We start from the raw sequence: 144,179 nt of genomic DNA, 5'->3' as shown, positions 1-144,179 counted from the left end.
GAAGAAGCGAAATCGTCAGGGCCACAATATTTTCGGGCGGACACTGCGATTCGCGTTCGCTGGAAACCAATGCGTCCCGAAGCGCATTTAGCGGCGGGAGGCAAACATCGATTTCCTGAGGGCTCCGCGAAGGAGCGAGATGTTGTTGCTCGATCGCGGGGGGGACCACCCTCAGAGGCCTGCGCATCGCGTCAGGACCTCTTCACTGAAGCCTTCCTCGCCTGAATAACAGTCCTCAGATCTGCTTTCGGCTTGGAAGGCTTCGGCTGAGAGTGTTGCCTCTGGCTCCAGGCCTTTTGCGGGGGAGCACGAGAAGCAACACTCTCCTTCTGCGTCTGCAGGTGTGAGGAGCTGGCGGCGGCCTCGTGGGACTGCCCCCTGGCAGCAGACCCACGAGACCTGGAACGACGGCGGGGGATTAGCTGTTTTAATGCTGCTGACTGTCGTTTTGCCTCCTGAAACCTCTCGACGACATTATTTACAGCGTCGCCGCAGAGGCCAGTAGGCGAAATCGGGGCATCGAGGAGGAAGGCCCTGTCCCTGATGCCCGACAGATTCAGCCAGAGATGTCTCTCCGTAGCCACCAAAGCTGCCATGGAGCGGCCAATGGCGCGGGCCGTCTCCTTGGTGGCTCGGAGAGACAAGTCGACCGCTCGACGCATCTCTTTAATGTCGTCAAGGGTGACCTTCCCGCTGTCGTCCACCTCCTTGAGGAGGTCGGCCTGGTATGCCTGCAGTAGCCCCATTGTGTGCAGGCATGCACCAGCCCGACCTGCCGCCATATATGCTTTCCCTACCAAGGCCGATGTTGTACGGCAGGGCTTGGAGGGAAGCGCCAGAGCCCTCAGGGATGATGCAGCGTCGGGCGAGAGATGTGATGCAAAAGTCTCTTCTACCCGCGGCATCATCCCATAGTCCTTCTCCTTCGTGCCCATAATATCGGAATAATTATGTACAAGGGGGCTCGATATACGCCAGGAGAAGGGCTTATCCCACGATCTCGACACCTCAGTGTGGAGATCTGTGAAAAATGGAAGACTCCGACGCGAAGGTTGTGACCGTGACTGCAGGAAGCGCTCATCGAGTTTACTTTTCTTTGTCGCTTCCTGCTTCTCTGATGGCCATTCAATATTCAGTTTACTGACTGCTCTGGTCACAACCTCCAGCAGCTCCTCAAAGGCAGGAGAATGGGGTGGCGAATCACACCCTCCTGCCTCGATGCTCATAACATCTAGCTCCTCGGAGCCAGATAGTTCGAGCATCGGGTCCGTTTCGCGGGCGGAAGAAGCCGCGGAGCGGGCTTCCGATCCGCGAGCGGGACCGACGGAGCTGGCGTCTGAATGCTGAGAAAGGGCCGAAGCCGTCTCAACATCATCAACCAGCTCCATCTGCGATCCCCATGAATGCAAGCGCCGTGTCTGCCGAGACCTGATCCACGGGGAGCGGGAGCAGAGCGTTCTCAGGGGCATTTGATCACAGTTAGCACAGACAGCGCCCTCGAGCGCTGCCCGTGCATGCTCTGCTCCCAAACAAACAACACACAGCGAGTGTGTGTCACCCTCGCTTAGATAGCGTGGGCAAGGGGATGCACACTGCCGAAATTGCTTGCTTTCTTTCGTCGCCATGATATATATATGTGCTTGTGAGGGATACTGACAAACAACACCAAATAAGACAGACAGTTTTTAGACATAGAATGCTTGCTGAAGAACAGAAGCTAACGCTGCTATGTGCCGGCGTCCTTTTATAGCTTCCGCATCACCGTCACATGCGACGTCACGAGTGACGTCATGACGCAACACCAATCAAGATTGGACTAGTTCTATACAGACTTCAGAAACGTCACGCTGAAGGCGTTCCCCAATGTGTCGATTCTCGACACAGCGCGAGTTCCCTCGAAAGGGAACACATTAACCCGTGTTATTTGGGCTTATTGAAGTGCGATGCGCATATGTGAAGTGCATCCAGACAGAGAGAGCACTGGTAGGAGGACATATATCGCAGACTCCGACTCTTTCTTGACCCAAGAATTTATTAAAACGTGTTCTCATCTCGTGCAGAAGTACAGTCAAAATTCTGCATCTGTAACGGCATGAGAGGATAATGTGTGTCCGTAAATTTCCCGCTGACATGTTGAAATACTCCGAGTCAGATACAAGAATGATTAGGATCTTTTTTTACCTCACTATACCGGGAAATATCCTGATTTAGCCTATTAATAAACACTCCACCTTTGCTAGCAAAATAGAAAAAGATTCTCATATATACAGATAGTGGACAACCAGAATGCCTATTACCGCCGCGCCAGCCGCCGCGGCGAAATCACCGCGGTAAAAATAAACCAGCCGCATTTCAAAGTCGTTCCCGAAATGACCGCCAGGTGGCGCAAAGGGACATTGTGCAAAACAGCAGCAATTGCCGTATTTTAAAATGTAAGTGGGTTAAATATAAAACCCTAAGCCTAATAGGCATATTTTTCATATATATAAATAGGCCTATTAGGCTACAACAGAATAGAACCAAAGATAGAATCAATTTTCGAACTGAAAAAATATAATCAAAAGTTAAAAATAGAGACTATATTAGGAGCAATGACGCTGAATATTTTTACTATTCTATTGAGGAATTAGATAAATGAAGAGCTCTCGTGAGCGATACAATTGCATAGTAATTTATAGTGATTTCAAAAGCAGTCCTTAAAAAAAAAAAATACATGGAGTAGTGTGGCATAATTTTTGAGAGACGCGGAACGCGTTTTAGTTAAGATCCTGGTTTCAATGCCCTTAATCTATATTGGCTAGGCTACTGCTTTAAAAAAAAATGTCACAACGCGTTTTGAGATTGTTTTGAATTAAACATTGAAGTTTAAAATGTGGTGTTTTGGCACACCAGGCCGAGTGGCGTTACGCATTGTTCAAAAACCAGGATTTATACTGGCATATTGAATTGGCCTTAGAATTTTTTTTTAGATTTATTAGATTTTGATTTTAGATTTCGTTAGATTTATTTTTCTCATAACAGCTAAAATAACTTAATATATGTCTTGTCTTAATATGACCTACTTAATATAGGCAATAGGCATATAATAGCCTATATAATAAATTAGCAAAACTTAGCCACTAAATATTTAATTTTCAATTATTTTAATTATCACAATTAAAGTTTTAATTTTATTAAATTGAACAAGCGCAACAATCAGCATTTAATCAAATATTCTAAAAGATGTATTATTAATAATAATGTTATTTCAACAAAATATTTCGTTTTTTCGACATAATATGTGTGCGTGCAACAAGCAAGATGTGTATTTGTAAATCCGGTGATGCGTGCATTGATTTTTATCAATAAACTAGTGTTTTCTGACAGTGTCGACTGCAAAGATGAAGTTGACGATCGCCATATTTGTATTGAACGCACCTAGAGAGAAATGCACATAAAGACATAATCAGAGAGTAGCCTTTTTCTTTTCGTTTTGAATTATTTCGTTTGAAGACATTTCAAGCTTTGTGTATTTGATGTATTTATCATGTCTGTGTGAGGCATAGCCTACGCTGAGTTTCGTTAAATTAGGAGGATGAGATGCGCTCCAGCTGACGTGCAATGCAAGTGACCGCGCGGGCGCCTCCATGATTAGTGTCTGTTATATTTGCTTCTCTTACTTATTAAAACCAGGCATTGGTTGATGAAAAATTGATGAAAATTAAGATACAATTTATAGAAAACGAAATAAACTTTAAAGAAAGGATTTCTACCAAACAAAACTTAATGAAGTGGTCAAAATCATGTCTGACCCACTCCATATCCATCTCTCGATATAATGCATCCTATCTTACTCGTGCTGTTCACTTTTCATATTCAACATAGATGGAAAAAAATAACATTATAATATTTTAACAAATATGATACTAAATTATATTATTTAATGGCTACAACAGTATAGGTCTATAGACTCTATTTGTACAAATTGATGCGCATTAATTTAATTAAATGAAACCTTGTAACGAATTCACAGCTGTAGGGTAGACTGTGTACAGTTGAGACACCTTAAATAACTTGCGTTCGCAGCAAGCACAAGTTGTGATTTTTGCTGTGCACTTGCATATTAGTGTCAGCTGGGAAGGAAATATAGAGACCAGAGTAGACCTCTTGGAACTTTAATTGAATACATAGCGTTGGTGAAGCATACTGAAATTACATCCCTACAAATTTATTAGGCCCTACTGAAAATAAATGTATCGAATTTAAGCAAAGTAGCCTAAATGTTAAGACTGTAAGCCCTTTGCTTTTTTACGTAAAGGCCTCTTATAGCCGACTTTGTGTTAATTTAATTTGTAGAGGATTTTTTTAACTCAAACATTAACACTGAAATAAATGAAACTAAATTATTGTAATTTTTATGCACACCACGACGAGTGGCGCTATGCATTGTTCTAAAGCCAGGTTTTATTCTGGCATGTTGAATTAGTGTTCGACAAACGCGGCGGCGCGTTCATTTGAATGAAGAGCGCTTCTCGCTCGTGTGAGTGAACACACACTGGAACTTTAGGCCGTGTTGCAAAGAGTGAATCGTAGCTGAGTGGTTGAACTTACGTTACGATCATTTAGATGACACGGGTTCGAATCCCGAACTAACTTGGACTACTGATATTTTATATTAGCCTATTAATGCATTGTATAGTCTATTGTTGATGCAGAGAGATTTGTCTAGTTCTAAAACATAGTTTTTTGCTTATAGCCTATTTACAAAATATATATATGACGTTTAAACGACAAACAATAAAATCAGAACCAGTATTCTGTTGCGTTCATGGTTCCAGTGGCAGTAATGCATCCACGGCTTTTCAAAATGTCACAAAGCGTTTTGAGATTGTTTTGAATGAAATATTGAAGTTTATAATGAAGTGTTTTGGCACACAACGACGAGTGGCAAACTCTTTGTTTTGTTTTGCAAACTCAGCTAGCCTGTGGGGGGTTTGGAGAAGGCAATAGTTGCTTTATCGTGGGGGTGCAGGACAGAGGTTTTAATGTTCCGTCTTTCATATGGAGAGTGTCGGAGCCAGCCTGATGAGCAGGCAAAGGCAAAATTCTTTTAAGGATTAATCTCAAAATCTCCAAAAGTCCATAGCCTATGTACAGTAGGCCCTATATCTTATTAAATTATATATTGTAGTTTTATTGATTGTATTTAAAGGTTTTCCACACACAATTTCAATTTAGCAGATACAGAGCTCTTTAATTCGCAACCCACCTCGTTTTATTGTAAGGTGAATTCAGCAAGGCATGTTGTATCTTTGAAGGAACAAAAGCTATTTGTTACAGTTTTTTCTTTCGTGATTTGTGTGGATGACACAGCGACATATACAGTATTATCAGCTGTATGGTGTTTTTTTACGCTGAAATGCTTCATTTCGAGAAAGACCCGCCGCGCGCAGTGAGGGAAACCAAACTTACTAAACAAATATCCAGCGCGAGAGAGACAAAGAAAAACGCCTGTTCTTAATTTATGTTGCTTGGAACTTTTTTCGTTTATACCGTTTTATTTTTTTAATTTAGCTGCAATTTCTTTGACAATAAATTTAAAATGTTGCAAGAATAAGATTGTGTTTCTTATTTTGCATCACAAAGGGAATAAACTCTATCGATGCAACCCTGTTTAAATAAATAAACTGTCCCGACACTTTATTCATACCTTGAAATGTGCGATGGGTTTTCAAACTTAATTAATTTTCTTTTTCTTTTTCTTTTACATTTTCATTGTTTATTTTTTAATTGAAAGCAATACTGTATTGAAAGTATTTTTCTGATTTGTTCGATCTGTTTTGAAAAATGTCTTCCGTTGCTATGGCCGGGTATCACTGTCAGTCATCTCAATCTCGTGAATGATTCACACACACACAAAAAAAATAATTTAGCAGATTAAAGACGAGCTTCATCATCTTCATTTTCTGGTGCGATCGGCTGACAGTCTTTTTTCATCAGATGTGTCGTCTTTGCAGCGGCTCAACTGGAATGTAGCAAATTTATGTTAATGTACAATTGATAATTAAACAAGATGTTTGACTTTAATAAACAGATGCATATTTAAGCATCAAGAACGGAAAAACATAAACACTGTCGGCTACACTGAGATTCGATCTCAGATCGTTTGGCGCTCCGAGAGGCTATTGTTAATGCATTGACCACAGAGCTATCGTCTGAATAGCCTAGGTGTACTATTTTCTCTGTTTTAAAAGTTTGTTATATTCTTTTCATAATCGAAATTATGTGTCGAAAAAATAAAAAAGAGTGTTTTTACAAGACCTTGTGCTGTTTATTTATTAATTATTATTATTATTAATATTATTATTATTATGCAGATGTTAATTCAGCCATTCTGTTGGATAAAAATTGTCTAATGTAAAATGGAAATGAATGGTAATTTTATTTTATAAATATAAAATATTTAATATAGGCTATAGGAGAAAAAACAATATGGTGTAGCAATATTTTAGAACTATCAAATCAAATTAATAATAAAAAAAAGTAGCCCATGTTTGTTCGGGATTTGAAACGTAAGTTATAGCCTACCACTCGGCCACGAATTTGTTTTGTTTTATTTTGTTTGAAATGTATTTTTACATATTTTGCTTTCGTTATGTTAACCAATTATGTTGTAGCATAATAGGCCTTTATTTTTTACCTAGCCTAAAAGTTTGTTTTATTCTCTGCTTTGTTTGTTTATATTTTAACATATTCAATCAGTCTCATTTTTGTTCAATGATGAAAAAAGTTTTTTTTTTTTTTTTTTTAAATAACCAGATAGGAAACTTACCTTTTAAAATGCCGCAGTTGCTGCTGTTTTGCCCTGTCACTTGCCCGGTATAGCCTAGTAATTTCGCGAACGACTTTGAAATTCGACTGCATTTTTGCTGCGGCAGTAATAGGCATTGTGGTTGATTAGCCTATTTATTAAATAATTCAATTGATAATCATAACAACATGTAAGCCTATTTAATTCTGAATATAACAAAGAATGCTTAAACCGAATAACATCGGTTAGTAACTGCAAGTCCTGAAAATGTTTAAATTTTACGGTAAATTATTTTATTTTATTTCACTGTTGGTTCAGTTAATAAATCTACAAACACATTAAAATAACACGAAGTAAATGACAAGTTGGCCTAACCTATTGACATAGCCTTTCTAAAATATAGAAAAACTGGGCACACAATGTTAACGTGTCTACTTTGTTTAAATTTAATCAATTTGAATTCGTTTAACCACAATATTTATCTTGAATTTATCTGCGACCTCAGCTCAGATTACTGCCGCGGCAGATTACGTCATAAAGAGAATAAACTGACACTTTTCAAAGTCTGTGATTACAGCGCCACTCAGCGGTAAAAGGCAGCAAATACACATCCCAATTTTGCCGCCGCGGGAACGGCGGCGGTAAAAGTCTCATTTTGGTTGTCCAGTATCTGTAAAACGAAGTAATAAAACAAGCAAATTGATGAGTAAATAAGCAAGTTAATAATCAAATAAGTAAGCCCCGCCCCCCTCACGATAATATCGTGTATCGCCGATCTCACAGGCTGACGATAGGACGATATGAAAATGGAGCATATCGCCCAACACTAGATGCCACTCCTCATTATAGGCGCACATACTTTTAAAACAAGACAATGATTATCTATTCTCCAAGTCAGTTTAGTTACAACTCTGCAATAAAGCAAGATGGAAATCATGCAATGTATTGACATTGACTATTGATTTATAGGCTATATTGCATTTAAAATGTTGATTGGCTGGACATACTTGTCATGATTCTGCCCTCATGTCCTTGATTTTCTCTAGTCTTGAGGCAGGATCATGACAGACCCGTGTTTTGTGTGCAAGCACATGGCCTTGTGTTTGGGCCATGTGCTTGTGTTGTCTCGTTACCTTGCCCCGCCCCCTTGTTATCCTTGTTTTGTCATTATTGCTTTACCTGTGTCACCTGCTGTCATTATTAGTTTCTTTCTCTTTAATCCCCTTGTGTTTGCTGTCTTGTGCTGGTTCATTGTCATTCATTGTGTGAATCAATCTGTGAGTAACCTGTTGAAAGTCTTGTCTAGAAAGAGGAGTTTGATCCTGTCTTAGCTGTTAGTTTATTGTCTAGTGTTGTCAGTCTAAAATAGTCTATCCTGTCTTGTTTTGCCCCCTCGTGGGTTTTGTTTTCTGCATTTGTCGTTAATAAACCTTGTAAAACCTTGTGTATTTACTGTCTGCGATTGGGTTCATCTCCTCAAATTCATAACAATACTGGATAATATGGATGCACATCCCTCAGTGAATAATAACCATCAAGTATCTGGTAATGCTTTTTTTATTTAAAACACAGTGACATGCTATGGCCCGCCATTTTAGCTTTAATTCATTCACAGGATGCATTTTTGATATCAATAATTAAATTTGTACTATTTAAAATCTGAATTCTTGATAATAAGAATGTACTTTTTCTAGTAACAATGTCTATTTCTGATATCAGGAATTACATTTTCATTAAGTCCTAGTTAAAGGAGGGAGGATTGTAGTGGGAGCACTGGGTGACAATGGCTAATGGTTTACATGGCTAATGGGTCAGGTATGAGGGCCCCTTAACAGAATTTAGCTTAGGGCCCCAGGGAGGTCAGGATCAGCTCTGCGCATGAAGAACAAGTATAGCGCTCTCTACTCAAGTGTGGTGATCTAAAAGACACCCGGGAGAAAGTTACATGAACAGCAATAAACTCCAGAAAGATAAAGTCATTTTATGTGAAACCATAGACCTTTATCTACAGATCAAGTATAACAATAGTAACATTGAATCATCTTGGAGAGAGTTTCATCATGTTGACTGCCGTAACCGAACGTGCCGCGCTGTTTGAGTGCTGAATGGAGAATGACTGACAGCCGCAGCGGAGGGAAGCACTTACTTGAATTTAACGACTTCAATATTCATTTCTACGTCACATTAAACTATGGAGTGGCTTTAAAACACTTATAATATAGTGCACGAAAAGTTGACGGTTCTTTATAATGTTTTTTGTGGCTTTTGTGAGGCTTAACAATAACACAGAATAGTACACGCACAATATCGGATTTGGATCTCGTCTGACCGATACCCGATCCGGCAAAGAATGGCAGTATCGGAGCCAATACTGAGTATCGGATCAGCGCATCTCTATTCGAAACTGCATTTCGAAGTATTTAAAGTCCCTGTAAAGGCAATTCTAAAAAAAAATTCTAAACACATTATAAATGTTAGAAATGTATTGCTAAATCATATTACAAAGACTGTGAACTGTGAAGTACTGAATTGTGGAGTTAGACCATTAAACAGTTTTTCACCATTGCTGGGTTCCGGATTTTTTGGGCGGGGCTGAAACGGGGGCTCGATGACGCACTGAAGCCCCTGAGCTCCTGGACACGCCCCTACTTGATGACGCACTGGAGCCCCTGACGCTGGCCCCTCCCCTAACAATATAGCGCATTCACATCAGTTTGCCGATCGCCAGTTACTGTCAGTACTATTAGTTACTACATCCTACAGTTTGCTAGCTAGCTATGCCTTCGTCACGGAAATGCGTATTATCTGGATGCGATCACGTACAAAACAGATCGGTGTCCTTATTTAAATTTCCGAAAAACTATCATATCAACAAGAGGTGGATTAATTTTGTGAAGAGCCACCTTGATGGAGAGTCGAGTGCGTGCCCACCAATGAGTGTAAGTTGCCTTCTGTGCTTATGTTATAATTATAGTAGGTAGTCCAGGCTCGAACATGTATGGCTTTGTAAAACAAATTAAGCTGCTAGGAGTATCCATTCCGTCTGTAGCGGTGACAGTTGAGTGTGGCGACGGTAGCTTTCCCGCGAGTGGGCGTGGTTTCAGCGCAGCCAGTGGACACGCCCCCAGCGTTTGAGAGCAGAGACTACTGCTCATTTTTTCAAGATTTTGATAGCTTATTTTATGTACTTGCCGGCTTTTTTTATCATTCAAATTTGGCTGGGTGGCTAATAACACATTTTTCTGTGGTGTGACAAACTCAGAACACATACTTAATTTTGACTTTACAGGGACTTTAATTTTATTTGTGTACACTCACAATAAACCAGAACACTGTGGCTTTGTAAAATAAATAAAACAAACAGGATGTGTTTTCTGTCGTCTCGGTTTCCTTCCCGTCAATTTGTTTGTGGAGCGCTTCACAAAAATAAACCAAACTCAGCAGAATACTGTCACACAGTTTTTTCTTTTCTTTTGTTAATCTGTTAATCATTTAAGTTTTAATACAGGCCTATAGACTATGACTTTATGAAAACAAAATATTATTTTTTATTTTATTTTAAATGTAACTCCATTCTCCTTAAATCATCCTGGCGACCCAGGGTTTGAAAACCTGAGCTCTAGGGAACTGAGTTTGGCTCCCCTAGTATAAGTGAACCTCAGGGAATATAATCAATAATGTAAAAACTCCATGTCATGACCCCTGTAAAGATGTAAGATGCATTATTAAAAAGGATTCTTTAGCTATTAATGATTAAACACTCACAGAGCTTTCCTGCAGTTGACCACAGCTGGTACCAGTCTTCTTCTACCCTCAGCTGATGTGTTGTATTTCATGGGGTTCAGCTCATCCAGCACCTCCTCTGAGATCTGAAGCATGTAGGAGATTGTTGAGCATTGAGACGGAGAGAGGTTATTCTCTGAGTGTTTGTCTGATTTCACAAACTCCTGAATCTCTCTGGACAGAGTCTGATCTTTCACTTCCAGCAGACAGAGGAACAGATTGATGGATTGATCAGCTGAGAGATGATTAATATTCTGCTTATCTTTGATCTTCTCTTTAATGTACTGTGTGGTTCTCCTGATGCTCTCTGAGCTGTTCTCTGTGTGTGTCAGTAGATCCTGTAAGAGTCTCTGATTGGACTCCAGTGAGACGCCCAGCAGGAACCGCAGGAACAGATCCAGACGTCCATTCTCACTCTTGAGTGCTTTATTTACTGCTGATCTTAGTAGATCATACAGAGAGACTTTATCAGACCTGTAAAATCTGAATTCATCCAGAAGCTTCAGTGGTTCCTTGTTCTTCATTAAATAGCAGTAAAACACATAGAAAGCAGCGAGAAACTCCTGAACACTCAGATGAATGAAGCTGTAGACTTTCCTCTGATAAATCACAGATTCCTCCTTAAAGATCTCAGTGCAAATCCCAGAATGCACTGAGGCGTCAGTGACGTCCACGCCGCTCTCTCTCAGGTCCTCCTCATAGAACATCACATTGCCCTTCATCAGCTGATGGAAAGCCACTTCAGCAAGTTTCACAATCACTTCTCTGTTGGACTGCAGGAGTTTCTCTGGATCTCTCTCTTCATACTTCTGATTCCTCATGTTGATCTGAATCAGCAGGAAGTGGATGTACATTTCAGTCAGAGTTTGAGGGATTTCTGCACTCAGATCTTCTTCCAGGAGCTTCTGAAGCACAGTGGAGGAGATCCAGCAGAAGACGGGTATGTGGCACATGATGTGGAGGCTTCTTGCTCTTCTGATGTGTGAGATGATTCTGCTGGCTTGATGCTCGTCACTGATTCTCTTCCTGAAATATTCCTCCTTCTGAGGCTCATTGAATCCCTGAATCTCTGTCAGACGGTGGATGTATTTGGAGGGGATCTGATTGGCTGCTGCTGGTCTGGAGGTGATCCAGATGAGAGCCGAGGGAAGCAGATCTCCTTTCATGAGCTTTGACATCAACACACCCACTGATGAAGTCTCAGTCACATCAGAAACTTTCTGAGCGTCTGAAAACCTCAGTGTGATTCTGCTTTCATCCAGACCATCAAAGATCAACACAACTTTACACTCTTCATAAATCTTTGAGTCCAGATCTTGAAGTTCAGGATGAAAGTCCAGCAGAAGTCTGTGAAGACTGTACTGATGATCTCGGATCAAGTTCAGCTCTCGAAATGGAAGAACAAACATGAAATCTACATCCTGATTGTCTTTTCCCTCGGCCCAGTCCAGGATGAACTTCTGCACAGAGACGGTTTTCCCGATTCCAGCGATGCCTTTAGTGAGAACAGTCTTGATCTGCTCTTTCTCCTGGCGTCCTGGTTCAGGAGAGGCTTTAAAGATGTCATTGCAGTAGATTGGAGTGTCTTGTGAGTGTTGTGTTCTGGCTGTTTTCTCCATCTGTAAAACCTCATGTTCTTCATTCACTCCTTCTCTCTCTCCCTCTATGATGTAGAGCTGTGTGTAGATCCTGTTCAGGAGGGTTTCATTCTCTTGGAGTTTCAGTCCCTCAAATAATCTCTCATACTTGTTCTTCATGCTGGCTTTGTGTCTGTGTTTGACTCTCTGTAGTTCATCATTCACTGGCTGAGGAGAATCCTGGTCTCCAGTCTGATCATCTCTATAAACTCTGCTGAGAAAAACAAAAGATTGCACAGATTTAAGAACATGAAAAATAAAATCTAAATCTACACAATCTTGTATTTTCTGTACAATGCGTTTCATTTCAGTTCAACACTTTTTGCATTGCATAGCTCTCTGACTCCAGATCCTGAGAAAGCACAAAGAAATAATTCTTCCTGTCTGCAGTTTCATTTATTTTAATTAGGGCTGCAATAACTAATTCATAAAATGAATAATAATAAATAATGAAAATAATTGATGATGAATTTGAATATGGATTAGTCGCATCTGCACACTGTGCACAGAAACCATCAGCCAGTCTTGTCGTTTTATAGTAGTGAATAGCTCATTTCTATGGATAAAACGCATATGGAAATTACCGGAGGACACAGAGAGATCTTCTGTGGGAAAGGTGCAGGACTCAAGTTGTCTGAAACATGAGAATGCTTTATATTTTTAAGCTCTTCAAACAAAAGCATAAGTGTTTACCGCGGCAAGCACTGTTGTGCTCTGACAGAAGAGTGTGCTGTTTATTACCTTAGAGGTGTGTTTTTCTCAGCGCATAACTTACATTTTACAGCTACATCTTAATCTGTAAGTGTTAGAAAGGATTTCCAATGTTAGCGTATTTCCATTTTGCATAAACTGACATGAATGAGTGCAGATGCGTAAATTGACAAATGCATTTTGAATAAACTATAGTCTGAATAAAATATACATTTTGCTAAAATATTTCATATTATATATTAAGTGTAGTTTTAAAGTTCTACATGTAACACAAGTAATCATATTTTTATGAAAGCAGGGATACTGTTGGAATAACTTATTAATTCAATATAATTACTATGTTCAGAGTGAATGTGTGTTTCTCATAGCCTACCTCATGCTTTTGTTTATTATCATTTTTAATTTAGTCATTTCAACTTCAGCAGTTTTTTGGTTTAGAACGTAATGTCTGTATTTAAAAAAAAAAATTGGAGGTGGGGAGGGTGCACATAATATACAGCATAGATTCATTCACTATTTTTGTTTTCATAGTCTTTATATTACACAATGTTTGGAGAACAACATTGGGCAGGATGTGGAACAACATTTTTTAAAATAGTGGATTTAATTTAAATAAATAAAAAATACATCTTCAAGAATTCATATTCATTTTATTTTTGGGATTTTTCATCTGATTCATTGAAATAATAAATCAACAAATTAATCCATTATCAAAATAAGCATTAGTTGCAGCCCTATTACAAATCTCATCTCTCTGTGTGAATTCAGTGTGTTTTTTACTCCCATAAATGTTAATTCACCACTAAAGGTTTACCCTCACCTGGGGTCAGAGGTCACTGGTTCATCAATGGGGTCAGAGGTCACTGGTTCATCACTGAATAAAGAAGGATAAGTCATTGATCTGTCACTCTTCAGAGACACACAGCTGGGATCTGGAGATGAAGATCTCTTCCTCTTCTTCGTCTCTCTTTTCTCCATAATGAGAAACTGACTTCAGATCTGCACCTGGAAACATGCAGAAAAAAATCATACAGAATATATTTACCCTAAAATTTTAATATATGTATTACATTTGAAGAAATTTGTATTTATTTTTTTCAATAAAAAACGTTATTTAATGTCATTCACCATTGTTTTGAGGCTCTCTTTTTTCTTTTTTCTTTTTTTTTTAAAGTATGCTTCAGGCACCGTTTAGGCACCGGTACCATTTTAAAAGCGATTTGGCACCGGTATCAAAAAAAAAAAAAAAAAAAAAAAAAACGATACCCAACCCTAGTGATAGTACTGAAGTGCTGTTGTAAAATGTCAAAACTCAACTGTGGGCTTTTGCTGTGGTCAACAGATGTGTAATTGCGCAGTTTAATTCTCACTACATCACCTGCTTTCCCCATAAGCCTATCCAGGATTTCTTGTGACTGCTCATGAATTGGAATAGCACGTTTCCTCAGGTTTAGAGACATGAGATTTTCACACTCTTGTACAGTGAGTTTGTCCGAGCCATCACCCCTAAATATAGGTGGCTCTTTTACATCTGATTGCATCACTAGTTTGACATTAGACAGTGACATCTCAGTTGGCTGTTCAGAATTACTGCCATGCGTACCTCTATCAGATCGTAGCTGAGCAGTAATGGACTGACCCAATTTTTCTATTTCATTAATGAGTGAACCCAAATCTGGGTATTTTGGTCACTTGGATTTGCCATGGAACGATCTATCTTGTGGAAATCAGAACGGGTGCAAGTTATCAGATGCACTGCTAGTAGGCCCTGGTGTCCTTGGTTCAGAAGGTATTCTGAAAAGACCCCTTCCTCTACCAAGTTGGCTACTTTGATCAAATGTCACATTGTCATCCACCTCAATTTACTGACACACTCAGCCATGTTTCCCTATTGTATCAATCAATTCACTTCAACATTAGAGCAATAGACAAACAGAAATATTGTTCTGAACAGCATAAGCTAATGACAATAATCAATCAGCAATAAATTGGTTGAAAGTCTCAATTCGAGTTGATGCTGTGTTTTCTGAGAGAGAGAGAAAAAAAAACGGTCCACTTTGCTTCAAATAATATAGTTCTTCAGTCCTTGAAAAAAAAAAAAAAACCACCAATACCTAAAAGCAAAGCAGTCACTGCAGCCTCACACGGCGAACGAACAGGCGTCGATCTTCGGATGGATCCTTAAAAGGTCACGGTGTTACAATATATTCGGTTCCTGAAATATTTGGTTCCAATGGGTGGAGCTATCATGAATATTTACGATACCATAGCGTGGGCGGGGCGACAAATACAAGCGAGTGGAACGGAAATTATTAGCGTGAGCACCTCGTTTTGTTTTATGGATTATTTATTTCAAACAGGTAATAAAGTTGAACGAAGTTAAGCTTAAACTACTCGTATATATTTTATAAATAATTCATCGTTTTGTAGCATGTGTTTCAGTACTCTGAGTTTACCTGAACTGAACTAATCCTGTAGGAAGCGTTGCAAGACCTACAATAAAGGCATATTTCTCCAAATTTTCCCAGATTAGTTCTAGAGATTCTATGGTATAAAACTGTTCGTTTCTCATGAGTGACTGAGATTAGGATTTTTAAAGATGTGTGATTGCTGTTTAAATAAATATTTACAAATATATTCTTGTGTCTTTATTCTGTCTTCCAAAGTTGTCTGCATATTATTAAAATAGCCTTTAAATTAGGCTGATAGCTCAAGACGACATAAGAACTTGGAGTTGCATGTTGCATGCTTTGGATGTTGCTTTATACTGACTCAACTGAAAATCCTTTTGATACACAACCTTTACTTTATCAAAGGTTATCATAAATGTTAAGCTTCAAATGCATTAATAGTTGTTTTCTCTAGCAATGCTTTAGAACAGTGGTCAAATTAATTGATAATAATAACTAACCATTAATCATAAAAAATAGGCCTACATCTTATCAGTTTAGTAATGTTATCATTCTTGTGTAATCTTTTTGTAAACAAGTAAACAAGTAAACAGAAAGACACTCTGGTGTAGAAGGCATGGGTATAATAAAATATTAAGGAAAGGTATATTTATATTTGAATAGTAATATTTTATTAGTCCTGCTGTATTCATTTTGTCCTTGATCCTATGTTTTTCTCTTGTCTAACATTCTCGTTTTTACAGATGAATATGAATAAAATATGTAATTTTAAGACACTGTATCTTACTATAATTTTGAGTTAATGAATGAATGCTTTAAAAAAAAACTCAAATTTTTTTTAGTTGAGGCAGATGTTTTTGTTTATCAATTTTAAACAGTCTAGATCATATTTAGGATAGGTAGATAACTTTATGCATATTGTTTTATATTATAAAAATTATATGTATTATATTATTTAAATGAGAATACTTTTTAAATATATGTCCATATTCCACCACACCTGAGAAACTTCTTTTCTGACCTCTATTTCTGTGCAATTTACTATTGTACACAGCTTTGGCCAATAAATAATTGTTTCAGTACATATAGTTTGTGAAGCATTCAACATCCAATTAGCTATGGTGATGTTTTAAAAGAATAACGAGTCTCAACCACAATTCATATAAATAAACCTACCCATCTTTGTTGAATTTGTCATTTTGGCTGTCAATATAGATAAGGAAATGTTTAAAACCTTGTATGAATTGAAAAAATCTGGAAAGGTTCCTCATGGTGTTTCTAGAAATAAATAAAAATATGTCCTTCTTAGAAGGGCACAGAACTTCACAATGAGAGGTGAGTTAAGTCCAACACTTAGAGATTTCTCTGTCTCTTCATGATCAAAGCATACTACTTTTAGATGAGGTCTTATACTATATCATACAGTGAGGTTTTTATTTGCCCTAGATGCAAACACCCTTAATTTTGTAATTTTATAAACACCCATGCATGATATCAATGAAAGAAATTTTGAAATTTGGCATTGCCAAATAAAAAATAAAAAAAATTAAATGAATCAATTTGCTAGAGTTTTGTCTCTGTTTTATTACAATTAAGTGCACTTACCTTTGGAATGGTACATTCAAAACTACAAATTGCACAAACTGAGTATAACATTACTTTAGTTGGACCTTGCTATGAATACACTGATACAACTGAAATAATTATCACTTAATTTGACCAACATTCTAATGCATTGCTAGAGAAAAACAACTGTTAAAGCAAATTAAGCTTAACATTTATGATAACCTTTGTCAGTTGTGTATCAAAAAGATTTTCAGTTGAGTGTAAAGCAACATTCAAAGCATGCAACAACATGCAAATCCAAGTAGCCTAGGTTGTCTTGAGCTATCATCCTAGGCTATAATATAAAAGCTATTTCAATAATAGCCTACAGACAACTTTGGGAGACAGAATCAAAACACAAGAATATATGTAAATATGTATTTAAACATGCAATAATAGACATTTAAAAAGCTTAATCTCAGTCATTCGTGAGAAACGAACAGTTAGGAGTAGTTTAAGACAAAACGGGATCTGAGGCGCTCACGCTAATAATTTCTGTTCCACTCGCTTGTATTTGTCGCCCCGCCCATGTACGCTATGGTCTCGTGAATATTCATGGTAGCTCCACCCATTGGAACCAAATATTTCAGAAACCGAATATATTGTAACAACGGCACCATTGTAACGAGTCCCACGGATGGGAATCCACTCTGTGTTGTGTTGATGGACTGAATAAAGAAGCTTTAACCCTCTTGCTGTTCAGCAGTGTTTATTTTCTGCACAAATGAGAAATGTGTTGTAAATATGTATTTTGTTAGCCTGGCAAGCCAGACCTACATCAAGATGTTAGGTCTGGAAACTCACCATAGACGCGGTTTAATCCGAGGGGCGGGATAAACGGCTGTCTTTCAAATTCCCTCTGCACGCAATAGGATAGCGCTTAAACCAACCAGAGCGTTTTCCCAACAGCGGAGCTTAGTTGATAGATTCAACTTTTGCCATATCTGGCCGGCAAAACGACGAACACATCTTCCTTTTTTTAAGAATGACTTAAGTGCCATTCTTTGCTCTTTTCTCAAAGAAAAACTTAACTCCAAGTCCTCCAGAGTCGCGGCCAAAGCCGATTCGAAAGACCGTTGTTCAGCAGCCGCCATTCTTTGTTTTCAAGTGGCAGCCGTCGCAACTCTGTCGTCATATGTTAAGCCCGCCCCCGCCTACTCTATACACGACGTGATTGGCCTGACCCAATTTAGGTTTTTGCAGCTAGAAGGTCTATTGAGAGTTGCTAGACCCACCTGGCTGCGAAATACATTTTGCTGCCGCTAGGGTGCGTCTAGATTTCTAGGCTAGTATTTTGTAGCTTTCTGCAGTTAATAGCAGAGATGGGGGACTCGAGTCATATGACTTGACTCGAGTCAGACTTAAGTCGCAAATTTTAGGACTTGAGACTTGCTTGACAAATATTAATAAAAGACTTGACTTGACTTTGACTTGATATTCATGACTTGAGACTTGACTCGGACTTGAGGTAAATGACTCGAAATAACTTGTCTTTTTAAAAATAAATATCTGTATTTGAACCAAGCGTGCCACACAAGCCCTGAAAAGTGAAGCCAAAACATCTCGATCGCCCCCCGGTGACTGGTCCTAGTATAGGTTATAAGCCCCGCCTCCCCGTGTTATTCAACGGGACGTGAGACCAACTAAACAATTAAATACACTTCAAATATCTTTTTTCCAAAGGTGGTTTCTTTCATTTGCTGTCGTTTTTATCACGCTGATGTAAGTTCAAGTGTCTGTTTCAAAAATAAGTTGGTTTTTAGTTAGTTACGTGATGCGGTGGTGTAACGTCATGATTGACAGCTGTGATTGACAGGTTCTCTGAGCGAAGTAGTCACTGAAGCACCAACAGACATTTTTTTCGGGATCTTCGGAGGACTGAGGAGATTGTATTTACTTTATTTTAACAAGCCTCTTGTCGTACTGCAATCAATTTTCAAAAAAGTGTGCAGAATGCACTCTCCCAACGAGAATGAGGGCGGAGCGTTGACTTCGCGGCTTTACTTCCTGCTCACTACTGCGCAGGTCTGGTCCCGAGATGGCTACTGTGCAGGTCTGGTCCCGAGATCGCTACTGCGCAGACTCAAGTTCCAATATGTCAGCGCCATATCGGGACACTGGCGGCTTCAGTTCTCATCAATGGAAGAGAGCGAAGGGGCGTCGTCCATCTTTTTTTACAGTCTATGATTTGAACGCACCGCAACAATCACGTGACGCAGCAGGAACGCGCGCTGTGTGAACAAAAGCCGTAATAATGCAGTGTCGTAGTGATGACGCTGAAGCGCGGGATCGTTCGCCTGCTGTGAAACGGTACGTAATGCGCAAGTTCATGATCGAATCAGAGAAGAAAAAAAATGCACAAGCGTGGTCGCAGCTCATAAGCAAACTTAAGACGCTGCTAAGACATTACATGTCTTTACGGGTTGTGTTTGAACAATCTCTGATTCCGGGAAATCACTGGCACTGCCAGACTGGCAGTGTGAATGAACCTAAATCAAACGAACCCGGGTCAAATCTTGGGTCACTTTATCCGTGTATTTTCCGGAATCTCTGTGTGAAAGGGGTTTTGGTCACACACCCTGACAAAGGCTCATTAGCCACAACGCATAGTTGTGCAAGTACTTGTCACCTGATTTTAAAATATTAAAGGAGCTGTATGTAAGAAATCTATTTCAATTAATCATAAAATGGCCCTGATGTGTCACTAGACATTAAGAAATCATGTTCATTTCAAATATTTCGGTATATCACTGACAACAGTAGTATGGCTAGGATATTGTCATTTAAAAAGTGGACTTGCAGCCCTCAACTGATGTTGATGTTGTCATTTTGTGTTTTGGCCTGACGCGCCTCCCTCCACCTATCTACCAATCACGAAGTCAGTAGTGTTTCGGGATCCGGGTTGCCAGCTTTGCTCTAAACTACCCTAACTCTAGTCGGATAAAAATGTCTAACGTAGACCTCGTTATAATTCAGAAATTCGTCGTGACAAAGTCTGAAATAAAACCAGAATTTGTATTGGAGATGCTTTTGAAAGATGGAGACGGCTGAAAACGGAGAAGAATTTGAACACAGACGCCAACGTTGCTAATTTTCTCCTGGACAGGTAAGATTAATCTATGCTTGGCTAACTTGTACTTGATGTCAATGGACATTTCATATGACAGTCGAACAAAGTTATGCATGTTCGTGCAAAGTAACGTAACATTAGCTCACATGGACGTATGCTAACATTAGCAATGCATTATAGGAGCCCGTTTCTCTGTCATTATGCTGAGACGCTGAGGAAAACAACATTAGCACGCCCATTATGGCAATTTGAAACGTAATTGAGACAGAAGCCTAACTTTACCTCAGAAGAAATGATTCGTCATTCGTTCTTCACGTATATCGTGGACTAAGTTACACATGCTGCAAGTTGACCTGTATTTCACATCACATATTTTAGCGTTATGGACGTGTGCTGCAGGGTATTAAAAAAATACAGCTGGCCACTTTCACTTCATGAATAGCTGTATCTTTGATATTGGTTACACACATAGATATCATATATGAGTTAGACTAACAGCTACCGTTCTGTCTGTCACATACGAGCATACATCTTTACGATTATATACGAGCATACATCTTTACGATTATATACGAGCATAAATCTTTACGATTATATTTAACTAATGACAATTAGTACATTTTTTAAATACATAATTACTTATCAAAATATCTATAGCATAAACATAATTAACAGAAAAAAACTTTCTGTGTACGTCTCGTCGTCACTTGCCATTGGAAGCTCATTGAAGCAGCCTAAGTTTCTGCTGAATCCTGCAGCTTATCTGGCAACCTCGAGTCAGGGGGTAAGGGGAGGAGATACACCGCTCTACAGTATTTTTAAAGTGATTGCAGTACCAGTTTTGGCCACAATCCTACATACGGTTCCTTTAAAGCCATGATAAAATAAAGGCTTTCTATATATTTTTAATAATATTCGAGTGCCTTGGATTAATGATTTTTTTATGATCTGAATAATCCCTTACATACAAAAGCACAGAGAAAAAATATTTTCTTGAAAATGAAAATCGGGTTAAAATATGCCATATTCCAGTTTTTCTTACCTGCATGCATCCCTTTGTACTGTCTTAGTTATATGCTACCAATATAGTCTGCTATCCCAGGGTTGGCTTGAATGTTAAAAGAAATATAAAAAAAAATGTAACTGTAATTTAATAATAATTAATAATGCATTATACAGTCTACCGTTCTCTGGGATTTGTTTTCATGATAATCGAATGTAAAGAGTTTTATCTCTAAAAACTGTTTAGCTTATAACGCTAGTATATAGGGCATATAAGTAAAAAGAAATCGCTAGTTAATACCACTAAAAGATTGTGAAAAGACACCTACACACAAAGAAAAAAAACATACAGACTTTCGAACCGAACCATGCATACACAAATAAACAAAACAAAAATTCAAACTTGCAAGCACAACCATGCACACATGCAAACAAACAATACACTCTTCACTCATACACACGCACACACATTCACTCACAAATATTAATGAATCAATCACACTCAATCAAATCACCTCTCTCTCTCTCTCTCTCTCTCTCTCTCTCTCTCTCTCTCTCTCACACACACACACACACACACACACACACACACACAACCATGGACATGCAAACAATACACTTTTCACACATACACATGCACACACATTCATTCATAAATATTAATAAATCACTCACTCACACAGATTAATAATGTACAATAGTCAATCCACCTGATTGACAGGTGTAAGTTTTGTGTCAATTCAATTATTACTGTTTTTTTCTTGTTATTCTTTTGTTAAAAAGGATAGATCTAACTTGTTGGGATGTGTTCATGTTCCATAAAGGGGATGCCAGTTTGAAGAATGCCATTTGGTGGCATAGGAACAATTATACTTGAATTGTGAATTGTTTAATACCTTTTAATGGTCTTCTGCAATGTTTGAGGCATATTTATTTTTCATGCTTTAATGTTAGCCTAATTTCAGTTACATTTACATTTTAGGCTATGTAGTTTGAAATTTTATTTATTTATTTATTTATTTTATTTTTATTGTAGTAACCACTCAGCTGTATGTGGAAATGCATATTTAAAAAAAAATGTTGCAAATAAAACCATAGTCCACAGCTTATGTAGTTTTAACTTATTTTAATATATAAACTCAGTGAAATCATCAAACGTTTGTATGACTTGCCAGTGACTTGTGACCCAAGCTACGACTTGACTTGACTTGCTTGACATAAAGCAGTGACTTTACTTGACTTGACTTGACTTGACTTGCTTTTCACAAAATTGACTCGGACTTGCTTGAGACTTGAAGGTTAAGACTTGAGACTTACTTGTGACTTGCACATGTGTGACTTACTCCCACCTCTGGTTAATAGCCTTGCACCATTTGATGGCTCGTTGAGCTACGAGATAACCTCCTCTCGGCTCAACAGGAAGTGAACTGAGCAAGCAGAGCGGAGCGAGCCAGTACAAGTATATACTCTTAAAGCGACAATGCACTTTAACAAATCTTGGAAATCATATACATCTTAATTCAGACAAGAAAATAATCCATACAATTATAGCAAAGAAACAAAATTACATTTAAATTCATAAATGTATAAAAAAATTCATTTTATGATAAAAAATCATAAAAAAGGATGAATTTGAGTGAAAATAACAACTAATATAACCTTGTTACACCATCAAAAATACATCTGTTTGTCATAATCGATCTTCTCACTAAAGCTGATCGTCTGTGAATTGACGCCTGGCCAACAGAAGCACTGAATTGTTTAGTATTTACTTTACATGTTTCAATTTCCACCTTTGTATATTTGAGATTGTAACGAATTGTAAAAAATCCCTAGATCTCCATATCATTATAATCTTGAAGATTAATTCCTGAAGACTTACCGTGATGTGAAATATTTTTTGCCTCTCTGTCACCCTGAGTTTGCATTCTGCGAGCTGTCTACACTTCCTGTCTGTGGTTTTTCGCTTCCTGTCTGCATCTTTGAAGGCAAACAGAAAACAGGCTAACGCATGTATTAACACATGTATTGACACATGTATCCTCTGTCCGACTGTATTCAACTGAGAAACAACTGAGCAGCAATCTGGTCTCTGTGTCTCTTATTTGGTTCTCCAAGTGCACCGCTAGGCTTCACGAGATGTGGAGGGCATTGCAGAAGACTGTAGATAATTTAATTAAAAAAGTTATCTACCAGGCTGTCACGTTTGAGTTTTGTTTTTAGTTTCACGTTTCATGTCTTTAATTGTGTAATATACCTATCGTCAAGGTTCCTGTCATGTGATTCCCTTTTCCCTCATGTGCTCCTCTTGTGAATGTGTCATGTAAGGTGTGTTGGACATCGGCTGGATGTGACCGATCGGCGGGTGTTGCCACGGGGAGGAGCTGAAAACAGAGACGTGAAGTCAGACACTTTCTGCTTCCCGTAGTGATGCTCACGTGGTGTTTGCATACTTTACCACAGCTTTACCTCAGATATCGGCCCTGTCCCAATATTCACACTACGCCCTAAGGTCTTCCTCGAAGTGGACACTTGTTGTAAGTGCACTTAGGGGAGTAAGTGCGCAAGGGCCCGAAGCTGTGAAGAGCAGAATTGGGACAGTTTTGCACACGTCACTATCTACGACACAGGAGAGCAAACATGGCGCTGGCCGCAGTTGCGGTATTCGCAGTACTCCTGCTAAAGTTGATCACAACTCACCACCAGTTTCTTACCAGAAGAATTAGGAACCGCATGAGAAGAAGGCTTCTACACCGGATCCAAACATGAGTGCTGATGTCCGACCAACAGGTAAATTAACTTTATTTTACATTTCAATGTACCGTTCATTTGGCTAATGTGTGTGCTGCTAATAATAGCTGTAACATGACACAATCCTTTGAATGAAAAAATTAATATCTTTTTTTACTCTTAGCTACCAACCTTTCTGTTAATGTTATTCATATGTAATTCATATTAAAACAGTTTTTGGCTAAGATAAATTGTGATATAACCTAAACTTTGAAGTGATGTAAACTATACTGCATTATACTGAGAGCTGTTCCTAATATTTTGTCAATTTGGTGAGTGAGTGTGGACAAAAATCATGAACAGCTCTCAGTATAATTCAGTATAGAGCTGGTAAGTCCCGCCCCTTCCGTAAAACCCCACTGGACCTCTAGGTTGAAAAATCGTCAATGCAAGTGAATGGGAGAAAATAATTATTTTCTGGTCCCGTTTGAATTGTGCCATGAATGTGAACATATGTTGTTTGTGAATTTTTAATATAATTTTTCATGTTACGAGTTTGACAGTATATTGTATGATTCTTCGGCTAGCAGTTGTGGAAAAGACATAACGAGAAAGACTACATGTCGCCTATGTGACGTCACCCCATAAAGTTGACTTACCCGTGGTTTTCGCCAACCTCAACGATTTTGTCCTCTCCCTGAAAGAAGGCGGTGAAGTGCACCAAAGACAGCCATGTTTAGCGGGATCCGTGTGCTAGTGTCCGTGTGCGAATGGTGGTGACGTTTCAAACGTGTCGAAAGCAGCAAAGAGTTGTAGTCCACAAAGTGCTCTAACACAAAGTCTAACCGTATCAAACTTCTACCCGCTAAATTGTAGCATTCTTTACATGAAAAATTATATAAAAAATTCACAGACAACATATGTTCACATTCATGGCACAATTCAAACGGGACCAGAAAATAATTATTTTCTCCCATTCACTTGCACTGACGATTTTTCAACCTAGAGGTCCAGTGGGGTTAGCGGAAGGGGCGGGACTTACCAGCTCTATAGTTCACATCAGCAACACCACAAGCGAGTGTCCAAAATTACAATGAAAATAGATCAACTCCCTATAATAAATTCATTTATAAAATGAATAAATACTTTTTCATGGTGTGATCTGTTTTCTTAAATCTGTAATTCAAATAGTTTTTTTTTCTTTTTAAGTTTGGCAGACTGATCAGGTATGCCAGGCTGAATCATACCATGCCTGTCCTTCTGGTGTATTTTGATGTTGAGAGAGACCTTTGACCCGACTACCGCCTTTCAAGAAAATCAATGGATGGCTTGATGGATATTCTGCACAGGCACCAGGAACATGGCTTGTTAACAGCAGGTGTTCATCAGTGTCTCAATTAACTTAGAAAATTAACTGAATTAACTATGAAATGATTCACTCAGTCAAGTGGACTATATTAGTGAACTACTGTAGGGAATAGTGAATGAGGGTATTGTCACGGTTCATGAATTCACTGTCTCTCTCTCGTCTAACGTGCTGTTGTGTGTGTGTGTGTCTGTGGGCGTGATCACTGATCATCAGTGATCAGTAGCGCCAGCTGGTTTCAATTGTGTGTCCCTTTATAAGCTCAGTAACTGGTGTCTCATGTTGTCAGATCGTTGTGGTTTTCCTGGTGTGTTTCCCGTGCCTGTTCCTGTCTTCCCTGTGCCGTTTTGGATCTTCCTGTCTTCGTCGTGTCTTCCTGGATTTCTTCACTCTTCACGGAATCATCGAGCACTTCACGAGGGATCACCTCTGGATTACCACACCAGCACCAGTTGCCCACCGAGGTCCCTGCGTCACCACACCACCAGCGTTTGTGTCTGCCCACCTGTCCCGCTTTGTTGGCATTCATCTGTGTGCTGAGTTTTCTGACCATCTGTGTGTTTTCAATAAAGAGCGTTGTTGCATATACATCCTGTCTGTCATCCGTTACAGAACGATCTGACCCACTATGGATGTAGCAGGCGCCACGAATTGGGTCGAGTTTGCGACTCGAAGCATCACGAGAATGGACACCCAGGAGGAGAGCATCTCCAACACAGGTCGGGCGGTTCAAGCGCTTGTGACGCAGGTGTCCGAGCTCACCCAACAACTCCAACAGCTAAGAGTTCCCACTGCGCCACCCACACTGCCCGTTCAGCCCAATCCACCAGAGCCGCCCCAGCGGCGCGAACCGAGATTACCTACACCCGAGGGATATTCAGGTGAACCGGAGTTTTGCAGAGCATTTTTGACCCGATGTTCTATGCACTTTTCTTTACAGCCACTGACGTTCAGTCAAGAACAGTCGAAGGTGGCATTCGTGCTGACGTTGTTGTCCGGCAAGGCGGCTCTCTGGGGAACGGCAGTGTGGGAGAATCAAGATCCATGCTGCGCCTCGTTCCAGGCACTCTCCGAGGAGATGAAGAGGGTCTTCGATCGTGCGGTGGCGGGTAGGGAGGCGGCCAGACTACTCGCCGATCTCCGCCAAGGTAACGGCTCGGTGTCGGAATATTCCATCAGGTTCCGCACCCTGGCTGCAGAGTGCCGATGGAACGAGGAGGCGCAGTGGGATCGATTCCTGCATGGGTTGGCTGACCGTGTCCAGAGGGAGATTTATATGCTGGACCTTCCACGCGGTCTTAATGGACTTATTGAGTTGGCGTTGCGAGTGGATGCTTGGCTGAGCAGAATGGGTCGCTTCCAACAGAATCTTCCGTTTCGCGGTATGGAGAACCCGCGCTCTGAGAACCTGGACACGGTCAGTCCCGTTTGTGATCCCGAGCCCATGCAGGTGGATAGAGCTCGGCTTTCCCGGGAGGAGAGAGAATGGCGGAGGTCCCAAGGACTGTGCCTATACTGCGGGAAGGCGGGTCACTTCATCCACTCGTGCCCGTTAAAAGATCAAGCCCGGTAGTAACAATGAGGCTACTATCGGGTGGGATCTCCGCCGAGAAGACCTCATCATCACCATCATCAGCTACTCTCCTTCCGGTAAGACTAAGGTGGGCAACCCACACACACGACACCAAGGCTTTACTGGATTTGGGGGCAGAAGGTAATTTTATGGACTCAGAACTGGCTCACCATCTTCACATCCCGGTTTCCCCTCTTCCGTACAAGATCTCTGTCAAGGCTCTAAATGGACAACAACTTCCTGACATTTCACACACCACTGAACCTATCACTCTCATCACGTCTGGTAACCACACAGAGACAATATCATTCCTCCTCATGAACTCACCTCTCGCACCCATCGTACTCGGTCATCCCTGGCTCACCTTACATAATCCCAGAGTCGATTGGGGTCACAATTCTGTTTCTATGTGGAGTAATACGTGTCATGAGTCATGTCTTGTGTCTGCGTGTTCGTCTGTACCTGTGTCTGTATTCCAGGAGGAGGCGGTGAATTTGTCTAACGTGCCCGGGGAGTACCAGGACCTGAGAGAAGTGTTCAGTAAGTCTCGTGCTGCTTCTCTCCCTCCACATCGTCCCTATGACTGTGCCATAGACTTAGTGCCAGGTGAGTCTCCGCCTAAAGGCAAGTTATATTCACTTTCTGTTCCAGAAAGGGAGGCTATGGAGAAATATATTTCTGATTCTCTAGCATCCAAATTCATTAGACCTTCCTCATCTCCAGCGGGGGCGGGGTTCTTTTTTGTGGGGAAAAAGGATGGATCTCTGCGACCGTGCATTGATTACCGAGGGTTGAACAACATCACGGTAAAGAATACTTATCCTTTACCGCTGATGTCTTCAGCCTTCGAGCGGTTACAGGGAGCATCCATCTTCACAAAATTGGATTTACTTAACGCTTATCATTTGGTTCGCATAAGGAGGGGCGATGAATGGAAGACCGCGTTCAATACCCCCAGGGGGCACTTTGAATACTTGGTCATGCCTTTCGGGCTGTCCAACTCCCCAGCGGTCTTCCAGGCACTCGTCAATGACGTGCTGAGAGATATGGTTGACCAGTTCATATATGTCTACCTGGATGACATATTGATTTTTTCATCTTCTCTCCAGGAACATGTTCAGAACGTCAGACGAGTGCTTCAGAGGTTGCTAGAGAATGGGCTTTTTGTCAAGGCGGAGAAATGCGTTTTTCATGCACAGTCTGTTCCTTTTCTAGGGTACATCGTCTCGTCTGAGGGAGTGCGTATGGATCCTGACAAGGTTAAGGCTGTGATAGATTGGCCAAGTCCAGATTCCCGTAAGGCCCTACAGAGGTTTCTGGGGTTTGCCAATTTCTATCGGCGTTTTATTCGCAATTTCAGCCAACTAGCCGCACCTCTGACTGCCTTGACCTCCCCCAGAATGACGTTCAGGTGGTCCGATACAGCGGAGGCTGTATTCGCCAAACTTAAGAGCCGCTTCGTTTCGGCTCCCATCCTCGTTGCCCCTGATCCATCACGTCAGTTCGTGGTGGAGGTCGACGCGTCAGAGGTGGGGGTAGGAGCAGTTCTTTCCCAACGTTCTTCCACAGACGACAAGATGCATCCTTGCGCGTTTTTGTCTCATCGTTTATCACCTGCCGAACGTAACTATGACATTGGTAATAGAGAATTGTTGGCAGTCAAGTTAGCGCTGGAGGAGTGGCGTCACTGGTTAGAAGGGTCAGGGGTACCTTTTATCGTATGGACCGATCATAAGAACCTAGAATATATCAGAACCGCCAAAAGACTCAACTCTAGGCAGGCTCGGTGGGCACTTTTTTTCGGAAGTTTTGATTTTTCTCTTTCGTACCGCCCGGGTTCCAAAAACATCAAACCCGATTCCTTATCTCGTATTTTTGACCAATCCGAACGCCCGTCTACTCCCGAGTGTATTTTACCTGAGACATTAGTGGTCTCCACTCTCAGATGGGAGGTCGAATCGAAGGTCATGAAGGCCTTAGAAGGGGTAACGCCTCCGCCCGATTGCCCACCGAATCGTTTGTTTGTGCCAGAGGGGTGTCGGTCCGACGTCATTCAGTGGGGTCATTGTTCCAGCATAGCATGTCATCCAGGGGTAAATCGCACCAGTTTTTTGGTAAGGCAACGATTCTGGTGGCCATTAATGGCTTGCGACATCCGCAGTTTTGTTTTGGCTTGCTCGGTTTGTGCCACTGGCAAGACCTCCAATCGACCCCCGGATGGGTTACTCCAACCGCTGTCTGTCCCTTCGAGACCCTGGTCCCACATTGCGCTAGATTTTATTACCACCCTTTCGCCCTCCCAGGGCAAGACGGTCGTTTTGACTGTCGTGGACCGGTTCTCGAAGGCAGCTCATTTTATACCCTTGCCCAAATTACCCTCAGCCAAGGAGACAGCAGTAACTGTCGTAGATCACGTCTTTCGCTTACATGGCCTCCCGATGGACGTGGTTTCCGACAGGGGGCCCCAATTTGTGTCCAAATTTTGGCAAGAATTTTGTAAGTTACTGGGGGCGACTGTCAGTCTCTCTTCGGGGTTTCATCCTCAAAGCAATGGTCAAACGGAGAGAGCCAACCAAGATCTGGAGAGAGTGTTGCGATGTTTGGTTTCCAAGAATCCTTCCTCCTGGAGCCAACAACTCTCTATGGTGGAGTACGCCCACAATTCATTACCAGTGTCATCCACGGGCCTCACTCCGTTTGAATGTAGTTTAGGCTACCAGCCACCAGTTTTTGCTAGTACGGAATCCGAAGTCGCGGTCCCCTCCGCTCACGCCTTCGTCCAGAGGTGTCGCCACACTTGGACTAGAGCCCGTGAGACTCTTCTCCAAGTGGGGGCACGCACCAAGGCTAAGGCCGATCGCCACCGGTCGAAGCCTCCCGTATACGTCGTTGGTCAAAAAGTGTGGCTTTCAACCAAGAACATTCCTCTCCGCTCCGTTTCTAATAAACTTGCTCCCAAATTCATCGGCCCGTTTCCTGTCACCAAGATCATTAGTCCGGTGGCAGTCCGACTCAAACTTCCTCCTGCGTACAGGAGAATTCATCCCGCCTTTCATGTGTTAAACCTGTGTTTTGGGCACGCATTAATCCGCCAGTCCCGGTTCCCCCCCCCGCCGCGTCTCGTAGATGGGGAACCAACTTATTCGGTTAACCGTATTCTGGACTCGAGAAGGAGGGGACGCGGATTTCAGTACCTGGTGGACTGGGAAGGTTACGGTCCGGAGGAGAGAAGTTGGGTTCCTGCTAGAGACATTCTGGATCACTCCCTTATCGATGATTACAATCGACAGGTAAGTCCGTCGGGGAACGCCAGGAGGCGTTCCTAGGGGAGGGGGTACTGTCACGGTTCATGAATTCACTGTCTCTCTCTCGTCTAACGTGCTGTTGTGTGTGTGTCTGTGGGCGTGATCACTGATCATCAGTAATCAGTAGCGCCAGCTGGTTTCAATTGTGTGTCCCTTTATAAGCTCAGTAACTGGTGTCTCATGTTGTCAGATCGTTGTGGTTTTCCTGGTGTGTTTCCCGTGCCTGTTCCTGTCTTCCCTGTGCCGTTTTGGATCTTCCTGTCTTCGTCGTGTCTTCCTGGATTTCTTCACTCTTCACGGAATCATCGAGCACTTCACGAGGGATCACCACTGGATTACCGCACCAGCACCAGTTGCCCACCGAGGTCCCTGCGTCACCACACCACCAGCGTTTGTGTCCGCCCACCTGTCCCGCTGTGTTGGCGTTCATCTGTGTGCTGAGTTTTCTGACCATCTGTGTGTTTTCAATAAAGAGAGTTGTTGCATATACATCCTGTCTGTCATCCGTTACAGGTATAGGGTGTGATTTGGAACACAGCCTCTGAGTGTCGACTTTGAGTGCTGTTAATTCACAATATATTCCTGTAGGCTACTTTCTCGAAAACGACAAAAATCACCCAGAATTCATTTTTTTACTCTGTATTACTGTTTTAATGGAAAACAGCATGTTACTGTAAAAGTTGGCCGTTTTTTTACAGCAAATTATTACAGTGTAGACCACTTTGAATTGAAGCCCTTACTTTCAAATAACAAACTTATCTGCTCATGTTATGGCCATGTTAACTTACTCATATCCCTGGCTAGAGGCATTTCTGTGCCCCGTGAACAGTCGCTCATTCTCTGCCCTGAACTTTATAAATTTGAAAGTCAGCTCGTCAGACCCTGACAAAAGAAAGTAAAATCATTGTATCATCATGTATTATGTTATTTTTCGCTCATATTCTGATAAAAAAAAAACTATTTTTACTTAGACTTAAAAATAAATTTCTTCTCCATTTGTTTGTCCTCTTGCTGGCTTCCTTTTTCTTCTGAGTTTTCCCGGCATCCGACCTTAGCAACCGCTTTGCTCCCCCATTGGTTAGCTATTTTGAAACGGCACGACACTACAAGGATTGTACTGGAGTGTATGACATCATGACTTCCTCAATATCTAAGTTCAGAAACACTATAATAATGGCGTTAGACTTCTCTAACCTACAGAATCATGCAGAGTTTCATCTTTCCTGTAGCTCAAACAGTAGAGCGTTGGTGCTTGCAAAGCCAAGTTCATGGGTTTGAATCCCAGAGAAAGCAAGAACTGATAAGAATGTAAAATGTGTATCTTGAAATGCAATGTAAGTCGCTTTGGATAATAGTGTCTGCCAAAATGCATTAATGTAATCATTAAGCTGGTTTTGTCAGCAAACAGTTTGATCATCTGAGAGATTTCCAGGGGTCTGTGATTATAAGAGCAGAAGTTTCATTAATTACTGCCTTTTCCTCAGTTTTACTCACTTAGTTTCTCATTAATTTACCAATATCACATTTTACTAACTCCCAATTATTAATAAAAGAGCGTTCATTACAGCTTTTTTACAATAATGGTTAAGAAAATATTTAATTTCAATCTTAATGGTATTATGAGATATAAGACAGATATTTCACTTCCAATATGATGGTTTAATAAGTGCTTACAGAGAGCTTAGTCTTTATATAGATAGCCTTACAGTTGTCGTGAAGTAAAAGCACAGAGTTAGTGATAAAGTTTCCCTCAGAAAAGCTCCTGTCAGATTCCCGTTGCGAGCGCTGAGTGATCGACGTTTAACGGTTTTGTCTCCATTCACTGAAATAAAGAGCAGCAGAGACACCATTAATAACTGAGAGAATGAAAAACACTAATGCCTCATAATCCAAGAAAGACTAAATAAGGCCGAGTCTGAAACTACAGTCTCTACTGAGAATCAAAGCTTGTTGAGATTGAAACAAACACTCGCTGATATCTGATGTCTTCCTTCCAGATGATTCTGTCTAATCTGAGGAGGATTCGTTACCATCAGAAATATTTCACACACTTCAGTCTGTCATATTGACCCTGAACACCTTCTGTGTGTCTTTGATTATAAACACACACAAATATGATCTTGACTTTGTCATGTTCATGATAGAGATATTTCAGTGTGAGCTGAGGCACAGAGGCTGGTGTGTGTGTGTGTGTGTGTGTGTCGCTCCTGTCATATAAAGCTGTTGTGCTCGTGGAGATCTAATAAAGGATAAACACCATCATTTCAGAAGATGATGTTGTGGTGATGAAGGCAGCAGATTGAGCTCTGAAGCCCCTGAAAGACTGGAATTACACCGTGATCATCTGTGTTTAAATTGACCAACTGTCATTTAAATGTATTAACTAAAATGTATAATGCATTAATAATGTGAGTAAAGTATTACTGTGAACTTCTTTTATTTGAGACCACTAAAAAACTATTGCACATAAAAAGATTTCCACTGGCTCAGCAACTACACAGTCACCGCCTGTTAAATAAAGCAACATGCAGCATATCATCAATGTTTGTAGATCTTCTCCTGGACTGAAGCACAGGCTCTACTCTTCTGCACAATGGTGACCCAAAAAATAAATTTTACAGTAAACTACTGGCAACAGTGTTGCCAGTATAAACCTGTTTTATAACTTACAGTTTATTACTGTTAAAAAACATTTTGTGGGTGTGTCTTTTTTATCTTACACAGTTAACCCTTTCAATCCCTCAGGGAAATCCACACTACGAGTAAAAAGTAACGATGCAGTGAGATAATTAAGGGAATATGTAAGTGATTGTAAGCAGAATCACTGAAGAAAAGAGAAACACAAGAACAGAAAATAGAGAAACACAATAACTACGACTGACTTCCAGCCATTACACATTATTACACTTATTATTAACCAGTATGACTTTATTTCTGTCATACATCTACAGAAGTTGTTATTGAGATGTTTAATTGAAAATGTTTGGTTTGAAGTTACCGTTATAGAGATCAGTGCTTGCTTTAGTTGGGATGCTGATGCTAAAACATTAGTTTTTCTTTTGCTGCTTGAGCTGTGTTGTTGCAAGTCACACTTGTGCACACACAGTTTATGAATGACTGCAGTTATAATGATTATGATGACAAAATCATCATATTGCCTGTTCATTCACTAAGGAATTCATTCTCACTTATTCAGAGTTTAATCCTCAATCAAAAGTATTACATTAGCACCACTGTGAAAACGCAGCAATAAGATACAATGACTCTTTTTTTTTTAACACATGATGCATAACCAGAGAAACAGAGCTACACTGTGTTTTAGAATCACCGAGATATCACAATTTAGCACATGAATCTCAACAATGGTGGCAATATTTCTTTTTTATTATTATTATTATTCATGCAGCAGTGCATGCTGGGAGTTTTATATTATCCTGGAACCCAGCATGCATTGCGACATGAAACTTTTCACCATTGTTGAGATTCATATGCTGATTGTTGATATCTGTGTGGGTCTGCGTCAAGCAGGAGTAAAATAAAATTGAATGCACTACATGATTACAATATTCTTCAGAAGACCTGATTACAGAAATATTGATTTCATTTAGTAGATTCACAGATATATGCTAAACATGAGATAACTATAATTTCAATGACTATATACAGGAAAAATCTGAAAATCAGGCATGTCCAGGATGATTGTGACATCATCACAAAAAAATAAAAACACCTGATCATCTTCCTCTTGACTTTTTCTTGCCATAACAAATGTGTGTTATAAGCTCACTGTTACAGCAGTCAGAGGGAGATGAAAGGTAAGAAGTCCAGGGACAAGAGACCAACTAAAGCAAATACTGATCTCCATCATGGTGACAACAAATTTTATTAATAACTAAATCTCTGTTAATTCTCAACAAGAACTTTTGTACATGTATGAAAGAAATAATCGTAAACTGGTTTGTAAACTGGTTTCACACTCAGTGTGGCTGGAAGGGTGTGATTTGGAAAACAGCCTCTGAGTGTCGATTTTGAGCAATGTTAATTCACAGTATATTCCTGTAGGCTAGTTTTATTTTCTACGGTATATTACTGTTTTAATGGAAAATGGTATAATATTGTCAGAATTTTACAGCAAGGGTTAACAGTGTGAGCCTTTCACAATTCCTTGAAACAACTCCTGAAAAGATATTTAGTACAGCAAACAATATCTAGACATTTTAAATTTTGTAAAACCTTATATGTACCTGAATTTCAGTATCACTGACAAGAGAACAAATTCCTTTTTTTTCCACCTCCTCAACTGTCCTATATTTTCAAAATCATCGATATACTTGAATTATTAAACTTTTAAGTTGGTTTATATGAATGAGGACACACATTTTACACATACCTTTTATACGTCATATGCTGAACAGCATATGCTGCCATTGATGATGCGTGATATCTTCTCAGATGCCACAGATCGTCTCCCTGTATCACTTCGTTTTTCATAGAGGTCCATTTGTCCCTCACCTCCATTTCTGCCATCTAATGCAATAAACACAGTTGTTAAAGTAATGTAGATAAAAATAAAATAAAATAAATAAATAAAAGCATTTATTTAACTTACTGTACAAACCAAAACCCCACAGTTGTTAGAGTCAGCCAGCCTCCACTGTTCTGGGTACTCAACAGTCAATTTTCCAAAGTCCCAAGTATTTCGGAAGGCATTGCTTTTGTACAAAAGAAAAAAGAAATTAATAAATGTACAGTAGTAAATAAAGATAACAATGTTGTCATTTACAAAGCACAAAATACCATAGTATAGTCAGGTCCATCGCAGAAATTGACTTGTAGTTGCCAGTGGGGTCGTAAACTCGAATACGATTCAGCAAACCATCCAAGACCTTTACAACATAAACAGAAACTGCTTTAACCAGAGTAACAACTGTTGAGCAAAAAAAAAAATAATATCCACACATACCCACAAAATGAAGTGGTTTCCCTTTTCGGGGCTCTGTCCACCAACACTTCAAGGTCCTGTAAAATATTTTTACGTAAGTAAGTAAATGTGTCCCCTGCCCCTGAAATTTATTTCATAGATTTTCATTTACCTTCAGACAAGAAATGTGACTGTCATCCACATGTTTCTTGATAGTGAAGGATCGCCACCAGAGCACGAACTTGTGCACCTGTAAAGCAGTTCCACCATGTGCTTTACAGAGCTGTGCAATCCTTGTGTTAAGAATCTAAAAGAAATAGTAGATTTCAATAAAATGTTGTTGAATAATATTAGTACATATACTATTGTCTGTGTACAAACGCCCATACAAATAAGCTTCCATTGGACGCATATGGAGGGCTCGCCTGAGTCCCAAAATTTCTCCAATCATGCATTCATGTCTATGTCTCAGCACCCTCTAACAGAATCCAAGGCTTCGAGAATATCCGAGAAATGTTATTTTACGACCCAAAAAAACTATAAGGTTTATAGATATTTTGGGTCGAAAAATAAAGTTTCTTGGATATTCTCGCAACCTTGGATTCTGTTAGAGGGTGCTGAGACATAGACATGAATGCATGATTGGAGGCTCTAGAGCCTTCCAGAGCTGAGATATGGAGATCCCACAAAGCATTTATTCCATTGTGGCAAAAAGAGACTCGCATACAGTGAAATTTTGGGATGAAATTTGGCCCTTTTGCAGCTTTATGTTTGGACGTTTTCTGGAAACCGGGACCAACTAGAGCTATTACAAATATGTCTCAAAAATGTTATCAAATTAAAATTCTAACGTCGTCATTCAGCCATGGGAAACTTTTCTTCTGTGGACACAGTGTCTCGAAATCTTCAACTGTGGCCTGGCATCTCGGAAACTGAATGAGTGGCCGCTTTCTGTCGGTTTCCTCACTCAAAATTCTCATATACATTTCCTAGAAAAAAAAAATGCTTTGTAATCATCTTACATATATAATATTATATATTCCATTTATTTGACATCTTACCTTGGTTTTCTGGCGGAGAATGTTGCCTGATTTGTCTGCAAGTGTAGCAACCCCTTTTCCGGTTGTAACTGTCAAAGGACATGTTTTTTTGTTGATATGTGTATTTATGTTTTTGTTATAAATTAATGTCAATTTGAGTTCATTCAATTTGAAACAATTGTGTTATTCAGAAGCCCATATTTATAATGTATGCCCTTTGAGGTGTTTAAAGTTAGGGGTTCTTTAAGATTTACGTAGAAAACGTGATGTGTCACATGACCCAGTTCAGTTTGGAGCGGGTCTGCGTCATTTTTGGGTCAGAGCGAATATGGATGCAGAGAAACGACATGTAGTCTGAGAAGGAATTGCGTGATCTGCATGGTTTGAGAGGCGCACATGGTAATTTACCTTTATATATTTCATAATGTTTATAGTGTTGTTTTATATTACTTTACGTGCAATGTGATGTGCTACACTGTTAGCCCTTGCTGTAAAAAAAGGCCAAATTCTGACAATATTATACCATATTCCATTAAAACAGTAATATACCGTAGAAAACAAAACTAGCCTACAGGAATATACTGTGAATTAACAGTACTCAAAGTCGACACTCAGAGGCTGTTTTCCCAATCACACCCTATACCCTCATTCACTATTCCCTACATTAGTTCACTAATAAAGTCCACTTGAATGAAAATAAGTGAGTGAATTGAGACACTGATGAACACCTGATAAGCAGAATCACTGAAGGACAGAGAAACAAGAACAGAAAAAAGAGAAACACAAAAACTACAACTGACTTCCAGCGACACTGAGTGTGAAAACAGTTTACGATTATTTATTTCATACATGTACAAAAGTTCTTGTTGAGAATTAACAGAGATTTAGTTAATAATAAAAAAAATTGTCACCATGATGGAGATCAGTATTTGCTTTAGTTGGTCTCTTGTCCCTGGACTTCTTACCATTCATCTCTCTCTGACTGCTGTAACAGTGAGTTTATAAAACACATTTGTTATGGCAAGAAAAAGTCAAGAGGAAGATGATCAGGTGTTTTTACTCTTTTGTGATGATGTTACAATCATCTTGGACATGTCTGCTTTTCAGATTTTTCCTGTATATTCATTGAAATTATGGGTATGTCATATTTAGCATAAATCTGTGTATCATAAAATGAAATTAATATTTCTGTAATCAGGTCTTCTGAAGATTATCGTAATCATATAGTGCATTCAATTTTATTTTACTCCTGCTTGACTCAGACACACACAGACATCAACAATCAGCATATGAATCTCAACAATGGTGAAAAGTTTCATGTCGCAATGCATGCTGGGTTCCAGGATAATATAAAACTCCCAGCATGCACTGCTGCATGAATAATAATAAAAAAAAAATATTGCCACCATTGTTGAGATTAATGTGCTAAATTGTGATATCTCTGTGTTTCTAAAACATAGCGTAGCTCTTTTTTTTTTTTTGGTTTATGCATGATGTGTTAAAAAAAAGGAGTCATAGTAATTTATTGCTGTAGTTTCACAGTAGTGCTAATGTAACACTGTTGATCGAGGATAAAACTCTGAATGAATAAGAGTTAATTCCCCAGTGAATGAACAGGCAATATGATGATTTTATCATCATAAACATTACAACCGCAATCATTCATAAACTGTGTGCGCACAAGTGTGACTTACAAAAACACAGCTCAAGCAGCAAAAGAAAAACGATTGCTTTAGCATCAGCATCCCAACTAAAGCAAGCACTGATCTCTATAATGGTAACTTCAAACCAAACATTTTCAATAACTTCTGTATGACAGAAATAAAGTCATACTGGTTAATAATAAGTGTAATAATGTGTAATGGCTGGAAGTCAGTCGTAGTTATTGTGTTTCTCTATTTTCTGTTCTTGTGTTTCTCTTTTCTTCAGTGATTCTACTTATTAACAGCAGGTGTTCATCACTAATGCTCAACAATCACTTACATATTCCCTTAATTATTTCACTGAACACTGTCTCAATGTTACTTTTTACTCTTTGTAGTGTGGATTTCCTGTGGGGTTGAAAGGGTTAACAGTGTAAGATAAAAAGACACACCCACAAAATGTACTTTAACAGTAATAAACTGTAAGTTATAAAACAGGTTTATACTGGCAACACTGTTGCCAGTAGTTTACTGTAAAATGTATTTTTGGGTCACCATTGTGCAGAAGAGTAGAGCCTGTGCTTCAGTCCAGGAGAAGATCTACAAACATTGATGATATGCTGCATGTTGCTTTATTTAACAGGCGGTGACTGTGTAGTTGCTGGTCCAGTGGAAATCTTTTTATGTACAATAGTTTTTCAGTGGTCTCAAATGAAAGAAGTTCACAGTAATACTTTGCTCAGATTATTAATGCATTATAAATTTTAGTTAATACATTTAAATGACAGTTGGTCAATTTAAGGCAGTCGGTTTCTGCAAGTTCATTTGAATTAGAATTTAGTGCATTTTTACAGAAACAAACTGTAGATTACAGTAAAGAACTGTACAATTAACAGTATATTACTGGCAACAGTGTTGCCAGTATTTTACTGTAAAAAAACCCGGTAAGGTCTAACAGTGTATTCATGATGTTGATTGTATTTGTCGTATTTCTGTTGCAACATTCACGTGCATTTCATTGGACATTGGCTCGAGAGACTTGTGAAGGACTGAGAAATGCATATTTTGAGTATATGTTTTTATTTCTTGTAGTTTTCACGGTGTCTAGTGTCTACTGAAGAGAGAGAGATACAAAATAAACTACGAAGACATCTGTATGAAGCGTGGCCTTTATTTCATCAGACCAATGCAGCTATACCGGTAATGTCTTTGCCTACAAAACGTCCACCTTTGCGTCCCTCTTTTCTTTTGTTTGCTTTGGAAAATGTTTTGCCTTCGCTCTAGAGCCCTGCGCTTTCAGTATGTCGCTCAGGGCGTGCCCAGGGGGTCACCGTGACGAATTCGGGGCCCCTGGGACCTTTCTATAAAAATCCCAGTCGCCCATTAAATGAATGTGTTTTCCATAGTGGTTTTGCGGACACCGCGTCAGTCGGTCGTTCGGGGAGGGTCGGCTCGTGGAAACTCAAAGAAAATTCATTAAAAGAAGAGAACACTTATCTTCTACCATCAATTTCATGAAAGGCAGATGATGCAAGTAGAAGTAGAAAAATCATACTGAGGGACAGGCCATTTTCAACATTTCTGCAAGATGCTTTGCACAAAAATGTGATTAAAATCCTTTAAAAACAAAAGAAACAAATTAATTTATTCTTATATTATTAGCCATATTATGGAAACTAAATTATAAAATATTTTATTTGTCTTATGGTTTATTAAGATTTACAGAGCTTTTTTTTTCTAAGGGACACAAAATGGTAATGACCCAACTGTGATAGGACTCATTAGATATTGCTTGATGCTGCAATAATTTGTTTTACCTACAAGTCTCCTAGGAATAAAAAAAAAAAAAAAAATGAATAGCTGTCCACTGTAGTGACCATTATGCATGAAAGGGTTAATCCATATAAAACAGCGCTTAATCTTGCAAAGTACGTTTTGGTGTTACTGCTATCATTACGTTAGTAATTCATCAAGTTAACTATAAAGTGTCGCTATGTTGTGAGAAGGTATTCCTTTGCAGAGATCCCAACCCGAACTAAGCATTTAACGAACATAAAAAAAGTCGTGACATCCCATTGCCAGATGTTCTCCAGTCCTAAAAGTAAAACAAAAACACAAACACAAACAATCTGTATTTAAAAGATCTTTTAGAAAGTCATGGTCTCTTTTGAGCCTTAATTTGTCAGTGATGCTTGATTTCTTTCAAGACAACATACTCTGAAATACTTCCCATCCCATACATGAAAAAAATACACGCTGTGTTGGTGATATCACTAGCCGAGGTAAGGCTGTTCCAGGCGGGATAGATGAGCGCTGGGCGCTCGGTGATCCCTTGGATCTCACAACTCCGCAAACGTCAGATAAAATTTTTAAATAGGCGCTGTCTGTATAAACAAACAACATATTTGAGATTAAAACAACTACATTCTCGACTGAAAAACTCTTAAAACTACATTTCGTGACACAATAACAGTAGTATTTTTAAATTTCGCGGTCTTTCTCCTCTGCTATTGACGCAACTTGAGATTTTAAATATTAGCTATAGAATATACACAATTGACAGCAGCATTTGTCCAAAATTTAATCTTAACCGTTATATTTTCATCAGAAATGATCTGTAAACAGGGCTTTAAGTATAAAATACCGAACTTATCCTTTAAATTATTACAGCTTTTTAAAACCTAAAACTAAACGTAAACCTTGTTCTGGTTTTGTTTCCTTATTACCAATACCTTATATTAACATTTTACGTTTTATTGTTAGACTTAATATTTTTTAAAACATGTATAAAATGTAAATATCATTCAATTTAATTTATCATTAAATATCATTAAATAGAAAGTAATTTATTTGCATGTTAATTAACTGATAATGAATTGACTTAAGTGATCAAGTACAATTTACACAAATGTAGAGAGAAACCAAATGATACAAAAAAAAAAAAACAGTCAGTGAGGATCACATTTACCACCATAAACTTTAATTTAACCCTTCAAGTCTGAGAACAATCAAGAAATCCCTGAATACTGCACCAGGTGCCATACTTTAGTGATCATGAAAAAATAGACAATTTTAGCAAAACCAACAGAAATACTTTTTTTTTTTACAGTGTTTCTCTTTAAACCCTCATAAAGTCCAAATGTGCTGCTGAGAATCAGAGGAACATCTTCATTGATCGCTCACGTCTGTAATGACAATCATTATTAAATCACCAGAACATGAAATATGAGCTGGACGTGTTCTTGAGCGGTTTTGTGAGATTCTGCCATGATCTCGGTCTGTCACTCATCAGGAAGCTTCGCACTTCCCTTCCTGCCTTCCTGACACTTCCCGCAGCAGTCTATGAAGCTCCGCCCCCAGCAGGGACGCTAACTCCGCCCCACTGTCTGACTCCTCCCAGGGGGCGTGGCTAGTGTGCTGCAGAACGAACTGCAGCAGGTTGGGAACCGTCATGGGTGTGTTTTCTGGAAACTTGACACTCATCTGCTTCCTGCGGGAGACAGTAACGTGTGCGAGAATATTTACACTGTACGGAAAAGAGTTTTACACTTTATGATGGGGTTTTTGAACCTGTGTCGGGGGAAGAGCAGCACGGAGGGCAGATGATCCACCATAAACTCCCAGGGCAGATCATTACGACCAACATTCACTCAGAAAACAACAAGAACAGTAATAAACGAACATGATTATTACTGCGGCGGAACTGTAAGCGCTGAATATATGGTCATGTGAAGCTAATGTGAAGTGTTTGCAGGTGCCGTTCCACACCTGGCCACCGTGAGGGCGCCGTTTCCCTGGAACAGACGGGCCAGTTGAAGAAACACGTGATTGAGAATCGAGCAGAAGCCACACCAGGTCGAATAATACAACAGCAGCACGTCCTGATGAGACAGAGAGAAGATCACAGTTATTGTTCTTGGTGTGGATGCTAATATAGTCATCGTTCTTGGTGTGAACGCTAAGATAGTCATCGTTCTTGGTGTGAACGCTAATATAGTCAGTTCTTGGTGTGGACGCTAATATAGTCAGTTCTTGGTGTGGACGCTAATATAGTCATCGTTCTTGGTGTGAACGCTAATATAGTCATCGTTCTTGGTGTGAACGCTAATATAGTCATCGTTCTTGGTGTGGACGCTAAGATAGTCATCGTTCTTGGTGTGAACGCTAATATAGTCAGTTCTTGGTGTGAACGCTAATATAGTCATCGTTCTTGGTGTGAACGCTAATATAGTCATCGTTCTTGGTGTGAATGTAATATAGTCAGTTCTTGGTGTGAACGCTAATATAGTCATCGTTCTTGGTGTGAACGCTAAGATAGTCAGTTCTTGGTGTGGACGCTAAGATAGTCATCGTTCTTGGTGTGGACGCTAAAATAGTCATCGTTCTTGGTGTGAACGCTAATATAGTCAGTTCTTGGTGTGGACGCTAATATAGTCATCGTTCTTGGTGTGGACGCTAATATAGTCATCATTCTTGGTGTGGACGCTAATATAGTCATCGTTCTTGGTGTGAACGCTAATATAGTCAGTTCTTGGTGTGAACGCTAATATAGTCAGTTCTTAGTGTGGACGCTAATATAGTCATCGTAGTCATAGTTCTTGGTGTGGACGCTAATATAGTCATCGTTCTTGGTGTGGACGCTAATATAGTCATCGTTCTTGGTGTGGACGCTAATATAGTCAGTTCTTGGTGTGGACGCTAATATAGTCAGTTCTTGGTGTGGACGCTAATATAGTCATCGTTCTTGGTGTGGACGCTAATATAGTCAGTTCTTGGTGTGGACGCTAATATAGTCATAGTTCTTAGTGTGGACGCTAATATAGTCATAGTTCTCGGTGTGGATGCTAATATAGTCATCGTTCTTAGTGTGAAGAGAGACAATCAGGCTGATTGTGTGCTATATACAGGGGTGATAGTAGAAAAAAATCCTGAGCCTGAACTTTTTTCCCTGGGAGGTAAGCGAGGTGGCTAAGCCAAGATATATGCCCTGATCAACATAATTGTCAAGCGGGATCCAGGGGTGTGCTCCCCTAGGAGAACATTTTGATAAATAGTCCCTTAAATGATAGATTCTGGTGACTTTTGTGGATATAAATGGACATCATTCAGACATGAGATGAACAAACCCAATACAAGCCTATATTACAGTAGCAGGTTTCAGTAAGTCAAATTTACGACCTTTTAAAGACATTTTAAGACCATAAAGATTGAATTTTAAGACCTGGTATTGCCAAAAAATATTCAAATCAAAGAATTCATTTTATTTCAATGAATTCAGTAATTGAAAAAGCATTGATTTAATTTACAGATAAAGCAATCACATTAGTAACCTTCCACACCCAACAACGCGTGTCAGAGAAAAGAACAGAATCAGATATCATTTTTTTATAGAAAATTGTACTTTGCATATTATACTGTAAAAAACACATAATTAGTTGATTTTAGTTGATCATAACAAGAGATGAAATGGCATGAACATTTCATTTCATGGTTATAGTGACAAAAATTATCACGTTATCACAGAATCCTGTTCAAAAAGTACTAATACTACACAATGAAATCAATTCACCAAGTTTTATGTCGAAAACCAGCAAATAACAAATAAAGCATCAATATGCACTTTTTGTTTACATAAACATTAAAATAATACCATTAAAAATGATAGCCAGATTTTAAAAGTGTCTTGCAACATGTTATATACTAACATGTACAAGTTCAAATAAAGTTTTGACAAAAAACTTTTTTATAAAAAGATAAAACTCACATATTTCAGACTTTAAATGATTTTTATAAAAAGAATGAGTCAAAAAAAGATAAATGACTGACATTTACAACACACTTTAGCTTATCTTTTATTATTAATAGTAAAATTAGGTCCGATTTTCCCGTGGCGTCTGTCGTTGCTATGCAACCATGCACTGACTGCTCTCTCGACAATGACAAAAAAGTTTTAGTGGCTAATGGATTTCCACCACCGAAAAACGTCTGGAAAAAAACGAGCGCGTCGCTTCAATTATGAGCGCGCTTACCTAAGCCCGCCTAAATTTGAATGAACTTGAGCGCGCAAAAGACGCGATATGTGAACGGCCTGTTGGCGAGCTACCTCAAATCAGGCAACGAGCTACAGCTGCTTGATGACTAGGATCTAATTCTAACTCGTGCCGTGGCAGCACTTTTTTCCCGCTAGTTCCATATAATATTTACCTTGCGCACAAAGTGCAGAAACACGCTCCTGGTTGCCGGAGTTTTTGACACCAGCTTCCAAAGGGCTTTTCGTCTCTACCCACCTCCTCTATCCAAGACCATTTATTCTTTATGCCTTTATCGACAAGTTTGGTGTCTTCCCCTGGCTTAATAAAGTTGCACTCCATGACTTTGGCTATGTTTCACGCTGCCAGTGTGGGAAACACATTCGTAGTGTATGTGAAACACAAAACAAATTCGCACGTGGAGTGACTGCTGAATCAATCTGATTGGCCAAAACCCAAGACCAGCCCCTACCCTATTACCGATTGGCTGAAGTAGGCTTACTGGTGTGGTTTAGTAAAAAAGCGCCTCTCAGATCTTGGGATAATTGTCAGATCACGCGAACGTGAACCTGATTTTTTTTTTTTTTTTTTCGCAGACAGGCCTGCCGGAGTGCTATCAGGCCTGTGTGTGTTTCTTTCCTATCAGCTCAATGATGCCAAAAACTCTCTCAACTACAACAGTCACAGATGTTCCTCTACTGGACACATTTCTCTAGAGTTGATGCTGAAGTTCATGACAGATCATTGTGTTCATCACAACACAGCGGTCAAATGTGTGAAATGAACAGCATCTTTTCTCCAAAGCTATAAGAGCACAAGCTTTGTTGTAGTCCAGACTTTAAAGTTAGGCATCTTTACAGATGATCATTTTAATAAATAGATAAAAACCTGCGCTGACAAACACTTGCAGTGCTGTGGATGTTTTCCAGGAGCCGCTGGAGGAGAAACGTGTGCAAAAGCAGAACAAAAGCTCCTGGAGACACAAACTGTGCTGCAACTACAGACTAAACCATGACTTGATGGAGCAACATGAGAAGAAATATTCCAGCTCTACGTGACGAATCTCACATTCTGCTTCTACAGCATCAGAACGCTCAGCTGCTTTCATGGGAAGAGCATCACTGGACACTTCTTTTCTGCTCTTTGTTGAAGTGATTTAGACACTCCAGCTGAATAATGTTTAATCGGACAGATTTTGTGGAGCTTCGTTCAGGTGTCCTGACGTTGGAGGAAGGCTGAGACTGTTGTAGAGGACATGAAGCTCAGAGAACATATTCTTCACTGCCAAATATCTGTGCTTCAGCATTATTATACAACAAATCATATTTCAGCTGTCTTCTATCAGGACAAATAAAGGAAAGGATCACAAGGACACAGAAATAGAGCTAGTGACACAGAAGTGACTCAACTTACCCACCATTAGGGGTATAGTATGTTGTCACTGGGGAATTTGAGTTTAAAATAAATAAATTAAATAATAGTTTTTTTTGTGCATTATCCCACGACAGTCTTACTTTACAGCACATTATTCAGAATGTCTATTCATTAAGAATATTTCCATGCAGTGAAATATCCAAAATATCCAAATGTTAAATTATGACACAACAAAATAAAGTGAGAAAAAAAGAGCTTTTGTTAGATAAAGAAAATATTAAATGTTCCTCATTGCAGTTCACCAAACTTTGTGTGTTTGCAGAAGAATATAATCACAGGAAAAGAAGAGCTGGATTCTATTTGCCACAACTATGCTTTTTTAAGAAAATTCAACATTTCATTGTTTATGAAAAACATTTATAAAAATGTACATAATTCACCAACAAGTATGAAATAAAGTTAGACAAATATAAATCTTGCTATACATTTACTTTAACATTAAACTTGTTTTACCTTCCCTGTATTTGAGTTCAAAATAAAAAAGGGGGGAAACGGTCCATTAACTCATGACAGTCTTACTTTACAGCACATTATTCAGTGTCTATCATTCAGAATTTTACCTTCATGGCTTCATTTTGACCTGAAAATAGGATGTTTGGGGAATTGGGTGAGACGTTATGGATTTGTGTTTACAGTTGTGTTGAGAATAAGAGGCATAGTTTCAAGAAATGTGTTTAACCCTCAAGGGGTCTAAGGGGTTTTTGGGGTCCTTGAGATGTTCTGACATGCCCTGACATTTGTGCTTTTTTCAGTTGCTTATAAACATATTAATGGCAAAGGTGTAATTACACTCTATTTAGCACAAACAGGGCTACCATAATATGTGAACAACATGTATGTACGTTTGTATTTTTGAGAGAATAATGTTTATGCATGGTTATTGAAAAAACTAAAAACTAAAGTTTCTGAAATAAGGCCACAAAACACATACTAAATATGTGTCAATAAGACTTTTGACTAATTCGCACCTGAGGAGAAAATGGGGCCCGCATACTTAATGAGCCATTCATTCAGGTGTCACTGAGCCACAAGAAAGAATGCAAGAGCAATATATATGTGTGTGTATATATATATATATATATATATATATATATATATATATATATATATATATATATTCTACCAAATTGGTTCACAGTTGGAAGCATCTCATTTTTTTTTTTTTTTCACAAATTGTGCTTGCAAATTGTATAATATCCAAGGAAAACATGTCTAGTAATTGTGCAGTTAATTCTCATATTTTCAGTTTTGGAATATGTATCCTTTCCCCAAATTTATCACTAATAAAACACAATAAAAATTATTTAAAGAAAAGGCTTATATTTACCTTTTAATAGTTTGTTTACATCTACCTTGTAAATATATTTTTTTATTAAAAAGGTTACAATTACAACAATTCAAGTGTAATCTTTCTTTGTAAAAACTAAAGTATACATTTTATCATACATATTTCAAAGTTAAGGATTCATTACTTTGAATATAGCCTAGGCTACATTGGAACAAACACATAATAACATATTATCTGATTACTTTATTTTTGACAAAACATACTACACTCACCTAAAGTATTATTAGGAACACCATACTAATACTGTGTTTGACCCCCTTTCGCCTTCAGAACTGCCTTAATTCTACGTGGCATTGATTCAACAAGGTGCTGAAAGCATTCTTTAGAAATGTTGGCCCATATTGATAGGATAGCATCTTGCAGTTGATGGAGATTTGTGGGATGCACATCCAGGGCACGAAGCTCCCGTTCCACCACATCCCAAAGATGCTCTATTGGGTTGAGATCTGGTGACTGTGGGGGCCATTTTAGTACAGTGAACTCATTGTCATGTTCAAGAAACCAATTTGAAATGATTCGAGCTTTGTGACATGGTGCATTATCCTGCTGGAAGTAGCCATCAGAGGATGGGTACATGGTGGTCATAAAGGGATGGACATGGTCAGAAACAATGCTCAGGTAGGCCGTGGCATTTAAACGATGCCCAATTGGACTTCCGGGTCAAGCCATGTGGTGGTAAGACGCACGTTGTCCGAGCTCCGCATCCTTTCGATTTAGTTTATTCATTAAATACCTTTCACCGTCGCATAGTACTTCATCCTGTAACAGTTACTTTGCTTTAAAACGGAACTCGTGAAGCAAAATGAGTAAAGCAGGAAAATCAGGTAGTAAAGCTGAAAAACAGCAGAGTGCTAAAATTTGTAGCAGTATGGCGGAAGACCATGTAGCACCACTAACGACGGAGACGCTTGTCTTAGAACTTGATAAGCTGAGGAGGAATATGACCGGCGAACTCACAGCTTTACTAAATAGCTCCCTGGAACCTATCCGTTCGTCGGTCGAATCGTTCCAGCTGAGTCTGGCTGAACAAACTTCTACTATCAGAGAGATGGAGACTAGCTTATCCGACCACAGTGACAGGATAACGCAGCTAGAACTGGACGTGAGCGGGCTCCAGTCTGCCCTGGGATCGGTGGTGAAAGAGAATACAGAGCTCAAAGCGAAAGTGGAGGACTTGGAGTCCCGCTCAAAACGCCAAAATGTCCGAGTGCTGGGACTCCCGGAGAACGTGGAGGGAAAGGATGCTAGAGTCTATATGGCCGGGATGTTCGCTGACCTGCTGGGGGACCTTCTTTCTGGGCCACCTGAGCTGGACCGCGCACATCGCAGCCTGCAGCCGAAACCTCGACCGGATGATCCTCCACGCCCGATTATTGTCAGGTTTCATCGCTATATGGAGAAGGAGGCTGTTTTAAGGTGGGCAAAGTCACACAAGGACTCTTCTTACAACGGCCATAGAATCAAAATCTTTGAGGATTTCAGCGCAGCGGTTGCGAGAAGGCGAGCAGCATTTAACCCAGTCAAGGGGCTTCTCTACCAACGGGGAGTGAAGTTCGGCATGCTGTATCCGGCGCGCCTCCGAGTCACCCACAACAACAGGGAGCACGTCTTCAACTCTCCCGAGGCTGCGGATTCTTTCTACCGACAGAACTTTCCAGCCAAGGAGACTTCAGCAGCGGAGTAAAAATATATTCAGGTGTTGCTATTCTGGTTAGTATATATTCTGTCGGTCTTCTATTGGACTGCTGTGAAAGCTATGTTCATTTTGTTTCGTTATGACAGTAGCAGTAGCCCTTTCCGTTTCTGGTTTCATGATTAAGGCTGTTTTAGGTTTGGGACTAAGCAATGCCACTTTATAATTTACAGCCTATTTGCAATACAGCTACAACTGTATAGGCACCTGTGCACTGTTATGTCACTGAGGTTAGCCACTTTGAAGCTCGCGGTTGCGATACTTTTTTCAGGCTGCTTTTTCTCTTCCTTTCGGTTAACTGCAATATTCAGGATATGCAAAAATACAATGTTGGGAGCATAAGACACTTCATGCTTAACCGGTTGTATGTACACTCGTTGGTATTACTCAGGGGGGAGGGGGGAGGGTGTGACTTGTGTTTTTTTTTTTTTTTTTTTGTCTGTCGGCTTTTGTTTTCCTCGTTCTTTTTTTCTTTCTATACCTTCGGTTCCCAAACTACTGTTTTTACACTCAGTCTTATCTACCTTACATATTATAAATGACAAGTGCTTCTGTAATGCCAGGGGGTACAGCCGGACATAAAATCAATTTTATTACTTGGAATGTGCGGGGTTTGGGGGGGCAGATAAAGCGTTCCAGGGTTTTCTCACACTTAAATTATCTCTCCGCTGATATCGTTTTTCTGCAGGAGACTCACCTACGTACAGTTGACCATTCTAGGCTTCGTAAACCATGGGTTGGTCAAATGTTCCACTCCAACTTCAACAGTAAATCCAGGGGCACAGCCATTTTAATACATAAACGAATCAAGTTTGTCCCCGATCATATACATTCTGATCCTGGTGGTCGTTACATTATAGTTTCTGGTACCCTTCATCAAACGCCGGTTGTGCTAGTCAGTGTGTATGCACCTAACTGGGATAGCCCAAACTTTATGTCCACGTTATTTTCCCATCTACCAAATTTAAATTCTCATCATCTTATACTAGGAGGAGATCTCAACTGCGTTGTTGATCCAAGCCTCGATCGTTCACAGCCCAGATCGACCATGCCAACAGCTATGTCTAAGACTCTATTAACACTTATGGATCGGGTGGGGTGTGTTGATCCTTGGCGTTTCTTTCACCCTAAAATTAAAGACTTTTCTTATTTCTCTACTGTCCATCAAGTTTACTCCCGCATAGATTTTTTCTTTATTGATAAGGCCCTTTTACCTCTCGTCAGATCTACAGATTACACTGCCATAGTAATTTCTGATCATGCTCCTCACAGACTTGAGTTATGTCTTCCCTCGGGTTCACATAGGCATCAAGGAGGCTGGAAGTTGAACACAAGTTTGTTGGCCAATGCAGAGTTCTGCGACTATGTATCTTCAGACATAAATTTCTTTTTAGAGACCAACAGGTCTGAACACGTCTCCCCATCGCTACTATGGGAAACATTAAAAGCTTTTATACGTGGGCGTATTATCTCTTTTAGTGCGCATTTGTCTAAATCCAGAAGATTGAGGCAGCAACAACTTATAGACTCTATTTTAGTCATTGATAGACAACATGCCTCTTCCCTAAATCCTGCTCTGGTAACTAAACGTCTGCAGTTACAAACCGAATTTGACCTCCTGACAACAAATAAAGCAGAACACTTATTACAACGGCAAGAGCAACTTATTATGAGCATGGGGACAGAGCCAGTCGTCTTCTAGCCTCGCAGTTGAGACATCAGCATGCCTCTCACTTTATTTCCCAAATATATGACTCTTCCCAGATACTGACTACAGACCCAACAAACATAAATTTGGAGTTCTCTTCGTTTTATTCTAACCTTTACAAATCAGAACCTCCCCCTGATACCTCCGTCATGGAAATTTTTCTTAATAACTTAGATATACCATCGGTAAGTAGGGAAACAGCAGAAAATTTGGATAAACCACTCAGTCTACAAGAAATCACTTCTTGCATTTCTCTGATGCAGAATAACAAAAGCCCCGGCCCGGATGGTTTCTCCGCTGAGTTTTTTAAGAAGTTTTCTGCACAGCTTGCTCCTTTATTATTAGATGTTTTCAATGATTCATTAGAGCAGGGAGTTTTGCCACCAACACTGAACGAGGCGCTGATATCCCTCATACTAAAAAAGGATAAGGACCCAAACCTATGTAGTGGCTACAGACCAATTAGCTTGCTAAATAATGACGTCAAGTTATTGGCAAAGGTACTGGCATGCCGACTTGAGACCTGCCTCCCTGATATTATATCAGAGGACCAAACAGGTTTCATTTTGGGCCGTCAACTGTCATCTAGTGTACGTAAACTTCTAAATGTGATTCTGTCTCCCTCTGCCTCTCCAAATCCTGAGATGGTTATTTCGCTCGACGCGGAGAAGGCATTTGACCGGGTGGAATGGCATTACTTGTTCACAATCCTCCAAAAATTTGGATTTGGCCCTAAATTTGTCTCATGGATTCGTCTTCTCTACTCTGCTCCAGTGGCAAGAGTTAAAACAAATTCCGAAACCTCGCCTCCTTTTCCTCTCTCGCGTGGCACACGCCAAGGATGCCCCCTTTCACCATTGTTTTTTGCACTCGCTATAGAGCCTCTGTCTATAGCCCTGAGAGGGTCCACATTATTTTCAGGCATAATTAGAGGAGGTATCGAACACAGAGTAGCACTATATGCTGATGATCTATTATTATATGTTCAAGACCCAGTAAATTGTGTTGACGGAATAGTAAATCTGCTAGAGGCCTTCGGAATATTTTCTGGTTATAAATTGAACATCACAAAGAGTGTATGTTTCCCTGTTAACCAGTTAGCGAAATTGATTCCTCCTGACGCGCTACCCTTCCATTTATCTCTTAGTGGCTTTAAATACTTGGGTGTAAACATCTCACACTCCTTTAGCTCACTTTATAAGAATAACTTTGTGGAATTGACTGAGAAGATTAAATCAGAGATGGAGGGTACTACCTCTTTCACTAGTGGGTCGCATCGAAACAATTAAAATGAACATATTACCTCGGTTTCTATTTCTCTTTCAGACTCTCCCGATCTTTCTCCCTAAATCTTTTTTTAAATCACTTAACGCCACTGTACTTTCATACATCTGGGTGGGCAAGCCCCCCAGAATTCAATTATCAATTCTCCAGAGGCCCAAACGTGATGGAGGCCTTGCACTCCCTAATATTCAGTTGTATTATTGGGCTGCTAATCTCCAAAAGCTTAAAACTTGGTATCATTCCCCTGACACTAACTGGTGCATTATAGAAGCCAGCTCTTGCACTTCATCTCTACCCGCACTGCTTTTTGCTCCACTTACAACGCGGCCTTCTCAGTATACTAATAACCCTGTTGTACTTTCTTCGCTAAAAATCTGGAAACAGTTCAGGCAACATTTTGGATTAAAATCTCCTTCTGTCCTTTCCCCTATTTGCAATAACCACCTCTTTTTACCTTCTTTGCTAGACCCAACTTTTAAATTATGGAAAAAGAAAGGTCTGGTCTCTTTTTGTGATCTCTTCCTAGACAAAATATTTGGTAGTTGGGAAAACCTTGTTACTAAATTTAGCTTATCTATTCATGGTCGATTCAGATATTTCCAACTTCGTAGTTTTGTTAAAATTAATTTTACATCTTTTCCTAACCTACCCGAGGAGACTCTTTTAGATAATATAATGTCTTCATCAGTGTCACAAAACAGCATTGGACCAATTTACAATCTTTTACTCTCTTCGCAAGTATCTTCCCTTCTATGGTTAAAGGATACATGGGAAAAAGAGCTTGGGCTGGCACTAGACGAGGACTGGTGGAGAGAGTCACTGCTTAGAATCAGTTCCACTTGCACTTGTGCTCGTTTGAGCCTTATTCAGTTTAAGGTGGTACATAGGATCCACTACACTAAGGCCAGGCTAAAGAGATTTTTCCCTGACACGGATGATTCTTGTATTAGATGTTCCCTTTCCCCTGCAGATCACACACATACGTTTTTCTCCTGCCCTAAGCTCGACTCCTTCTGGTCGTCTTTCTTCAACTCCCTTTCTGTAATTCTGGGCATCCCCCTGACCCCATGCCCTCTAATTGCTATCTTTGGTGTGCCCCCTGTGGGCAGGTTTAATAAATATCAAGCTGACCTTGTTGCGTTTTCTGCCCTCATAGCCAAGCGACGTATATTGCTGCATTGGAAGAGTCCTAATCCCCCTGGCTCAACCTCTTGGTTAAAAGATTTAATGTCTTTTCTTCATTTAGAAAAAATTAAGCATACAGTTAGAGGATCTGTGAAACGATTTCATAGTACATGGGACCCATTTCTTTCTTATGTTAACTCCCTAACTTTGTTAGACTCTTAAATTTGACCGAATACCTTTTCCTTTTCTGTTTTTGTTTTTGAGTGTTTCATTACTATTGTTATTATTATTTATTATTGTTGTTGTCACTGTTTTTTTTTTATTTTTTTTTTATTATTATTATTATTTTTTTATTATTATTATTATTTTTTTTTTTTTTTCATCTATGTTCTTTAAAAGATCTACCTCCAGGGAAAAGAAAATGGGAAAATGCCAGACTTCTTATTTACAGTTGACCTGTTTATTGTCTGTAACATGCTTGGAAGTTTGCACAATAAACATATTTAAAAAAAAAAAAAAAAACGATGCCCAATTGGCACTAAGGGGCCTAAAGTGTGCCAAGAAAACATCCCCCACACCATTACACCACCACCACCAGCCTGCACAGTGGTAACAAGGCATGATGGATCCATGTTCTCATTCTGTTTACGCCAAATTCTGACTCTACCATCTGAATGTCTCAACAGAAATCGAGACTCATCAGACCAGGCAACATTTTTCCAGTCTTCAACTGTCCAATTTTGGTGAGCTCGTGCAAATTGTAGCCTCTTTTTCCTATTTGTAGTGGAGATGAGTGGTACCCGGTGGGGTCTTCTGCTGTTGTAGCCCATCCGCCTCAAGGTTGTGCGTGTTGTGGCTTCACAAATGCTTTGCTACATACCTCGGTTGTAACGAGTGGTTATTTCAGTCAAAGTTGCTCTTCTATCAGCTTGAATCAGTCGGCCCATTCTCCTCTGACCTCTAGCATCAACAAGGCATTTTCGCCCACAGGACTGCCGCATACTGGATGTTTTTCCCTTTTCACACAGAAATGGTTGTGCGAGCAGATTGTGAAATACTCAGACCAGCCCGTCTGGCACCAACAACCATGCCACGCTCAAAATTGCTTAAATCACCTTTCTTTCCCATTCTGACATTCAGTTTGGAGTTCAGGAGATTGTCTTGACCAGGACCACACCCCTAAATGCATTGAAGCAACTGCCATGTGATTGGTTGATTAGATAATTGCATTAATTGAACAGGTGTTCCTAATAATCCTTTAGGTGAGTGTATATTTAACATATGAGCAAAAATTGGCAAACAAAAGCTTATTTGAGGTGGCAGATATTTTACAGTAAAAATGTATAATCTATCAAAAACTAGTCAACGAAATGTTCTCTTTCATATGTCTTTAACATAGGTCTTTCGAAATATAAGAAATATAAATGTTAATTTGCAGTTTAATACGTTGCTTATACAAATACATTTTATTTCAACATATTTCAGTCGATTTTTACTCATCTCAGTATAGCAATACAGTTTGCTAAAAGCGGATCATTCATTCACACACAGAAACGCGATTCAAATTTAAACTGTCTTTTTGCGAGTTGTGGTAAACAGCGCATCTCTGCCGTTCATTCATTCACACACAGAAACACGATTGAGCTGAGATGAGAACAACTGACATCTCTCTCTTTTCATATAATATGAGAATATTTGTTTTTTATAAAAATTACTTACTTTAAAAGAAGAGAATTCAAGCTTCATGCCTGTGTGTCTGTATGCCTGTTTGACTGAGTATTCGCTGAGTTACAGTTCATTTTCGGACGCGTTTCAGAATTGACTTCACTGACAGAGAGAAAGCAGAACGCGCATCATGTTTATTTTTCTTTATTTGGCAAAAAGCACAACACTTTGTTTTTATTGTGAGTATACACAAAAATAATACACAGTTAACAGGATCGATTGATGTATGAAACTGGTTTATAAGATCAAAGTCAATAGAGTATTTGGAGTCTCGTTTGAACTGATAAGAAAAAAAGCGGGCAAATCACGCCAGCGTGATTGTCGACCCCAGGGGGTTAAGCAATCGAGAAAAACTGTAATAGACTACTCTATCTAAAGTGGAAACAACTACAAGCCAAGTATACTTAGAAGTCTTAAAGCTACACTGTGTGAGATTTTCTCCCATCTAGAGGTGAAATTGTATATGACTACCAACTGAATATTACTTATAGCCCCTCCCATTCCGAGGGCGTTGTACTCCTATGGCGGCCGTATTATGAGTAATCTCCCCTCGCATTCGTCACGGTGCCACTGAGTAAAAGCTGGAAAGGCAAAGCTTGAATTTACAGGGATTTCCCTCTTTGGCTAATGTATTTTCAAGATGGAGGCCCAACATGGCTGCCGCCATTCGAGCGACTCGCTCGTATGTATTCAGAATGGCAGATTCTACACTTACGAGAATACTTGATTAGTTGGTGGAAGTAATTACACATGAATGAGCACATATAATTTTGAAAGAACAAAGTGTTTTTTGCTAAGAATCAACTTAAAACATTACACAGTGTAGCTTTACTTAGACTTTTCTGTCAGTATAAGTCAAATATACTTAAGTGCAATTTTAAGTATATTTCTGAGAAGTATATAAAAAGTAGACAAAGTATACTTTCTTATTTTTAGTTTAAAAGAAGTATACTAATAGCACACATGAATAAACTATTTCATGTATTAGTATACTAAAAGAATAAACTATTTCATGCTATTAGTATACTAAAAGAAGTATACTAATAGCACACATGAATAAACTATTTTTTCGTAAAGGGGTTCCCAACTCTGTTCCTTGAGTTCCTCTTTCCTGCAGAGTTTAGCTCCAGCTCTAATTAAACACGTGAACTCGCTAATCAAGGGCTTTAGGATTACTACTGTAGAAAGTTACAGGCAGGAGAGTTTGATCAAGGTTGGGCCGTTTCTCAATATGCCTTCTCGTCTGAACTTGTGTTCTTGTGGACTTGAAACGTCATCTGTTCCAATTCAGAGTTCACATCTAGCTAATACAGTTCAAATCCCCGGATGTGTTCTTGCTCCGCCCCCTTTACCCAGGATGCATCGAGAGGAGACTTTTGTGGACTTGAGACAGCCAGGTATCCCAGAATGCATCTAGCTCTAACCAGCAAGCACCAATAGCGGATGAGAAAACCTGCGTAATTTATAAATACTACTGTTATTGTGTCACGAAATGTAGTTTTAAGAGTTTTTCAGGCGAGAATGTAGTTGTTTAAAGCTCAAATCTGTGGATTATATATAAAGATAGCGCCTATTTGAAAATTTGATCTGATGTTTTGGGAGTTGTGAGATCCAGGCGATCAGCGTTCATTAACATTAACCTGGAACATCCTATCCTCGGCTAGTCCTTCTGACGTTTGCCGCTGGCTCTGACGTTTCTGTAGTGGTTAAACATGAGATATAATTCTTCTTGTCTATATTTAATGGCCATATTTGGTCGTATGAATCTATTGGCAAATATTTTTTGCTGATACCAAAATGAATAACTTTATATAATTAGGCTATTTAACTTTACCGTTGTAGCCTACTAGAGCACTGCTTTGTACATTTGACTGAATTTTTGCTTTATTTCCTATAAAGCTTCTTATACCATTTACTTATATTTTTATAATGGCTATTATTGATAATTAAAACTGACATTAAAAAAGAGGCAGGGTTGTGTTTTATGTCATATTTCATTTTATTAAAGTGAAGATAATCGGAGTAAATATTGCCTATGTTTACTATTTAAAAAATGTTGTGTTTTATATATTGTTTTGTTATAAATATACATACAGTGAAGATAATCAATGTACGCTTTGCCTGAACCACATTTGTGTGGCTATTAAAAGAAGCATAGTGGTGTTTTATAACATATTTTGTTTTATTGTTGCTTAAAATATACATGACGAGATAACCGGAGTAGCCAGAGCGAGCTGAGTGACATTATCAAAAACGCTGCTGTTCCTTTAGCAGAATTACCGGACCTGCGTCCTCGAGAGTTCGTTCTCCTGAGTCGATCTTGGCAAGTCAGAACTACAGAAGACGAACGTCAGAACTTTGCGTACTTGAGAAATACCCTTGGACTCTGCAGGAAAGTGGACTTTGAAGGCCAGAGTTAAGAACCCCTGTTTAATGCCAGGTATACACTACATAAAATCCTCATATCTGTTTTGTATCATGAAGTTGCTGTGCTTTACACATTTCACGACCGATCGTTGACTGGGGGTCACACATCACAATATTTCACTGGAAATAATCCCCATCAACTCTGTTTTGTTTCCAGAATGCATGCGTGAGAAGTGATACAGGGAATGACGTAAGATCACGCTTAAGTGGAATTCTGCCGCAAGACTGGATTCCTCCACATTACAAATGTTGGTCTGCAAGAATCTTGCGATCCAGGTTGGCCGTGTGCTGACATGCAGTGAAAAATAAAAAAGAAAAGCAAGACTATGGAGGAGAGAATGGTTGGGGAGACGACAACTCCTCGTGAAATTTCCCTTGCGCTTTTTCCTGCTCTCTCATTGGCTGTAGGTCGTCAATGTCATTTCCAGTCAAAACACATTTCACACTGCAAACTTAAATAGTAGACAGTTCAAGATATTTATCCTAATAAATATTTCATGGGCATCCACAATGCGTCGGCACATCTCTTAGATCGTGTCTTTGATAATTCACACTATGCATGAACAAGCACAAATTTGTCTCTGTTTTGAATCAGCAAGTGGAAGAAGCCTTCATGTTGCCCTCAGTCCGAGCTGTGAGAGAAAGATGAAACATCAGATTACACAAATACATCAGCTGAGCAAAGAGAAACATTTGAGTTTAACAATGACTTAATTTTTCACTTTGAATCCCTCAGAGTACTAAACAGTCACTCCTTACAATGAAAGAAAACATTTACATGTAGTGTTTAAACATTACCTTCCTTGTGTTTGTTCTCCAACTCTTTAGCCAGATTATTCTGGTTCATCTTCCTCAGGATGTCCACTGTGATCTTCACAGCTTCTTCTGGTCCTAAACGTGCCACCATCGTGTCCACTGTGTCAAAGACATCTGCGTTCTCCATTTCAGAAGTTGAAATACGCTCATGATTCCTCAAGTACCACTGAAACTCCTTCAGTTCATCTTTTCCTAGATCCCTCAGTGAGTTCACGAGCAGCTCTTTAACAGACGCCATATTCCTTCGCTGATTCACTTCTGCAGGACAAAAAGAAAAAGACCTTCAGTATTTGTCACTCTAAACACAGTAAAAGGTGCCATCCACGACCTAGTAAGCTCTCTTCATGCACTTCGGGAAAGAAGGGCACTGGGGCAGCGGGCTGAGAACCAGCACGGCCCGCCCAGAGATACCAATCATCCAACCGAGACTGAGCGGGACACAATGGAGGGTTCCACTCAAGCCCGACAGCCTCGGTGGCCTAATTAAGCATAGCTGACAGTTCTGGATCCGGCTCGAGCAACGTCACGCTCCCAGAGGGAGATAACACAGTCAAGTCATCATCTCCAGAACCAGCTCACCCTCCGATGCTGCAATCGGCGTCCTGTCCTCTGGGGGAGCCCGGGTGAAAGCGAAGGTGAAGGCGATTATAAAGCATTATAAAGCTTGGAAGAGTCAGGACATTTTACATTATAACTCTGATTGTGTTCGTCTGAAAGAAGAATGTCATACACACCTAGGATGACTTCAAGGTCATTTTCATTTTTTGTTAAACTATTCCTTTAACACGCTAATTTTGACAGCACTAATATATATATATATGTAGTTGTGTTGTGCTGATTTCATTGTGTTGTGGCTCATTTCCGGTGTGTTGTTTAAATTTCATTGTGATGTGCACTACTGGGCCACCACAAGAAACCCTTACAAGGAGAGATAAAGTTAAGTAAGCGATACTGATCCACTTCATGTCGGGGTCCTCATCACCCTCTCAGGGTTTATTCTGAGATAACAACCGGCTGGATGTACATTATCACGCTTATTACACGGCTACTTGCCACATAAGTAAATAATTATACACAAAATATTGATCTAAGTTGAAATATGTTATTAGTTCTTTAAACGCAAAGCTTCCGCGAAGAGAGTTGCTAGCGCGGCAAGTTCACACTAGACCGACATTTAAGAGACATTAAGTAAAGTTAACTGTTAGTTAGAACAACTGTTGGATTTTACAATGGTAATTCACCAATAAGTAAGAAAAATATAATTAGACCTGGACACAAAAATCCCTTTACCTGCAGAAAGCTTACTTAACTCTATATAAAATATTTATGAGATTTTTTTGCAATGTTATTAGAAATTAATATCTTGAAAAGACGTCATTTCTGTTTTCGAGCAGCTTTACATATATAGTCACCTTGAGCTCATAGTTTAGAATCGTAAAGATGTTCTACAATGTAAAGCTCCTCTTTCTGAAGAATTGAGATTAATTTAAGTTTCACAGTGTCACTATACATACGTATGATATCACAGATCTTTCTCATGCTCTCCTGAACGGCTAAACTGTCATGTGTGATTTCTGAATATTGTTCCTCATGTATTAGTTTCTGCTGACACAGTTTATCTGCAATGATCCCCAACAATTTTAACCCCCTGGATGAGATCTGGCCAATGGTTATCAAAAAAATTGTGATTTACCTTCCTCACTATTCAGATGCGGCTCGTCTCTCTTAGGGCGAATCAGATCAAGATCATCTTTCTCAATCGTTGTAGTCCAGACCTCCTCCTTATCCTCTTCTCTGATAAGAGTAATTTGAAGATCATTCTCCAGACGGGTGTTGACCTTGAAGAAGTTTGGGGGAGTTTTTCTTGTGAATGTGATCCCTTCTTTGGGACGGATAGAGGCACCAGGAACATCAAGAGTGTGTGGCGTGTTCATCCGAAATGGCCTGTCAGGTCTGGGATACGGTATTGGGTAACTTGACTTTTCTTTCTTCTCAACTTTTTCTTCTGCACGATCATCAACTGGAAACAAGTAGAGATGTAGAATGAGAGGATCTTTAGAATGCATGTAGAGAAGAAGATCGCAGTGTTCGTACCATCCCATTATCCAACTTATAATTAAAGTTGTAATAGAGAAGGATGGTTGGAGAATCTTAGCATGGAATCGGGTCAACTGCACAGGTTCTGTGGTTATTCCCTCGTCTTTTACGGTGAGGACTTTCACAGCATCTTTGAGAGAGGGGTCAGACTCTCCTAAACAGGCGTAATGGGGCAGATGAACTTCCTCCAGTTTCCCTGAGATCACCGTCACGTCAATCACTGGACCGATCCGGTTGCACTGCAGCCTCTCCAGCTCTGCGTTGAGGAAGAGTCCGTCTACGGTACGGTACTGAAGGGTGACGACACAGTCACAGACCCATCGCATTCTGGTCCTGACACACTCGTAACGGCCTGGGTCAGTGCTGACCCTGAACTTTGACCCTCCTTCATCTGTACAGGCCGACGGCTCAATCTGAAGCCACTGATCAGAATCAGCTATATGGACACAAGACTGACAGTTCAGCAGTGGGTGAATATCGAGCCCAGAAGGTTTGGGCTGAGAGAACCTGTGAAGAACCAGAAGAAGGCAGAAGCAAAGAGTCAGCTGCTTTTATTCATCTCAGTTAATGTTATTTTCAATGTTTATTAATACATTTTTAACATCAAAAGTTGTATCTGTCAATATTATTTAATGGACCTGAACTAACATGAACTAACAATGAACAGTTGACTAACTAACGTTAACAAATACAGTTAATGCATTAACGAATGTTAACTAATGGGATCTTATTGTAAAGTATTACCAACAATTCAAAACCAACAACATACAAACAGTTTACTATAAAAACTATTTGACAGGCAGTTTGACAGAGAGAAAATATAAAGCTAGTATATAATGCTGCGACTGACACCTGTGATGTCACTCACTAATAACAAACAATCTAATATAACAAACACATATATACTATAATGAGAGTTTAATTCGCACATAATTGTCCAGTTATGGTTATGTTTAACTAGCCAACATGAACTCTATATTCTCCATCAATAAGCTCAAGCTGAATAATGTGTCAAGTCTTCTATAAATCAGTGTTTTAAACTGTGGATATTTTCACAGAGGTGGACAGATAAAGACCATCAGCAGTCTGGGGTGGACAGAAATGTTCATTATCAAACATAATAAATGAGTTTGACTATAAAGAACTGGACTGTTTTACTGCTTACAACACAACTGTCTACAGTTAATTGTGCTTGATTGTAATTGAGGGAGTGCTGGAATAGATCAAGTAATACTGAGTGAATTTGACTATTTCTGTCTTATTCCTCGTCTAAAGGAATATTAATAGAAAAGAAGATCACACTACAGCTAGAAAATTACAGAAAATTAATAGCAAATTACAGTTTAGAGATCGTGTGTGATCAGAAGCTTTTGAGAAATACCAGAAAATCAGTCTTAAGCCCTATTCACAGAGACCTCACAACTTTGAAACTGAAGGAAAAAACTTTGTGTTCTTTCCAAAGAAAGAAAGAAAAAAATTATACACACACATACATATATACATATTAGGGCTGTCAATCGATTAAATTTTTTAATCACGATTAATCGCATGATTGTCATGAGTTAACTCACGATTAATCGCACATTTATTTTATTTGTTCTAAATGTACCTTAAATTAATACTTTTCAAGTTTGTAATACTCTAAATCAATATGGGCATGGATAAATATAGATGCTTTATGCAAATGCATGTTTATTATTGAAACCATAGTCAATATAGAGCATGAAGACGAGACGTTTCAAAGGTCATAGATGTTTTTCAAAGAACTTGTTCATGTCTATTAGACACATGTAGAAAGAACAAAGAAATCTCTGCGCGAGACGCAAAGAGAGAGAGCGAGAGAGAGACAGCGAGAGGTGCATGCGCGTGCTGAGAGAGCAGTACCGGCGGTACCGGTAGATTCTCAGAAACTTAATAAGGTTTGGGCGCTTTGTTGAAGGGAAAAAATCGCTAAAGGGGTCTGCAATGTCGCTAAGTTGGCAACACTGTGTATCTCCATTTCTCCAACTAGGGGTTGGGCCACGGGTCAAACAGAAAATACGCACTGCGTTAATCGCGCGTTAAAAAAATTAGTGCCATTAATTAGATTTTGCGTTAACGCGTACTTAACGCGCTAACTTTGACAGCCCTAATATATATATCTATATATATATATATATAGGTACTGGCCAAAATACAGTATGTTGTAAAATATCAGCATATTGAGTATCAGCAAAAACCCAATATGGTGCATCTCTAGTGTTTAGTGATGTATGAAGAACAGAGGATTGAACTATTATTCAGTCTGGAAAAATCCTTCACTAAGACACAGTATATTTCACTCACCCGGTTGTGTGTGTATCACTGTTGTTTCCCTCAGGACACTGTTTAATGTCACACAGAGACACTGAGGAGTTATAATCAACCTCAAATCCAGCATAGAGGGGTTCAGTGAATGTGGAGTTGAATGTGTGTAAGTGTGTGAGTGTGTGTGTGTCAGAGATGCTGTAGAAGGATAGAGTGCCGGCCGACACGTCCACATACACTCCTGCTCTCTTAGAGGATGAAGAGACGACAGGAATACCAGTGTAGTTATTATTGTGACGGACAGTGAATCTGTTATAAGAGCAGATCAGACTCCAGGATTTGTCATTATATCCAAACTCACAGTCTACACTCCATCCTTTCCTGCTGATTCCTTTATATGTCACTGATATATCAGCATCTCCGCTCCATTCAGCCTCCCAGTAACAGCGTCCAGTCAGACTCTCTCCACACAGAACCTGAGGAACATCAAATCTCTCTGGATGATCAGGATACGACTGATCCTCTGACACACACGTCACTGTCCTGTTCTCATCAGACATAATGAGACGAGTGTGAGCTGTGTTTGGATCCAGTGTGAGATCACAGGCATCTGAACACAAGAAGAGAAACATTTCACTAAATGACACAAATCAACAATAAATCACTAAATGATTGTGTGTAGACCTACATTTGTGTAATCCTGCTGCAATTCTGAACTCTCCACAATGATCCACACTATAAAACACAAACATGATTCACATTCATTTTATAAAGGAAACATAAGAAACACACACACACACACACACACACACACACACACACACAATCTGTTCTGTGACTAGAGATGACATCCGTCCCATAAAACACTAGATCATCTTGTATATTTACAGGTAAAATGAAGCGTCCCGTATCAAATCTATAAGGGTTTGTTGGATTTGTCCTGTATTTTACATTAGATTCACACAGTTGAATAAACACATTAGGATTTTGCAGTGTAGAGAATACTAATAGCAAATATAACCAGAAAAAAATGTTTGTTGAGACAAACTTTAAGTTGGCTTGAGAAAGCCGGACCAGAGAGTTTGAAGAAGTTTGAAGTTTAAAGTAGTTTAAAGTTTGATAGATAGATTAGTTCACGAGTTCACATCTACATATAATTAGTTTATGCATATTTGGCGTGCTGTCCGGGGAGAGGGCTCCGAGCTCGGAGTTAGGCCCGAGCCCAGAGTAGTCCCCCCAGTTGGTAAGTGTAGATGGAACTGGAAGTGAGGAGATGGGGTGGAGGAGGGATGCTGACAAACTTTCAATGAACAGAGATAGGTCTGCTGTGAATTTATACTCTGTCATTGAGTTGATTACTGATTAATCTCCAGCTGTGCATAATTTGGTTAATTATCTGAACCTGCTCCTCCCGAACTTTGTTAATAAAACATCATTTAGAAAGAAAGAATAGTTAGAAAGAAAGATTTATTAGAAAGAAAGAAAGATTAGTTAGAAAGAAAGAAGGATAGATTAGAAAGAAAGAAAGCAAGAAAGCAAGAAAGAAAGAGATTAGTTAGTAAAAAAGAAAAAGAAAGATAGATAGATAGATAGATAGATAGATAGATAGATAGATAAGTTAGGAAGAAAGAAAGAAAGACAGATTAGCTAGAAAGAAAGAAATAAAGACAAATTAGTTAGAAAGAAATAAAGAAAGATTAGTTAGAAAGAAAGAGAGATAGAAAGATTAGTTAGAAAGAAAGAAAAAATAAAGAAAAAATAGTTAGAAAGAAAAGTTAATGAGAAAGATAGATAGGTAAGTTAGAAAGAAAGAGAAGTTAGTAAGAAAGAAAAAAGAAAGAAAGATTAGTTAGAAAGATAGAAAAGTGAATAATACAGATAGATAGAAAGATTAGTTAGAAAGAAAGAAAATAAACAATGAAAGAAAGAAAGAAAAAAAGAAAGAGTTGGTAGAAAGAAAGAAAGATTAGTTAGAAAGAAAGAAAAGGTAGAAAGAAAGAAAGAAAAGTTCGAAAAAAAACAAAAAAGAAAGAGATTGATAGAAAGAAAGATTAGTTAGAAAGAAAGAATGAAAGAAAGAAAGAGAAAGAAAAATTAGAAAGAATGGTAGTAAGATTAGTTAAAAAGAAAGAAAGATAGAAAAAAGAAAGAAAGAAAGAAAGAAAGAAAGAAGAGAGAAAGAAAAAAGAAGGAAATAGTTGGTAGAAAGAAAGAATAGTTAGAAAGATTAGTTAAAAAGAAAACGAAAGAAAGAAAGAAAGACAGATTAGTTAGAAAGAGAGAGAAAGATTAGTTAGAAAGAAATACAGATTAATTAGAAAGAAAGAAAGATTAGTTAGAAAGAAAGAATAGTTAGAAAGAAAAGTTAATGAGATAGATAGACAGATAGATAGGTTAAAAAGAAAGAGATTAGTTAGAAAGAAAGACAGAAAAAGGAAAGAAAGATTAGTTAGAAAGAAAAAGAAAGAAAGAAAGTCAGAAAGTTAGAAAGAAAGATAAGGTAGAAAGAAAGAAAGAAAGGAAGATTAGTTAGAAAGAAAGAAACAAAAAAGATTTATAGAAAGAAAGAAAGAAAGAAAGAAAGAAAGAAAGAAAGAGAAATATTAGTTAGAAAGAATTATAGTAAGATTAGTTAGTTAAAAAGAAAGTCAGAAAGTTAGAAAGAAAGATAAGGTAGAAAGAAAGAAAGAAAGGAAAATTAGTTAGAAAGAAAGAAACAAAAAAGATTTATAGAAAGAAAGAAAGAAAGAAAGAAAGAGAAATATTAGTTAGAAAGAATTATAGTAAGATTAGTTAGTTAAAAAGAAAGAAAGAAAGATAGTAAGAAAGAAAGAAAAAAGAAAAAAAAAATTAAGTAGAAAGAAAGAAAGAAAGAAAGAAAGAAAAATAAATATTAGTTAGAAAGAAAGATTAGTTAAAAAGTTAGAAAGAAAGAAAGAAAGATTAGTTAGAAAGAAAGAAAGAAAGATAGAAAGATTAGTTAGAAAGAAATACAGATTAATTAGAAAGAAAGATTAGTTAGAAAGAAAGAAAGACTAGTTAGAAAGAAAAGTTAATGAGATAGATAGATAGACAGATAGGTTAGAAAGAAAGAGATTAGTTAGAAAGAAAGACAGAAAAAAGAAAGAAAGATTAGTTAGAAAGATAGAAAAGTTAATAATACAGATAGATAGAAAGATTAGTTAGAAAGAAAGAAAATAAACAATGAAAGAAAGAAAGAAAAAAAGAAAGAATAGTTAGAAAAAAAGATAGATAAGTTAGAAAGAAAGAGATTAGTTAGAAAGAAAGAAAGACAGAAAAAGAAAGAAAGATTAGTTAGTAAGAAAGAAAGATAGATAGATTAGTTAGAAAGAAAATAAACAATGAAAGAAAGAAAGATTAGTTAGAAAGAAAGAAAGAATAGTTAGAAAGAAAGAAAGATAAGGTAGAAAGAAAGAAACAAACAAAAAGAAAGATTGATAGAAAGAAAGAAATAAAGTTAGAAAGAAAGAATAGTTAGAAAGAAAGAAAAGTTAATGAGATAGAAAGAAAGATTAGCTAGAAAGACAGATTAGTTAGAAAGAAAGAAAAAAGAAAGAATAGTTAGAAAGAAAGAAAATTTAATGAGATAGATAGATAAATATATAGATAGATAGATAGATAGATAGATAGATAAATATAGATAGACTAGTTAGAAAGATTAGAAAGAAGATAAACAATGAAAGAAAGACAACAAGACAGCCAGAAAGAAAGAAAAAAGAGAGAAAGAAAAAAGAAGGAAAGAGTTGGTAGAAAGAAAGAAAGATTAGTTAGAAAAAAAGAAAGAATAGTTAGAAAGAAAGAAAATTTAATGAGATAGATAGACTAGTTAGAAAGATTAGTTAGAAAGTAAGAAAGAATAATCATTAGAAAGATTAGAAAGAAAGAAAGAAAATAAACAATGACAGAAAGACAGCAAGACAGCAAGAAAGAAAGAAAAGAGAGAGAAAGAAAAAAGAAGGAAAGAGTTGGTAGAAAGAAAAAAAGAAGTTAGTTAGAAAAAAAGAAAGAATAGTTAGAAAGAAAGAATGAAAGAAAGAAAAAGATTAAAAGAGAAAGAAAGATTAGTTAGAAAGAAAGAATGATAGTAAGATTAGTTAGTTAGAAAGAAAGAAAGATAGAAAAAAGAAAAAGATAGTAAGAAAGAAAGAAAAGTTAGAAAAAAGAAAGAAAGAAAGAGATTGGTTAGATAGAAAGAAAGAAAGAAAGAAAGAAATTAGGTAGAAAGAAAGATTAGTTATAAAGAAAGAAAAGTTAAAAAGAAAGTTAGAAAGAAAAAAGATAAGTTAGAAAGAAAGAAAAAAGAAGGAAAGGGTTGGTACAAAGAAAGAAAAATTAGTTAGAAAGATAGAAAAGTTAATAAGATAGATAGATAGATAGATAGATAGATAGATAGATAGATAGATAGATAGATAGATTAGTTAGAAAGTAAGAAATAATAATAGTTAAAAAGAAAGAAAGAAAGTTAGAAAGAAAGAAAGATTAGTTAGAAAGAAAGATAGAAAGATTAGTTAGAAAGTAAGAAAGAATAATAGTTAGAAAGAAAGAAAGTTAGAAAGAAAGAAAGATTAGTTAGAAAGAAAGAAAGAAAGATAGAAAAATTAGTTAAAGAAAGAAAAAAGAAAAAGAATAGTTAGAAAGAAAGAAAAGTTAATGAGATAGATGATAGAAAGAAAGAGATTAGCTAGAAAGAAAGAAAGACAGATTAGTTAGAAAGAAAGAAAAAAAGATTAGTTAGAAAGTAAGAAAGAATAATAGAAAGAAAGAATAATAGTTAGAAAGAAAGTTAGAAAGAAATAAAGATAAGTTAGAAAGAAAGAAAGATAGAAAGATTAGTTAGAAAGAAAGAAAAAAGAAAGAAAGAATAGTTAGAAAGAAAGAAAAGTTAATGAGATAGATAGATAGATAGAAAGAAAGATAGATTAGCTAGAAAGAAAGAAAGACAGATTAGTTAGAAAGAAAGAAAAATAGATTAGTTAGAAAGAAAGAAAGAAAGAAAGAAAGAAAGAAAGAAAGAAAGAAAGACAGATTAGTTAGAAAGAAAGAAGAGAGAAATAAAAAAGAAGGAAAGAGTTGGTAGAAAGAAAGAAAGATTAGTTAGAAAGATTAGTTAAAAAGAAAAAGAAAGAAAGAAAGATTAGTTAGAAAGAAAGAACCAAAAAAGAAAGATTTATAGAAAGAAAGAATTATATTATGATTATTTAGTTAAAAAGAAAGAAAGATAGTAAGAAAGATAGAAAAAAGAAAAAAAGATTAGGTAGAAAGAAAGAAAGAAAGAAAGAAAGAAAGAAAGAAAGAAAGAAAGAAAGAAAGAGAGAAAAAAATAAAGATTAGGTAGAAAGAAAGAAAGAAAAAATAAAGATTAGGTAGAGAGAAAGAAAGAAAAAATAAAGAGTTAGAAAGAAAGATTAGGTAGAAAGAAAGAAAGAAAGAAAGAAAGAAAGAAAGAAAGAAAGAAAGAAAGAATAGAAAAAAAAGAAAAAAGAAAGATTAGGTAGAAAGAGTACCTGCACTGCCGCTACAGAGTACGTGCGATTGCGAAATCCAAAGTGAAAGTAAAACACAAGCTCCCTGATGCGCGCAAATTAGGCTGCATACATACAACATACAAAAGCCTGTCTCAAAATATCAAACCTATCTCTAGACTGTGTAGTTGTGGCTCTGGCCTCTGTTTTCACTTTGAATATTGAGAGAGTACTGTAACGTCTGAAGAACGTAAGACAAGGGAGGCTCCGTTTCTGAACTTTTAACTGGAACGCAACAATCAACTGTACACAATCACACTAGCTTAACTCACTCGCTCGTTTCTCTCTACCCAGCCTTTTCAGAACTCACCGCCTTAAAACAGCAATTTCACAACAATTATAAAGAGTCTGTGCGCTACAGTACTTTGAATATGGTTGCACTTGCACTTATTGTTTGCACTTAATAAGACTAAGAGAAAACTTATTTATTTGTATTATTTATACTGATTTTATTTCCATGTTAAATTTGTGGAAAGGAGTTCAATCAGGAGGTCACACACAGCCTCAACCAGAAGTTCTGGAAGCTCATAATTCATGTACAGTAAGGTCTGAAGAGACTCATGTGAAATCATACAGGAGAAAAGCTAGTCAGCTGAGTTTGTGGCAAAACCTCATACAGTGCTTGTATATTGTTGTCTTTAAATGCATATAATTCATACTCAAAGTAGAACTGAAATGACATGCATTTTTAGTTAACCCCCTGAGGTCGGCTATCGCGCCGGCGCGATAGGCTTGTTTTTTTTCCTTATCAGTGCAAAAAAGAATCAAAATACTAATATTAATTTTTATCTTATATGCTTGTGTTATACATCAATCGATCCTGTTAAGTGTGTATTATTTTTGTGTATACTCACAATAAAAACAAAGTGCTGTGCTTTTCGCCAAATAAAGAAAAATAAACATGATGCGAGTTCTGCCTCCTCTCTGTCAGTGAAGTCCATTCTGAAACGCGTCCGAAAATGAACCATAACTCAGCGAATACTCAGTCAAACAGGCATACAGACACACAGGCATGAAGCTTGAATTCTCTTCTTTTAAATGAAGTAATTTTTATAAAAAACAAATATTCTCTGTTTATGTAATCTTTATGAAAAGAGAGAGATGTCAGTCGTTCTCATCTCAGCTCATTATGTTTTAATTTGACCCCGCCCGCGGAGAGCGCGCGCTATTCAAGCGCAAATGAATGAGGCAATCCATGCAAACTGTGAACGCCCCCATATCAGCTCGAGAAAACACATCAAGTTTATTAAGATCATTGTACTTGTTTACACTGTCTCTCGGCGCTGTGAGGAATAATACTATCGTAATAATAATAATGGAAAATGTACCTCAGAAGTGCTGGTATTTCGAGGAGCAACGGATGGAATACTGTAGTAAGTTTTTTTCATTCTCAAGTGAATCACGTTTCTGTGTGTGAATGAATGAACGGCAGAGATGCGCGCTGTTTACCACAACTCGCAAAAAGACTGTTTAAAATTGAATCGCGTTTCTGTGTGTGAATGAATGAACGGCAAAGATGCGCTGTTTACCACAACTCGCAAAAAGGCTGTTTAAATTTGAATCGCGTTTCTGTGTGTGAATGAATGATCTGCTTTTAGCAAACTGTATTGCTATACTGAGATGAGTAAAAATCGACTGAAATATGTTGAAATAAAATGTATTTGTATAAGCAACGTATTAAACTGCAAATTAACATTTATATTCCTTATAATAAAAACGAAAGACCTATGTTAGAGACATATGAAAGACAACATTTCGTTGACTAGTTTTGGATAGATTATACATTTTTAATGTAAAATATCTGCCACCTCAAATAAGCTTTTGTTTGCCAATTTTTGCTAATATGTTAAATATAGTATGTTTTGTCAATGTAGGCTATGTTCAAAGTAATGAATCCTTAACTTTGAAATATGTATGATAAAATGTATACTTTAGTTTTTACAAAGAAAGATTACACTTGAATTGTTGTTGTAATTGTAACCTTTTTAATAAAAAAAATTATATTTACAAGGTAGATGTAAACAAATTTTAAAAGGTAAATATAAGCCTTTTCTTTAAATAATTTTTATTGTGTTTTATTATTGACAAATTTGGGGAGAGGATACATATTCCAAAACTGAAAATACAGTATAAGAATTAACTGTACAATTACTAGACATGTTTTCCTTGGATATTATACAATTTGCAAGCACAATTTGTGGAAAAAATTGAGATGCTTCCAACTGTGAACCAATTTGGTAGAATATATATATATATATATATATATTGCTCTTGCATTCTTTCTTGTGGCTCAGTCACACACCTGAATGAATGGCTCATTAAGTATGCGGGCCCTGAAGACTCAAATTTCATCATTTAATGTTTTTAGTATTATTATTACTTTTTTACCTTTTATTAATATTCATAATCAGTAGTATTATGTATCTCTTTTATACTCTTTATATACATTCATAATTATTTGTATTCATTGTATTTTGTGAATATGTGGGAGACTTTGGGAGACTTTGGACTTGAGTGTGCTGCTGGACTGAAATGTATATGCAGTTCTTCATCAAGCATAGTATAAGGGGAATACATTCCAACGTTAATGGAAACCATATGTTCTTCTGCTGAATGTATGTGTTCCTATGGTGATGTAGTTTTTTCCTTGGTCAGGGATATAAAAACCAAGCCCTGTTTGTCCGAAAATCAGGAAGAGATGGAAATGTAGGAAAGATGACTGAGAAGCTGAATTAGACCTTCGCTTGGTCCATTGTCTCTTCCTCCTATGTTTTATGACCCAAATAAATAAGATATCTTTTGGCAAAATCACTGGTGTCTGTTTCCATGAAATTAAACAACAGGGGAAAGCAAGATTCTTAAATCAACAATTTGGCGTCACGAACAGGATAGTATATCCAGAAATAATGTCTCAAGGTAAGACTTTTTCCTTTATATAAAAGTTCTAAGTCTGCCTGATGATTAGAGACAATGACTGTAACTGCTAAAAAGAACTGTGTTGTTTAAGGAGCCTGTGGTTTTGCCAAAGAATATAAAACATAGTATAATAAAAAAATAAAAATAATTCAATTTAATTTGGCTTATTTAAGTTCTCTGAAAAGTAAACCTCTAAAGTTATTTGATATGCTGGGATTGAGAAGGATCTTTTTTAGAAAAAAGACCATCTAGTCAAAAATTTGGGAGAATTAGCTGTAAGACGGTAAAACTATTATTTGCTGGTTGTCACTGATTGGTGGTTGGATAATATGGCGAGACTGTTTAAAACGATGGCAGAGTAATCTCTAAAATATATCCAACACACGGAAGATTCGTACTCGAGGCGAGGAGGTGAAACACAAGCAAAGCTCGATTGACATGAGCGGTTAAGTGTGGCGAGTCTGTTTAAAACGATGGCAGGGAAAAACTCTAAAACATTAACACGCTGGAGTAATACGAGTTAAAATAGTTAGGATCGCGTGCATTCCAACTTTGACCGTAAAGCTGTTCAAATATTTTGAGGATACTGATCAGAGTAAGCTTAAAGAAAGAAAAAAAAGGAAAAAGAAAACAAGAAATTAATCTGAGAGAAAATCCACAAATATTTAAAAAAATAATAAAAAAAATTGTTTTGAGTTAACTGGAAACTAAACAAAATACTGAAAAACATTGAAGTTAACTTTTCTATAAAATTTTCTTTTGTTCTGTGAAGTGAAAGAAGGGACAGAGAGTGAGGCAACCCCTCCCTTCAGAATTTGCTCCATACCTTCACGCACACACATACTGTAGTTTGGAGAAGGGAGGGAGAGAGAGAGAGAAGAAGGGTAGCCTCTGACACACACACACACACACATACATACATGCACATATGCATACACACACATACATAGGCTTGCAGTTCTGAGCGCACACACATAATATACAGAGAGAGCGAGAGAGAAGCAGAGTACCATAGCCCCACCCTTAGAGAAACACACTCACAGACACACACATCCCTGCTGTTCTGAGCAGCACAAAGTAACTTTGCAAGATGGCAGAAAGTGACTGTAACAGCAGATCAATTTCAACTTGGTACCTTGAAAGAAAGAACAAGAAACAAGCTAAGCTTTTGAAAAAAGGACTTGACATAAATGCAAATATGGATGCACAGTTACACTGGTTCGAGTCTCAAAAAGACGAGATAAAATCACAAGCATTTCTAATACTGGCAGCTCATTGGATTGTAAAGCAAGGTGGAATTTGTTGTGATATAAATGGCGGTCCAGTTCCACTTGCTGAAGCAATGAAGCCTCAAATTGAAGCATTTAATAAGTTGAACAAAATCATGTCTATTAAATGTTCAGATGGAGAAAATACAACCAATGATGATTCGTTTGATCCAGATTGGACAAATATAATAACTGAAGCGGAAAGAAAATATTCACAACCACCAGTGAAATCCGCAACCACAGTAACGCCTCCTCCTTATAAACCAATCTATCCAGCTTTGCCTGAACAATATACAAGTTCATCTAAACCTGTGACACAGTCTCAACCTTCGAGATCAAATGGAGGTCCAGTTGACAAGATGTACATTGCATCTGCACAAGCAGCTCCAGTAATAACAAGATCTAAATCAGCCCAGCCAAACAGAGACATGTTGCGATGTACACCAGCTCGTAATTATGGATCTGACTGGGATGATGAGACAAGAGATGACGACATGATCACAGTTGACAAGATCGGTCCTGAATTTTCTTCACCTGTTATTAAAAGGGAAGACTTACAATCTGAAATGATGACAGAAGAGAGACCATTCACACCAGGAGAGCGTCAAGCCATTCTCACAGCCTTGCCTCCTCTGAAGAGACAAGATCCAAACACGGAGTTTTGGCGAGAATTAGACTCTCTGGTTGAAGCACATCAAATGACATTAAAAGACATACACACCATTGTGAAAGCTAAAATCCCAAGAGACAGATGGGAACGCTTGCCAGCTTCGATAACCACAGCCCAATGGATAAATTTGTGGGTTGATGACCAGGGGCGACCCCATGGTCTTTGGCAAGCATTAGATGTGTTTCGAAAAGAAATCCAAGAAATCTTGGGGAGCGGAAAAATTCCTTTCACATTAGTGACATTGATTAAGCAAAAGGATGATGAATCTCCAGATGAATATGCTCTGCGTAAGTGGAATGCTTACGAGAGATGGGCTCTCTGTGCTAAGAAACAACCTGACAGAGATGATGTACAGTTCACTGACACACTTGTGGATGGACTTAGTACAAAATACCAACAAGCCTTATCACTTGGAGTCAATCCAGGTGAGACATATGATCAGATTTTGCAATGGGCTGGGCGCTTAGAGATGGCTATGAGATCAAACAAGGAAGAAGGAAACAAGCCAAATCGAAGAGGAGTGGCAACAGCTCAATACAACATGGATACAAAGAAGAGGATGATTTTCTGCACCAACTGTGGAAAGCGTGGCCACTCAATAAAAGATTGTTGGGCTAAAGGAGGTGGAGCAGAAGGTCAAGGTCCATCATTTAAACAAGTCAGTGCGAAAAAAAAATGATGAAACCTCTCAAGGGAAGACGTGGACTGAAGCGCAAGTCCGTCAGCTCATAGAGGGAATTATGCATCCGCAATAGGAATCAGCGGCCCCCTGTATTAGTAAGAAAAGAGACAATCGCCTTTTCGTCAATGCATTGATAGGGGGCCACCCATGTGATATTTTGGTTGACACAGGAGCAGCGATTTCGATAACAGATCTGAACCTACCTACAACAGATGAAACTATGGAAGTTGAAGGAGTTGGAGGAGGTATCACTAAATTTCGCAAAAGTATACAAGTTCCTTTGCAAATACATGAAGATGAAGTCTTATGGACATCTTTCTGGGTAGGGCCGAATTCACAAGGAAGCCTTATTGGCATGGACATTCTTCCACTGTTGAACATGATCATATTTACCGACAGTCGTCAAATCGCTACAACAGCTTGAATAATACCACACGAAGATCGCACATGTAATCTAACGTCTGTTGGTACAACAAAACCAATTATCAGAGATTGGGGAAAAGATGGTGTGTGGGGACTTCTGTGCAGTTTATATCCAGATGTTTGGGCTAAACACAAATTGGATTGCGGTAAAGCCAACATTGACCCTGTTGTTATTGAGGGACCGATACATGCCCCTCATAAACAATACCCTATCCGACCTGAAGCAAGACAAGCTGTGGAAGAGATAGTGGCAGACTTGGAAGCTGAAGGAATCATCAGACAATCTTCATCAACCACTAATAGTCCTGTATGGCCTGTCAAGAAATCGGATAACTCATGGAGATTAACCATCGATTACACAAGACTTAACAGTGTAACACCAAAACCGCATCCTATTGTGGCCAATCCAGCCACCATTCTGAATGATATTCCAGGAAACGCAAGAATTTTCACAGTATTAGATGTACTGTCGGCTTTCTGGTCTATACCTATTGACGAAAGATCTCAAGAGAAATTGGCCTTCACAGTGGGGGTAAAAACAGTTTGTCTGGAACAGACTCCCACAAGGACTTAATCTATCTCCTGTGGTATTCCATAGAACTTTGGATCAGTTCTTAACGGAGCGAAAAGCTGAAATTGAGAGTTCAGGGAGTGTTTGCATCCAATATGTTGATGACTTGTTGATTGCAAGCCCAGATGAAAACAGCCATATATTTGCTCTGAATGTTGTCCTACAAGCCCTTAGGAAAGGAGGATTCAAAGTCAACCCCGACAAAGCACAGTTGGCCAAAACCAAGGTTATCTACTTGGGCCAAGAAATATCTGTCGAGGGAAGGAGAATGACTACAGAGCGTGTAGAGGCATTACGGCAACTCCCAAAACCTCTAACAGTTACAGGAATACGGAAGGTGATGGGACTTTTCAACTACTGTCGCCAGTATATACCTGATTTTGCCAGCATCACTAGTCCTCTCATCGACTTGTACAAGGGAGGAAAGCCTGGAGTGGAGCAGATAACCTGGACACCAGAAGCTGAGGAAGCATTTACATCTATGAAAGAGAAACTGACATCAGCCCCAGCCTTGGGACTTCCCGATGGACGATTGCCATTCCATTTGTGGACCAGGGTGGGAAATGAGACCTACTCAGCAGTACTGTGTCAAAAACCAGGTGATCGATACAGACCAGTTGGATACTTTTCCACAAAGATTCCTGTCACAATGATTGGTCAACCACGATGTATACAAGCTCTCGATGGTGCCACATGGGCAGTGGATGCTGTGGAAAATTTGATAGGAGCACAAACTATCATACTTCACACTCCACACAGTATAGTGACGTTGTTGAACAACACAAACATCAAGACCATAACTGACGCAAGAAGAGCAAAATGGGAAGCAACTTTGTTGAACAAGGATTTGAGAGTGGAAATAATCAGAGACACATCCCTTAACCCTGCAACAATGATGCTAGAACCACATGAGGGAACACCACATGAGTGTGAAAAACAAGTAGAAGAGGAAAGCCATGGTCCTGTTAATCCAACCCCTCTTGAAAATCCAGATAAGGAGTTATGGGTTGATGGATCCAGTTATTGATCAAAGTAAAATCACATCAATCAGATAAGTCCAAAGAAAGTCAAGGAAACGCGGCAGCAGATGCAGCAGCTAGAGAAGCAGCTTTACTACCTCTTACTCCTGTTACCATGGTACAGGAAAACAGCAAAGATAATCCTGAGCATCATCTTCTGTCATATCAAACAGAGACAGATGAAGAGAAAGAACAATGGATAAAAGCAGGAGCGAAAGAGGATGATCAAGGCATCTGGAGAATTCCAACCGGACAAGTGGTGATGCCGATTGGAACAAGAAGAGAACTAATGCAGCTGTATCATGGAAAAGTGCATGCTGGAGCAAAAGCAATGAAAGCTCAAATCAGCGAGACGTGGTGGTGGCCACGAATGATGAGAGACATTGATGATTACTGTAGAAGATGCTTAATTTGCATGAAAGCAAATGTGGGAAAATCTGTAAAGGTGCGAATGTCACATGCACCCAGACCAACAGGTCCATGGACACACCTCCAAATCGATTTCACAGGACCTTTATCACCCAGTGGAGGGTACCAATACATTCTAGTAATCATGGACAGATTTACTAGGTGGGTGGAAGCATTCCCTACGAGAACTTGCACAGCTGAAGCGGCAGCACGAGTAATGGTGGAAGAAGTTTTTCCTCGCTGGGGTCTTCCATATGAAATTGACTCTGACAATGGAACTCACTTCACTGGAAAACTGATGAAGGAAGCAATGAAATTGATGGGGATCAAACAGAAGTTTCACATTCCGTACCATCCGGAAAGCTCAGGCATGGTAGAACGAATGAACAGATCGTTGAAAACCGCTCTTACCAAAGCCATTCTGCAAACTGGCCAAGGTTGGCATAAGTTATTACCTGCTATTCTGTGGAACTTGAGAGCAACTCCAAACAGAGTAACAGGACTAACTCCTTTTGAACTGATGACTGGAAGAGCAATGGTCCTACCTCCTGATGCTCCGCCACCTGCGGGAACGGGAGAAGATTCTACTTTGTTCCAAGAGAAGTTACGACGCTATCTAACAATGCTGGACAAAGCTACCAAAGACAATAATAAGAAAGTGCGAGAAGCTCAACAGCAATGGGATGAAAAACATACCACTACTGATATTCCACACATTCCTGAGTTAGGCAGTTTTGTTATGGTCAAACGCATTGCTAGGAAAGGTTTAGAGCCTAGATGGGAGGGACCATATGAGACACTCTTAACAACCGATACAAGTGTTTGCCTTAAAGGGAAGGGTGTAGGAACAGATAGATGGTATCATTGGTCACAAGTTAAACCTTGCTTAGTGAATGAACAAAATGATAATGACGGCTTATGGCCTGATATTGAGCACTGTTCATCCATTAGCTTTAAAGATTGGGAATAAAGAAGTGATGTTTAATTATTTCTCTGCTTCCATTTCAGGGATCATTTCCATTGACATTGATTAGAGATGGTTGCAAGTTATTCTCGATACCCAGCAACAATGGTATGCTTATTTTTCATTTTACTTGGCATTTACCAAGGAAGCCAGGCTTTATGGACTCCTCGAGTTCAAGGAATCAATCGGAATGCAACTCTGAAATCAGGCCAACGTTTTACTCTTCCCTTTATTTCCAAATGGGGATTATGGGATTGGGTGCCACGTAATGATAAAGACCTTGATAAATATCGTGAGGGCATCTATGGTGGATGTAACTTTCATCATCAATGTTACAAAAGCAGAATAATTTGGCCGGTGAAAGATGGGGGGTATTCTGGTAGTGCTCAAAGACGAGAAATTTGTTCAAAAGAACAATGTGAAATTGTGGGGTTAGACCTCATAACATCTACTAATGTGGAAATGAACTTCATTTTGAATCGGACCCACATGCTTACAATATGGGATTCACTAGCCCAAGGCTGTATCTATCCCATAGTGTTGCCATGTGAGGGGTTTCTAAGGGATACTACCTCAGGGACAACCAGATTCAAGGGAAATTACATAAGAAGTTTGGCATTCGGAAGATGCAAATGAATATTGTGAGACTGAACTAGAAACTGGGGAAATTGGACGGTGTTTTTATCTTTCTGCGGAAAAGACAAACAAAGCTAATACTTGCCCAAATACGACTACGGCACTAGCTCATGGTATCTTGTTAGCAAAAGAAACCAAAACCTTGATAAATGAAGCCCATATGGTGCGACAACGCATTAATTATAACTTGATATCTCTTCTTACTGTTTTTGATCAGTCCTATTGTGGAAATTTCCAACAAATACGGAGTTGGTTGGAAAAAGAAATTAAATATTATACCTCTAAAGATCCTCTGAGAAGTCGAAATCGTAAATCTCGAAGTATATGGGGAGATATAGCGGGGGTATTTGGTTCTGTCAATTCAATTAGTAATACTGCTCAAATGAATCAATTAAGCAAATATACTCAGTGGGTGGGAACAATGACTGGGAAAGGACTCACTGAGGCTCTTCAAGGTTCTCTACATATTATAGCAGCGGGTCAGCATCTTAATAACGCAGCGAAGGAATTGGCAGATGCATTAACAAAGTCATCTAATTTTGAGACGCATCGTGCAGCGTGTTTATTTCTGGCTCAAAATTTGAAGGATCAAATGGTAGAGGATATTCAAGTTATTCGAATGGGTCAAATTCCTGAGCGAATAGTGGAATCTGTGTTAGTGGTTTTCGGTAATCAACTTAATTTGACTTCTGCTAAACATGTTCCATTAATTAAAATTGTCATTAATGAAAATTTGTTGTCAGGTTCTGGAACATTACCCTTGTTTATGGTATGGCCTCAATATGGGAAACGTAATATTATGACAGTTAGACAATTCCAATCAATGGGGGTTAGACAAGGAAATTCAGTAATTAGATTAGGAAAGAATGGATATTGGGCTGAAGGTGATACACCAATGATTTCTACCACAGACTGTTGTGTTGAGGAACATGAGTGGGTAATTTGCTCATGCTCTACAATGTTCAGTTTATCTCTTAATGGATCTGCAGTTTGGGAAGTAGTTCCTTTAGATCAAGCCACAGGTGCATGGCAGGTGTCAGAAGCACAGTGGTGCATATTACATGATGGAATAAGTGAAAATATGATATACGGAGGGAAGTTATGTCCAATTCCTCCTGATCCATTTTGCGTTGAGATTCTCTATCCTCTTTATTTGGGTGGAATTCATGTTCCACATGTGCAATTGTTGCAGTTAGAGGCACAGTGGTGGAATAATGATTTGGTGGAGGAGAGGAATTATGAACTCTTTGAAATGGTTAAGAGAGTTAAAGGAAGTGTTAAGGCAGCCCAAGAAGAGGGAATTCAAGCAATGGGTCATGTCATCGTAGCGAATGGAATAGCTAAATTGATGTCTGAGACAAAATTAACTAAAATTCCAGGAAATCTGTCATGGTCAGAATGGATAGTTTTGACTATGGTAGTAGTCTTGGTGATTCTGTTAGCAATAAATATCATCATATGTGTCACTAGGAAGAAAAGTACCAAACCTGTTAAATTGGTTATTACTAACCAAATGGATAGAACCGGGAACGGGAAATTCGGTGTGAAATAGAAGATTTTACACATTCTACACTACATACAAAACACAACCTCACAAACAATGAACACCCGCTTACTGATTTTCTACCCCAAGGGATAGGATCCTTTAACATCAACGTTTATTTTAGTTTGTTGTTTTGGCCAGGAACTTGAGGAGTTAAGTAATTAACGAGTCAAGGCACTGGCAGAAGACTTATTACTTTTTCTTTCCTTAGATGATTGGGGTTTATTTTTAAATACATACACATAGATGTTAAATGACACAAAGTATGCGGGGACATAACATGGGTTGGGGTTTTTTGTTCTTTACTTTTTGTTTTGTTTTCATTTCTGTTTCTAGTCTTCTATTCTTTATATCTACTTATTCCTCCTATGTTTTATGACCCAAATAAATAAGATATCTCTTGGCAAAATCACTGGTGTCTGTTTCCATGAAATTAAACAACAGGGGAAAGCAAGATTCTTAAATCAACAGGCCCCATTGTCTCCTCAGGTGTGAATCACTAAATATGCATGATGGTGTTGGATCGTGGACACCCTTTGCGCATATTGCTTTTCCAAACAAAAAGTGTTTTACAAGATTTAAATCAATGTATTGTTTTATGTGAATGATTAGGCAGGATGATTTTCACGTCATTTTGAAGAAAAAACTCTAGGCAACGACATCCATTAGTCAAAAGTCTTATTGACACATATTTAGTATGTGTTTTGTGGCCTTATTTCAGAAACTTTAGTTTTTTGTTTTTTCAATAACCATGCATAAACATTATTCTCTCAAAAATACAAACATGTACATGCATGTTGCTCACATATTATGGTAGCCCTGTTTGTGCTAAATAGAGTGTAATTACACCTTTGCCATTAATATGTTTATAAGCAACTGAAAAAAGCACAAATGTCAAGGCATGTCAGAACATCTCAAGGACCCCAAAAACCCCTCAGACCCCAGAGGGTTAAAACATTTCAAAATGCACCTGCAGACTATTTTTCCAGTCATGAACAGTCATTGAGGATTTCTATAAAATATTGTGCAAAAATCTCGTCTCGTTTCATTCTCGTGAGAAAAGTGTCTCGTCACACAATGATTTGTTTTTTAAAGCCCCTGGAAATCAATTTTATGGAAAAGTTTGTTTCTATTGTTGCTGTCAACATTATTTTTGGAAGATACATTAAAAATGCAGTTAGCTTCTGTGTACGTATCTACAATGCATGGCATGATATGTGTCTCACTTGCTGCTTTTACATGATGCACCTTTTGTTTGATTTAATCCCGGATAATTCCAATTGATGATTTAACCTAAATAGTTTGATTAATCAGTATCTAAGAGCAGCATCTTTGGAATATGCGTTAATAATAATAATAATAATAATAATAATAATAAATATAGCTGCAAGCAGCAATACGGGGCCAAGCCCTGCAAGGCACAGCAAGCAGACAAAATACAGCAATCTACAAGTACAGCAAGCACAGCAGCGCATCAAGCATTTAAGCACCAACAGCAGTGCGGAGCCGGAAGAACAAAACATCAGAAATTAAATGTACATGTAAATGTACATCAAGCACAGCAAGTACTGTAAGCACAGCAGCGCAGCAAGCATTTAAGCAACAACAGCAGTGCGGAGCCAGAAGAACAAAAAGAGCAGAAATTGAATATACATGTAAATGTACACCAAGCACAGCAGTGCAGCGAGCATTTACGCACCAACAGCAGTGCAGAGCCAGAAGGAATTGAAATGACAACTTTATACAAAATTTTAAAGTTGCCCCACACAGGACTCGAACCCACAACCATATTGGTTAAGAATTCATGACACATGGTTTAGCACATTGCGCCACTCAGAGGATGTACAATCACAGACTGCAGAGGAGAGGCTTCAGTGTAAGAATGAGCACACAAAAGCAAGTTAACCAGATTAGCATGCTAAGCTAACTTAATGCTAATATAGCTTATGATGTGGTACATACAATCCTGGCAAAATAGATATCCTCGGATTCGACATGACGCAAGGAATCGATAGACACCAATTTTATGATTTTGTGACAAACTGTTCACAAGTTACAGCCTCTGAACCAATTATGGGTCGACCTCATTAAGTTTGCGACATCATAACTTTTTTTTTTTCAGTATAGCAAAAAAATCGGGGACAGTACTTTTATGCGGCTCAGTCCGAAGATCATTTGAGTACATGTTTGGACAAAATTAGACCAATTTTGAAGGAGGAGTAGCGAAAAAACTGTTTTACATTCACTCCAATATGGCGGGCAGTCACATTGTTGATAAATAACATATGAGATATCGTTGAAATCGGCATAAGCCAATGAATATATTGACATAAAGAAATCAAATTTCAAGCAATGTTAGCAAAAGTTATAAGCGTTTTTTCAAAAAACAATGATATCTCTGGAACACTAGGTGGCGCTGTGATCAAACTTCTCAGGTACCTTCGGGCCATGCTAATGATGATCCATACCAAATTTGGTGAAGAAATTTCAAATAGTTTAAAAGATATTGCAAATTATGACATAATTCAAAATGGCGGACATGTGGTACATCCCATCATGGCAAAATCGATATCCACGGATTTGTCATGACCCAAGGAATCGATAGACACCAAGTTTATAATTTTCTGACAAACTGTTCATAAGTTATTGGCCAAAATATGCATTTTCCATATCTCATGACCCGTAGGTGGCGCTGTTCCCAACTTTGGCATGGAACCTCAGATCATGCTTCCGATGAAGTGTACCAATTTTCGTTTCGATTGATCAAAGTTTGGCCGAGCTATAGCTTCTGAACCAATTTTGGGTCGACCTCGTTAAGTTTGCGACATCATAACTTTTTTTTTTCCAGTATAGCAAAAAAATTGGGGAAAGTACTTTTATGCGGCTCAGTCCGAAGATCATTTGAGTACATGTTTGGACAAAATTAGACCAATTTTGAAGGAGGAGTAGCAAAAAAACTGCATACTGTACTTTTCAAAATGGCCACTACTGTAATGGGCGGAGTCTTAATGTAAGATATTGGTTCTGATCAGCATGATGAGATGAATCAGGTGTACTAAGTTTCATTTTTCTAGATCAAAGGGTTCAAAAGTTATAACCATTTCAATGTTGAATTTTTGAACTGCTGGTGGCGCTATAGATTTGGTCCTAGAGACACCAAATTTGGTCCAATTACTAGTCATGGCCATCTCTACAAGTGTGCCAAATTTCATCATTTTCCTATGTACGGTTCATAGGGCTGCCATAGACTCCCATTTACGGAAGAATAATAATAATAATAATAATAAATATAGCTGCAAGCAGCAATACGGGGCCAAGCCCTGCAAGGCACAGCAAGCAGACAAAATACAGCAATCTACAAGTACTGTAAGCACAGCAGCGCAGCAAGCATTTAAGCAACAACAGCAGTGCGGAGCCAGAAGAACAAAAAGAGCAGAAATTGAATATACATGTAAATGTACACCAAGCACAGCAGTGCAGCGAGCATTTACGCACCAACAGCAGTGCAGAGCCAGAAGGAATTGAAATGACAACTTTATACAAAATTTTAAAGTTGCCCCACACAGGACTCAAACCCACAACCATATTGGTTAAGAATTCATGACACATGGTTTAGCACATTGCGCCACTCAGAGGACGTAAAATCACAGATTGCAGAGGAGAGGCTTCAGTGTAAGAATGAGCACACAAAAGCAAGTTAACCAGATTAGCATGCTAAGCTAACTTAATGCTAATATAGCTTATGATGTGGTACATCCAATCCTGGCAAAATAGATATCCTCAGATTCGACATGACGCAAGGAATCGATAGACACCAATTTTATGATTTTGTGACAAACTGTTCACAAGTTACAGCCTCTGAACCAATTATGGGTCGACCTCATTAAGTTTGCGACATCATAACTTTTTTTTTTCCAGTATAGCAAAAAAATCGGGGACAGTACTTTTATGCGGCTCAGTCCGAAGATCATTTGAGTACATGTTTGGACAAAATTAGACCAATTTTGAAGGAGGAGTAGCGAAAAAACTGTTTTACATTCACTCCAATATGGCGGCCAGTCACATTGTTGATAAATAACATATGAGATATCGTTGAAATCGGCATAAGCCAATGAATATACTGACATAAAGAAATCAAATTTCAAGCAATGTTAGCAAAAGTTATAAGCGTTTTTTCAAAAAACAATGATATCTCTGGAACACTAGGTGGCGCTGTGATCAAACTTCTCAGGTACCTTCGGGCCATGCTAATGATGATCCATACCAAATTTGGTGAAGAAATTTCAAATAGTTTAAAAGATATTGCAAATTATGACATAATTCAAAATGGCGGACACGTGGTACATCCCATCATGGCAAAATCGATATCCACGGATTTGTCATGACCCAAGGAATCGATAGACACCAAGTTTATAATTTTCTGACAAACTGTTCATAAGTTATTGGCCAAAATATGCATTTTCCATATCTCATGACCCGTAGGTGGCGCTGTTCCCAACTTTGGCATGGAACCTCAGATCATGCTTCCGATGAAGTGTACCAATTTTCGTTTCGATTGATCAAAGTTTGGCCGAGCTATAGCTTCTGAACCAATTTTGGGTCGACCTCGTTAAGTTTGCGACATCATAACTTTTTTTTTTCCAGTATAGCAAAAAAATCGGGGACAGTACTTTTATGCGGCTCAGTCCGAAGATCATTTGAGTACATGTTTGGACAAAATTAGACCAATTTTGAAGGAGGAGTAGCAAAAAAACTGCATACTGTACTTTTCAAAATGGCCACTACTGTAATGGGCGGAGTCTTAATGTAAGATATTGGTTCTGATCAGCATGATGAGATGAATCAGGTGTACTAAGTTTCATTTTTCTAGATCAAAGGGTTCAAAAGTTATAACCATTTCAATGTTGAATTTTTGAACTGCTGGTGGCGCTATAGAGTTGGTCCTAGAGACTCAAAAATTGCTACATTTACTATTCATGGCCATCACTACAAGTGTGCCAAATTTCATCATTTTCCTATGTATGGTTCATAGGGCTACCATAGACTTCCATTGGCGGAAGAAGAAGAAGAAGAAGAAGAATAATAACTAGAATGTACATTTCCTGAAGAAAATGTGAAGTGGTGCTTGCAGTGGCAAAACTCGCCACTCGGTTGCTGGGGTGTTGTACATGATTGCATATGAGCCAACAACCATGTCTGTACGATGTTGTGGAGCTGAAATATGGCTTCTATGTGTTGCAATATGGTTGCTAGGTGGCTCTAAATGGTTGCTAGGGTGTGAATACACAGTTACCAGGTTGATATTTACAGACTGTTTTCCAACTGAAACTAATGAGCCAACCCCCATCTCTATACAATATTCTGATGCAGAGATGTAGGTCTTGTAAAATGGTTGCTAGGGTACTCTGTTTGGTTGCTATGGAGTTGCTTGGCAGCTGCTAATGATGAAACTGCAAAGGCTTCTTGTCAGTATGAATGATATAAACCAACTCCCATCTCTATACGATGTTCTGATGCAGAGATATACGTTTTGCTAAACGGTTGCTAGGGTACTCTGTTTGGTTGCTAGGGAGTGGCTTGTCAGCTGTCAATGATGCAATTCCAAAGGCTTCTTGTCACTATGAATGATATAATCCAACTCCCATGTCTCTGTGACATTCAGAATGGAAGATATGCCTCTTTGGATTTTGGTTGCTAGGGTACTCTGTTTGGTTGCTATGGAGTTACTTGACAGCTGCCAATGATGAAACTGCAAAGGCTTCTTGTTATTATGAATGATATAAACCGACTCCCATGCTTCTATGACATTCAGAATGGAAGATATCCCTCTTTGGATGTTGGTTGCTAGGGTACTCTGTTTGGTTGCTAGGGAGTGGCTTGGCAGCTGCCAATCATGAAACTCCAAAGGCTGCTTGTCAGTATGAATGATATAAACCAACTCCCAAGTCTCTGTGACATTCAGAATGGAAGATATGCCTCTTTGGATTTTGGTTGCTAGGGTACTCTGTCTGGTTGCTATGGAGTTACTTGGTAGCTGCCAATGATGAAATTCCAATGGCTGCTTGTCAGTATGAATGATATAAACCAACTCCCATGTCTCTGTGACATTCAGAATGGAAGATATGCCTCTTTGGATTTTGGTTGCTAGGGTACTCTGTTTGGTTGCTATGGAGTTACTTGGTAGCTGCCAATGATGAAATTCCAAAGGCTTCTTGTCAGTATGAATGATATAAACCAACTCCCATGCCTCTGTGACATTCAGAATGGAAGATATCCCTCTTTGGATTTTGGTTGCTAGGGTACTCTGTTTGGTTGCTAGGGAGTGGCTTGTCAGCTGCCAATCATGAAACTCCAAAGGCTGCTTGTCAGTATGAATTATATAAACCAACTCCCATGCCTCTGCGACATTCAGAATGGAAGATATCCCTCTTTGGATTTTGGTTGCTAGGGTACTCTGTTTGGTTGCTAGGGAGTGGCTTGTCAGCTGCCAATCATGAAACTCCAAAGGCTTCTTGTCACTATGAATGATATAAACCAACTCCCATGCCTCTGTGACATTCAGAATGGAAGATATCCCTCTTTGGATTTTGGTTGCTAAGGTGCTCGACAATGGTTGCTATGGAGGGGCTAGGAAGTGTTGAGGTGATTCATGATTGGCCGTTTGCTGCCCCGAGTCAAATGAGACCACCCTCGTGTTTGTATGACAATTCAGTCTGGAGATATCCCTTTGATCTATTTCAATGGAAGTCTATGGGACTTGTTGCTAAGGTTCTCTAAATGGTTGCTAGGGCGTGGCTTGATAGCTTCACAATGAGCCTGAGAGACTGATTGGTCGTCTGAGTAAAATGAGCCCGCCCCCTTGTCTCTATGACACTGTGATCCAGAGCTACGTTCAATAGAAAATCCCTATGCAATTTACCATAGTAGGAAAAGCATGTGTGTTTCACGGGACGTTCCTTCCCCATAGTAAGTCAATGGGGCAACTTTGGGCAGGTCCTGCCCCCCAGGGGTGCAACTTTTACCCCATTGTGAGGTATGTTCTTACAGAGCCTGTTAGCCTCTTCAAATGTGGCAAATCACACGTTTCTGCGAAATCCTCGCTCCGAGCTACGAGTGCTCAAAGTTCGTCGCAATGTTAAGTCATTGGGACTTTTTGGGCCGCTTTATCGGCCCTGGGGCGAACACCGCCCCCCCGATCGCTTATAAAAGTCATAGCACACCTCTCCTCAATGAGCCGGTCGATTTGACACCTCATTCATGGATCTGTGACAAACGGTGCGGGACGAGTTACGCGCCAAACTTTGTGTGGAATAATAATAAAAAGAAGAATAATAACTAGAATGTACATTTCCTGAAGAAAATGTGAAGTGGTGCTTGCAGTGGCAAAACTCGCCACTCGGTTGCTAGGGTGTTGTACATGATTGCATACGAGCCAACAACCATGTCTGTACGATGTTCTGGTGCAGAGATATGGCTTATTCATGTTGTTCAGGTGGTTGCTAGGGTGTTCTGTGTGGTTGCTAGGGTATTCTGGGTGGTTGCTATGGTGTTCTGGGTGGTTGCATGGTGTTGCTAGGCGGTTGCTAGGGTATTCTGGGTGGTTGCTAGGGTATTCTGGGTGGTTGCTATGGTGTTGCTAGGCGGTTGCTAGGGTATTCTGGGTGGTTGCTATGGTGTTGCTAGGCGGTTGTAAGGGTATTTTGGGTGGTTGCTATGCGGTTGCTAGGGTATTCTTGGTGGTTGCTAGGGCGTTGCTAGGCAGTTGCTATGGTGTTCTGGGTGGTTGCTAGGCGGGTGCTAGGGTATTCTAGGTGGTTGCTACGGCGTTGCTAGGGTGTTCTGGGTGGTTGCTATGGTGTTGCTAGGCGGTTGCTAGGGTGTTCTGGGTGGTTGCTAGGGCGTTGCTAGGCAGTTGCTAGGGTATTCTGGGTGGTTGCTAGGCGGTTGCTAGGGTATTCTTGGTGGTTGCTAGGGCGTTGCTAGGCAGTTGCTAGGGTGTTCTGGGTTGTTGCTATGGTGTTGCTAGGGTATTCTGGGTGGTTGCTATGGTGTTGCTAGGCGGTTGCTAGGGTATTCTGGTGGTTACTAGGGCGTTGCTAGGCAGTTGCTATGGTATTCTGGGTGGTTGCTATGGTGTTGCTAGGTGGTTGCTAGGGTATTCTTGGTGGTTGCTAGGCAGTCGCTAGGGTATTCTGGGTGGTTGCTAGGCAGTTGCTAGGGTGTTCTGGGTGGATGCTAGGGCGTTGCTAGGGTGTTCTGGGTGGTTGCTAGGCAGTTGCTAGGTGTTCTGGGTGGTTACTAGGCAGTTGCTAGGTGTTCTGGGTGGTTGCTAGGCAGTTGCTAGGATGTTCTGGGTGGTTGCTAGAGTTTTTTGCTGGTTACTAGAGCATTTCTAGAAGTTCCTAGGGTGTTCAGGATGGTTGCTAAGGTATTTTTTTAGTTGCTATGATGTTACTAGGTGGTTGGTAGTTGTCAAAGATGGTTACTATGGAGTTTTTATAGAGTTATTAAAATCTTTAATAACGAGTGCCTTCTGTACGGCACTCGGCCTGCGGCCTCGTGCCTGTGGTCGAATAGGCACAAGCATGGAGCAATATCGCAAGGCCACGAGTGTAATATTGCATTAAAAAATACAAAAAAATTAAAAAAAATTTTTTTTTTGGTTTAGGGTGGTTGCTAGGGAGCTCTTAGTGGTTGCTAGGGTGCTGAAACTGGTTGCTAGGGTGTGGCTATGAAGATTTTAGGCCATAACTTATTGGCTGCTTGATAATATAAATCCTCTGAGGGAGAGAGAGAGGGAGAGACGCAGGGGTGTCAGGCCCTTTGGAGTGGTGTGTGTGTGAAAACGTCGGTTGGGATTCAAATATTTTTAGAACTCCCAATGTAAAGTCAATGGGACTTTTTTGGCCGCTTTTTCGTCCGCTGTGCGAACATCGTACACCCGATCGCTTAGAAAAGTCATAGCACACCTCTCCTCAATGAGCCGGTCGATTTGATGCCTCACTCATAGGTCTGTGACAAACGGTGCGGGGCGAGTTTCGCGCCAAACTTTGTCCAGAATAATAAGAATAAGAATAACTAGAATGTACATTTCCTGAAGAAAATGTGAAGTGGTGCTTGCAGTGGCAAAATTCACCACTGGGCAGATGCTAACACAATTAACATGTTGTGATACCATGATATACCACATTTTAGCATTATTTACCACGATTTACCATGTTTCTAAGATGATTTACTATGATTTAACACGTTCCAGCATGATTTACTATGATTAACATGTTATTAGAATGATGCTAGCATGATTAGCATGTTGTTAACATGATTAGCATGTTGGTAGCATGATGCTAGCATGATTAGCATGTTGCTAGCATGCTTTTAACAAGATGCTAGCATGATTAGCATTTTGCTAGCATGTTTTTAGCTAGATACTAACATGATAAGCATGTTGTTAGCATTATGCTAACTTGATTAGCATGTTGCTAGCATTATTAGCATGTTGCTAGCATGATGCTAGCTTGATTAGCATGTTGCTAGCATAATGCTAGCATGATTAGCATGTTGCTAGCATGATGCTAGCTTGATTAGCATGATGCTAGCATTATGCTAGCTTGATTAGCATGTTGTTAGCATGATGCTAGCTTTATTAGCATGTTGGTAGCATAATGCTAGCATGATTAGCATGTTGCTAGCATGATGCTATGGTATTCTGGGTGGATACTAGGGCATTGCTAGGCAGTTGCTAGGGTGTTCTGGTTGGTTGCTAGGTGTTCTGGGTGGTTGCTAGGCAGTTGCTAGGTGTTCTAGGTGGTTGCTAGGCAGTTGCTAGGGGGTTCTGGGTGCTTGCTAGAGTTTTTTGTGGTTACTAGAGCATTTCTAGACGTTGCTAGGGTGTTCAGGGTGGTTGCTAAGGTGTTTTTGTTAGTTGCTATGGTGTTACTAGGTGGTTGGTAGTTGTCAAATATGGTTACTATGGAGTTTTTATAGAGTTCTTAAAATCTTTAATAACGAGTGCCTTCTGTACGGCACTCGGCCTGCGGCCTCGTGCCTATGGCCGAATAGGCACAAGCATGGAGCAATATCGCAAGGCCACGAGAGTAAAATTGCTTTAAAAAATATTTAAAAAATAAAAAAATGTTTTTTTTTGGTTTAGGGTGGTTGCTAGGGAGCTCTTAGTGGTTGCTAGGGTGCTGAAACTGGTTGCTAGGGTGTGGCTATGAAGATTTTGGGCCATAACTTATTGGCTGCTTGATAATATAAATCCTCTGAGGGAGAGAGAGAGGGAGAGACGCAGGGGTGTCAGGCCCTTTGGAGTGGTGTGTGTGTGAAAACGTCGGTTGGGATTCAAATATTTTTAGAACTCCCAATGTAAAGTCAATGGGACTTTTTTGGCCGCTTTTTCGTCCGCTGTGCGAACATCGTACACCCGATCGCTTAGAAAAGTCATAGCACACCTCTCCTCAATGAGCCGCTCGATTTGACGCCTCACTCAGGGGTCTGTGACAAACGGTGCGGGGCGAGTTTCGCGCCAAACTTTTGTCCAGAATAATAAAAAGAAGTAGAATAATAACTAGAATGTACATTTCCTGAAGAAAATGTGAAGTGGTGCTTGCAGTGGCAAAATTCGCCACTGGGCAGATGCTAACACAATTGACATGTTGTGATACCATGATATACCACATTTTAACATTATTTACCATGTTTCTAAGATGATTTATTACGATTTAACATATTCCAGCATGATTTACTATGATTAACATGTTGTTAGAATGATGTTAGCAGGATTAACATGTTGTTAACATGATTAGCATGTTGGTTGGATGATGCTAGCATGATTAGCATGTTGCTAGCATGCTTTTAACAAGATGCTAGCATGATTAACATGTTGCTAGCATGTTTTTAGCTAGATGCTAACATGATTAGCATGTTGCTAGCATGATTAGCATGGTGCTAGCATGATGCTAGCTTGATTAGCATGTTGCTAGCATAATGTTAGCATGATTAGCATGTTTTGCTAGCATGATGCTAGCTTGATTAGCATGATGCTAGCTTGATTAGCATGATGCTAGCATTATGCTAGCTTGATTAGCATGTTGTTAGCATGATGCTAGCTTTATTAGCATGTTGGTAGCCTAATGCTAGCATAATTAGCATGTTGCTAGCATGATGCTAGCTTGATTAGCATTATGCTAGCTTGATTAGCATGTTGCTAGCATGATTAGCATGTTGCTAGCTTGATTAGCATGTTGCTAGCATAAAGCTAGCATGATTAGCATGTTGCTAGCATGATTAGCATGGTGCTAGCATGATGCTAGCTTGATTAGCATGTTGCTAGCATAATGTTAGCATGATTAGCATGTTTTGCTAGCATGATGCTAGCTTGATTAGCATGATGCTAGCATTATGCTAGCTTGATTAGCATGTTGTTAGCATGATGCTAGCTTTATTAGCATGTTGGTAGCCTAATGCTAGCATAATTAGCATGTTGCTAGCATGATGCTAGCTTGATTAGCATTATGCTAGCTTGATTAGCATGTTGCTAGCATGATTAGCATGTTGCTAGCTTGATTAGCATGTTGCTAGCATAAAGCTAGCATGATTAGCATGTTGCTAGCATGATGCTAGCTTGATTAGCATGATGTTAGCATTATGCTAGCTTGATTAGCATGTTGTTAGCATGATGTTAGCTTTATTAGCATGTTGGTAGCATAATGCTAGCATGATTAGCATGTTGCTAGCATGATGCTAGCTTGATTAGCATGTTGTTAGCATGATTAGCATGTTGCTAACCTGATGCTAGCTTGATTAGCATGTTGCTAGCATGATGCTTGCTTGATTAGCATGTTGCCAGCATGTTTTTAGCAAGATGCTGTTGCCAGGTGGTTGCTAGGGTGTTCTGGGTGGTTGCTATGGTGTTGCTAGGCAGTTGCTAAGGTGTTCTGGGTGGTTGCTAGGCAGTTGCTAGGGTATTCTTGGTGGTTGCTAGGCAGTTGCTAGGGTATTCTTGGTGGTTGCTAGGGCGTTGCTAGGTGGTTGCTAGGGTGTTCTGGGTGGTTGCTATGGTGTTGCTAGGCAGTTGCTATGGTATTCTGGGTGGATACTAGGGCATTGCTAGGCAGTTGCTAGGGTGTTCTGGTTGGTTGCTAGGTGTTCTGGGTGGTTGCTAGGCAGTTGCTAGGTGTTCTAGGTGGTTGCTAGGCAGTTGCTAGGGTGTTCTGGGTGCTTGCTAGAGTTTTTTGTGGTTACTAGAGCATTTCTAGACGTTGCTAGGGTGTTCAGGGTGGTTGCTAAGGTGTTTTTGTTAGTTGCTATGGTGTTACTAGGTGGTTGGTAGTTGTCAAATATGGTTACTATGGAGTTTTTATAGAGTTCTTAAAATCTTTAATATCGAGTGCCTTCAGTACGGCACTCGGCCTGCGGCCTCGTGCCTATGGCCGAATAGGCACAAGCATGGAGCAATATCGCAAGGCCACGAGAGTAAAATTGCTTTAAAAAATATTTAAAAAATAAAAAAATGTTTTTTTTTGGTTTAGGGTGGTTGCTAGGGAGCTCTTAGTGGTTGCTAGGGTGCTGAAACTGGTTGCTAGGGTGTGGCTATGAAGATTTTGGGCCATAACTTATTGGCTGCTTGATAATATAAATCCTCTGAGGGAGAGAGAGAGGGAGAGACGCAGGGGTGTCAGGCCCTTTGGAGTGGTGTGTGTGTGAAAACGTCGGTTGGGATTCAAATATTTTTAGAACTCCCAATGTAAAGTCAATGGGACTTTTTTGGCCGCTTTTTCGTCCGCTGTGCGAACATCGTACACCCGATCGCTTAGAAAAGTCATAGCACACCTCTCCTCAATGAGCCGCTCGATTTGACGCCTCACTCAGGGGTCTGTGACAAACGGTGCGGGGCGAGTTTCGCGCCAAACTTTGTCCAGAATAATAAAAAGAAGAAGAATAATAACTAGAATGTACATTTCCTGAAGAAAATGTGAAGTGGTGCTTGCAGTGGCAAAATTCGCCACTGGGCAGATGCTAACACAATTGACATGTTGTGATACCATAATATACCACATTTTAGCATCATTTACCAAGATTTACCATGTTTCTAAGATGATTTACTATGATTTACCACATTCCAGCATGATTTACTATAATTAACATGTCGTTAGAATGATGCTAGCATGATTAGCATGTTGTTAGCATGATGCTAGCATGATAAGCATGTTGGTAGCATGGTGCTAGCATGATTAGCATGTTGCTAGCATGATTTTAACAGGATGCTAGCATGATTAGCATTTTGCTAGCATGTTTTAGCTAGATGCTAACATGATTAGCACTTTGCTAACATTATGCTAGCTTGATTAGCATGTTGTTAGCATGATGCTAGCTTGATAAGCATGTTGCTAGCATGATGCTAGCTTGATTAGCATGTCGGTAGCATGGTGCTAGCATGATTAGCATGTTACTAGCATGATTTTAACAAGATGCTAGCATGATTAGCATTTTGCTAGCATGTTTTTAGGTATATGCTAACATGATTAGCACTTTGCTAACATTATGCTAGCTTGATTAGCATGTTGTTAGCATGATGCTAGCTTGATAAGCATGTTGCTAGCATGATGCTAGCTTGATTAGCATGTCGGTAGCATGGTGCTAGCATGATTAGCATGTTACTAGCATGATTTTAACAAGATGCTAGCATGATTAGCATTTTGCTAGCATGTTTTTAGGTATATGCTAACATGATTAGCATGCTGCTAGCTTGATTAGCATGTTGTTTGCATGATGCTAGCTTGATTAGCATGTTGATAGCATGATGCTAGCATGATGCTAGCATGATGCTAGCATGATTAGCATTTTGCTAGCATGTTTTTAGGTATATGTTAACATGATTAGCATGCTGCTAGCATTTTGCTAGCTTGATTAGCATGTTGTTAGCATGATGCTAGCTTGATTAGCATGTTGATAGCATGATGCTAGCATGATTAGCATGTTGCTAGCATGTTTTTAGCTAGATGCTAACATGATTAGCATGTTGGTAGCATGATGCTAGCATGATTAGCATGTTGCTAGCATGACGCTAGCTTGATTAGCATGTTGCTAGCATGATTAGCATGTTGCTAGCATGCTACTAGCATGATGCTGGCTTGATTAGCATGATGCTAGCTTGATTAGCATGTTGCTAGCATGATGCTAGCATGATTAGCATGTTGCTAGCATGTTTTTAGCAAGATGCTGTTGCCAGGTGGTTGCTAGGGTGTTCTGGGTGGTTGCTATGGTGTTGCTAGGCAGTTGCTAAGGTGTTCTGGGTGGTTGCTAGGCAGTTGCTAGGGTATTCTTGGTGGTTGCTAGGGTGTTCTGGGTGGTTGCTATGGTGTTGCTAGGCAGTTGCTATGGTATTCTGGGTGGATGCTAGGGCGTTGCTAGGCAGTTGCTAGGGTGTTCTGGGTGGTTCCTAGGCAGTTGCTAGGTGTTCTGGGTGGTTGCTAGGCAGTTGCTAGGGTGTTCTGGGTGGTTGCTAGAGTTTTTTGGTGGTTACTAGAGCATTTCTAGACGTTACTAGGGTGTTCAGGGTGGTTGCTAAGGTATTTTTATTAGTTGCTATGGTGTTACTAGGTGGTTGGTAGTTGTCAAATATGGTTGCTATGGAGTTTTTATAGAGTTCTTAAAATCTTTAATAACGAGTGCCTTCAGTACGGCACTCGGCCTGCGGCCTCGTGCCTATGGCCGAATAGGCTCAAGCATGGAGCGATATCGCAATGCCATGAGAGTAAAATTGCTTTAAAAAATAAAAAAAAATTAAAAAATATTTTTTTTTTGTTTTAGGGTGGTTGCTAGGGAGCTCTTAGTGGTTGCTAGGGTGCTGTAACTGGTTGCTAGGGTGTGGCTATGAAGATTTTAGGCCATTACTTATTGGCTGCTTGATAATATAAATCCTCTGAGGGAGAGAGAGAGGGAGAGACGCAGGGGTGTCAGGCCCTTTGGAGTGGTGTGTGTGTGAAAACGTCGGTTGGGATTCAAATATTTTTAGAACTCCCAATGTAAAGTCAATGGGACTTTTTTGGCCGCTTTTTCGTCCGCTGTGCGAACATCGTACACCCGATCGCTTAGAAAAGTCATACCACACCTCTCCTCAATGAGCCGGTCGATTTGACACCTCACTCAGGGGTCTGAGACAAACGGTGCGGGGCGAGTTACGCGCCAAACTTTGTCCAGAATAATAAGAAGAATAATAATAATAAGTATGCAAGAGAACAATAGTGATGCCTTGCTTTCAGCAAGCACCACTAATAAGTATGAGCAATAACAATAGTGATGCTTTTAAAAAAGCACCACTAATAACTAGAATGTACATTTCCTGAAGAAAATGTGAAGTGGTGCTTGCAGTGGCAAAATTCGCCACTGGGCAGATGCTAACACAATTGACATGTTGTGATACCATGATATACCACATTTTAGCATTATTTACCACGATTTACCATGTTTCTAAGATTATTTATTACGATTTAACATATTCCAGCATGATTTACTATGATTAACATGTTGTTAGAATGATGTTAGCAGGATTAACATGTTGTTAACATGATTAGCATGTTGGTTGGATGATGCTAGCATGATTAGCATGTTGCTAGCATGCTTTTAACAAGATGCTAGCATGATTAACATGTTGCTAGCATGTTTTTAGCTAGATGCTAACATGATTAGCATGTTGCTAGCATGATTAGCATGGTGCTAGCATGATGCTAGCTTGATTAGCATGTTGCTAGCATAATGTTAGCATGATTAGCATGTTGCTAGCATGATGCTAGCTTGATTAGCATGATGCTAGCATAATGCTAGCTTGATTAGCATGTTGTTAGCATGATGCTAGCTTTATTAGCATGTTGCTAGCATTATGTTAGCTTGATTAGCATGTTGCTAACATGATGCTAGCTTGATTAGCATGTTGCTAGCATGATGCTAGCTTGATTAGCATGTTGCTAGCATGATGCTAGCTTGATTAGCATGTTGCCAGCATGTTTTTAGCAAGATGCTGTTGCCAGGTGGTTGCTAGGGTGTTCTGGGTGGTTGCTATGGTGTTGCTAGGCAGTTGCTAAGGTGTTCTGGGTGGTTGCTAGGCAGTTGCTAGGGTATTCTTGGTGGTTGCTAGGCAGTTGCTAGGGTATTCTTGGTGGTTGCTAGGGCGTTGCTAGGTGGTTGCTATGGTGTTGCTAGGCAGTTGCTATGGTATTCTGGGTGGATGCTAGGGCATTGCTAGGCAGTTGCTAGGGTGTTCTGGGTGGTTGCTAGGCAGTTGCTAGGTGTTCTAGGTGGTTGCTAGGCAGTTGCTAGGGTGTTCTGGGTGGTTGCTAGAGTTTTTTGTGGTTACTAGAGCATTTCTAGACGTTGCTAGGGTGTTCAGGATGGTTGCTAAGGTGTTTTTGTTAGTTGCTATGGTGTTACTAGGTGGTTGGTAGTTGTCAAAGATGGTTACTATGGAGTTTTTATAGAGTTATTAAAATCTTTAATAACGAGTGCCTTCAGTACGGCACGAGGCCTGCGGCCTCGTGCCTATGGCCGAATAGGCACAAGCATGGAGCAATATTGCAAGGCCACGAGTGTAATATTGCGTTAAAAAATACAAAAAAATGTAAAAAAACATTTTTTTTTTGTTTAGGGTGGTTGCTAGGGAGCTCTTAGTGGTTGCTAGGGTGCTGAAACTGGTTGCTAGGGTGTGGCTATGAAGATTTTAGGCCATTACTTATTGGCTGCTTGATAATATAAATCCTCTGAGGGAGAGAGAGAGGGAGAGATGCAGGGGTGTCAGGCCCTTTGGAGTGGTGTGTGTGTGAAAACGTCGGTTGGGATTCAAATATTTTTAGAACTCCCAATGTAAAGTCAATGGGGACTTTTTTGGCCGCTTTTTCGTCCGCTGTGCGAACATCGTACACCCGATCGCTTAGAAAAGTCATAGCACAACTCTCCTCAATGAGCCGGTCGATTTGACACCTCACTCAGGGGTCTGTGACAAACGGTGCGGGGCGAGTTACGCGCCAAACTTTTGTCCAGAATAAAAATAATAATAATAACTAGAATGTACATTTCCTGAAGAAAATGTGAAGTGGTGCTTGCAGTGGCAAAACTCGCCACTCGGTTGCTAGGGTGTCGTACATGATTGCATACGAGCCAACAACCATGTCTGTACGATGTTGTGGAGCTGAAATATGGCTTCTATATGTTGCAATATGGTTGCTAGGTGGCTCTAAACGGTTGCTAGGGTGTGAATACACAGTTACCATGGTGATATTTACAGACAGTTTTCCAACTGAAACTAATGAGCCAACCCCCATCTCTATACAATATTCTGATGCAGAGATGTAAGTCTTGTAAAATGGTTGCTAGGGTACTCTGTTTGGTTGCTATGGAGTTGCTTGGCAGCTGCTAATGATGAAACTGCAAAGGCTTCTTGTCAGTATGAATGATATAAACCAACTCCCATCTCTATACGATGTTCTGATGCAGAGATATACGTTTTGCTAAACGGTTGCTAGGGTACTCTGTTTGGTTGCTAGGGAGTAGCTTGGCAGCTGCCAATCATGAAACTCCAAAGGCTGCTTGTCAGTATGAATGATATAATCCAACTCCCATGCCTCTGTGACATACAGAATGGAAGATATCCCTCTTTGGATTTTGGTTGCTAGGGTACTCTGTTTGGTTTCTATGGAGTGGCTTGGCAGCTGCCAAAGATGCAATTCCAAAGGCTGCTTGTCACTATGAATGATATAAACCAACTCCCATGCCTCTGCGACATTCAGAATGGAAGATATGCCTCTTTGGATTTTGGTTGCTAGGGTACTCTGTTTGGTTGCTAGGGAGTGGCTTGTCAGCTGCCAATCATTAAAGTCCAAAGGCTTCTTGTCACTATGAATGATATAAACCAACTCCCATGCCTCTGTGACATTCAGAATGGAAGATATCCCTCTTTGGATTTTGGTTGCTAAGGTGCTCGACAATGGTTGCTAGGGAGGGGCTTGGAAGTGTTGAGGTGATTCATGATTGGCTGTTTGCTGCCCTGAGTCAACTGAGACCACCCTCATGTTTCTATGACAATTCAGTCTGGAGATATCTCTTTGAACTCTTTCAATGGAAGTCTATGGAACTTGTTGCTAAGGGGCTGTAAATGGTTGCTAGGGCGTGGCTTGATAGCTTCACAATGATCCTGAGAGACTGATTGGTCGTCTGAGTAAAATGAGCCCTCCCTTTTGTCTCTATGACACTGTGATCCAGAGCTACGTTCAATACAAAGTCCCTATGCAATTTACCATAGTAGGAAATGCATGTGTGTTTCACGGGACGTTCCTTCCCCATAGTAAGTCAATGGGGCAACTTTGGGCATCTCCTGCCCCCCAGGGGTGCAACTTTTACCCCATTGTGAGGTATGTTCTTACAGAGCCTGTTAGCCTCTTCAAATGTGGCAAATCACACGTTTCTGCGAAATCCTCGCTCAGAGCTACGTGTGGTCAAAGTTCGTCGCAATGTTAAGTCAATGGGACTTTTTTGGCCGCTTTTTCGCCCCTGGGGCGAACACCGCACCCCCGATCGCTTATAAAAGTCATAGCACACCTCTCCTTAATGAGCCGGTCGATTTGACACCTCACTCAGGGGTCTGTGACAAACGGTGCGGGGCGAGTTACGCGCCAAACTTTTGTCCAGAATAATAAAAAGAATAATAATAAGTATGAGCAATAACAATAGTGATGCCTTGCTTTCAGCAAGCACCACTAATAATAATAAGTATGAGCAATAACAATAGTGATGCCTTGCTTTCAGCAAGCACCACTAATAATAATAAGTATGAGCAATAACAATAGTGATGCCTTGCTTTCAGCAAGCACCACTAACTAGAATGTACATTTCCTGAAGAAAATGTGAAGTGGTGCTTGCAGTGGCAAAACTCGCCACTCAGTTGCTAAAGTGTGGTACATGATTGCATACGAGCCAACAAACATGTTTGTACGATGTTCTGGTGCTGAGATATGGCTTATTCATGTTGTTCAGGTGGTTGCTAGGGTGTTCTGTGTGGTTGCTAGGGCTTTGCTAGGTGGTTGCTAGGGTGTTCTGGGTGGTTGCTATGGTGTTCTGGGTGGTTGCTATGGCGTTGCTAGGCGGTTGCTAGGGTATTCTGGGTGGTTGCTAGGCGGTTGCTAGGGTATTCTTGGTGGTTGCTATGGTGTTGCTAGGCGGTTGCTAGGATATTCTTGGTGGTTGCTAGGGCGTTGCTAGGTGGTTGCTAGGCTGTTCTGGGTGGTTGCTATGGTGTTGCTAGGCGGTTGCTAGGGTATTCTGGGTGGTTGCTAGGGCGTTGCTAGGTGGTTGCTAGGGTATTCTGGGTAGTTGCTATGGTGTTGCTAGGCGGTTGCTAGGGTATTCTGGGTGGTTGCTAGGTGGTTGCTAGGGTATTCTTGGTGGTTGCTAGGGCGTTGCTAGGTGGTTGCTAGGGTGTTCTGGGTGGTTGCTATGGTGTTGCTAGGCAGTTGCTATGGTATTTTGGGTGGATGCTAGGGCGTTGCTAGGCAGTTGCTAGGGTGTTCTGGGTGGTTGCTATGCAGTTGCTAGGTGTTCTGGGGGGTTGCTAGACAGTTGCTAGGGTGTTCTGGGTAGTTGCTACGGTATTTTTGGTGGTTACTAGAGCGTTTCTCGACGTTGCTAGGGTGTTCAGGATGGTTGCTAAGGTATTTTTTTTTAGTTGCTATGGTGTTACTAGGTGGTTGGTAGTTGTCAAAGATGGTTACTATGGAGTTTTTATAGAGTTATTAAAATCTTTAATAACGAGTGCCTTCAGTACGGCACTCGGCCTGCGGCCTCGTGCCTATGGCCGAATAGGCACAAGCATGGAGCGATATCGCAAGGCCACGAGAGTAAAATTGCTTTAAAAAATAAAAAAAATAAAAAATTTTTTTTTTTTTTGGTTTAGGGTGGTTGCTAGGGAGCTCTTAGTGGTTGCTAGGGTGCTGAAACTGGTTGCTAGGGTGTGGCTATGAAGATTTTAGGCCATTACTTATTGGTTGCTTGATAATATAAATCCTCTGAGGGAGAGAGAGAGGGAGAGATGCAGGGGTGTCAGGCCCTTTGGAGTCTGTGTGTGTGAAAACGTCGGTTGGGATTCAAATATTTTTAGAACTCCCAATGTAAAGTCAATGGGACTTTTTTGGCCGCTTTTTCGTCCGCTGTGCGAACATCGTACACCCGATCGCTTAGAAAAGTCATAGCACACCTCTCCTCAATGAGCCGGTCGATTTGACACCTCACTCAGGAGTCTGTGACAAACGGTGCGGGGCGAGTTACGCGCCAAACTTTGTCCAGAATAATAATAAAAAAAAGAATAATAATAAGTATGAGCAATAACAATAGTGATGCCTTACTTTCAGCAAGCACCACTAATAATAAGTATGGAGGATAACAATAGTGATGCTTTTAAAAAAGCACCACTAATAAGTATGAGCAATAACAATAGTGATGCTTTTAAAAAAGCACCACTAATAATAATAAGTATGAGCAATAACAATAGTGATGCTTTTAAAAAAGCACCACTAATAATAATAATAATAATAAGAATAATAAGTATGAGCAATAACAATAGTGATGCTTTCAAAAAAGCACCACTAATAATAAGTATGGAGGATAACAATAGTGATGCTTTTAAAAAAGCACCACTAATAATAACTAGAATGTACATTTCCTGAAGAAAATGTGAAGTGGTGCTTGCAGTGGCAAAACTCGCCACTCGGTTGCTAGGGTGTTGTACATGATTGCATACGAGCCAACAACCATGTCTGTACGATGTTGTGGAGCTGAAATATGGCTTCTATATGTTGCAATATGGTTGCTAGGTGGCTCTAAATGGTTGCTAGGGTGTGAATACACAGTTACCATGGTGATATGTACAGACTGTTTTACAACTGAAACTAATGAGCCAACCCCCATCTCTATACAATATTCTGATGCAGAGATGTAGGTCTTGTAAAATGGTTGCTAGGCTACTCTGTTTGGTTGCTATGGAGTTGCTTGGCAGCTGCTGCTGATGAAACTGCAAAGGCTTCTTGTCAGTATGAATGATATAAACCAACTCCCATCTCTATACGATGTTCTGATGCAGAGATATACGTTTTGCTAAACGGTTGCTAGGGTACTCTGTTTGGTTGCTAGGGAGTAGCGTGGCAGCTGCCAATCATGAAACTCCAAAGGCTGCTTGTCAGTATGAATGATATAATCCAACTCTCATGCCTCTGCGACATACAGAATGGAAGATATCCCTCTTTGGATATTGGTTGCTAGGGTACTCTGTTTGGTTGCTAGGGAGTGGCTTGTCAGCTGCCAATCATGAAACTCCAAAGGCTGCTTGTCAGTATGAATGATATAAACCAACTCCCATGCCTCTGCGACATTCAGAATGGAAGATATGCCTCTTTGGATTTTGGTTGCTAGGGTACTCTGTTTGGTTGCTATGGAGTTACTTGGCAGCTGCCAATGATGCAATTCCAAAGGCTTCTTGTCACTATGAATGATATAAACCAACTCCCATGCCTCTGTGACATTCAGAATGGAAGATATCCCTCTTTGGATTTTGGTTGCTAGGATACTCTGTTTGGTTGCTAGGGAGTGGCTTGGCAGCTGCCACTGATGAAACTGCAAAGGCTTCTTGTCATTATGAATTATATAAACCAACTCCCATGCCTCTGTGACATTCAGAATGGAAGATATCCCTCATTGTATTTTGGTTGCTAGGGTACTCTGTTGGTTGCTAGGGAGTGGCTTGGCAGCTGCCAATCATGAAACTTCAAAGGCTGCTTGTCAGTATGAATGATATAAACCAACTCCAATCTCTATACGATGTTCTGATACAGAGATATTCGTTTTGCTAAACGGTTGCTAGGGTACTCTGTTTGGTTGCTAGGGAGTGGCTTGGCAGTTGCCAATGATGAATCTGCAAAGGCTTCTTGTCACTATGAATGATATAAACCATCTCCCATTTCTCTGTGACATTCAGAATGGCAGATATCCCTCTTTGGATTTTGGTTGCTAAGGTACTCTGTTTGGTTGCTATAGAGTGGCTTGGCAGATGCCAATTATGAAACTAAAAAAGCTTCTTGTCACTATGAATGATATAAACCAACTCCCATGCCTCTGTGATATTCATAATGGAAGATATCCCTCTTTGGATTTTGGTTGCTAAGGTGTTCGACAATGGTTGCTAGGGAGGGGCTAGGAAGTGTTGAGGTGATTCATGATTGGCTGTTTGCTGCCCCGAGTCAAATGAGACCACCCCCATGTTTCTATGACAATTCAGTCCGGAGATATCTCTTTGAACTCTTTCAATGGAAGTCTATGGAACTTGTTGCTAAGGGGCTCTAAATGGTTGCTAGGGCGTGGCTTGATAGCTTCACAATGATCCTGAGAGACTGATTGGTCGTCTGAGTAAAATGAGCCCGCCCCCTTGTCTCTATGACACTGTGATCAGGAGCTATGTTCAATACAAAATCCCTATGCAATTTACCATAGTAGGAAAAGCATGTGAGTTTCACAGGACGTTCCTTCCCCATAGTAAGTCAATGGGGCAACTTTGGGCAGCTTCTGCCCCCCAGGGCTACAACTTTTACCCCATTGTGAGGTATGTTCTTACAGAGCCTGTCAGCCTCTTCAAATGTGGCAAATCACAAGTTTATGTGAAATCCTCGCTCTGAGCTAGGAGTCGTCAAAGTTTGTCGCAATGTTAAGTCTATGGGACTTTTTTGGCCGCTTTTTCGCCCCTGGGGCAAACATCGCACCCCCGATCGCTTATAAAAGTCATAGCACACCTCTCCTCAATGAGCCGGTCGATTTGACACCTCACTCAGGGGTCTGAGACAAACGGTGCGGGACGAGTTACGCGCCAAACTTTGTCCAGAATAAAAATAAGAATAATAATAATAAGTATGCAAGAGAACACTAATGATGCCTTGCTTTCAGCAAGCACCATTAATAATAATAAGAATAATAAGTATGAGCAATAACAATAGTGATGCTTTCAAAAAAGCACCACTAATAAGAATAATAAGTATGAGCAATAACAATAGTGATGCTTTTAAAAAAGCACCACTAACTAGAATGTACATTTCCTGAAGAAAATGTGAAGTGGTGCTTGCAGTGGCAAAACTCGCCACTCGGTTGCTAGGGTGTTGTACTTGATTGCATACGAGCCAACAACCACGTCTGTACGATGTTGTGGAGCTGAAATATGGCTTCTATATGTTGCAATATGGTTGCTAGGTGGCTCTAAATGGTTGCTAGGGTGTGAATACACAGTTACCATGGTGATATTTACAGACTGTTTTCCAACCGAAACTAATGAGCCAACCCCCATCTCTATACAATATTCTGATGCAGAGATGTAGGTCTTGTAAAATGGTTGCTAGGGTACTCTGTTTGGTTGCTATGGAGGTGCTTGGCAGCTGCTAATGATGAAACTACAAAGGCTTCTTGTCAGTATGAATGATATAAACCAACTCCCATCTCTATACGATGTTCTGATGCAGAGATATACGTTTTGCTAAACGGTTGCTAGGGTACTCTATTTGGTTGCTAGCGAGTGGCTTGTCAGCTGCCAATCATGAAACTCTAAAGGCTTCTTGTCACTATGAATGATATAAACCAACTCCCATGTCTCTGCGACATTCAGAATGGAAGATATGCCTCTTTGGATTTTGGTTGCTAGGGTACTCTGTTTGGTTGCTATGTAGTTACTTGGCAGCTGCCAATGATGCAATTCCAAAGGCTTCTTGTCACTATGAATGATATAAACCAACTCCCATGCCTCTGTGACATTCAGAATGGAAGATATCCCTCTTTGGATTTTGGTTGCTAGGGTACTCTATTTGGTTGCTATGGAGTTGCTTGACAGCTGCCAATGATGAAACTGCAAAGGCTTCTTGTTATTATGAATGATATAAACCAACTCCCATGCTTCTGTGACATTCAGAATGGAAGATATCCCTCTTTGGATTTTGGTTGCTAGGGTACTCTGTTTGGTTGCTAGGGAGTGGCTTGGCAGCTGCTAATCATGAAACTCCAAAGGCTGCTTGTCAGTATGAATGATATAAACCAACTCCCATGTCTCTGTGACATTCAGAATGGAAGATATGCCTCTTTGGATTTTGGTTGCTAGGGTACTCTGTTTGGTTGCTATGGAGTTACTTGGCAGCTGCAAATGATGAAATTCCAAAGGCTTCTTGTCAGTATGAATGATATAAACCAACTCCCATGCCTCTGTGACATTCAGAATGGAAGATATCCCTCTTTGGATTTTGGTTGCTAGGGTACTCTGTTTGTTTGCTAGGGAGTGTCTTGTAAGCTGCCAATCATGAAACTCCAAAGGCTGCTTGTCAGTATGAATGATATAAACCAACTCCCATGCCTCTGCGACATTCAGAATGAAAGATATACCTCTTTGGATTTTGGTTGCTAGGGTACTCTGTTTGGTTGCTATGGGGTTACTTGGCAGCTGCTAATGATGAAACTGCAAAGGCTTCTTGTTAGTATAAATGATATAAACCAACTCCCATCTCTATACGATGTTCTGATACAGAGATATACGTTTTGCTAAACGGTTGCTAGGGTACTCTGTTTGGTTGCTAGGGAGTGGCTTGGCAGCTGCCAATGATGAAACTGCAAAGGCTTCTTGTCACTATGAATTATATAAACCAACTCCCATTTCTCTGTGACATTCAGAATGGAAGATATACCTCTTTGGATTTTGGTTGCTAGTGTACTCTGTTTGGTTGCTATGGAGTAGCTTGGCAGACACCAATCATGAAACTCCAAATGCTGCTTGTCAGTATGAATGAAATAAACCAACTCCCATGCCTCTGAGACATTCAGAATGGAAGATATGCCTCTTTGGATTTTGGTTGCTAGCGTAATCTGTTTGGTTGCTATGGAGTTGCTTGACAGCTGCCAATGATGAAACTGCAAAGGCTTCTTGTCACTATGAATGATATAAACCAACTCCCATGCCTCTGTGACATTCAGAATGGAAGATATCCCTCTTTGGATTTTGGTTGTTAAGGTGCTCGACATTGGTTGCTAGGGAGGGGCTAGGAAGTGTTGAGGTGATTCATGATTGGCTGTTTGCTGCCCCGAGTCAACTGAGACCACCCCCATGTTTCTATGACAATTCAGTCCGGAGATATCCCTTTGATCTCTTTCAATGGAAGTCTATGGGACTTGTTGCTAAGGTGCTCTAAATGGTTGCTAGGGCGTGGCTTGATAGCTTCACCATGATCCTGAGAGACTGATTGGTCGTCTGAGTAAAATGAGCCCGCCCCCTTGTCTCTATGACACTGTGATCCAGAGCTACGTTCAATACAAAATCCCTATGCAATGTGTAGGACGGCCCATGAAATGTACATGGGCCTACACCATTGTAAGTCAATGGGAAACTTTGGGACGCTCCTGCCCCCCAGGGGTGCAACTTTTACCCCATTGTGAGGTATGTTTTTACAGAGCCTGTCAGCCTCTTCAATTGTGGCAAATCACACGTTTCTCCGAAATCCTCGCTCAGAGCTACGAGTGGTCAAAGTTCGTTGCAATGTTAAGTCAATGGGACTTTTTTGGCTTTTCGTTCGCACCTGGGGCGAACACTGTACCCCCGATCTCTTAGAAAAGTCAGTGGACACTTCTCCTCAATAGGCCGCACGATTTGACGCCTCATTCATGGGTCTGTGACAAAAGCTGCGGGAGGAGGAGTGCCCCAAAATTTTTCCCGGAATAGTAAGAATGTAATACTAGAAAAATTTCAATGGGGAACCTTTGGGACGCTCCTGCCCCCCAGGGGTGCAACTTTTACCCCATTGTGAGGTATGTTCTTACAGAGCCTGTCAGCCTCTTCAAATGTGGCAAATCACACGTTTCTCCGAAATCCTCGCTCAGAGCTACGAGTGGTCAAAGTTCGTCGCAATGTTAAGTCAATGGGACTTTTTTGGCCGCTTTTTCGCCCCTGGGGCGAACACCGCACCCCCGATCGCTTATAAAAGTCATAGCACACCTCTCCTTAATGAGCCGGTCGATTTGACACCTCACTCAGGGGTCTGTGACAAACGGTGCGGGGCGAGTTACGCGCCAAACTTTTGTCCGGAATAATAAGAAAAATAATAATAATAAGTATGAGCAATAACAATAGTGATGCCTTGCTTTCAGCAAGCACCACTAACTAGAATGTACATTTCCTGAAGAAAATGTGAAGTGGTGCTTGCAGTGGCAAAACTCGCCACTCGGTTGCTAGGGTGTTGTACATGATTGCATACGAGCCAACAACCATGTCTGTACGATGTTGTGGAGCTGAAATATGGCTTCTATATGTTGCAATATGGTTGCTAGGTGGCTCTAAATGGTTGCTAGGGTGTGAATACACAGTTACCATGGTGATATTTACAGACTGTTTTACAACCGAAACTAATGAGCCAACCCCCATCTCTATACAATATTCTGATGCAGAGATGTAAGTCTTGTAAAATGGTTGCTAGGGTACTCTGTTTGGTTGCTATGGAGTTGCTTGGCAGCTGCTAATGATGAAACTGCAAAGGCTTTTTGTCAGTATGAATGATATAAACCAACTCCCATCTCTATACGATGTTCTGATGCAGAGATAAACGGTTGCTAGGGTACTCTGTTTGGTTGCTAGGGAGTAGCTTGGCAGCTGCCAATCATGAAACTCCAAAGGCTGCTTGTCAGTATGAATGATATAATCCAACTCCCATGCCTCTGTGACATACAGAATGGAAGATATCCCTCTTTGGATTTTGGTTGCTAGTGTACTCTATTTGGTTGCTAGGGAGTGGCTTGGCAGCTGCTAATGATGAAACTGCAAAGGCGTCTTGTCAATATGAATGATATAAACCAACTCCCATCTCTATACGATGTTCTGATGCAGAGATATACGTTTTGCTAAACAGTTGCTAGGGTACTCTGTTTGGTTGCTAGGGAGTAGCTTGGCAGCTGCCAATCATGAAACTCCAAAGGCTGCTTGTCAGTATGAATGATATAATCCAACTCTCATGCCTCTGTGACATATAGAATGGAAGATATTTCTCTTTGGATTTTGGTTGCTAGTGTACTCTATTTGGTTGCTAGGGAGTGGCTTGGCAGCTGGCAATCATGAAACTCCAAAGGTTGCTTGTCAGTATGAATGATATAAACCAACTCCCATGACTCTGTGACATTCAGAATGGAAGATATGTCTCTTTGGATTTTGGTTGCTAGGGTACTCTTTTTGGTTGCTATGGAGTTACTTGGCAGCTGCCAATGATGAAATTCCAAAGGCTTCTTGTCAGTATGAATGATATAAACCAACTCCCATGCCTCTGCGACATTCAGAATGGAAGATATCCCTCTTTGGATTTTGGTTGCTAGGGTGCTCTGTTTGGTTGCTAGGGAGGGGCTTGAAAGTGTTGAGGTGATTCATGATTGGCTGTTTGCTGCCCCGAGTCAAATGAGACGACCCCCACGTTTCTATGACAATTCAGTCTGGAGATATCTCTTTGAACTCTTTCAATGGAAGTCTATGGAAGTTGTTGCTAAGGGGCTCTAAATGGTTGCTAGGGCGTGGCTTGATAGCTTCACAATGATCCTGAGAGACTGATTGGTCGTCTGAGTAAAATGAGCCCTCCCCCTGGTCTCTATGACACTGTGATCCAGAGCTACGTTCAATACAAAGTCCCTATGCAATTTACCATAGTAGGAAAAGCATGTGTGTTTCACGGGACGTTCCTTCCCCATAGTAAGTCAATGGGGCAACTTTGGGCATCTCCTGCCCCCCAGGGGTGCAACTTTTACCCCATTGTGAGGTATGTTCTTACAGAGCCTGTCAGCCTCTTCAAATGTGGCAAATCACACGTTTCTGCGAAATCCTCGCTCAGAGCTACGAGTGGTCAAAGTTCGGCGCAATGTTAAGTCAATGGGATTTTTCGGCCGCTTTTTCGCCCCTGGGGCGAACACCGCACCCCCGATTGCTTATAAAAGTCATAGCACACCTCTCCTCAATGAGCCAGTCGATTTGACACCTCACTCAGGGGTCTGTGACAAACGGTGCGGGGCAAGTTACGCGCCAAACTTTTGTCCGGAATAATAATAAGAAGAACTAGAATGTACATTTCCTGAAGAAAATGTGAAGTGGTGCTTGCAGTGGCAAAATTCACCACTGGGCAGATGCTAACACAATTAACATGTTGTGATACCATGATATACCACATTTTAGCATTATTTACCACGATTTACCATGTTTCTAAGATGATTTATTACGATTTACCACATTCCAGCATGATTTACTATGATTAACATGTTGTTAGAATGATGCTAGCAGGATTAGCATGTTGTTAGCATGATTAGCATGTTGGTTGGATGATGCTAGCATGATTAGCATGTTGCTAGCATGATGCTAGCTTGATTAGCATGTTTGCTAGCATGATTAGCATGTTGCTAGCATGGTGCTAGCTTGATTAGCATGTTGCTAGCATAATGCTAGCATGATTAGCATGTTGCTAGCATTATGCTAGCTTGATTAGCATGATGCTAACATTATGCTAGCTTGATTAGCATGTTGCTAGCATAATGCTAGCATGATTAGCATGTTGCTAGCATGCTAGCTTGATTAGCATGATGCTAACATTATGCTAGCTTGATTAACATGATGCTAACATTATGCTAGCTTGATTAGCATGTTGTTAGCATGATGCTAGCTTTATTAGCATGTTGGTAGCATAATGCTAGCATGATTAGCATGTTGCTAGCATGATGCTAGCTTTATTAGCATGTTGCCAGCATGTTTTTAGCAAGATGCTGTTGCCAGGTGGTTGCTAGGGTGTTCTGGGTGGTTGCTATGGTGTTGCTAGGCAGTTGCTAAGGTGTTCTGGGTGGTTGCTAGGCAGTTGCTAGGGTATTCTTGGTGGTTGCTAGGCAGTTGCTAGGGTATTCTTGGTGGTTGCTAGGGCGTTGCTAGGTGGTTGCTAGGGTGTTCTGGTTGGTTGCTATGGTGTTGCTAGGCAGTTGCTATGGTATTCTGGGTGGATACTAGGGCATTGCTAGGCAGTTGCTAGGGTGTTCTGGGTGGTTGCTAGGTGTTCTGGGTGGTTGCTAGGCAGTTGCTAGGTGTTCTAGGTGGTTGCTAGGCAGTTGCTAGGGTGTTCTGGGTGCTTGCTAGAGTTTTTTGTGGTTACTAGAGCATTTCTAGACGTTACTAGGGTGTTCAGGGTGGTTGCTAAGGTGTTTTTGTTAGTTGCTATGGTGTTACTAGGTGGTTGGTAGTTGTCAAATATGGTTACTATGGAGTTTTTATAGAGTTCTTAAAATCTTTAATAACGAGTGCCTTCAGTACGGCACGAGGCCTGCGGCCTCGTGCCTATGGTCGAATAGGCACAAGCATGGAGCGATATCGCAAGGCCACGAGAGCAAAATTGCTTTAAAAAATATAAAAAAAATAAAAAAATGTTTTTTTTTGGTTTAGGGTGGTTGCTAGGGAGCTCTTAGTGGTTGCTAGGGTGCTGAAACTGGTTGCTAGGGTGTGGCTATGAAGATTTTAGGCCATAACTTATTGGCTGCTTGATAATATAAATCCTCTGAGGGAGAGAGAGAGGGAGAGACGCAGGGGTGTCAGGCCCTTTGGAGTGGTGTGTGTGTGAAAACGTCGGTTGGGATTTGAATTTTTTTAGAATGCCCAATGTAAAGTCAATGGGGACTTTTTTGGCCGCTTTTTCGTCCGCTGTGCGAACATCGTACACCCGATCGCTTAGAAAAGTCATAGCACACCTCTCCTCAATGAGCCGGTCGATTTGACACTTCACTCAGGGGTCTGTGACAAACGGTGCGGGGCGAGTTTCGCGCCAAACTTTGTCCAGAATAATAATAATAACTAGAATGTACATTTCCTGAAGAAAATGTGAAGTGGTGCTTGCAGTGGCAAAATTCGCCACTGGGCAGATGCTAACACAATTACCATGTTGTGATACCATGATATACATGACAGCATGACACTTTAGCAGTATTTACCACAATTTACCATGATTCTAAGATGATTTACTACGATTTACCACATTCCAGCATGATTTACTATGATTAACATGTTGTTAGAATGATGCTAGCATGATTAGCATGTTGTTAGCATGATTAACATGTTGGTTGGATGATGCTAGCATGATTAGCATTTTGCTAGCATGTTTTTAGCTAGATGCTAACATGATTAGCATGTTACTAGCATTATGCTAGCTTGATTAGCATGTTGCTAGCATAATGCTAGCATGATTAGCATGTCTCTAGCTTGATGCTAGCTTGATCAGCATGTTGCTAGCATAATGCTAACATGATTAGCATGTTGCTAGCATGATTAGCATGTTGGTTGGATGATGCTAGCATTATTAGCATGTTGCTAGCATGCTTTTAACAAGATGCTAGCATGATTAGCGTTTTGTTAACATGTTTTTAGCTAGATGCTAACATGATTAGCATGTTACTAGCATTATGCTAGCTTGATTAGCATGTTGCTAGCATAATGCTAGCATGATTAACATGTCTCTAGCATGATGCTAGCTTGATCAGCATGTTGCTAGCATAATGCTAACATGATTAGCATGTTGCTAGCATGATGCTAGCTTGATTAGCATGTTACTAGCATGATGCTAGCTTTATTAACATTTTGCTAGCATGATGCTAGCATGATTAGCATGTTGCTAGCATGATGCTAGCTTGATTAGCATGTTGCTAGAATGATGCTAGCTTGATTAGCATGTTGCTAGCATGATGCTAGCATGATTAGCATGTTGCTAGCATGATTAGCATGTTGCCAGCATGTTTTTAGCAAGATGCTGTTGCCAGGTGGTTGCTAGGGTGTTCTGGGTGGTTGCTATGGTGTTGCTAGGCAGTTGCTAATGTGTTCTGGGTGGTTGCTAGGCAGTTGCTAGAGTATTCTTGGTGGTTGCTAGGCAGTTGCTAGGGTATTCTTGGTGGTTGCTAGGGCGTTGCTAGGTGGTTGCTAGGGTGTTCTGGGTGGTTGCTATGGTGTTGCTAGGCAGTTGCTATGGTATTCTGGGTGGATGCTAGGGCGTTGCTAGAGTGTTCTGGGTGGTTGCTAGGCAGTTGCTAGGTGTTCTGGGTGGTTGCTAGACAGTTGCTAGGGTGTTCTGGGTGGTTGCGAGTGCCTTATGTACGAATATGGCCGAATAGGCACAAGCATGGAGCAATTTCGCAAGGCCACGAGTGTAATATTGCTTTAATTTTTTTAAAAAAAGCAGTTGCTAGGGTGTTCTGGGTGGTTGCGAGTGCCTTCAGTACGGCACTCGGCCTGCGGCCTCGTGCCTATGGCCGAATAGGGTGTTCTGGGTGGTTCAGTACGGCACACTCGGCCTGCGGCCTCGTGCCTATGGCCGAATAGGCACAAGCTTGGAGCAATATCGCAAGGCCACGAGTGTAATATTGCGTTAAAAAATACAAAAAAATACAAAAAAAAATTTTTTTTGGTTTAGGGTGGTTGCTAGGGAGCTCTTAGTGGTTGCTAGGGTGCTGAAACTGGTTGCTAGGGTGTGGCTATGAAGATTTAAGGAAATTACTTATTGGCTGCTTGATAATATAAATCCTCTGAGGGAGAGAGAGAGGGAGAGACGCAGGGCTGTCAGGCCCTTTGGAGTGGTGTGTGTGTGAAAACGTCGGTTGGGATTCAAATATTTTTAGAATGCCCAATGTAAAGTCAATGGGGACTTTTTTGGCCGCTTTTTCGTCCGCTGTGCGAACATCGTACACCCGATCGCTTAGAAAAGTCATAGCACACCTCTCCTCAATGAGCCGGTCGATTTGACACCTCACTCAGGGGTCTGAGACAAACGGTGCGGGGCGAGTTTCGCGCCAAACTTTTGTCCAGAATAAGAATAATAATAAAAAAAAGAATAATAAGTATGAGCAATAACAATAGTGATGCTTTCAAAAAAGCACCACTAATAACTAGAATGTACATTTCCTGAAGAAAATGTGAAGTGGTGCTTGCAGTGGCAAAATTCGCCACTCGGTTGCTAGGGTGGTGTACATGATTGCATACGAGCCAACAACCATGTCTGTACGATGTTGTGGAGCTGAAATATGGCTTCTATATGTTTCAATATGGTTGCTAGGTGGCTCTAAACGGTTGCTAGGGTGTGAATACACAGTTACCATGGTGATATTTACAGACTGTTTCCCAACCGAAACAAAAGAGCCAACCCCCATCTCTATACAATGTTCTGATGCAGAGACATGGGTCTTGATAAGGGGGTTGCTAGGGTACTCTGTTTGGTTGCTAGTGATGGACTTGGCAGGTGCCAATCATGAAACTCCAAAGGCTTCTTGTCACTATGAATGATATAAACCAACTCCCATGCCTCTGTGACATTCAGAATGGAAGATATCCCTCTTTGGATTTTGGTTGCTAGGGTACTCTGTTTGGTTGCTAGGAAGTGGCTTGGCAGCTGCCAATCATGAAACTCCAAAGGCTGCTTGTCAGTATGAATGATATAAACCAACTCCCATCTCTATACGATGTTCTGATACAGAGATATTTGTATTGCTAAACGGTTGCTAGGGTACTCTGTTTGGTTGCTAGGGAGTGGCTTGGCAGCTGCCAATGATGAAACTGCAAAGGCTTCTTGTCACTATGAATGATATAAACCAACTCCCATTTCTCTGTGACATTCAGAATGGCATATATCCCTCTTTTGGATTTTGGTTGCTAGGGTACTCTGTTTGGTTGCTATGGAGTGGCTTGGCAGCTGCCAATGATGAAACTGCAAAGGCTTCTTTTCACTATGAATGATATAAACCAACTCCCATTTCTCTGTGACATTCAGAATGGAAGATATCCCTCTTTGAATTTTGGTTGCTACGGTACTCTGTTTGGTTGCTATGGAGTTGCTTGGCAGCTGCCAATGATGAAACTGCAAAGGCTTCTTGTCACTATGAATGATATAAACCAACTCCCATGCCTCTGTGACATTCAGAATGGAAGATATCCCTCTTTGGATTTTGGTTGCTAAGGTGCTCGACAATGGTTGCTAGGGAGGGGCTAGGAAGTGTTGAGGTGATTCATGATTGGCTGTTTGCTGCCCCGAGTCAACTGAGACCACCTCCATGTTTCTATGACAATTCAGTCCAGAGATATCCCTTTGATCTCTTTCAATGTAAGTCTATGGGACTTGTTGCTAAGGGGCTCTAAATGGTTGCTAGGGCGTGGCTTGATAGCTTCACAATGATCCTTAGAGACTGATTGGTCGTCTGAGTAAAATGAGCCCGCCCCCTTGTCTCTCTGACACTGTGATCCAGAGCTACGTTCAATACAAAATCCCTATGCAATTTACCATAGTAGGAAAAGCATGTGTGTTTCACGGGACATTCCTTCCCCATAGTAAGTCAATGGGGCAACTTTGGGACGCTCCTGCCCCCCAGGGGTGCAACTTTTACCCCATTGTGAGATATGTTCTTACAGAGCCTGTCAGCCTCTTCAAATGTGGCAAATCACACGTTTCTCCGAAATCCTCGCTCAGAGCTACGAGTGCTCAAAGTTCGTCGCAATGTTAAGTCAATGGGACTTTTTGGGCCGCTTTTTCGCCCCTGGGGCGAACACCGCCCCCCCGATCGCTTATAAAAGTCATAGCACACCTCTCCTCAATGAGCCGGTCGATTTGACACCTCACTCAGGGGTCTGTGACAAACGGTGCGGGGCGCATTACGCGCCAAACTTTTGTCCGGAATAATAATAAAAAGAATAAGAATAATAAGTATGAGCAATAACAATAGTGATGCCTTGCTTTCAGCAAGCACCACTAATAACTAGAATGTACATTTCCTGAAGAAAATGTGAAGTGGTGCTTGCAGTGGCAAAATTCGCCACTGGGCAGATGCTAACACAATTACCATGTTGTGATACCATGATATACATGACAGCATGACACTTTAGCAGTATTTACCACGATTTACCATGATTCTAAGATGATTTACTACGATTTACCACATTCCAGCATGATTTACTATGATTAACATGTTGTTAGAATGATGCTAGCATGATTAGCATGTTGTTAGCATGATTAGCATGTTGGTTGGATGATGCTAGCATTATTAGCATTATGCTAGCATGTTTTTAGCTAGATGCTAACATGATTAGCATGTTACTAGCATTATGCTAGCTTGATTAGCATGTTGCTAGCATAATGCTAGCATGATTAGCATGTCTCTAGCATGATGCTAGCTTGATCAGCATGTTGCTAGCATAATGCTAACATGATTCGCATGTTGCTAGCATGATGCTAGCTTGATTAGCATGTTACTAGCATGATGCTAGCTTTATTAACATTTTGCTAGCATGATGCTAGCATGATTAGCATGTTGCTAGCATGATGCTAGCTTGATTAACATGTTGCTAGCATGATGCTAGCTTGATTAGCATGTTGCTAGCATGATGCTAGCTTGATTAGCATGTTGCTAGCATGATGCTAGCATGATTAGCATGTTGCCAGCATGATTAGCATGTTGCCAGCATGTTTTTAGCAAGATGCTGTTGCCAGGTGGTTGCTAGGGTGTTCTGGGTGGTTGCTATGGTGTTGCTAGGCAGTTGCTAAGGTGTTCTGGGTGGTTGCTAGGCAGTTGCTAGAGTATTCTTGGTGGTTGCTAGGCAGTTGCTAGGGTATTCTTGGTGGTTGCTAGGGCGTTGCTAGGTGGTTGCTAGGGTGTTCTGGGTGGTTGCTATGGTGTTGCTAGGCAGTTGCTATGGTATTCTGGGTGGATGCTAGGGCGTTGCTAGAGTGTTCTGGGTGGTTGCTAGGCAGTTGCTAGGTGTTCTGGGTGGTTGCTAGACAGTTGCTAGGGTGTTCTGGGTGGTTGCGAGTGCCTTATGTACGAATATGGCCGAATAGGCACAAGCATGGAGCAATTTCGCAAGGCCACGAGTGTAATATTGCTTTAATTTTTTTTAAAAAAGCAGTTGCTAGGGTGTTCTGGGTGGTTGCGAGTGCCTTCAGTACGGCACTCGGCCTGCGGCCTCGTGCCTATGGCCGAATAGGGTGTTCTGGGTGGTTCAGTACGGCACTCGGCCTGCGGCCTCGTGCCTATGGCCGAATAGGCACAAGCATGGAGCAATATCGCAAGGCCACGAGTGTAATATTGCGTTAAAAAATACAAAAAAATACAAAAAACATTTTTTTTTGGTTTAGGGTGGTTGCTAGGGAGCTCTTAGTGGTTGCTAGGGTGCTGAAACTGGTTGCTAGGGTGTGGCTATGAAGATTTAAGGAAATTACTTATTGGCTGCTTGATAATATAAATCCTCTGAGGGAGAGAGAGAGGGAGAGACGCAGGGCTGTCAGGCCCTTTGGAGTGGTGTGTGTGTGAAAACGTCGGTTGGGATTCAAATATTTTTAGAATGCCCAATGTAAAGTCAATGGGGACTTTTTTGGCCGCTTTTTCGTCCGCTGTGCGAACATCGTACACCCGATCGCTTAGAAAAGTCATAGCACACCTCTCCTCAATGAGCCGGTCGATTTGACACCTCACTCAGGGGTCTGAGACAAACGGTGCGGGGCGAGTTTCGCGCCAAACTTTTGTCCAGAATAAGAATAATAATAAAAAAAAGAATAATAAGTATGAGCAATAACAATAGTGATGCTTTCAAAAAAGCACCACTAATAATAATAATAAGAATAATAAGTATGAGCAATAACAATAGTGATGCCTTGCTTTCAGCAAGCACCACTAATAATAAGTATGAGCAATAACAATAGTGATGCCTTGCTTTCAGCAAGCACCACTAATAATAAGTATGCAAGAGAACACTAATGATGCCTTGCTTTCAGCAAGCACCATTAATAATAAGTATGAGCAATAACAATAGTGATGCTTTCAAAAAAGCACCACTAATAAGTATGAGCAATAACAATAGTGATGCCTTGCTTTCAGCAAGCACCACTAATAAGTATGCAAGAGAACAATAGTGATGCCTTGCTTTCAGCAAGCACCACTAATAAGAAGAAAACTAACAGATACAATAGGTGCCTTGCCCCTTCGGGGCTTGGCCCCTAATAAGAAAACTAACAGATACAATAGGTGCCTCAGCCCCTTCGGGGCTTGGCCCCTAATAATAGATTTTATTTATAACGCACTTTTCATTCCGAAGAATCTCAAAGTGCTACACAAAAGAACAACAATAATAACTACAGAATACTAAAAACCATAAAAACAATAAAACAATCAGCACATAAAAGCCTTTCTAAATAAAAAAGTCTTCAGTTCTGCCTTGAAAGTGTCTAAGCTCTGTACTTCTCTCAGCTCACTCGGGAGGTGGTTCCAAAGCCGCGGTGCAGCTGAACAGAAAGCTCGGTCCCCCATAGTACGAAGTCTGGTGGTCGGGACCTGAAGAAATAGGTGGCCTGATGATCTGAGAGTGCGGGAGGAGGATTTCAAGGTGATGAGTTCTTGTAGATAAGGTGGTGCATGTCCAGTGATACATTTGTGTGTGTACAGCAGAATTTTGAAGTCGATCCGGAATGAAACAGGGAGCCAGTGGAGTAAGTGTAAGATGGGAGTTATGTGATCATATTTTCGGACTCTCATGAGGACTCTGGCAGCGCTATTTTGGATGTATTGTAGCTTCTGCATGTTTCTGGCAGAAATCCCAATGAAGAGTCCGTTGCAATAATCCAACCTGGTGGAAATAAAAGCATGAACAAGTTTCTCTGCATCCGGAAGAGTTAAAAGAGGACGTAGTTTGGAGATATTTCGAAGATGGTGGAAGGAGGTTTTGCAAATATATTTAATGTGTTCATTGAAGGTCAGCTGCGGGTCAAACCTAACCCCTAGGTTTGTAACTGAGGAGGAGAAAGTGATGACTTGGTCGTCCAAGATAAACTGAGATACGGGAGAGGAGTGGATCTGGTGCGGGGTTCCAACAAGTAGTGCCTCAGTTTTACCGGAGTTTAGCTGGAGGAAGTTGCTTTTCATCCATTCCTTTATCTCCAGAAGACATGTGTTGAGTTGCGACAAGGTTGTGGAGGGGCTTGGAGCAGTTTTAATATAAAGTTGCAAATCGTCCGCATAACAGTGGAAGGATAGTCCATGTCTGCTGATGACAGAACCGAGGGGAAGCAGGTATAGAATAAATAGGATAGGGCCGAGAACCGACCCCTGCGGAACACCACATGTAACAGGGAGCATCCTGGACTCACATTCTCCTAATATAACTCGTTCAGTCCTGCCAGAAAGGTAGGACTGAAACCACTGCAGTGCTGTTCCCGATAGTCCAACTGTATTGTGGAGGCGGTCCCGAAGGATGGTATGCTCCCCTGTGTCGAATGCGGCTGTTAGGTCGAGTAGAATGAGCAGCGATGGTGATCCTGAATCAGCTGCCATGAGAAGGTCATTTGTCACCCTTAGCAGAGCTGTTTCGGTGCTGTGGGCCGAACGAAAGCCTGATTGAAATACCTCATATAGGTTATTGTGTTATAGATGGTTGTGAAGCTGAATAGCGACTTCCTTCTCTAGAACCTTTGACAGAAAGGTTAGGTTGGAGATTGGCCTGTAATTTCCCAGGACCTCTGGGTCTAGGGTTGGTTTCTTAAGTATTGGACGAATGACAGCAGCTTTAACCCTCTGGGGTCTGAGGTGTTTTTGGGGTCCTTGAGATGTTCTGACATGCCCTGACATTTGTGCTTTTTTCAGTTGCTTATAAACATATTAATGGCAAAACAAAATTACACACTATTTAGCACAAACAAGGCTACCATAATATGTGAGCAACATGAATGTACATGTCTGCATTTTTGAGAGAATAATGTTTATGCGTGGTTATTGAAAAAACTAAAAACTAAAGTTTCTGAAATAAGGCCATAAAACACATACTAAATATGTGCCAATAAGACTTTTGTCTAATAGATGTCATTGCCTAGTGTTTTTTCTTCACAATGATGTGAAAATCACCCTGCCTAATCATTCACATAACACAATACATTGATTTGAATTTTGCAAAGCACTTTCTGTTTGGAAAGGCAATATGCGGAGTGGGCGTCACAGATCATGCATATTTAGTGGTTCACACCTTAGGAGACAATGGGGCCTGCATACTTAATTAGCCATTCATTCAGGTGAGTCACTGAGCCACAAGAATGCAAGAGCAACAGTTGGAAGCATCTCAATTCTTTTTTATTTTTCCACATATTGTGCTTGCAATTTGGCCTATAATATCCAAGGAAAACATGTCTAGTAATTGTGCAGTTAATTCTCATACTGTATTTTCAGTTTTGGAATATTTATCCTCTCCCCAAATTTGTCACTAATAAAACACAATAAAAATTATTTAAAGAAAAGGCTTATATTTACCTTTTAATAGTTTGTTTACATCTACCTTGTAAAAATATTTATTTATTAAAAAGGTTACAATTACAACAACAATTCAAGTGTAATCTTTCTTTGTAAAAACTAAAGTATACATTTTATCATACATATTTCAAAGTTAAAAAGGTTACAACAACAATAATTACAATTTCAACAATATTTCAAGTGTACTCTTTCTTTGTAAAAAAAAAGATTATAGGCCTACATTTTATCTATGTATTCATTACTTTGAATATAGCCAACATTGGAACAGCTAACATCTTAGTTGATGACTTTATTTTTGACAAAAATAGTTATTTGATGTGGCAGTATATTCTACAGTAAAAACTGTACCCAAATCTACTAAACAAAATGTTGTCTTTCATATTTCGCCTGACTGTAACGTTGTTTTCATGAAATATTAGTGCATATTGTTAATTTGCCGTTTAATACGTTGCTTATACAAATAGCCTACATTTTATTCAAACATATTTCAGTCGATTTTTACTCATCTCAGTATAGCAATACAGTTTGCTAAAACAACATCATTCATTCACACATGCGATTTAAATTTAACTTCTGGCAAAGATGAAGTTGATGATAGGCTATTGACTCGCGATCTTCACAGTAGGCTAGTGAACGCACCGGAGAAATGCACATTTATTAGGCTACATAGTTTTTTTTTTTTTTTGGATGGTTTTGTTTAGAACCAGCTTTCTGTAAATATATGAAAAAATTTTTAGACATGTGAGGCGAGTAGGCTACGGGTTCATGATGATCTCCAGTTCAGACCTTATGTTGTGATTGCTAGCCTATCCAGGAAATTTGTTAATGAAAAAATTATTAAAATTAAGATTTGAGATTTCAAAACAATTGATACAAAACTAAATTCGTTTTAAAGAAAGGATTTGTACTTTCTGTTTTGAGGTCTCTGTGAATGTTTGAAAGTCGTTTAGTGCTTAGAGCGCTCGCGTCCATAATGGAGAACTGTCACATAATATTGTTTTTTTCCTCATAAATGCGAACACGAAAAATAAAAGACAAAAGACTTTTAAGTAAAACTTACTCCGAAATTGTGTCCTTGGCGGAATTCGCTCTTCAATATGCTGCCGTTCGTCGTCTGTTACAATCTTCCTCTGAGGAAACAACCCGGTATCATGTATTCTTCCTCGCTGTCCAGAATCATCTGAAGGGCGTCTTTATTACCGGAGAAGTGTGCCATACTCAAAACGCGATGAACTATCAGTAAGTCTGATAGAAACTGTGTTTTTATGGCATTGATCGGGGGGCGTATGCGATGCATACTAGATCACCTAAACTATTTACATGTGAATCGCGCCGGGGGCGGGGCGCCCGCAGCTGATTATAAAGATAATGAGGCAGAAGGAAAAACGGTACCTCTCCTTGCTTTCAAACGGATTACATGAGTTGAAAACATTTGTGTTTTATATAAATTACTTCATTTAAAAGAAGAGATTTCAAGCTTCATAAAGACATAACTCACATGCCTGTGTGAGAAGTATTCGCTGAGTTATGATTCATTTTCGGACGCGTTTCAGAATGGACTACACGGACAGAGAGAAGGCAGAACCTAGCTTCGTGTTTATTTTTCTTCATTTGGCAAAAAGCACCACACTTTGTTTTTATTGTGAGTATACACAAAAATAATACACATTTAACAGAATCGATTGATGTATGAAACTCCTATGGAAAATCAAAGTCAACAGAGTATTTATGAGTTTCTTTTACACTGATAAAAAAAAAGCGAGCTGGTATCGCCGGCGATACCGTAGACCTCAGGGGGTTAAGGGCAGGAGGGACAACGCCTGTTTTTAGTGAGAGATTAATAAACTCAGTGATGATTGGGCTGACACTGGGGATGAGTGACTTGAGCAAAACAGTCGGGATGGGATCCAAGATGCAGGCAGACGGCTTAATTTTATTGATGGTTTCCTCAACATGGCTCTGCTGAACCTCGGTAAACTATGGAAGGATTGTCAATCCACCGGACAGGGGGTTGGAGGACAGTGGAGACAGTGATGGAGAGCCAGATATTGAAGAGCGGATGTTATTGACTTTGGATCTAAAAAAGTCAATGAAGCTGTTGCATCGCTCCACTGTGGTTTCAGTGGATAAAGATGATTTCGGCTTCAGGAGATTGTTTACTGTAGAAAAAAGCTGTTTAGAATTTCCAGTGTTCTTATTGATGAGGTTGGAATAAAATTTTGAGCGTGCACCCTTCAAGGGCTTAAGATAAGCCTTTTGATGGTCGCGGAATGCAAGATTGTGAACAGTTAGACCAGTCTGTTTACAGCGGCGTTCCAGGATACGGCCCTCAGTTTTCATTTGCCGCAGTTCCTGTGTGAACCAGGGGGCAGAGCGTTCAAAGTTGACTTCCCGTGTCCTGACAGGGGCATGGAGGTCAAAAACACTGCTCAATGATGTATTGTAGTGATCCACTAGTCCGTCCACTGTTCTAGAGACTGGGCAGTTTATATTGGATTGAAGGTCTACAGTGAAGGAAGTTGGGTTTATTTGTTTCCAGTTCCGGAAAGATATTTGGCGCTTAGGTCTGATGATGGGCAGTGAGAATGTAAGGGCCATAGAGACCAACTTGTGATCGGACACACCCAGATCTTTTACCTCCAGGCTGTTTATGGGGGCCGCGTCAGTAATGACAAGATCTAAGGTGTGGCCCTTGGTGTGCGTAGGAGCCTTCACATATTGCTGGAGACCAAGACAATCAATTAGACTCATGAACTCTGTTGCAAGATGACAGGAGGGTTTGTCAATATGGATATTAAAATCACCAAGAATAACAATCCTGGTTGACATGGAACAGAGTGATGTGAGTAGATCATGTATTTCAGAGAGAAATGAGGAGTGTGGTTTGGGGGGACGGTATATGAGAAGCACTGTCATGGAGTATGGAGGTTTACATTTGAAGGCTAAGCATTCCATTGAGGTAAGATCAGGCAGTGGCAGAGGAGAGAGTTTCAGTTCATCCCCGATGGATGACGGCCAAACCACCCCCACGTCCAGAGCTGCGTGATTTTTCCATATAGACATAACCCTCGGGGCAAGCTTAATTGAGTACTGAGTGGTCGCCTGTTTTGTGCCAAGTTTCCACTAGGCACGTGAAGTATAATCCTCTATCCAGAATATGGTCATGGATAAGCAGGGATTTATTGGTAAGGGATTGTGTGTTGAATAATTCCATAGTGGCAGGAGACAGAGCTGATGGTGAAAGTCTCTGTAAGCTCCGCAGTACACTGTGGTCCACTCCGCGTCTCCCACCACTAGAGGCTCTCAGGAGCGGTGTAGGGGTACTACATACTCCAAGCTCGGCAGTGTTCTGATGACGCCGTTGTAGCGCGACACGCGCAGCTGAAGACCAGATGGAGGGGATCATCAATGAACCATGCAGGAGGTAAACAAAGTCTTTCCGAGCACTTCTGTGGCAGTACCGGGGTCGGCGCAGAAGTCCAAGCTGTCTTATGGCTGTGATGCAAGGTGGAGCAGTGTTCCAGTTGAGACTCAGCAGTTGAGAAATGGAATATTTCAACATCATGCCGGACGCTGGTGGCGTTTAGCACAGTGTTTACACCGAAGAGCAACGGCAGCAGGTACGTTGCTAAAGCACCCGGTCAGAAAATTGTTGCGGTACACAGAGTAAACTTGCGAGGGGCATAAAATAGTCCTAAAAAACACTTTCTTAAAATACGCTAAATTAATATCAGAAGTGGAGAAGTGGCGAACAGACAGCGCCAGCGCCAGCGTCCTCTCCTCTCCTCCTAGTAACCTCTCTATTTATTTTTAAATTCTCTATTTAACCTCGCGTTATATTTTTGAGCATATAAATTGTCACTTGTTGCAAATGCAAAATTAAGAAACGTGAATGTGAACTGAATTTGCAGTCGCGTTTCGAACGCATTGATCAATATGCTTGCGTAGACTTCAGTAAAAATGTTCGCTGGTTTCTCTCCTCGTTCTGAGCTGGTGTGTGAGTCTCATCGACAATAAACAGAAGCTCTTATCAGCCTCATCCAGCACATTTACATGAAATGTGATTAAAAGTGATTAATTTCATGTGCTTCCGTGTCAAAGTGTCTGTTATCAGCGGCTTCTGTTCATGTGTGCCAAGCCATTTTAGAAATCCCGACCAGCTGATGTTTTACAGCCTTGTCCAGAATAAAGATTGGGCCTATTTATGGTAAACCTATATACATACAATTAGGGTGATATTAAAGGACATAAACCATGATATAAGCCAAACCAATATATTTGGCCATATTGCCCATCTCTAAATCATTCAATCCCTGCATGACCTGTACAGGCATGTCCACAAAACTAAATAAATAAGGAAATAAAAGTATAAATACTCTTTATTTTAGTTTTTTTTTTTACATTTCTTCATATATTTATTTATGTATTTTTGTTTCTTTACATTTCTTTGAATAGCAGGGTTGGCATTCCATATGAACTGGAGCACGTCACAAATATGAACTGAAACTCAGTGTGTTCTTGCTTGCTTGAGAAATATTTCTATAGAAAGTTTGAAATGTCAGATTTTAAACGAACCAATTCTTATCGAAATCAAATACTCCCTGATTATGTAATATGAAAGTTGCATTTCTCTCTAAAGGTGCATGCACTGCAGAGTCAGTGTCAACAGCTTCATCTTTACAGCCAACATGGACTCATAAAACACTAGTTTATTAATAAATCATTTAAATGTAAAAAGAAATTCCAGACACATTCATTTATTAATTAATTTAGGTTACTTTTGTCGGTGCTTTGCAGCAAGCTTTATGCATGCGCTGAGTACAGAATAAATGATGCCTATAGCCTACATATTAAGGCTCATTATGGTTTATTATATTAATGAATGTAATATAAATGTGTGAATATTCGACTAATGGCTTAAATGAAAGACTAGTTGACTAGAAAAATCTTTCTGTTAAAGTTTTAAAGGGGTCATATAATGGTACATGCACTTTACAAGTTGATTGTACTGAAATGTGTGTTGGCAGTGGCTGTACACAACCATCATAAAATGATAAAAATCCATCCAGTGTTTTTTTTTTTTAATCTTCTTATATGTTTTCCCCCATCTCAAATCAAGCCATTCGATTTTGTGACGTCACAAAAATCGACGCTCCTCCCACGATTGTTGATTGACAGCAGCGTTTCAACACAGACCCGCCCTCGCTCGTGAGCGAGCTGTCAATCATAGTCCGCACGGACCGGCGCGGTCATTGTTGAAATGTTGGAGCACTGTCTATGAGCAGAATGGCGTCTAAGCGATTGTGGTGTTCTGTTCTTGGGTGTAATAAGGAACACAGCATAATTTTGATGTTCCTAAATCCGAACCGCTGAAGACGCAGTGGCTGAGTTTGTTTTCGAAGGGAATATTCCCCACGATCAACGTCAATGCTTTCATGTTTGCGTGAATCATTTCACACACCAGACTGCTTTACAAACGAGGGTCAGTAACGTTATAAAGCTGGTTTTGCTAAGAAGCTGCTCCTGAAAAAAGGATCGGTACCAACTATTCGTGTTCCTGCTGCACCTCCAGAAGAAGTGAGTGTAACGTTTTATTAACCTTTATATTAATATTTATATTAATCTTTGCAAATCGCTTGCTGCACGCTTAACGATGAATGCGGCTGTTTACACTCAGGGTGCATTACGGCATGTTTTCTATGTACAACGTTGTCAATATAATTCATAATCCCACGTTTATAATGAACAACGCGTTATGGTTATTGTGTTACAAACGGTGTACGCACAGAACAGAGGGGCGGGGTGAGCAAAGCTCATTATCATTTAAAGACACATGCACTTAAACGGCGTGCTGAAAACAGAGCGGTTTTTGACCAGGTAAAATGAGTGTTTTCTTACAATACTAATGAGAATTTTTAATTAAAGTATATTACAAACTTTTAATTTAGACCCTAAAGAATCATATTAGCTTGTACAAAAATGGCATTATATAACCGCTTTAAAGCATTTTACACGTGTTTCCATAGTGGAAATTTATCAGACTTTCAAAACTGTCACGTACATAACATTGGTTCTCTTACGAGAGGTTCTCTCGTATTGCGTAAGTAGCTTACGCTGCGGGAAAGTCTCCTTTCTCGAGATACTGAAGCCAAAAAATTATCCTTAATTTTTTAAAAATCTTGTCAACGCAGTGCGGCAGCCTGCAGACCTAGGGCAGGCGACTCGCGTGCCCATTGGCTGCTCTGCGGCAACTGCAGCAGCCTATAGCTGAGCCCTAGGCGTGACGTCACGTCCAATGAGCGCGCTTGGCGCGCTTAATGCGTCACAACCCGTCGTTAGGGGTGTGGCTTAGCGTATATAAGCAGGGCTCAGAGGGCTGCTTTGACTGATTTCTGTCTCTTCAGCGAAGCTCTTCGCATCGCATCTCTGAGGAAGCCGCCGTCGAAGCAAGCGACCAGCACGCCGAGGATATCAGCCTGAGGACGCCGGCCGCTTTCGCCGCCTTCAGCCTTCCCTGCCTGCTGTGCTATCCGGCATATATATCCTTTTCCGCTCTGTGTTTGTTGTTTGTGTGCTCGCCCCGCGACACACTCTTGCATCTAAAAGAGCGCGAGGCGTTGTTGCAAATGCCTCGCTCATCCTGTGGCTCGTGCAGAGCCACGCTCAGCGACGGAGACCGCCACGTGGTGTGCGCTCTCTGCCTGGGCTTCGACCACGCAGCCCGCGCTCTCTCCGAGGAGTTGTGAGGAGTGTGAGGAGTGTGAGGAGTTACCGATGTCGACCCTACGGGCTCGACTCGCTAAATTTGAAGAACCTCCACCTTCTCCGGCCACGTCTTCTGGGCCACGTAAAAAGAAACGTCGCTCTCAAAGGCCGCCAGAACTAGACGCTACAGCTGAGTGCTCGCCGGAACCTCTCCCGCGAGCCTCGCTCTCTCCTTCTCCCCCGCCATTCTCCGACGCGCAGCGGCCGGCCTCTGCCCGCACTGCCGTCGTCCTGGGAGATGATGCAGATGACGCCGCTGACAGCTGCTCTCTGCTTGCGTCTGACAGCGAGGAGTGGTCGGGCTCTCACCGCTCCGCCCCCTCGACTTTGGAGTCTGCCAGATCCCGCGCTAGTGTCGACGCGGAGCTTCTCCGCCTCCTCACTCAAGCAGTCGAGAGAATGGGACTGGATTGGTCCCCACCCAAGGAGCCGGCGCCCAATCGTCTCGACGGGTGCTTTTTACCTAGCCGCCGCCCTGCGCCTGCCTCTAGGTCTGCACCCTTCCTGCCTGAGCTCCACGCTGAGCTCTCTAAATCCTGGAACGCGCCTTTCTCCGCCAGACTCCACTCGCCAGTTTCCTCGGCTCTCTCCCAAGTGGACGGGGCCGCCGAAAACGGCTACAATGGTATCCCCGCCGTTGAGGAAGCTGTGGCAACGCACCTTTGCCCGCCGTCTGCTAGATGGCGCTCAAAGTCTGCCCTGCCGTCTAAAGCCTGCAGGACTACCTCAGCTCTCGCCGGCCGCGCTTTCTCCGCCTCCGGCCAGGCTGCTTCCGCCCTGCATTCGATGGCTATACTCCAGATCCTTCAAGCCGACCTCCTCCGTGAGCTGGACGAGAAGGGCTCGGATCAATCAGCGTTAACGGATCTGCGCAGCGCTACGGACCTGGCGCTCCGTGCTACCAAGACCGCTGCACAAGCCATCGGCAGATCTATGGCCGCGCTCACCGTCATCGACAGGCATCTTTGGCTGACGCTCGCGGACATGAGTGAGTCAGAGCGCGCTGTATTTCTCAACGCCCCACTCTCGCCCACCGGCCTCTTCGGCCCTGCGGTCAGCGGGATACTGGATCGCTTTTCCGAAGTGCAGAAGGCGTCGCAGGCTATGAACCTCTTCCTGCCCCGCCGATCGAGCTCAGCCACAGGCCGCCCTCAAACTCAGCCTCCTGTGCGCAGCTCTACACAGCGCTCTTCACGACCTCCCAACACTTCGCAGCGACGCCAGGGCGGCCGCCCTAGGTCGCGCTCGACCAGCTGTCACAGACCACCGCCCCCCCGGGGCCCGCGGCCCAAGATCGCGTTGAAGTCTGAGCCCGCGAAGTCCTCCTAGCATCTGCAGGGAGGAAGAGGTGGTTGAGTCCCGCTACGGCCGGACCGCCATCAAAGCGCCCAGCTCTGTCAGTCCCCTCTATTCAGGCTACTGCAGCAGCTTACACCGCAGCCAACGAGCCAGTAATAACACTCGCTCGCCTGCACACAAACGCCATTTTTACGGCGACCCACATAAATCTCAAAAAGAGTATAAGTGCTTTAAGTGTAGAAAATGTGCCCACACCCATGTGCTCACTGCTTCACACAAGTACGGTCCCCATGGTAACGCGCTCAGAGCGCTCTCTCATAAAGCGGACACACGCCGCTCGAGTATTAAGTGTAGAAAATGTGCCCACAACTCTGTGCTCACACCTACTCGCTGCTCGCTCTGCCACTCAGTTACCTCAAGTTGCTACGGCTCAGGCCGAAGGGACGTTAAGTGTAGAAAAAGTGCCCACTCCCGTGTGTTCACTGACTCACACAGACATAGTTCCCATGGCAACGCGTCCAGAGCGCTATCTCTTAAAGCGGAAACACTCCGCTCATGCATTAAGTGTAGTGAATGTGCCCACAACTCTGTGCTCACACCTGCCCGCTGCCCGCTCTGCCATACGGGTTACAGACCCTTTAAAGCTCCCAAACACTGGCCGTGTCATAAGTGTAAATCCTGCGCCAGCTCACGAGCTCGCGCGCGCCGCCCCATCCTCTCTGATACAGGTTCCCCATCCCGCGCAGAGCGGCGATCTGAACCCAGAGACCATTCGACCCCTAGCTATGTGTGCAAAAGCATGGGAAGCTATTCAGGGCGCGTCAGAATGGGTGCTGAACACTATAAAACACGGCTATTCGCTCCAATTCGCTCGTCGCCCCCCGCGCTTTCTAGCGCAGACGGAGATGAAAGTGAGTTTGGACACAGCGCACGTGCTTCAAGCAGAAATAGCGAAGCTGCTGCGCAAAGGGGCCATAGAACAGGTTCATCCTTCCCTGAGCGAGTCAGGCTTTTACAGCCGTTACTTCCTCGTTCCCAAGAAGGACGGAGCACTAAGACCTATTTTAGATCTGAGACATCTGAACAAGGCTCTCATGAGACGGCCGTTCAAGATGATTACAACCAGACAGATCCTTGCGCAGATCCGCCCAGGAGACTGGTTTATCTCTCTCGATCTGAAAGACGCGTATTTCCAGATCCAGATAACTCCCCGTCACAGGCCATTCTTGAGATTCGCCTTCGACGGTCGGGCTTATCAATACACAGTCCTGCCGTTCGGCCTGTCTTTAGCACCCCGTACATTTACGAAATGCATGGACACGGCTCTCGCTCCCCTGAGACGTCAGGGAATGTGAATTCTGAACTATCTGGACGACTGGCTTGTTCTAGCGCAGTCAGAGACAGAACTTGTGTCTCACAGAACAGCGCTTCTCAGCCATCTGGAAGGTCTGGGTCTATCGGTCAACTGGGCCAAGAGCTCGCTCTCGCCCCGTCAGTCAATTTCCTTTCTTGGAATAGAACTGAACTCGATGGCTATGACGGCCAGATTGTCGGAGCAGCGCGCGCGCCGCATCCGTCTCCTCGCCGCATCCTTCAAAGAAGGCAGTCGGGTTCCTCTGAAAGCATTTCAGCGCATCCTGGGGAATATGGCCTCAGCTGCGGCAGTGCTTCAGCTGGGTTTACTGCGCATGCGCCCGCTTCAACGCTGGCTGAGAACGCGCGTACCCCATCGAGCCTGGGCGGCCGGCGGCTCGCTAATCAGAGTGACTCAGGGCTGCGTCTCAGCCCTGCAGCCCTGGCTAGCAGCCGAATGGTATCACACTTGAGTGATTATGGGAGTGATTTCACACCGGAAAGTTGTCTCGACAGACGCGTCCAACCTAGGTTGGGGAGCGCTCTTCGAAGGCAGACCGGTCTATGGCCGCTGGTCAGACCAGGAGAATCTCCTACACATAAACTGTCTAGAGATGCTCGCGGTCGAGAAAGCGCTCAAGCACTTCCTCCCATTCCTCCATGGTCACCATGTTCTAGTCCGCACGGACAATACATCAGTAGTGGCCTATGTGAATCGCCAGGGCGGCGTCAGATCAAAGACGCTCTGCGCCCTGGCGGAACGCCTCCTCGTATGGGCTCAGCACTCTCTGCGCTCTCTGAGAGCATCGCATGTGCCTGGCCATCTGAACGAGGGCCCCGACAGACTGTCCAGGGACAACGTTCCCCCCGGGGAGTGGTCGTTACACCCCCAAACAGTCCAGTCGCTGTGGCGCCGTTTCGGCAGAGCGGAAGTCGACCTCTTTGCGTCAAAAGACAACGCGCACTGCCCAGTATTCTTTTCAAAGAACGAGGACGCGCTGGCCCAAACATGGCCCAGCGGCCCGTTATATGCTTTTCCTCCGATCTCTCTGCTGCCTCAGGTCATCAAGAGAGTCAGGGAAGCGCGCCACACAGTGCTCCTCATAGCCCCGTTCTGGGAGAACCAAGCTTGGTTCCCGGAACTCATACAGTTGGCAGATTCAGCCCCTTGGCCGATTCCGGTGCGGAGAGACCTTCTCTCTCAAGCCCGCGGCTCGATTTGGCATCCCCACCCAGAGCACTGGTCTCTGCATGCGTGGAGCCTCAACAATTACATGCTGAACTACCAGAAGGGGTGATGAACACGATCATACAATCTAGAGCTCCCTCTACGAGGCGGCTCTACACGTCTAAATGGTCGGTGTTTAACAAATGGTGCACTGCCAAAGGGCTCGATCCACAGACATGTGGGGTTTCGCAAGTGTTATGCTTCCTTCAAGTGTTATGCTTCCTTCAAGAGCTGTCAGAGCGCAGGTCCCCCTCCACGCTCAAAGTCTATGTCGCGGCCATTTCAGCGCTCTCTGTCTCAGAGCCGGGCAGCGCATTAGGAAGGAACGAGTTTGTCATCCGCTTCCTTAGAGGAGCGAGGAGGATGAACCCCCCGCGACCCCCTTTGGTTCCTATGTGGGATCTTTCATTGGTTTTAGAAGCCCTGAAAGCACATCCCTTTGAACCCGTGGAAACTGTGGATATGAAATACCTCACGCTCAAAACCGTTTTTCTGATAGCTCTGTCTTCAGTCAAACGTGTGGGAGACCTTCACGCGTTATCCACTAACGCCGCGTGCCTCGAGTTCGGACCTAATGACTCTAAAGTTATTCTCAGACCGAGGCATGGGTACGTCCCCAAAATATTGGGCACTCCCTTCAGAGCGCAGGTCATTTCTCTCTCAGCCCTGCCGAATTCTGGCTGCGAGGCAGATAGTAATCTCCTCTGCCCAGTTAGGGCGTTAAGAAACTATATTTCTCGCTCCGCCGCTTTCAGGCGTTCAGAGCAGCTCTTTGTTTCGTTTGGTGGGCGCACCAAGGGTCACGCCGCCTCGAGACACACCCTGTCCAGATGGATAGTGGACGCTATCGCAGCTGCTTATGCGTCTAAAAACCTGCAGTGCCCACTGGGCATTCGAGCGCACTCCACCAGAGGCATGGCCTCATCGTGGGCGTGGTCCAGCGGGATTCCCATTCATGACATTTGTGCAGCGGCAGGCTGGGCCTCCCCCTCCACATTTGTTAGGTTTTACAACCTGGAAGTTCCCGCTTTGCAGGCTAAAGTGTTATCAGTCTAAGTCTCGCGTAGCCAGCCCACTGTCTGTGCGCGGGCTACGTTGTATGATTTAGCTCTACTGGTTGAGCTGCACTACGTGGGAAGTGTCAGTTGGACCGGCTGTGCCGCTCCATGCCCCATAGTATGTGCTTGTGTACTGTGCTATCTTGGCCGCCCAGCTCCGCTATCGCGTTCCCCGGGCTTGCCCTGGGACTCATTCAGGATGCTGGGCGCGCGCACGGCGTTGACAAGGGAGTTCCCGCAGCGTAAGCTACTTACGCAATACGAGAGAACCTCTTGTAAGAGAACGTACTCGGTTACTAAACGTAACCTCTGTTCTCTCTAGAGAGGGAACGAGTATTGCGTAACCCACCGTGCTCACGCCACGAGCTCATTTCGCTTCATGCGACAGAAACCAGTCAAAGCAGCCTCTGAGCCCTGCTTATATACGCTAAGCCACACCCCTAATGACGGGCTGTGACGCATTAACCGCGCCAAGCGCGCTCATTGGACGTGACGTCACGCCTAGGGCTCAGCTATAGGCTGCTGCAGTTGCCGCAGAGCAGCCAATGGGCACGCGAGTCGCCTGCCCTAGGTCTGCAGGCTGCCGCACTGCGTTGACAAGATTTTTTAAAAATTAAGGATAATTTTTTGGCTTCAGTATCTCGAGAAAGGAGACTTTCCCGCAGCGTAAGCTACTTACGCAATACTCGTTCCCTCTCTAGAGAGAACAGAGGTTACGTTTAGTAACCGAGTACGTTATGAGATCTCCAATCGGACGGACCAAAGGTTAACAACCCATGCAAATGGACATACGGTAGATGGGATATGCATTTGCGGAAAGCTGTGCAAAAATCATTGTGGCCTGAAAATCCATCAGGCCAGAATGAAATGTTTGGACATCATCATCCAAGCCTCAGCCAAAGGAGATGTTGACAGCTGACTCCAATCGATGACTACCATCATCAGCAGCTATGTCTCAGAAAGATTCGGCATGGTAGAGAAAGGAAAAGCCAAGCCTGCCTCCTACACCATGAACCGTAGGGCTACCAAGATACATCACCTGCGTCAGGAGCTTCGCACCCTCAAGAAACAGTATAGGATGGCTACGGAGGAGGAGAAGTGACCATTAGCAGAGCTACAAAACATCCTGCAGAAGAAGCTGATGATCCTACGCAGAGCAGAGTGGCACCGGAGACGGGGGAGAGAGAGAGCCAGGAAGCGGGCAGCCTTCATCGCCAATCCCTTCGGTTTCACAAAACAACTGTTTGGGGATAAGCGCAGTGGTCGGCTTGAGTGCTCAATAGAGGAAGTGAATCGCTTCCTAGGGAGTGTGGATCCCCAAAGAGGAGAACTCGAAAAACATCAATCAGTTTCGAGCCATCTCACTATTGAGTGTTTAAGGGAAGGTGTTTTTCAGCATTGTCTCACGAAGACTGACAGAGTTTCTCCTCAAGAATAACTACATCGACCCCTCAGTGCAGGAGGGGGGGATTCCTGGAGCTCCCGGCTGCTTGGAATACACTGGTGTAGTTACACAACTCATCAGAGAGGCCCATGAGAACAGAGGCGATCTAGTTGTCTTGTGGTTGGACCTGGCCAACGCCTATGGATCCATACCACACAAGCTGGTCGAACTCGCCCTACACCTTCATCATGTTCCCAGTAAAATTAAGGACCTGATTCTGGATTACTACAATAATTTTAGGATGCGGGTCATTTCTGGGTCAGAAACATCAGACTGGCATCGCATTGGGAAAGGAATAATAACAGGCTGTACCATCTCTGTTATTCTTTTCGCTCTTGCCATGAATATGGTGGTCAAGTCAGCCGAGGTGGAATGCAGAGGGCCTCTAACCAAGTCAGGCATACGACAGCCCCCTATAAGAGCCTATATGGATGACCTTACTATTACAATGACATCGGTCCCAGGGAGCAGGTTGATCTTACAAGGACTTGAGAAACTCATCACCTGGGCAAGGATAAGTTTTAAGCCAAGTCAAGGTCCATGGTGCTGAAGAAGGGGAAAGTGGTTGACAAGTTCCGTTTTTCCGTCTCAGGAACTGTCATCCCAACCATCACGGTCTATGTAGTCCCAATGACAACAGTTGAGTCTCTAGAAAGGAAGATCAGTGGCTTTCTTCGGAAGTGGCTCGGTCTTCCACGCAGTCTAACCAGCGCTGCACTGTATGGGACGAGTAACATCCTGCAGCTGCGCTTCAGTGGCCTTACTGAAGAATTCATTGTGGTACACACCAGAGAAGCCCTACAGTACAGGACTCCAGGGACTGCAAGGTGTCACAAGCCGGCGTTGAGGTGAGGACAGGAAGGAAATGGAAGGCTGGGAAAGCAGTGGAGGAGGCAGAGTCACACCTGAGACAAAAGGCACTGGTGGGGACTGTGGCGACAGGCAGGGCGGGCTTGGGCTACTTCAAAAAGAATCTGGTCAGCCAGGCCCGTGGCAAGGAAAGGCACCATCTACTCCAGGAAGAGGTCCGAGCAGGCGTGGAAGAAGAGCGAATGAGCAGGGTGGTGGGACTCCGGCAGCAGGGAGCATGGACTAGGTGGGAGAGCACATTGCAGCGCAGGATCACCTGGGCAAACCCGGGCGTGCCCACAATTAACAACAGGCCTTCTACATAAAATCTCGGACTGGCAGCTGCAGGTCGACCTGGAAAAACAGCTGAGGTTCCCTCAGAACATTGCAACAACAAGGCTCCGCCCAGACATGATATTTACCTCTGAGGTTTCAAAACATCTGATCATACTGGAAGTCACGGTGCAATGTGAAGAGCGTATTGAGGAAGCCAATGAGAGGATCTGGAGCTGGTTGAGGAGTGCAGGGAAAGAGAATGGAAAACCTTCTATGAGCCTATAGAAGTCGGCTGTAGAGGCTTTGCATGACGTTCACTTTGCAAGGTCCTTAGTCGTTTGGGCACAACAGGGGCGGCCAAGAAATGGGCCATTCAATCCACGAGCAAAGCCGCAGAGAAGGCCACAAGGTGGCTTTGGATTAAGAGGGCTGATCCGTGGACTGCTACTGGGATGCAAATTGGGGTTTGATCAACCCCGGCTGGGTCGCCTGGGTGAGGGTGTATGATGTTGCGAGACCCAAAACACTCAATGATCCCAGGATACATCACTGAGGATGCGTCCCAGTGCATCCATGAGATGTTTCTGCATAGTATGCTTTGGTTTGTGTCAGGGTTCTGCCCTGGCAGCCTTGTCTGTGTTGTCGTGGTTTCATGTTTCTATGTTTGTCTTGTGTTTGAGCACATGGCTCTGTCTTTGTTTGTGTTTGCCATGTGCTCCTCTTGTCCTGCCTCCTTGTTTCCTGTTACCACGCCCCCTCGTTTAGTCCACGTCTTGTCCTCGTTTCACTAATTGTGCTCACCTGATCCTCATGTGCTCTGGTCCCTTTATATTGTGCCCCTTTCTCTCATGTCTTTGCTGGTTTGTTTTGTTTTCTGGTTTATGCTCTTGAAATTATCCTAGAATCAGATTATCCTTGTTGCTATCTAGATTTGTTTAGCTCTTGTGCCTTATAATCTAGTTTGAGTTCTCTTTTGTTTTAGACATTTTTATTTGTAGTTATTTTATTCAGTTTTTATTTTCCCTGTCAAGTGGAAGTCTTGCTTCTCTTTAGAAACTCCAGTTTTTATCTTAGATCTTAGTTTTTTACTTTTTATTAGTTTACTTATTTCTCTACCTTTTTTGTTTCTCTAGTCTTTGAGCTTATCAGTTTAGTTTTGATTCTTTATTGTTGCTTATATCTTGTCTGTCTTGTCTTGCGCCTCGTCTTGTATGTTCTTCTGTGTGTTCCTGCCCTGTATCCAGAGTTCCCTGGCCACTGACTCTTAACTTCCTGGCAGCCTGACTGGTGGCGCTATCTAACTCCTGTTTCAATCCTCTGGTTCGGTGAGCCTCCACCTGGCGGCAAGACTTGGTGCAACATCTGAGATCTACATCGAGCTACGAGTTCCTTGTATTCGCCTTGTAGCTGCCTCTATTGCACTCAAGTCATTACCATCTGGTGTCTCAGTGGTCACCCATTCTGCCTGTCGTCGTGTCGTCTGCCCTGCCCAACCGTTTGGACTGTGGTTCACGCTTTACTCTTCCTGTTGTCTCTAGTCTTCAGTCTTGTTAATAAAAACCCTTGTCTGCGTCTGGGTCCTATCTCTTGCAGAACCTGAAAGTTTGTGCATTGTAATTCACAGAAAGTCTACAAAATATGTTGTCTCACAAAAACTTGCATCTTTTTGTCACATCCATAACACATGTACTTCCCTCATCTAAATTATAAAACAATTATAGACTGATATTTTTCTATTTTCAGGGGTTTAGAAAAATATAAAAAGATGATTCAATATTAGGGCTGACGATTTAATGCAAAATATCACACAAGTACTGTTTTTCTGTCACGAATGGAAATGCGAATGTTCTCTCTGTTTGAATTAATTTGCCTGTAGATTTATTAAAGATTACCTTTGCCTTCATCATCGTGTTCATGAGTGTCCTACAACAACTTTCATTTCTGAATCTGCGATTTGGACGAATTTAAGGTCTAATATTGCCTATCACATTAATCTGACATCGCTTTTATCTAAATTGTTATCGCTAGCACAACATGCTAGTATCTCGCTAGCCTGTTAACCTGCCATCCGTGCTTGCCGTCTTTTTTCTTGCGCATGCTCGCACCTTTTACGAGTATATCAAACTACTGTGTTAAGTAAGATCAGTCAACAAACACAGTGAGTAATGTCTTCTCCTTTTATTGACACCTGCACTTCGTGTCACATGTATATGTAACAGGTTTAAGAAAAAATGTTACAATAAATGTCTTTCACCAAAATTACTGTTTTGTTCATTTAATAATTGTTTGGTGACCCCTTGTGGTGACATAATTAGTAATTAGTGGGTCATTTGCCCTTTCACCTGTGAGACCTCACCCACACCCCCAGCAGATAGGTTTATCCGATGCTGAAGATGTGGTAGGTAAAATGTGCTCCAGGGAAATTAGTGTTTTTGCAACTAAATATTTGTTAATTTCACGAATAATATTAAGATTAGAGTTCGTGGATGGTATGTAATATGTAAATTGATGTTGATTGTATGTGACGAACTTTGTGAAGTTTAGATGCAATTTTCTCAACATGTGCGTTGCATGGCTGACACCATCTTTTCGAATCAAACGCAGATGAATCTCTCATTTCTGTTTGCTTTTGTAGATGCATGTATGTGTAAATGCCCACTGTTGCCAGAGGATATATGTTTTTTCTTGTGTTACAGGTATGCTTTTATGTTTGATTCTTGACTGTTAAAACTGTTCTACTAAGACAAATTTGCGCTGTGTCACATTCTGGTGTTTAAAGCAACAGCAGAGAAGTTTATTCGATGCTGAAGATGTAATACATGTATGTGTAAATGCCCACTGTCACCAGAGGATATGTGTTTTTTCCTTGTGTTACAGTAAACAACGCATGAAACGCAGTTCTCCGTGTCCGTCTGTGATTTGATTGCTGTCAGATGAGAAGCGTTACATATAGTATAGCATTCTCTGTCAGCACTGAGGGCATAACGTGATAAATGCAGGGAGATAGTCAGGCTGATGGAGAAGATTTCAGAACTATGTGTGACGCATCCAAACTTTAATCAAGGATAGTAAGAGTGCAAGGTCTTTAGATACTGCTTTGGATGCAACTAACTTAGTGAACTCTTTACATTGTTCGGTTCCGGCTGTTGTAGGGCAACTGGGTGGGGCAACTGGGTGACCTGAGACACTGTAGCCACAGGACAAAACACCACTCTTCTGTTCAAATTACAATAACAAACAGATTCTCCCCACTCAGTGAAACACCCACTGAGAATCCTGTTGAATGGGCCCTAGTTATTGGCGATTCTATTATCCATCCAGGGATGGTGCTGCTCTTCTCTCTAGTAATATGGCGCATAGTCTTAGAGCTCAAACATGACAATCTGGGGCTCAGGTCAGGCAGCAGACAGACTGGCTAAACCAACCATCTGCTAGCTGTCTCACGTCACAGAGGTCAGATAAATCCCATCACATAGAGCCTCTTTCATCTAGGTGTCATCATATAGAGACTGTGTTTGTTCCCCAAATTAGGAAATACAAAAAAAACAATTAACCCCCTGGGGTCGGCGGTATCGCCGGCGATACCAGCTCACTTTTTTTCTTATCAGTACAAAAGAGAGTCTAAATAGTCTGTTGATTTTGATTTTACATGTAAGTTTTATACATCAATCAAAACGCTTAAATGTCTTCTTTTATTTGTGTACACTCATAATAAAAACAAAATGTTGTGTTTTTCGTAAAATAAAGAAAAAAAACATGATGACATGCGTTCTGCCGCCTCTCTCAAAGTGAAACTCATTCTGAAACGCGACAGAAAATGACCTGTAACTCAGCGAATGTTTGTCACACAGACTTGAAATGCATGTCTATACAACGCTTGGAGTCTCTATTTTTAAAGTATGTAAATGATATAAAAACCAAATATTCTCTGTTTAAGTAATCTGTATGAAAGCAGCGGCATGTACAGTTTCTCAAACGCTTCCTCATTAACTCTAATGTGACCACGCCCACGCGCGCACGAGCGATTGACATGCAAATGATCCACGTGGAACGCAGACCTGTAAACGCCCTCATCACCTCAAAACAAAGAATTAGAGATTTCGGTAATCGGTAACTTACTCCTCTGCTTTTCATCGAGTTTGGAAGACTATGTTTGTGCTGTGCTGTTTCACTTGGATTTACCTCAGAAGAATTAGAAGAATGCGATTTGAAGATGAGAAGGTTTTTAAGGTAAGACATGTTAAACTGGTGGTGCCAGATTAAAATGTATGTTATGAAATGAGATTGAAGTAAAAACATGAACTAAGCCTAATATCGTACATGTATATGTAGGCTATCTATAAATAGACAACATGTTGAAATATGAACTAGACTGGTAGGCAATACATGTCCGACACAAGGATGTTTTTATATTCTATAATAAAACACAGCATGATAAAAGTAGGCTAGTATGAGTGTATACTATGGTGAATATTATAATGTTTAGAACCGTGTTTACTGTTAAATACTGTGTTTATGGATATCTGCTGAAACATAGATGTATAACAATAATTAGTTTAATAGTTTTAAGCGGCTTGATCGCTTCAGTAAATGTTATCTGCACGCGTTTGGAAAGCAAAATGCGGCAAACAATCGGCATCATTTTTTTCGCACACAAAATATTGCATTCAGTCATTCGGTACACACGTGCACCGTACCGAAAGCCCTGTACCGAAACGGTCCGATACGAATACACATACCGTTACACCCCTACTTTAAATGAGTCCATTTAATAATCTTCATTTAGCCAAGGTTGCAAAGTCATCTCCGTGTTACAAATATGTTAGAACTATCACTTCTGCCACTAAAGATTGCTTTATTAATAATATTCCTGATCAGTTTCATCATCTCAGCATCCCAGATAGCTTAGAAGAACTCGATATTGCGACAGAAACTTTTTACTCTCTCTTTTCCAGCACTTTAGACACAGTTGCTCCTTTGCGCTATTTATAAAGAAAATAGTCCAACACCATGGTACAGCGAGCACACTCGGGCCCTTAAGAGAGCAGCCAGAAAAATGGCAACTGAAAAAAAAATAATAATCTAAATTTCGTGGAGAGAGAGCACGATTGCGTACAGAAAGGCCTTACAAACTGCTAGATCTGCTTATTTTTCTCTCTCTTAGAAGAAAACAAACACAACCCTAGGTATTTATTTGATACAGTGGCTAAATTAACAAGAAATAAAGCTTCTACTTCTGAAGTTTCCAAAGAGCACAGCAGTAATTACTTTATGAACTCCTTTACTTACAAGATTCATAATATTAGACAGAAACTTATAACTATGCAACCATCTACTACAGTATCGCATCAGGCAGTGCATTGTAGTGTCCCTGAGGAAAAATATTACTTAATTCTGAAAAAACTGTTTCTAATGATTGAACCAAAAACCTCTGCACATACTAACCTAGAAAACTGTCTAACAATTGATGGCTGCTCTGTCAAGTCTTTGTTGTCGGTTAGGAACCTGGGTGTGCTATTTGATACTAATCGTTCATTTGAAAGCCACGTTTCTAGCATCTGTAAAACCACATTCTTCTATTTTAAAAATATATCTAAATTACGACATATGCTTTCAGTGAAACATGCAGAACAGTTAGTTCATGCGTTCATGACCTCAAGGCTAGATTATTGTAATATTCTTATGGGTGGTTGCCCTGCATGCTTAATTAACAAATTACAGCTGGTCCAAAACGCATCAGCTCGAGTTCTTACCAGAACCAGGAAGTATGACCATATGTGCCCCGTTCTGTCAACACTGCATTGGCTCCCTATTAAACATTGTATACATTTTAAAATATTGCTGCCTACTTTCAAAGCACTAAATGGTTTAGCTCCCCAGTACTTGAGCGAGCTCTTAACGCATTATAGTCTTTCACGTCTATTGCGATCTCAAAATTCTGGCCAGTTGATAATACCTAGAATATCAAAATCAACTGCTGGCGGTAGATCCTTTTCCTATTTTGCACCTAAACTCTGGAACAGTCTTCCTAACATTGTCCGGGAAGCAGACACTCTCTGTCAGTTTAAATTTAGACCAGTGGTTCCCAAACCTGTCCTGGAGTACCCCCATGGAGCCTGAGATGGAGTACATCTCTTTAACCTGGCATACACATAAAAAATTATACATTCCTATTATTCAAATCAGTTAAATGATTATTAGGCTGCATAAATTAGGTCAGCTGGAACCGGGAACACTTCCTAAAACACACGATGTACTCATTACATCATAAGAAGAATGGCGTCTATGCTAATTTTAGTCTTTGTTTATTCTGAGGTTTACTGTAATCAACCGGATCCAGGCCGTATTCAGATCAGATGGTGGACCTGTGCCTAGACACAACCACAACGCATGATGTAGTCAGCCGGATCCGGGCCGTATTGAGATCAGATGGAGGACCTGCACCTAGACATGACCACAACGCATCCCTGAAGTGTCAGCAGAGATTGTGCCAACTAGACTCTCCACTGTGAAGGCCTCATTGACACGACATTGACTCCATACCGGCATGATGACTCCGATCTTCAACCAGATGGAACTGGATAATATTCTGATTGTTCCAATCCAATCTAACTTCTGACCTATAATGCTGCCTGAATCATAATAATACACTGTTCGTTCGCTGGCTAGAGGAGAACTGGCCTCCCGACTGAGCCTGGTTTCTCCCAAGGTTTTTTACTCCATTCGACCCTGATGGAGTTTTGGTTCCTTGCCACTGTCACCTTTTTTCACCTTTGTTGCCATTGGCTTTTGGCTTGCTTAGTTGGGGACATTTCATTTAACATTTAATTTAGTATTCAACAATAATATTGATCTGCCTGCATTGACACCAGTATATTAGAACTGAACTGAGCTGAGCTGAGCTGGACGATGACATCACGGTTTTCTCCAGAGCGGCTATACAGTATATATATATATATGTATATATATATATATATATATATATATATATATATATATATATATATATATAAATGAACTAAATTAATACCTTTTTCACAACAAAAATGAAACATCACTGAACTTATTCAAGCTGGACTGTGACGCTATTTTCTTCTGGAAACAAACTTTGTTGCATTATTTTCCTGTTATCTCTGTAAAGCTGCTTTGAAACAATGTGTATTGTAAAAAGCGCCATTTAAATAAATGTGACTTGACTTGCTTGACGCCACCTACTGGCAGTTTTAGTTTCTTATTTAGAGTATAATCTCATAAAAAAAAAATCATATTTCCATATGCATCAGCAGCCATATCACCCTGTAGCCCAAGACTGGTGTCCCACTGAAGCTAAGTAGGGCTGAGCCTGGTCAGTACCTGGATAGGAGACTTCCTGAGAAAATCAGGTTGCTGCTGGAGGAGGTGTTAGTGAGGCCAGTAGGGGGTGCCCACCCTGTGATCTGTGTGGGTCCTAACGCCCCAGTATAGTGACGGGGACACTATACTGTCAAAAGAGCATTGTCCTTTGGATGAGACGTTAAACGAGGTCCTGACTCTCTGTGGTCATTAAAAATCCCATGGCACTTCTCGTAAAGAGTGGGGGTGTAACCCCAGTGTCCTGGCCACATTCCACCCATTGGCCCTTACCAATCATGGCCTCCTAAACATCCCCATCCACTGAATTGGCTCTATCACTCTCTCTCCTCTCCACCTATATCTGGTGTATGGTGAGCGCACTGGCGCCGTTGTTCTGTGGTTGCCGTTGCATCATCCAAGTGGATTCTGCACACTGGTGGTGGTTGAGGAGAGATTCCCTGATATGATTGTAAAGCGCTTTGGGTGTACAGTAGTACAATATTAAAGGTATACTTCATCCAAAAATTAAAATTCAGTCATCATTTACTCAACCTCATGATCAAAAAATATATGTGTAATAAATTCTATGCTGAATCAAATATTTCTTTCTGAAGCTACTTTTTGTAATGTCTATTTGATGCTTTACACTCTGACTTTAAATTATCTTTTGGGGGTAACTTCTCAGCCAAATTTGATGTGAGTGTAGTTAATTAATGAATCGTCACATCATGTAATTAATTTGATTAAAAATGTTAACTGCTTGACAGCCCTACTTAATATATTGGTAATAAATACATTCTATGAGAGTTTATATTTCAAGTTTTGACTGTAAATGTCACGTCCATAACGCTGGAATTGCTCTACATCAGAATGAGAGTAAACGACTTGTGGTCCGATCACCTGAGGCAGATCTTAATAGCAGGTGTAAACCGGGCCTCTTATTGTCCCACATACTTGAGTATCTGCAGTGAGCAGTTTGGATCCTTCTGTTTGTCAGAGAGTAGCTTGACTCCTGATTCTCCTGGGTGATTGTAGCTCAGATCCAGCTCTCTCAGGTGTGATGGGTTTAAGCTCAAAGCTGAAGACACATAACCACAGCCTTCATCTGTCACCATACAGCCAGACAACCTACAGACAAACAGTCAGATCATCTCCAAAAACACACATGACTGGCAGACTGTAAATAATCTCTTATATGTACTTATTTCAATTTCAGCGGACAAATATATACATTTATCAAGGCAGAAATTCTTCTTTACAATAAAACAAAAACATATACATCAATACAGAGACAGCATTATAACCCATCACGTCTGTCAATGGTCATGGAAATTAAATACTCAAGCTTATACAGATGTTTTGTGTTTTCTTCATTTTGACAACTTTGTACAAGAACAAGGGGAGCTATTACTTATAATTCTTAAAAAAACTTTACCTTACAGACCATTTATGCTTCAAGAAAAGTCAGTGCGAATTGGTTTTCTATAATCAGTAAAAAAAAATCCATATTGAACAAATGTATTCTATCTGGGTTAGCTTTTCCATTACACACACACACACACACACATACACATATATATATATATATAAATATATATATATATATATATATATATATATATATATATATATATATATATATATATAGTGTAATATGTCAATCCAATCATCAACTGTAAGTGGCTCTGGTTTTAGCCATTTCTTTGTAATTACTTTTTTTACTGGCTGCCAGAAGAATCAACATCAGTTTCTTATCGATGTTATTCCTCCCATTGAAAGAAATATTAGCCAGATGTAAACATTCACAATTACAAATAATCATCACCTCAAAAACAGCTTCCAAATTTCCTTTAATCCCTTGCCAAAACTGGGTTAATTTCTGACACTCCCCAAAAATATGATAATGGTTAGATTCCCTTTTCCCACATAATCTCCAACAGCTAGCACATGTCCCTTTGTATCTTTTCTGTGTTGGTGTGTGTGGTAAATCTCATATATTCTTAAATACCTCAGAATCTGCAGCTTACAGTTTGGCCTCTTCAGTCCTTCAGAAATAATCTTCACTCCTGAATCCTGCAGGTCATTGTTCGTCAGGTCCATCTCTTTTAGGTGTGAGGGGTTTGAACTCAGAGCTGAAGACACATAACCACATCCTTCATCTGTCACCATACAGCCAGACAACCTACAGACACACACAGTCAGACCATCTACAAACATGCATCAACATTATGACCGGCAGACTGTAAATAATCTCTCATATGTTCTTAAATACCTCAGTATGTACAGCTGACAGTTTGGGCTTTTCAGTCCATCAGAGAGCAGCTTCACTCCTGAATCCTGCAGGGCATTGTTACTCAGATCCAGCTCTCTCAGGACACAGTTTGAGGATTGTAGAGCTGATGACACAATTTCACAATCCCGACCAGTGAGATTACAGCCAACAAGACTAGAAGAGAGTAAATACAGCACAATAAGTTGGGGTTCAGGGTGCTTTTCTTTAAAGGGGCAGCAGTAACACCTTAAAAAATAGAAAAAAAATAGATAAATAATTGCCAATACAAAGATAAAATAAAGTCAAATATTGTGAAATATGTGGTCGTTGTGGAGAAGTAGTCCACATTGGTGGCTGAACAGCTTGACACTCACTGACCTTAGGGTTCCCTTGTCCATAGCATAGCCTAGTTATTCCAAACTGAAGTAGTATTTATAACAAAAAAGTAAATATATACTAAATAAATAAATAAAAAACTAAATTTCAAGTAGATAAAGGATTGCCAAGATATAATGTAGTGTAACCGCACTGGGTAGTACATTAACATTAGCTCAAATGATATATAGGGAATTTTAATAATTAATCAGGAATATGATTAACATATTTATCGCATATTACAGTTACATTAAATTATCGAAGCTGAAAATAGATCGATTGTGTATATGAATGATTACCACAACGGGTTATGGTTTGTCATTAATATATCAATAGTCTTTTACAGATCGATTGTATGAGATAACCTTTAATGGAATTAATTTAGTTATTGAACAATCTGGTTGTACAGCAAACGGCCGTAAGATTAATTTACCAACTTCTCAATAAAGTTATCACTTCTTATAATTTCAGGAAAAATAGTTTCTGGCCATGAAACTATTCTCCTGTCCTTATAATATTTAGGTTACTGAAAAGTAACAAATCGTAAAGCTTTGTAGCTTGGATCAAACACTTCATTGACTTCGTACTGTGAGCATTTATAGACAGAATCAATCAAGAATATTAACCCTCTGGGGTCTGAGGTGTTTTTGGGGTCCTTGAGATGTTCTGACATGCCCTGACATTTGTGCTTTTTTCAGTTGCATATAAACATATTAATGGCAAAGGTGTAATTACACTCTATTTAGCACAAACAGGGCTACCATAATATGTGAGCAACATGTATGTACATGTTTTCATTTTTGAGAGAATAATGTTTATGCATGGACATTTTAAAAAAATAAAAATGAAAGTTTCTGAAATAAGGCCACAAAACACATACTAAATATGTGTCAATAAGACCTTTGACTAATGGATGTCGTCGCCTAGAGTTTTTTCTTCAAAATGATGTGAAAATCATCCTGCCTAATCATTCACATAAAACGATACATTGATTTAAATTTTGTGAAACACTTTTAGTTTGGAAAGGCAATATGCGGATGGGGCGTAAACGATCCAACACCATCATGAATATTTAGTAGTTCACACCTGATGAGACAATGCCCCTGCATACTTAATTAGCCATTCATTCAGGTGTGTCACCTATAGCCATAAGAAAGAATACAAGAGCAATATATATATATATATATATATAGAAATTATTGAACTTAAATATACAAGCTTCATAAAAATGATCATTCTAGAAGAAAATTTCAGATGGCATTTAGAGGCTTTTGCATCTGAACTCTTTATATACACACACACACACACACACACACACACACATTATATATATATATATTTATATACACTACCAAATTGGTTCACAGTTGGAAGCATCGCAATTTTTTTTATTTCTCCACAAATTGTGCTTGCAAATTGTATAATGTCCAAGGTAAACATGTCTAGTAATTGTGCAGTTAATTATCATACTGTATTTTCAGTTTTGGAATATTTATTCTCTCCCCAAATTTGTCACTAATAAAACACAATACAAATTATTTAAAGAAAAGGCTTATATTTACCTTTTAATAGTTTGTTTACATCTACCTTGTAAATATATTTTTTTATTAAAAAGGTTACAATTACTACAAGTGTAATCTTTCTTTGTAAAAACTAAAGTATACAAAACTTATTATTTGATGACTTTATTTCTGACAAAACATACTATATTTAACATGAGCAAAATTGGCAAACAAAAGCTTATTTGATGTGGCAGTCTATTGTACAGTAAAAACTTTATAATCTATTCAAATCTAGTCAACGTCTTTCAAAACTAAAGTATACATTTTATCATTCGTATTTCAAAGTAAAGGATTCATTAGTTAGTTGATGACTTTATTTTTGACAAAACACATACAGTATTCCTCATCTCAGTATAGCAATAGAGTTTGCTAAAAGCTGTTCATTCATTCACACACAAAAACGTGATTAATTTTTAAACAGTATTTTTGCCAGCTGTAGTAGCTACACAACAGCACGCATATGTACATTCATTCATTCACACTCAGAAACACGATTCATATTTCAACAGTCTTTTTGCGTGTATAGACAGACACTATTGCGATTAGAACAAAGGGAACTGAACTGACCTATTCCTCAGCCGGGTCTGTTGCTCCTCGAAATGAAACTTCTAGCACTTCTGAGGTAAATTTTCCAGGGTTATTATCAAGATAGTATTATTCCTCACAGTGATGTAAAGTACATGAGACTGAAAGTGAACTCGCGGTGTGTGTTATCCAGCTGATGTGAGCGTTCACAGGATTGCAGGATCGCCTCACATTTGCGTTTGAATAGCGCACGCTCTCCGTGGGCGGGGTCACATTACAACTTAATGAGCTGAGATGAGAACGACTGACATCTCTCTCTTTTCATACATAGTACATGAACTGAGAATATTTGTTTTTTATATAAATTACTTCATTTAAAAGAAGAGAATTCGAGCATCATGCCTGTGTGTCTGTATGCCTGTTTGACTGAGTATTCGCTGAGTTACAGTTCATTTTCGGACGCGTTTCAGAATGGACTGCACTGACAGAGAGGAGGCAGAACTCGCATCATGTTTATTTTTCTTTATTTGGCGAAAAGCACAACACTTTGTTTTTATTATGAGTATACACAAAAAAAATACACACTTAACAGGATCGATTGATGTATAACACAAGCATATAAGATACAAATTAATATTAGTATTTTGATTCTTTTTTGCACTGATAAGGAAAAAAAAACGAGCCTATCGCGCCGCGCGATAGCCGACCTCAGGGGGTTAAGGGTTTTAATAAATGCCAAAACTACAGAATATACGAACTACACAATATACACAGATTATATGTCTATGTACATAACATACAGTTAAACAATACAAGATAACGAATAACAGTGAGAGGGAGAATACATGATCAGAATTAGAGAAAGATAGAATGACAGAAAAGGATGAGAGAGAGAATGAGAGAGAATTGAAGAAGAGACTGGCAACTTATTACAGACAAAGAACCCTTTGAGAGCCAACAGGGAATCAGATCACATTAGAAGTTCAATAAAACTTATCTTGCAAAATGGTTCTCTTTGTTGCTGAAGAACGCAGAGTCGTGCTCGTGTGTGTGTCCTTAAGGAAGAGGAGCTTGCACTCCCATCTCTTCCGTTGAGCGCGGTCGTGGGAATTTCAAAAGGGTCTTTTTCTTTGAGGTGAAGTTGCCGGCTAAGTTCGCTTCACTGAACGTAGGGAGAGTCCGAAGACGAAAATAAAGAAAAGACTTAAAGAAAAAGAAAAGAGAAACGGAGAATGCTCCCTAAAAGGGAGCCATGGATCTTCTCACTGACGA

General features: G+C 40.7%; 2 protein-coding genes and 1 long non-coding RNA gene across 20 annotated transcripts in view; 1 reads left to right on the top strand and 2 right to left on the bottom strand.

Annotated features, from left to right (window-relative positions):
• Nucleotides 1-23,284, bottom strand: part of LOC311077442 (NLR family CARD domain-containing protein 3-like) — a 94,917-nt gene extending 71,633 nt beyond the window's left edge. For 14 of the 18 annotated variants that reach the window (XM_084105937.1, XM_084105922.1, XM_084105936.1 and 11 more), the window contains exons 1-3: nt 22,892-22,973; nt 13,742-13,926; nt 10,556-12,424 (exon numbers count right to left, since the gene is read on the bottom strand). In XM_084105937.1, coding sequence (XP_083962063.1) covers nt 10,556-12,424; nt 13,742-13,899 — 2,027 coding nt within the window. In that variant the 5' untranslated portion in view covers nt 13,900-13,926; nt 22,892-22,973. Of the gene's footprint in view, nt 1-10,555; nt 12,425-13,741; nt 13,927-22,326; nt 22,489-22,891; nt 22,974-23,266 lie in introns of those variants that run through there. The other 4 variants (XM_084105933.1, XM_084105934.1, XM_084105935.1 and 1 more) reach the window with 4 other exon arrangements.
• A 30,777-nt stretch (nt 23,285-54,061) lies between these two features.
• On the bottom strand, nt 54,062-140,843 carry LOC311069717 (uncharacterized protein; the record flags this gene model as incomplete). Its single annotated transcript, XM_084093097.1, has 9 exons — nt 54,062-56,992; nt 57,159-57,434; nt 58,870-59,780; nt 61,599-62,169; nt 62,248-62,294; nt 139,128-139,301; nt 140,182-140,355; nt 140,446-140,619; nt 140,824-140,843. 9 exons carry the CDS (start codon nt 140,841-140,843, stop codon nt 56,952-56,954), a joined length of 2,388 nt encoding a protein of 795 aa, XP_083949223.1. The 3' UTR covers nt 54,062-56,951.
• On the top strand, nt 86,870-94,093 carry LOC311077532. The gene is made up of 4 exons (XR_014604918.1): nt 86,870-89,624; nt 89,790-89,960; nt 90,009-90,283; nt 90,347-94,093. It is a non-coding gene; the product is annotated as an uncharacterized lncRNA (long non-coding RNA).
• Nucleotides 140,844-144,179: the final 3,336 nt, after the last annotated feature.

Source organism: Abramis brama (genome assembly GCF_963993115.1).
Source record: "Abramis brama genome assembly, chromosome: 2".
In the NCBI taxonomy this organism is placed as follows: Eukaryota; Metazoa; Chordata; class Actinopteri; order Cypriniformes; family Leuciscidae; genus Abramis; species Abramis brama.
The sequence above is the reverse complement of the archived record's forward strand: the minus strand, read 5'-3'. Positions and strand labels throughout refer to the sequence as shown.